We start from the raw sequence: 144,179 nt of genomic DNA, 5'->3' as shown, positions 1-144,179 counted from the left end.
TGAGCAGGGTTAATTAAGCGATTGCGCAAATATGTCCCAATTGTGGCGCGCCTGGAACTTAAAGAAAACGATTGGTTGATGCGAATGAATATGGGGAGCTAGTATTACGAAAAAGGCAAAGGTTAATCGCATATCGCGTATGAGGATCCAATCATTAGAGGTATGGTGACTAACAAAGTACAGAAATCATGCTTTTCTGGTTTTAGCGAACAGTAGGGGCCGGCTTACTATAGAAAGTACGCAAGCGTCGTATCGGGGCCCTTCTTCAAGGGGCGCTGAAGTGAGCAGTGAATGTGTAGTTAATTCACACTGAGTTAAGTAGATTCAAAAATTAATCCAAGGATTTACAAATCAAAGAAAAATTTTATGCATTTTTTTAAGTACAGTATTTATTTTTGTTTATTTACGTTTATTTTTTGTTCAATGGATTTTTTTTATTTCAGAATAGAACTCCTGGAACTGAATTATCGATAGCTACTCTAATTTTCTACCGGTTTGAAAGTTTTCAGAATATTCAATATCTATTTTATCGTTTTGATAAAAGAAGTCGATATTTTTGTATCCGCGAAAGCAGATACTTCTAAATCCGGACCATTTTTTTGAAATCTACAATCATTTGTTAACATTATTCTAAGTTTTAGAAATTCTATATTTTCACCATACGAAAATATAGAATAGAATTTTTGGTTACATGTATACAACAAAAAAGAAAATTCAGTAGGGTTAGTTTTTTTTTCTTTTTTCCCTTAAATTCCAAATATGACTTTTTACTGCTGCTGGAAATAACTTTCTTAACACTCTTAATACTAGACAATCTCAGCTGGAGGTAAAGGCTAAAAGCGTAGATTATTATTAATGCTACTGAGAAAGCAAGACCACTTCTTTAGAAGTCGCACTAAAGAGCCTCAAGCAGTAGTACAGAATACATCGGCAATGTCTTGTTTTTATTTTCAGTTATATTCAAAATATAAATACCGAGATTTCTTTTACAGTCTGATACAATATTTATGTAAAAATAGTTTCTTAATTTATAATAATCACAATTTCACTTTTATCGGCTAAAACTTATAAATTATTTTATAAGTTTTATAAAAAAGCAAGTTTGAGCGCGGTTAGTGGTTGTAGGAGAGATCAATCGTTCGATGCTGTTGGCACACTCTCCCTCAATGAGTCTTTGGACTCCCTGGAGGTGTCATATAATAATAATAACTATATATACATATATATATATTCATTTTGGAAGATGTGTTACAGTAAATATTGTGGGAATTATTTTCGTGCTAATTTCCGCGTTTGTGTTAAACAATTGTTTTAAAATATTCTGCAAAAAATAATAATAATAAAATAAAAAATGCAATCAAGCAACATTTATTCCAATAAATAAGGTTTGAACATTAGTTTTTATTTTATCTTGCACTACTACAATGTATGGAAATATATGGATGTCACGTTCTGGTTAGATTTAGATGTTCAGCTGCTATTTGAGAACAGCTCTTTCTGCTTTTATGAACAAAACATGGTAAATTGCAATACATTCTTATTTTAAGGCCAATTTTAAAATATCGCAAAATTATATTCAGTAGTATTTCAAATGAACTCGCAGTTGTAAAACGAAACAAATTATTATTTATAGGGCTAATTTCCATAATAATGATGCTGCTTTTTCTATACCATTGTAAAATAACCTTTCGCTTGTGGAAGCATATGATGAAATTATCTGAGACATGTCCTATACGGAATTGATTAAAAGTTTGTTTTGAAGTATTCTAACCCCCCTCTCCCGCCTGCCACGATCGCTCATAGTAAGTGAATTATAAATATCTACTTTCTTTTGATTTTGAACAAAAACAACAATTTGGAACGACGACAGTTCGTTTTTTTTTCTTCCAAAATATTTCAAATAATTATCTTGAATTAAGTTTTTCGAGAAGAAATAAAATGTATTATCGACTAAGCGATTAGACAAAATTAGCACAAAAAAAATTAAAAATGAAATTCTCCAAGGCTCAAAAGAAGAAAAAAATAAAAATACTTTCTGTATTTATATGTTCTTGAAACCGAAAAAGCCTAGTGCACACAAGCAGTTGTAAGGAGTGGATCGATTTAATGTTGCCATTTGTTTTGTGAGGTGGCCAAAGAGGTCTGCTAGTCCTCACTGCGCTAAAGACATGAAGAACTTTCTTGCAGAGAAAATAGATCAAATCAGTGGCGCACTCAGGATTTAATCTTGGAGGAGCCGAGCGCTCAGGATTTAACCTTTGTGGGGGGGGGGGGGGCGAGTTGAGTAGACGTTTTACGAATACACACTACACATCGCATACAACCTATAACTGAGCATCTGCAGTGATCGCTAATTCATAAGTAGCACACAACATAAATAAAAAAAAATGAATTTTAATTAGGAAAAGATTTTTGGAAATTTTTCTAGTGTTTTTTCCTTTTCTTTGGGGGGTGCCCGTGCCCCTTGGCTCCCCCCTCTGGGTGCGCCACTGGATCAAATGATTCCCGCAAGAATGACTGCCTATCTCCAGACTCTTGATATTGCAATAAACAAGCCATTCAGGGACCATTTGCGCATGGAAATCAATGACTACATTGAAAATAGAATGGAGAGAAATCAGCGTGGAAACTTGGTGAAGCCTAGCCTGCAAGAGGTCGTGACTTGGGTGATGAATTCATGGGATAAAATCACTGACAGCTGCGTTGTCAATACACTACGAGCAAGCTACGTGGACAAGAAATGCTCATTTAAGGAGAGCTCTATTGCTGGACATGAGAGATTGGGGACAATGGTTCTACAGGAAATGGAGTCGCAAGAAATTCTGGCAGGAATCCGGGGTTTGGAGGGGGGAACCCTGCTGTCCACTCCCTGATAACTTGGATATGGCTGAAAAAGATCCTCAGGTTCCTCACGTCGTAGACGGGAATCGAACCTAGGACCTCCTTCCCCAGGCATATGGTTGCGAAGCGCATAGCCACCAGGCTAACCGCGCGGAGAATAATTTTAACAGAATATAACCCTAAGTAAAGGGGATAAAAATCCCTTATTGTTTTTCAGCCAGTATGCGAAACTCTAAGATCGAAAACTACGATCTAAACGTTTCATGCCGACGAACTGTCGGCGGATCCAAGCGTAGGTGACCACTTGGTAGTGCCACACCAAGGCAACTCGATGCAAAGGTGGAGCAAGCTCCCTCACTATTCTTGATATTTTCTCATAATGTAAAAACACACAGCTCCTAGGAGATGTAGTACTGCTTTACATTATGAGGAGAGGTCACTACCCAGACCGGTTTCAACCTTTTTTGAGGTTTCATCAGTGAGTAGCTAGACCTAGATGATATCAAAGTTAATATAATAGCACACTTCTCTGGCATTCGTATAGCGAAGGTATGCAAGTTCTTTTCACTTAAACTTTGATATCATCTAGGTCTAGCTACTCACTGATGAGACCTCAAAAAAGGTTGAAACCGGTCTGGGTAGTGACCTCTCCTCATAATGTAAAGCAGTACTACATCTCCTAGGAGCTGTGTGTTTTTACATTATGAGAAAATATCAAGAATAGTGAGGGAGCTTGCTCCACCTTTGCATCGAGTTGCCTTGGTGTGGCACTACCAAGTGGTCACTTACGCTTGGATCCGCCGACAGTTCGTCGGCATCAAACGTTTAGATCGTAGTTTTCGATCTTAGAGTTTCGCATACTGGCTGAAAAACAATAAGGGATTTTTATCCCCTTATCAACCTCGCCAGAAAAAATAGCCGTTTGGCTTTTCATCTTAGAATATAACCCTTTTAATCCAGGTTTTCTCTATTTCTTCCGACATTGTCTTTACATCTCAATCGGAATATTGCTAACAATTTACTGTCTTTGATTTTTTTTTTTTTTTTCCTGAACGATTTTGCCTGCTCCCTCATAGCACATTTCATTCAAAATGCGCGAGGCATGCAATCAATTCCTTTTCGGTATTTTTCGACGGGTTGAAGAATACAAAGTATTCTCCAATTGTATTATGAATCTCATAATAAAGTAATTTGCTCATCAAATATTACGACAATTGTTATTTATTTCGAAGATAGAATTAGTTTAAACAGTCCATCATTAATAATACCAGAACAAGGCGAACAACTATCGGAATTTTTTTTATATGGAATCTAGTTAAATTAGTGAGATTCACCACGAAACATTAAATAAGACAAGGTGCGAGCGAAATTATCTACCTACATAATTTTATATTAATTATAATTCTGTTATTCCACTTGTTTTCGAAACTTTTATGAAGTATTAGCATTTGTATCTTTGAAGATACAACCCGCTTTTGTTCTTCGGGGGTAGAAGAACAAAAGATTGTTTTTGTTATATCATATTGTATTTTTGCAAGTGATTTTGTAGTGTGTATTATTTTTTTCTAGAATTTTTGTAATGACAGGTAAATTGGCAATGGGTCTGTAGTTTTGTATGTCGTTATTTTTTTACCTTGTTTTTATAGAGATTTAATTACTGCTGCTTTTAATTTGTTGGGGGATAATATCCTTATCGAGTATTGCGCTGATTAATATTAAAAGCATCGGATGTAGTTGGTCAATATGTGCTGTAAGATTCCTAGGCCAGTTTTAGTGTTTAGTTGAGAGACTCTTTCAATTCGATTTTTAATCTCTTCCAGAGATTGTTCTTTTAAAAAAAATGTTTAGTATCAAGTTCCAGGGGTTTGTGTCCAGAGGTCTATATGTGGAGTTAATAATGTATTTGTTTTTCTGTTAGCACTGATTTCTAACAATAGTGTTTCGACATTTCAAAGTTATCTGGAATTTCAGCAACATTCTAACCTTCCTTGACGAATGCCCCTCTCCCCCCTCCTTGTTTTCTAGACCAGGTGTAGCGGTGAAAATTGGTAATAATATATACATAAGCCTTTGTCGTTTTAAGAAATTTTTGCTAGAATTAGTATATGTGTATTAGAGTGTTATAAGTTCGCCCACCGATTTGAGGTCCCTCGACACTTCTGCGCATCTCAGAAAAAGAATCCATTCCGATAATAGGGTAATCAGTCCGTATGAGTTGTTTATTATTACCAGTCGTAAAATTAACTTCTCTTTTATGATTATTGTAGTTAACTATGTTGCTTGTATAACAGTTGGAAAATTTTACCTATAAAGCACGTGATTTCGCGTGTTGGCGACCAATTCGGACGTCCTTCATTTTTTTCTCCCCTTCAGCATGAATCGACTATTCTTGGAAAGACGCGAAGCAGGGACCTGGAAACGGTGGGCGAACTATATTAAGCCATGCTATGAGAGAGAACCAGTGTTTGTTTATACTTATGTTGATATATAAAATGGCGAGTTCAGCGCTTGGATGTAGATTCTTTTCGAGTGTTCAGTGTCTCATAAACGTTGGTTTTCAGCGATTTCTGATTGAGGTTCCATTCTGGATTGTAGCCGAGTTTGATTTTATGTACAAAATGATGAGTTGTTGTACTCGCGATTGGCCTCTAAGAAATCGCTTGGTTGTATCTGGAATCGAAACATTGTACACTTACTTTGCTGTTAATTTTGTCCGTTGTAATTACATACTGTACTAATTATCCCTAAAAAAACATTACAGTTTATGAGGAGCTTTGGAGCATTCACTTTAGTAGACTTGCACTTGGGCTGATCACTCTATGTTCACTGGGCATCTACAGATGCCGTATGGTCACTCCGCTGCTCGGTGATGTTCCACACCAGGCCTCGCCATGTAGTTCTGTTATTTGCTTTTCTGGCAGCCTCAACTCTCTGAAGATCAGTCACTCCACACACGCCATCCATCCATCTCATTGATGATGGTTTCCAAGATTTTTTGATGATTTCCAAGAACTTTACCTTCTATGACTGTTCTGAGAAGTCCTCCTTTCTATGTGTCCAAAATATTTAAACTTTCTTCTGTCAATATTCTTAAGGAGCCTTAAAGTTCTAATCTTTTCTAACACACACTCATTTGTACGCCTTTCAGTATATGATATCCTCAACAGCCTTCTGTAACACCACATCTCAAAAGCGGATATCCGTTTCTTATCTGACTTCTTTAGGTTCCAAGTCTCGCATCCATAAGTCGCAGTTGGAAAAACAACTGCATCTAAAATCCTCAACTTTGTTCCCATGGAGATGGATCCATCCTTCCAGATTTTAGACAGGTCTCTGACTGTTGTTTTAGCTATTCCTAACCTTTTTCTGACATCTTCTGATTCACATTAATAATGGATCCCAGGTACTCAAACTTGCTGACTTCCTCAATTCTTTCTCCATTAAGATACACTTGTTTCTCAAGAGCTTCTTGTTTTTCCTTTGAGAACCATGATCTTTGTCTTGCTAGAATTGAGTTGAAATCCTCTGTTATTACTGATCTTCTTAACTTTGCCAAGAATTAGTCCTAGTTCTTCCATGTCATTACAAAGGAGTACTGTATCATCAGCATACCTCAGATTAATGATCACTCTACCTCCTATCGTAATTCCTGTCCTGAGCTCATCCAATGGTTCACGCATGATGTCCTCTGCATATATATAAACAAGTGAGGAGAAAGTAAACATCCTTGTCTCACTCCTTTTCCAACTTGAAGCCAGTCAGTCAATCCAACACTTGGTCTTACTGTGGCTTCTTGCTGCTTATACAAGTTGGCTATCAACCTGATAGTGTGTTGAGGAAAACCCATTCTTTTCATTACTTCCCACAGTTTCACATGCTCAACACAGTCAAAAGCTTTAGAGTAGTCTAAGAAACACATTACCAGAGGGAGTCTGAATTCTTTATATTTTTCTATGATCTGTCTAAGGCAAAGGATCTGATCTCTGGTGCCCCTACCTTTCCTAAAACCTGCTTGTTCCTCGGGCATCTCTGCCTCAACTTTGGCCTCAATCCTATTTAGCATGATCTTTAATAAAATTTTGCTTGCATGAGATATCAAACTAATAGTTCTATAATTCTTGCATGCCTTCATATCACCTTTCTTGTGTAGTGGTATGAAAACTGACTTCTTCCAGTCTCTAGGCCATGATCCTGTCTCCCATATCCTTGTAATCAATCTATGAAACACTCTTATCCCTCTATCCCCTGTGGCCTTAATTAACTCTGCTGGGATTTCTTCTGCACCTGGGGCCTTATTGCTGTTGAGCTTCTTAACTGCTCTTTCAACTTCATGCCTAAGTGGAGGAGGTTCCAAATCAAAATTTTCTTGGTGGAAGGACTCCACATTTTCTTTATCCACTCTGCTGTACAGTTCCTCACAGTATTCTTTCCATCTGTTTTTGATTTCCAACTCTTCTGTTAGTAATGATCCATTCCTGTCTTTGACATTCAATTTAGGCTTAAACTTGTGCTTTAAGTCACGAACTAAATAAAACATCCTTTTATAATTATGCCTTCTCATCTGGAACTCTATTTCTTCACATTTATTAGTATAGAACGTTTCCTTGTCCTGCTTGATGGCTCTTCTGATTTCTCTATGTAATCTCTTATGTTCTTCGGTCCCTGTGTCTCTTTGTTTTTCCAACCGCCTTCTTTTGATTAGTTCCCATGTTGAATCTGATATCCATGGGTCTCTTGGTTTTCTTATTGGGCCGAGATACGTCTTCGCGTATCCTGTATTATCATCTTGACTGCTTCCCAAACATTTCTGGTGAGATTTCCTCATTGGTCTCCAAAAAAATCATCCACCCGAGTTGATGTTTCTTTGAATCCACTAGGAATTACTCTAACATCCAATCTAGTGGAATGTGCCTGACCTGGAATTTTTCGGAGTCTTAGTCTTACTTTGGCTCTTACCAGCTGATGGTCTGTACCACAATCTGCTCTGATGTGCATACTTGTCCACAATCTGGACAAGTATACACATCAGAGATGCTTGTCTTCCACCGCTGGAGAGCCAGGATGTAATCAATCTGGTGCCTTGACCTATCAATGTTAGATGTCCAAGTATAGGTCCGTCGTGGATGTTTCTGGAAGCAGGTATTGGTAATAACTAATCTGTTAGCACGGGCGAATTCCAACAGTCTTTCACCATGGGTGTTACGTTCACCCAGACCAAACATGCCACACTCCGGCCTGACTCTCATACTCTTTCCCACTTTTGCATTTAAGTCCCCTAAGATGTAAAGTATGTCTCTCCTTGGTAGGTAGTCCAAAACAGTTTGTAAGTTTTCATAGAATTCTTCACTCTCTTTTACAGGCCTATCCGTGTGGGGTGCATAAACTACCACAATTGATAGGCTGAGCCTTAAGTCTAATGGAGAGTATCCTATCATTAATGGGGTTATAACCAAGAAGGCTTCTTGCCTGAGCGGTCTTCAGTATCACAGCTACCCCATGATGTTCTGAGTCACCACCTGAGTAAATAACTAGCTTAACCATCCTGTCTTTTGAAGTGACCTTCTCCATTCCATCTGGTCTCTGTAATTCCCAAGATATCAATTTTATACCTATCCATCTCTTTACAGACAATCTCAAGAGTACCCATCTGTAAACCCCGGACATTCCATGTGCCTATGTAAAATTCCTTTCTAAGATTAATCTTATACATTCTGTGTTGCTCATTCACAGTATCACTGACTTTTGATGGAGACTGTAATATACTTCTCGAACATGACCCTCTGCCTAAGCCCTGAACGCAGCTCTGATTATTCTGCGCGACAGCCGATGCAGCATGAGATGCGTTATTAGGCACAATCATAGTAGCATTTTGGAGTGAAGTCACTGCAAGAAGAAAGTGGTAGGGTTGCAGAGGCCCTTTCCACATAAGATGAAATAGCAAAATAGGAAAGATTCACCCCTAGCCCTCGAATACTCTAATAGCATTGGGCTGATCACAGCGCCACAATGTTTTTTTATATATAATAATATATATTTTTTAAAATTTTCTCTCAGAAATTACATGTGCACCAAAGTGCAAAAACAAATTAATACTTTAATAAAAGCGTTTGTTACAAGAAGAATTGATATATGTAAACCAATAATAAGTTCTTTTTAAGAACAAAAATAATCTTGTTAGTCTTCGAGAGTAGTTACACTTTAAAAAAAAATAATAAAAAAGAAAAAACATGATACAAAAGTTTCCATGTTGAGTACTTCGTTTTTGTTGCAAGTAAAATTAATACATGCAATTATTAAATTTATTATTATTATTCTCTTTCAAAGAAGTTACATCTACACAAAAGCAGATAAAAGTAAACACTGTGATACAATTTTTTTTTTCCTAGTTTGAGAAAGTGTGATTTATAAACACTATTAGTTATATACAATTAAAATATTATATTTTCTATTTCGTACAAACATGTGAGGAGCAGTATACATAGTAAGGCATGGTTGGCCGAGTGAAGATGGAGTGAGTTCAAGGGTTGTTTTTTACATCTCATTTTTTCTGGACATTCTGAACATCCTTTTACGTAGTTTCCAGAATACTAATAGTGTAGCCTATGTGAACACCTGTGCAATATGGCCTTTCCACTTCATACAATGGCAACCGGCACTTGTTACAGGACATAGTGTTAGACCTTGACCTTTGGGCTGGACTTCTGTTCAATTATCAGCAGGGGGTTTCACACTGTCAGTATGGCAGTTACATGCATCATATAATAATTGTCAAACAGCAAAAAATGTGAACTGAAACGTATTATAATTTAGCTTGTGACTATGAGTTATGTAATTGCACCTTATGTAAATTATATGGATATTATTTAAAATATGTACTGAGCCACATGTACGAGTTGTAAAATGTAGCATTGCGGTCTAAATTCTACAGTAAATATGCACGGACTTGCATTAATTTGTTTCACAAATACTAAAGTGTTTAAAAGTTCTTCCTATTATTATTGATGGAAGTAATTAATATATTCTTTTATTTTTCATTTAGCATTAGTAAAAAAGAAAAGTCAAGATAATGGAGTAATAAGAGAAAAATGTGGACAACGTTTTCCATAACCGAGCATTATTGAAGAGGAAAAATATTAAGACCTCTTGTTAAGGACAGACGATTCCATCAAGGAAAATACTTGAAAAGTACAGCGATTCCACTCCTCCCGAAAAAGACGGACAATGAAGAAAGTAGTCTCCCTGAAAGGAAAAATCTCATCTTCAGGATGAGAAAGAGTGGAAGAATTTCCCAATGAGTAAAGAGAAACGTTATGGAAAAGATATGGGTGTTCCCCCAAGGGTGCGGGGGAGGAACTCCAATAAACTCAAAAAAGGATTCATGCATGGATGACGTCAAAATGGGAGTTCCTCTAGGATGGAGAACTCGCAAAAAAAAGAAGAGAAGAAACAACAACAGAGAATCACTGAAGATGTGAAAAAATACTGAAATTACATATACAGTACATGACGAAGAAACTTCTGAAAAAAAAAAAAAAGCTGTAGTGTCTTCTCTATCAATAAGAAGAATGAGGAAAGCAACCATTCATCTCATAAACTTCAGAATAAGGGAGCCCCCTAGGGTGGGAAAGGGTAGTTAGGGAACTCCCAAAAAAAGAAAATAAATAACTGAAGATGTGAAAAAGAATACTAAAAATACATATACTAGAAGACGAAGAAACTCCTGAAAAAAAGATGTAGTGTGTTCAATAACAATAAGAAGAATGAGGAAAATCTAGTAGATTTCAGAATAAGAGAGTTCCCCCCTGGGGCAGGAAGCGGTGGGTGGGGAACTCCCAAAAATCTCAGAAAAAAATAGATCAAGATATAGAAAGGAATAAAGGAAAATCGCCGAAGACACGAAAAATATTCCTGAACTGAATATACTTGAAGACGAATTCCCGAAGAAAACGTAATGTCTTCTCTCACGTCAAAAATGAGGCAAGAATAGTATTTCTGTATATTAAAAAGAAATAAATTCATTTTATCAAACCGCCGGATTTTCTTACTGTTGATAAAGTCGAATGTTTCACAAAATATAATTAAAATGTGTACTGAAAAATGCGATCAACTGATTAAGATTTGAAACTTTTAATTCAATAGTTCGTTGGTACATCAATTTTATTTCTTTGGATACTGTTTTTTACAGAATTGCTCTAAATTTGCGTTATATTCATTAGAAGCAGTGACGGCTCGTACATAAGCACTGCGACACTGAAGCACCCTCAAAGAAAAAATTTAAAAAAATTAAATTTTGTTTGTGTTTATAAATGATAAGAATGCTTACATGTATTTTATTTAAAATAAGGGAATATTAAATTCCACATCATTTCAAAGCCAAATATGAAACTCAAAGAGTTTCATGCCGAATATAGTAAACTATAAAAATTTCGGCGGATTGTAGCGTAAGCTAAAGCACAAGTTTAACACTAGGGCAACTAGTTGCAAAGATGGGTAAAGTTCTGATCACTATTCTTAGTATTACCCATAATGCAAAAACACATCTCCTAGGAGATGTATGATGTTATACATTATGGTGGAAGGTCACTACCCAGACCGTTGTATAGGTGAAGCGGGCTCTAAAAATTAGGCGATCCCCAACGATCGCCCATCTCAGCGTTGTTCCACTCAGTGACAGGCTCACCCCATCACCGAGAAGAACATCTCAGCATTGGCTCAACTCGTATAGCAAACTACATAAGTTCTTTTCGCTATAACCTCAGTATTACCTGGTCTACCTACTCACTGATGAGACCCCCAAGAGGATTGAAACCAGTATGGGTTAGGCTTGAGTTCTGAGAGGCTCTGCTTGGGGATAGGTTTTTGCTTGTCTCTGAGTGGAGCCACTGCTGAGATTACGGCTCTACTTGGTGGTGGAGGTGAGCCTGCCACTGGGTATCCCCCTAGTGTGTGTGTGTGTATATATATAAAATATAGGGGATGTATCTAGGAGAAGGCAATTTTAACAAAAGTAAGAGCTCTATTGATGCTTATTTCTTTTTCTTGAAATAATGGCTTTTACAACCTAAGAGTTTTTACATATTAGATTTAGAGTGTGAAAATTAAAGTTTAAAAAATATTTTGATTATTAAACTTTGAAAATTAGAATTTTTTAAAACTTTAAATCAAAGCCATCATAGTCAGCTTCGCCGATGACTTTGATTGGGAAGATCTGGATTGGTTTTTCACTTATTTTTCATCATACGAAACAGGCAAACTGGCCAGAAGAACACACGCAACATAAGGCAGTATACTACGGAAATAGCGATTAACCAACACATTCCGTCGGATAGGTTTCCAAAGCCTGTGTTGTCTACGCGTAAGCTTGAAAGAAGGAAGGAAATACTAAAATAAAAATGTCACTTTCTTGCAGGCTTTTGTTGTTGTTACTCCATGCAGTTAGCAACCAGATCTACGTTGAATATATTTTTATTTATTCTTAAAATCACCTAAGGAATCAATCCCTGAACTTTGGGAACGCTGCATAAATAATTTAAGGAATTATAATTTTTGAACAACATGGTTTAACTGATTGTTTGTTTTTGTTTATTTAATCATCTCGGATACCTGAGAAACACAGCTAATATTTGCGAATTTCTTCAATGTTTTCGAAGAAATCGACAAAATCTAATGCATATGGGGGGGGGGAGATTCTAATAAACACCATGTTGCAAGCTTATCTGTTGACAAACTTGGCAATCCCAGTTCAACAAATAGCGAAACCATTCTGAAATGGAAGCGGAGGGGGTTTCAACTTGCAGTTGACTCCCTGCGCTTCCATTCGACGATCCAATGGACGATCCACCACACTCAAACGTGACCATAGGTTACTTTGAAGGATAATATGTAAAATCGCTATTCGTGGGATGACACTGAATACAGAGTTCCGGGCATCGACTGGAATACGAATTTGCACAAAAACATTCAGAACCGAGGCTCACAAGACTAGTTTCCACGACAGGAACTGTAATATGCAAGCTCCCCACATTACCCGAACCAACATGCAATATCGTCTTCATGTCGCAAAGGTGGTGTACGGTTGGACATAGAAGCTTCGAAGGCTGCGTTATGGAGCGAGGAATCACGATACACTCGGTGCCGAACAAATGACGGTAACAGGTGTGGCGGATGCCAGGTGAACGTTTCTTACCAGAGTGCGGAACCCCCAACTGTGAAATTCGGAGGTGGTGGTGGTGTGATGGCACACAGTCCTGTTTTAGCCTCGCACTTCTTTTTGTGATGTCACTAACATTCAACTCCGATAGGTACGAGGGTTGTCTGAAAGAGTCTCCGCCTACCAATGAAAAAACGAATTTAATTTCAAATTATATTTTTATTTTTCAACATAATCTCCCTTAAGACTAATACATTTATTCTAGCGCAATTATCCCATCCCTGTAGTGGTTCTCAGTAAGATCTGCAAAATACCCCTCTACAGCTGCAATCACCTCCTGATTCGAAGAAAAACGCTGACCAGCGAGGAAGAGTTTTAGTTTTGGGAACAGAAGTCAGAAGGAGCCAAATCTGGGGAACAGGGTGGATGTTCCAACAATTCATAGGGCAGATCCCTTAATTTTCCCATTGCCAAAACACCATCGTGAGCAGGTTTTTGTCCTGATGAAAGATGATTTTTTTTCTTCTGCAAACCGGGTCTTTACTCACGAATTTTTTCGTCTAGTTTGGTTAAAATATCGGAATAATATTCCCGAGTTATTGTTTTACCCTTTTCAAGATAATTAATAAACAAAATGCCTTTAGCATCCCAAAACACCAATGCCATGATCTTTTCTACTGATGGAACCGAATTTGTCTTCTTTGCCGCTGAACAACCGGCTTCTGTCCACTGTTTTGACTGCTGTTTGGATTCTGGTGTGTAATGGTGAATCCAAGTCTCGGACATAGTAAAAAATCGACGCACAAAATCAGTTTTATTCTTGTTAAAACGCTCCAAGCACTGTTCAGAGATTTTCATGCGAGTGCGTTTTTGATTTCCTGTGAGCAAGCGCGGCACCAATCTTGCGCAAAGCTTTTTCATTTGCAATTCTTCATGCAAAATATATCCTACACATTCTTTTGAAATGCCTATAGTCTCAGCAATTTCACACACTTTGACTCGCCAGTTATCCAATACCGTATCGTGCACTTGATCAATGATTTCTAGTATTGTTACACTTTTTGAATGTCCTTTACGTGGATCATCTTCAAGGCTGGTACGGCCACGTTTAAACTCAGCAGCCCATTCCTTAATTGTAGAAAACAAAGGAGAAGAGTGCCCATAAACTTCGAATGAATTTCTTTTGACATTAAACCTACTTTTACAAAACATTTTATAACCGCACGATACTCAATTTTATCCATTTCAAGGGATACAGACCACACTTTTGCTTCAGACAGCTGTATAAATCAAACTACTGAGATAGAATGACTTGCAATTTCACATGGATGCTTATAACAGATGTAGCAACTTAGAAACAAAAATTGTGCCGTGCCGATAGTGTTGCTATCTATGGTTGAGACCGAGAACATTTCAGACCGCTCTCGTATATCTGAACATTATGGACAATGCAATGCTTCCTACTTTGAGGCGTTTCTATGGAAAAGATCATTTTCTCTTTCAGCAAGGCATAAGGCTGGTTTGTGGACATGATAGTAGCAGCACTTGACTGGTCAACACAAAGTCTTTATCTCAACCCTATTGAACATCTATGGGATGAACCGGAGGTCGTGAGGTCAATCGACGTCTGCCCCACAACAGTCCACGACATTACATGCCTACAGAAAGAACGGTCCAAAATTCGCTATCCTACGCTTGTGAATGTAGGATTGCTGCAGTCATCACAGTGAAAGCAAGTCCCAGATCTTATTAAAGTAGGCGCCATAGCTGTTTGTTCCTCACTCTGTGATATCCGATAAGTTCTTTTCAAGTAGTGTACGCGAGCTCTTCGAGTGGAACAGGTTTGAATCCTGTCTATGACGAGAGGAAGTTATGTGTAGTGTTTTCAATCAAATTATGAGTTAATCAGTCCCATACGTAAGTGGAAAGTTTCTTCCAGAAACTCTGGTTTTTCGTCCCTCCAAACAGGCAAAACTGCCCCATGAACTTATTTACAGACATGGGATAATAACTGTGAGACAGAAGAGATTAGATCCTCACGATCTTATTTTTGTACTGCACATTGTGGGTCTCAATAGAGATCCATAATCGTGGATGGAGATGACACCTTTCAAAGCAGGAATATAACTAAAAAAAAAAAAAAAAAAAATGATCAGAGCATTTAAAATAATTATTGTTTTCTTCATTTAACTTTGTGACCATCATTTTGATATTCAAATAGATTGATTTGAGTAAATAATTAGAGAATTGGTTTTGTAACCAATTCTTTAATTATATAAATTATTAAAAATTAATGATATATTTATTATCATTTTATTTATTTATATATTATTTAATTATTAAAACTTTTCTGTATTTATCAAGTTAGTGTTAACTAATTAAGTTTCAGCATAATTTGTAAAAAATAAATAAATATTGTAACTATTGATTGCATATAAAGGATGTAAGTCATTTTCACAAAAGTGTCATCTGAGGTATATTTTGCTGATGACAACAGCTACTCGAATAGCTGGAAATTGATGCAAACGAAATTAGACCATCAAACATTACAGACGGTGCGCATTTGCGTTTCATCGATTCTAGGTAAGGAAACAAGTACAGTACAAAGTTCTGGTGTTAAGAAAAGGGACTAAGTTCAAACGTCAAATATCGGGGGGACGGAATTCGAGATGAATCAGATTTGGACACTTCGAACCAAACAGAGCAAACAAAACAAATAAGCACGTAGATGCAAATCAAACCATATTGGCGAGATATTTTTGTTATGACTGTACTTCTATTTTATAACTGTACTGTATTTTTTGCTGTACTTGTGCAGCACCTGCAGATTCAAGATATTCAGACTGGTCTGTTTGTTTGACGAATGTAAAACTCAAATCAAAAAGGAGAGGCGATATGATAGACGCATATAAATTATTAAAAGGGTTTTATAGGATTGATACCGATAATTTTTTTTTTAAGACCAGTAGAGGAAGGGAGAGAACGAGGGGATCATCAATGGGGATTGTGAAAGCGTGGTTAACAAAGGTGTTAGGACTTGATTTTTTGCTTGGAGGGTTGTAAATGGGTGGAATGCGTTGGCAGAGGTGGTTTCATCTGTGAATGAGTTTAAGGGGAGGTATGACAGGTATTGTGTGAACAATGGTTAGTATGTTGATGTTGGGTCTCCCGCGATGAGTCTTGGAGGCACCTTATAATAATAAAAAGAAAAAAAAATTTTCAACTTAAGGTCTGTTTAAAATGTGCTATTGTACAGTATGGTGCAAAAAAAAAAAAGAAAAACAAAGTACTGAGGCTTGGTTGGCCGAGTGGTTAGCGTATATATACGCTCTCCAGCCAAAAGGATGCGGGTTCGAATCCCGACATGGATGCTTGTGATTGTCTGTGAAAATACTGGTGGTCGGCGGTAGATGATGCAGGTAGTTGCGCTTGGTGGAGAAGGAGAGTTGTGGAGTAAGTGCTCTCCGTCGATGAGTCTTTGGACTCCCTGGAGGTGTTACGTAATAATAGTAATAATAACTACAGTGATATGTTATGCAGTAAACAGGTTTATTAACAAAGAAATATATGTTTACACCTGATATGTACAACTATCGGTGGAATCTTGGTCAACCAAAGCATTAACGACGGAGAGTTGTTAATGCTTTATTTGACAGGTTTGGACATCTGCTAGATATATCATGTAATTTTATCCCTTTGTTCATCAGGGTTTGAAGGCGGTTAGCATTTCTGCTCTTCAAATAAGCTTTATGTAGCAAGGATGTTTGTGAAAGTCTTTAAGTAGACAATAAATCCTAGGAAATATTATGTAGCTAGTAGGGGAAAAAAAAGGCCAAATAGGAAAGATTGACTTTACTTAATAAAGATCACACATAAGTAAGATTATCTGACCTTCATGAAGTCAGAGACTCATCGTGGGAGGTACACATCATCACACACAAAGTTCATCCAACCATGCCTTAAACTGATTCAATATGTCTACATTCACAATGCACTCAGGCTATGCATTCCATTCACCAACTGCTCTCCATGCAAAGAAATTTAGTCGCTCTGAAAATCCATTTCGCACATTTGTCACATTCTTTTTCCGTGAAAATATCATCTTTAGGCAAGGTATAAAGGAGCTCGTTGAGGCAGGCTGCCTTGCAATATGCCCTTCAGTACCCTGTCGACGGTACTGGAGGGCATATTGCAAGTGTCGCAAAGACTGCGCATCGTAGTGCCGCTATGATACGTGGCAGTAGATTCTTCATACCTGCGTCAAAAAGGTCTACCGCCATTGAGTTCATCCACACTGTTCTTCAATTCTTTCCTCTTCAAAGCACTGAGATGGGAGCCACTGCTTCATATCCAGGAACAAGAGGGAGTCACTGGGCACGAGATCGAGGCTTTCGGGTGAGTGATCTAAAAGTAGGGATAAGAAAGTGGTTGTGCCACTATATAAAGCACTAGTCAGACAACACTTCGACTATTGTGCTCGGTTTTGATCACATAAAATTCGTGAATTATAATGTCTACATCAAAATCATTCAAAGCTATGATTTTAGAGAGGGTTCAGAGAGAGAAAATTGTTAGTTCTATGGATAGGAGGAAAAGAGGTGATATTTTAGAGAAGTTTAAGTTAGTGAAAGGATAAAGGGTAGAAAGCGTGAGGGGAGTGAAAGTAGATTTTCACATGGAGAACAGCGAGTGATTGGAACGCATTACTGGAGTATGTTATTAATGCAGGGAGTGTTAAGGATTTCAAGATTATATAATTTGTCAGTTCTTCCACAGCAAGTCTGCCGACCCCATGGAGGGTGCAGTTATAATAATGTTTATTTCATTATCTTCATTTGATGAGGGTTTTTTATTGTTTTTTATGAGCAATGACTGTATTTTGGTACTGCTTTGGGAATTATGTATATATTTATTTTTTTTTTGTCTGTCTTCCTTATATTTTGCAAGATGCGTGTAGGACTCCATATTTTTTAGAATGAACGTTTTTTTGTGCATGTGTCAGAAGGGGGGGTAATATGTTCATAAACTAGTACTGTATGTTGCATTTCTGTATGTTCTTATGTTTTTCTTCACATCGTTCTGATGTTGATGTGGATTCCATTGGTAGAGTTTCTTCGCTTGTTCTTGTCCTCTCGCTGTTAAAATGTTGGCTATCCTCCAAGGTTCTAATATAATACAAAATTACTGTAATCTTTCGTAGGATGGATTCACTGTAGCAAGCCTGCCACATAGATATCAATTATTACAACAAAAAAAAAGTTCTAAGAAACAAAGTTAAGTTGAAAAACAGTTCAACTCAGCATTTATTGACATATTTCTGATTTCACAAAATAAAATACAGAAAGTAATTTTATTTAGTAAGAAATTTATCGTCTTTTATGGACATACAGTACATGCACATTCTGGGGAAACGCATTATTTGACATATATAATTTTCTTTTTCTCACACACATACAATACCGCAATAATTTCCCCAGAAGTTCATTGTAGAAGGTCCAGAAAGTAAAGTCTGGTCAAGAAACAGAAAAACTATTAGAGAAGAATTTTATTATACACTAAAATGCCTACACACACATATATATATACTTTATTTTTCTACATAGTCGCCACTGACTTGCATGTATTTTTGGTGTCGTGGCAGTAGATTCTTCATACCTGCGTCAAAGTCCACTGCCATTGAGTTCATCCACGCTGCTCTTCAATTCCTCATCCTCTTCAAAGCACTGCAATGGGAGCCACTGCTTCATATCCAGGAACAAGAGGGAGTCGCTGGGCATGAGATCGGGGCTTTCGGGTGAGTGATCTAAAAGTTCTCACACAAGCAAAACCACGATCCCTACTACAGCATTCCTCGCCTTTTATTCTGAATTACTCGTCTCGGTTTCTTCAGCGTTTCGCAATACGCATTGTCATTAATTGTGGTTCCTTGCTGAAGAAAATCGACGAACAAGATCCCTTTTCGGTCCCAGAAGACAGCGGCCTCTTTTGCTTTCGGAGATCATGAATGACGCCACTGCATTGATCGTTGTTTTGACTATGTTTGTGTACAAAATCCACGTTTCGCCAAGATACGAAGGGAAAAAAAAGTTCATCTCCTTCATTTCGTAACGCTCCACTAATTTTTGAGTTGATTCCACTCATTTTTTGTGGAATCATTCATGCGCATCGGTCAGCATTTTTCGGAACCATTCTGGCACACAATTTCTTATGCCTCAGCTTTTCTGTCACAATTTCATGAATGACTAAGCGTGAAACTTCCCGGAATTCGAAAGAAAGTTTTAATTGCGAAACGATTCCCACGAATTTTTGTGTTCACTCTTTCCACCAAAACGTGTCAGCACACTTGGCTGGCGACTGCGCTCTTCGTGAACATTGTAATATAATTAAATCGTAGATATAATTAAATAGATAACGGGAATCAAAGGTCATACTATTGTATTAATTGATTAGTGTATGGAATGGGATGATCCAAAAGATATCACGTATGAGTTCTATTTCTGTTTAGGTAATTTGAAAACAAATCTTATGCAAGAAAAATTCACAGGGCACCAACATCAAATGCTTTATTTTCAAAACAGCAAGTTAATCCTCTCCTTGAAATGCTTCCCACTACATATACTGTAGATAACTATTGGAATGATTGCATTCATCCAAAACTGTCTCTGCAAGATCATTATCCCTCTTGCACCAACTAGATATGCTGGATCCAGCTCCTGTCTGCCAATGTTCATCTCAATAGGCTATTCAATCTCAGAAATCAAATTGTTTAAAACTGCCTGCTTTATGATAAGGCACAATTGTTTGCACCAGCAACTTGTCTTTATAGCACTGCTATAATAGTGACTGATAAAAAAAAATTGTCCACAATGCTAAGTTAGGCTTAGTATCAATAGTTCCAGGCATAGCAATGAACAGAATTCTACTGTTATATCACCATTACCAAACTTGTGCAGGAAGAGTGCATATCAGTAAGTGGTATTCTCCATACACACCACCACCAATATGAACAATTTAACATAATTAATCATAGCTAAAGAGTATTTGAATTGATGATGGAAGTTACTGATGTGCCTGCTGAACCACCTAAACAATTCTTGCATAGGCAGTAGCATTGTCGTCTATGAAAGAAACCATCACCTGCTGAATAAAAGAGGTCAACATTAAAAGGATGGACTTGATGGGCCACAGTGGTAAGATATTCCTTGGCGAATATCCACCTTCCCAGATTATCAGGGAACCCATTCCGTGTCAACAGAATGTGCACCATAGAATGATAAGCTCCAGAACCTCAATGTTTGCAAGGCAAGCTGGGTTCATTGCTTCATGTCATGGGGCTTCTGCCAAACTCTGCCTACCATTGGTGCAGAACAAGGTGTTCCATACTTTGTCAGACCATGACTTTTTCCAGCCTTCTAGGGTCCAGTCAGTGGTTTCCATATATAGGCATGCAACTGCCAATACCGATCCTCTTCAATACTTGTGCATAGTTCAGTGAGATATGGGTTGGGAACAGCCTTCATTAAATGCTTTGGTCAATTGCTACACACACACAGGAAGTTCTTTTCTATCTGTAGAAGCCTTCTCCACAGTTATACCTCTTAGACAAGTAACCTAGGTTGTTTTTCCACTGATTAAACACCAGGAATATCTTGCCTTTTGAGAAACCAGTCAGCTCTGCTATTTTCAAAGTCATGGCTGCAGAGAGGTGGGCACCGACAACAACCCCTTTATCGAACTCTGGAGGATCCTCTATTTTTCGCATTATGATCAACACTACTGAAAATTACTGACCAGCAAAATTCTTATATAGTTGCCTAGAACACATGGTGATGCACATGACCAAATATTTCGCATATACGCTTTTTTTTTAACATAAATCTGCATGGAGGTTTCAAAATTCAGTGCTTCTATAATATTCTAACAGTAAAAATATGGATTATATTATAAGATTAGTTAAGCTAGGATATTTTCAACTTGCTTCCAACTTAGTTAATGTCTGGCAAGGTCAAGTAAGGTTTTTCATTTGGAAACTGATTTTTAATCTGCCAACTCAAGAAAATCATAAGTACCCTCACTATTATATACCTATTACCATAGCATACCTATTATCAAAAATTTTGGTAGTCTATGAAGTTTAGGTTTCTTCCATGTCCTCAATTAAAATGTAATTTTATCTCAGTTTCATAACAATAATATATTGAATTAGAGTCAGGAACCAGGAGATAGCAATAAGTCTGCTGTTCTTTCTCTCTCTCTCTTCACAAGGTGGCAATTAAAATCATTGATAATTTAGACCAGCCAGCAAAGAGTGGAGATTGACTGATCTTCAGGCTCCAAAAATTACAGCCAAAACAATCTTGCCTACTACCTTGGAGCAATAAAAGACATTACGAGATTTATATATTTATCTTTCTTTGTTCCTGTACTTGGAACTTTTTTTAATGTTGAACCTAGCTTCTGCCATTGTTCATACTACTTGAATTGATACTGTGATTTGCAATCACTTAAAGAATTGCAAAATAAATTTGAACAATACGTTTTAATGTTTGGGCAATTATATCATTTACAGGAAGTGTTTCCACCATAAATCACCAAGAACCCATTCCACCGTGCTAATACATACATTGCATTTACTGTTCCAACGAATTTCTGTAACATGTTTGATATCCTGTATATCTTCACATTTTCCATAGCATACCTATTATCAAATATTTTGGTAGTCTATGAAGTTTAGGTATCCTCCATGTTCTATTACTATTATTACGGGCAACTCCAGGGAGTCATTGGACTCATCGAGGGAGGCCCCAAGTCATATTCATCACAACTATTTGACATTCATACAGTATCTATCATACCTCGCCTTAAACTCATTCACTGTCACAGCATCCACCACAGACTCAGGGAGCGCATTCCACTCATTCACTACTCTAAAAGTAAAGAACCCAGATCTAACACCTTTACTAACCACACTTTTGCCCAGTTTCCATGGATGTCCCCTAGTCCTCCCACAACCAGCCCTGTTCTCAAAAATATCTTCTGAATTAATTTTATAGAAACCCTTCAGTAATTTGAATGTCTCAATCATATCTCCCCTCCTCCGCCTATCAACCAATTTTTGCAACCCACAAATCCTCAACCTGTTCTGATACGGTTCATTCCACAGACCTGCTATCATCTTGGTCACTCGCCTCTGGATCCTCTCCACCTCCTCCCCATCAAGAAGAAACCTAGGTGACCAAATCTGAGCACAGTAATCTAGATGGGGTCTTATCAAGGCTCAATACAGAGGAACAATAACCTGCTTGTCTCTGCTTGTCATCGTATTCTTCAGCAACCAAGTGATTTGATGAGCTGTTTTGGTCACTTTTGCAATGTGTCCCCTAAATTTCAATTCCTTATCTACCAACACTCCTAAATCTCGTGCCTCATCAATTTCCTGGAGCACGGTTCCACCAATGCAGTAAACTGCCGCCAATCTTTTCACCCCAAAATGCATAACCTTACATTTTGCCACATTAAACTGACATCCATTCTCCTTAGCCCAGACTTCCAATCTATCCAAATCATCCTGCAAAATTTTGACGTCATCTGGATCCTCTCCACCTCCTCCCCATCAAGAAGAAACCTAGGTGACCAAATCTGAGCACAGTAATCTAGATGGGGTCTTATCAAGGCTCAATACAGAGGAACAATAACCTGCTTGTCTCTGCTTGTCATCGTATTCTTCAGCAACCAAGTGATTTGATGAGCTGTTTTGGTCACTTTTGCAATGTGTCCCCTAAATTTCAATTCCTTATCTACCAACACTCCTAAATCTCGTGCCTCATCAATTTCCTGGAGCACGGTTCCACCAATGCAGTAAACTGCCGCCAATCTTTTCACCCCAAAATGCATAACCTTACATTTTGCCACATTAAACTGACATCCATTCTCCTTAGCCCAGACTTCCAATCTATCCAAATCATCCTGCAAAATTTTGACGTCATCTGCATTCACTATTGCCCTACCCAACTTCGCATCATCCGCAAACAAATGAATTGTTCCTCTCAGATCATTTCCTATATCATTTATGAACAAATTAAACAGCAGTGGTCCAAGAACAGATCCTTGTGGCACACCACTAGTCACAGGCCGTCTTGTGGACTCTACTCCCGAGTAAACCACTCTCTGATATCTCTCCATCAACCACCCAGCTATCCATCTCACCAACCCTATATCTATTCCCATATGTTGTAGTTTACTGATTAGAATTCCATGTGGAATCCTGTCAAAGGCCTTGGCAAGGTCCAGTAGAATCACCGTAAACCCATTACCCTTATCCAGTTCAGCCGTCACTGTGTTATAATACGTGAGCAAGTTACTGAGGCATGACCTACCCTTCACAAAACCATGCTGTCCCCGATACAGTATCCCATTTTCTTCTATCCAATCTTGTATTTTCCTCTTGACTATTTTTTCTAAGACCTTGACAATGATTCCTGATATGCTAATCGGTCGGTAATTTACTACAACAGTCTTGGAACCACCTTTATGCAGTGGAACTATTTTCCCCTCTTTCCACCTGCTCGGGACTAACCCAGACCCGAGACTCAAATTAAACAAAATGGTCAAGGGTACTGACAATTCTTTAGCTGCTTCTCGTACAACACGAGCTGGTATACCATCCAATCCCACAGATGTATTGACATTGAGGTTATGCAATAGACTACTCACCTCCACTTCATTAACCACAATTCCCGTATAATCTACTGGTTTATTCGTTTCTGCAATGTCACCACCTGGATGATATACTTTTGCAAAGTGCTCACTCAGTAACTCAACTGATTCAGTTACCTGGAGTTCTGAATTAAAATGTAATTTTATTTCAGTTTCACTTGTAAACCTGCCTTTACATAACTTTCATTTTTTGTGGGAGGTGGTGGTGATATTTACTATTTCCTTCCATTGTTCTGGTACTCTTCTGTTTAAAGTGCATGATTGAAAATGGGTTAATTCACTAATTGCAACCTTATTTTTTTTTAAATATCTTATTTCCTTATTTTGAATTATGGCTGAAGTGATTATGAGGCCAGTATATTGTGTGTACTCTTCTGAACGGTTTGCCTATTTTACAGGAGGAAATTATCATTCTTCCATTGAAATATTTAGGATAACTTTTCCAATTAAATATTGCTATCCTTAGTTATGGTATCATTTCTTTAAAATATTGTTTTCCGTTTCTACGATCCTTTTGTGTGTGTGTGTGTGTGTGTGTGTGTGTGTGTGTGTGTGTGTGTGTGTGTGTGTGTGTTAATGGTTTGCCTTTCAGCTTTTGTAGACCAAAATTTTACATCCTCACACTTTCCTATTTCATACTCTCCAAATTTCTGCTTTCTTGAAAAAAAAAAAAAAAAAGTTTGCAAATGGTGGATTATGTAGTTTTAGTGGGCAAACAGATGCTACAGTGGAAAGCGGATTAAGTACCATAGGCTGGCTGTGTGGTGCCCTTCCATGATCGGTACTCTGCCTCTATGTTAGTATTACAATAATAGTTTGTCTAGCCACATCAACCACATTCTATCTGCTCTTGTACATTTGACTTTTTTTTTTTCTTTCTTTCTTTCTTTTTTTTTTTTTTTTTTTTTACATGTAAACACTTTCTTTCTGATCTAGTTCTAGCATATTCTATTGTTTTCTCAATTCAAGTTTTAACTTCAATATGTCATTTTGTTAACTAGTTAACAAACTTTATACACTAGTTTCCAAAAATTAAGAACAATGAGAAAAATCGCAATAACTTAAAGAGTTGGAATTTAGTGAAAAGCAGTATATATAAGATGTGAAAGAGATATCCACAAAAATTTTAAATAAATAATTCAGTAACAAAAGGATACATGAAGACAATGATCATAAACAAGGTCAAAAGGAGATTGTCAAAGTGCCTTAGTACAGATTGTGGTCGTCATCACAGCAGTACAGCACTCAGTGTTTCATATTGTTTGTAATGGTGTCCACAAGCTCAACTGGTAATATCCATTGCTCCTGCAAAGCTCTCCAAAGTCTCTCAAAGTTTGGGGACCTAAGAGTAGCAACATGTCTATCAAACGGTATCCCAGGCATACTCATTAGGATTAAGGCCAAGAGACCTGGCTGGCCAGTCCATATGTATGATGGTCTCTTCCTGAAGATATCAATCCATAAGCTGTGCTCCATGAGGACAAACAATATTGTCTTGTAGGATAAATGTCTCCCCTATCATACCTGCATACAGATGAATGTAAAGGTCAAGGACCTTGTCTCTCTCTATAGGTTGCAGCATTTGTAGTTCTGCTAGGAAACACAAACAGGTCAGCATGTTTACCATGCAAGATGCCTCCCCAAACCATCTCACTACCTCCTCCACAACTGTCCATTTCATGGGCATTACAAAAAGGATAACATGTCCCTGGTTCTCTTGGATCCATATGACATGGAGCCTGGCATTTCAACCATTTTCTCCTGTGATGTGGGGATAGTGACATGCAAACTATTGGTTGCCTAGCATTCTGCCATCTGTAGAAAGTGGAAGCAGATGCCAATGTTCATGTAGCTGATGCAATTGAGATCATAGCTGATTCAGGATAGCACTCCTATTTCAGCAAATAGATAAACTGATATATCAGTCATCCACTGCAGTTGGAGCCCATGGCCTTGCTTGCTGTATCTCTGGAATGCTGTTGGTGACTGCTGGAATTAGTTTCATAGACTGAACTACAGAACAACTCAAACGCAACCATCTGGCTGGCCTGATTATGAGCAACCTCTAGTCTTACAATTATCTTGCCACCTAAATTCATCAATTAAATGCCTTGCAACCATATCCAAGAATTTTACTATCACAAAATGTCTTGTTTTCACTCCAGATAAATGTACCAAAACACCTGCTTTTTATGCCATCGTTCATTTGCACATACCACTGACAGAGCCACTTTTATATATGATAACTAGACTCAGCATCACCTTTTACATAACATGACTTCTGTGACCCCCCCCCCCCCCTCACCCACAAGTTTTTGTGATTTTTCTCTGTGTTCTTTAATTTATAAAAACCAGTGTATTAAGACAGTGTTCAAACCAGTTTTAACTTATGGATCTGAGAGCTGGGTCAGAAGTAAAACACGTGACCAAAGACTAGAGACCGCAGATATGAGAGTCCTGAGAAAGATTAGAGGCGTGAACAGATGGTATCAATGGCAATATATTAAAAGCGAGGATATTAGGAAAGAACTTGACATTGTCAGCATCCAAGAATGCGTTAGCAGAGTTAATCTTAAATAGAATGGGAGAGGAAAGATTAACAAAACAAGTGTTCTCTGCCAGGTTGGCAGGAAAACGACCCACAGGAAGACCAAGATATAGGTGGATTGATACGGTACAAAATGCCTTACACGATAGAAATATAAGATCTGATAATGCTGGAGTCTTGACAAGTTGGAGTAACAGACTGATTTGGAGGAAAATTGTAGATAGGAAGTTAGTAATAATGTAATTTTTTCATGTAGTACTATCATATCCTGTACATCCCTTGAGGGTACATGGCAGGAATTTGATGACGGTGTATTATACTTACTGTATTTTTTTTTTTTAATGAAAATCTCAATGTTTCTCATCATCATAGCTAATTTTTGTGTCTTCTTGTTTTGATATTTATCTCTTCATAATTTAAGTCATGAGTAAAATTTGCTCGTCTGGATTTTACGTTTACCATGAAACTCCTGAAAATCATGTCACCAATTTAATAAATGGAGATCAAAACTTTATGATGTAGCAATATCATTTAAGAGATCTGCTAATAAAAAATGAAAGCCAGAGTGAAATAAATTCGTAGGTGAAAGAAATAATAGAGAAGTTCAACAGGTTGAAGAATCATTAAGGAAGATGAAGAATGGAAAATCCTCGAGTACAGCTGATTCTTGTGTTTAACTGATCAAAGCTTCTGCTAGGTCAGAACTGAAATTGTTGTGTGACATGAAATTCACTGTGAGAACAGGATGAAACCAGATGATTGGGGCAGCAGGAGACTACTGTCTCAATATAAAAGGATGCTCAAAAGCATAGGTATAGGAATGCTATGCACTGGGACAGTTGCAAAGGGCTCGTTCGAAAGAGCACCAATGACAGGATATTTTGCCACTTATCAAAATTACCACACACACACAATTAATAATAAAAAAAAAGAGCACAGCTCATATGAAGAAATTTGTCAGACACAGAAACCTAGCTATGCTACTGCTCAAGATGGAGGAATGTAACCACTATGAAAGAATACTTTGCACAGTGTCAAAGTTGCTCTGGGGTTTTATAGGATTGATATGGAGGAAATTTTTCAACAGAGGTGGTTAGCAAGGGCATGAGGACTAGATTTTTTGCTGCTTAAAATGTAGTGAATGAGCAGAATGGTCTGCTAGAGTCAGTTGTGAGTGCTTTGCTGGTGAATGAGTTCATAGCAAAATATGACAGGTATTGATGGTTAATGTCAGTGGGCCTCTTGCAATGAGTACACACCATTGAGATGTCCATATATAATAATAAAACATGTCACACAGAACCTGTTAACTCCAGCAAAAACAGAATTTTCCACATTGTATATATTTCTGTGCTATAAAAAAAAAGTTTAATCATTTTCTTAATACCTTAAGGAAATAAAACAATGCTCTATTTTAGGAAGAACAGTTAAGTATCTTCATATTCATTGTATTTAATCAATAATTTCAAAAAAGCATCTTAAATGTTTACCATGCTAGAATGGCTGTTTGTAAATTCAGCAGTTGCTGATTTTCTGTTATACATAACTGATCAAGTTTTAAATAGGAAAAAAAAAATGTTTCATGGAGTAGGAAAAGAAATAGCTCAATTAAAGTAGATAGCTATATAAATCACAGGATAGTTTATTGTTCAATTTTTTTTTTTTATGAATTCAATATCATGAATGTTTACAAGTATGATTTCCTGTTTAATCTCTTTACACTTCAGCTACCTATCCAAGTCTTGCAGAACATCCTAGAAAAATAAAACACACTTGAATAGAAAGAACAGTTAATGCCCTTTTCACAAGCTTCATTATTCAAAATATTCTTATCACATCAGATTTTGCATACTTTAAATATAAACCAACACTTATTTCAATAAATTGTTATCTTATGAACACACAGGACTGCTGCCTTAGCAATGGTGGCAATTACCATGCCACAAAATCCTGCAATTTGGCAGTCTTGAGAGGTTTGGACTCACTGTAAATGACCAGATAGCCCTGTAAAGAGAAAGATTCCTATCTAAAGCTCTTATATAAAGGGCTCTCATTTAAAGCTTGCCATAGAGAACTTGAAAAATTTTCATTGTGTGCTGCTGTTAGACAACACAACATTAAAGAAACAGTTACTTTAGCACATTCTCAAGAAATCAATATCAATGGTGACAAAAAGAACTTGCATATGTTCGAGATTGCAAGACTTGTTATATAGAAAAAGTAATTAGCATTAACTAAATGTAATTTAAATTTGTTGTCAGGATGGCTGAGTGGTCCAAGGCACCAGAATCGAAAAAATGATCCTTTCATGTGAGATGACTGTGAGTTCGAATCCCACTCCTGACATTTTTCCATGATGAGCCTTTCAACCCCCATGAAATAATAATAAAGTTTAACTATGAACATAAATACATTTTTGCAAAATGCATAGCACTTTGATTCTTTGTGTTCATCCATCCATATCTCCATTATTCTGGGTCCCTAGCTAGCTGTAATTTGATATTTGGAATCAACGGAAAAAATCTGTGAAGATATTCAAATTTTAGTTTCATTTGTAGGAAATATAGAGGTAAAATATATCAGGACTGCTGGTATTATTGCAATCTCTCTCTCTCTCTCTCTGCTCTGGGCAGATGGATTGATAAATATGCAATGAGAAAAGATGTGAAAGAGTTGTTAGTGGAAGCAAAAATGAAGAACAAGAAAGTAAAGATTGTCTGTTGCCTCAGTATGATAGGACAAAACTGAGAAGGGCCATGATTGTTAATGAGAAGGTTATGCAGGGAGGAACAGTGTGCAGTTTATTGATGTATGGAGTAAGTTTGATGGATAAAAGGACTTATATATGCCTGACAGAATGCATTTCAATGGTTTTGGAGAAAGTGTTGTTTAGTGTTGGCCACTTCTCTTCCTACCATTTTATGAAAAATCTCTTCTATGGTATTCTGATAATAACATGTCTCTATCATAACTCATCCCCCTCCTATCCTTGAGACTCTGCAAATTCATTGTCTCAACTTTTATTCATACTGAACATTCCACAGAGACCAGAAATCCCCTTAGTTAATCACCTTTGTACCCTTTCCAATATTCCTTCCTTTTGAAAACTAAGTGACCAAATCTGTGCACAGAAGTCCATTTTTGCTTGGTCAAGGTTTTACAAGTCAAGTTCATCCACATCGTTGCCAGAATACATTGTGCTCTCCTCACATTTTAGATCCTAATCCACCATCATCCCAGTTCTCTTATTTCTTCCATCAAATGTAAACTCTGCATCCATCTTTGTTTCCTGAATATTAAAACCTTACACTCTGAACTTCAATCCCACTCACTTGCCCATTCACTAAGTCTATTCAAAGTTCTCTCTCAAAGCCACATCTGCTTTTACCCCTCATAGTTTTTTCCAACTTTATGCATGTCCCCATTCACACATTTCCTAATATCATTACCATACAAAATAAAACAGCAATAGCCCTAAAATAGACTCTTGGGGCACTCTAGTGAATTTCCTCTTCTGGAATACTGCTCCCACCCCCATACACAACTTGTTGATATTTATCAGTTAGTCAATTTCCAATTCAATGCACTAATCTATTATCCAACCCAATATGTTCCATAATTATCAACTTATCATGTTGAAATCTATCAAAGGCATTTGAAAAACCAACATGTTTGCATTTCCTTTGTCAATGCACTTCTCACCTGATTGTAATAAGCAGAATGCTACAATGTAATCTTCCTTAGCAAACTAATGGTTTATCAAAGAATTCTGTCATCAATCTAGGTCTAGATCTTAGTCCGCATTAATCTCTCCAACACCTTAAACACAACTCCAGGCACAGACTTTCTTATAATTTGAAATGTAAACCTTATCACCTCTCTTATGAAACAGAACAATCTAGCTCTCCTTCCACTCCATTGAAACTTGTCCCAACATAACACTATATTAAACAGTACATCAAGGCGGATATCAATCCTGTAATAAGTCACACAGACTCATTACAATCAAATTTACTCAATTCTTCATATACCTCCAACTCACTCAACAGTTTCTCCTCCTCTTCCTCCCTTTTCCCACTGCACTCAAGCTCTACGTGTTGTGGCATTCATGAGGATGAAATACCTTCACAAACTTCAACTATATCCAGAGAATAAGGTAATACACCTATTTGTTACTTGTATGTATATGAGAAATATGACTTTTGCATTAATTCAATCTTAGTATGTCTTCTGGATCTGGTTCCCAATGATTGGAATCAATAAAGACCAAAACTGGCCTAGGTGGTAGCCCATCCCATAATGCATAGCATTATACACATCCCAAAGGGTTGGGGTGCTTTGATAGGATACAAAGGCAATTAATGTGGTCACTAGCCTCTATAAGTAATTTAGCCTAGTCGTGAATGTGTTTCATGTGCAAACTGTTTGCTTACATTTGGATAAAGGATAACAAAAGAATATAATTGCTTAGCAAGTTTAATTTAATTTGCAACCAAATAAAAAAAAATCAGCTACTGGAATAAGCTCCAACTCAACATCTAGAAGAAGAATAAATTCAACATCAGAAGAACTGAAGATAAGAACCATCAATCATCACTTAAAGAAAAAAACAGGTGAGAACTTACTAAATTCAGGCAATAATTATCAAGGAAAGGAAAAAGAGTAGTGATAGCAGTCAATACCAAACATGAAGATAAACTTCATGATTGGAGGTTCTTCAAGTCTAGTTATCTGAACAAACTTCAAAATGGGGAAATGGACAAAATCTTATTTGCGCCCATGGTCCAACAGAAGGTTTTAAGGAAGAAATGAAGGAATTTTTCAAGTCATTAGAACAGGCAGTGACATAAAGAAAATGAAAAAAGTGGTATTGTTGGAAATCTGAACAGTAGAGTAGGAAATGAATCCCACTAGGCATATAGGAACGTTTTGGGAAAATTTGAAGAAATGGGCAATGCTAACAATAATGGTCAGTATTTGCTGGACTTCTGCTCAAGACATTACTAACTAGTCATTACTAGTCATTACTAACACTATGTTCCAACATACAGATGTGCACAAGTTCACATGGAAGAGACAAGAAATAAAAGCCTCATTGATTATGTCAAGAGTGTTGGAGAATTTGAAACTGGAAGTGGCTTTTAGCTATGTTAAAGATACCAAGCTATTTTAAACCTGGTTTTAATCCATTTCCCAAGTAAGCAAACAGACAAGTAAGTCAAGTTTGCACCTGCAGTAGTGCAAGTCTGGGTGACCCGCAAAGTAGTGCAAGTCTTAGGCAACTCGTGGTAAAGGTGGAATAAGCTCTGATCACTATTCTTAATATTTACCCTTAATGCAAAGCACATCTCCTTGAGGAGATGTATGATGCTATGCATTAAAGGCAAGGGGCCACTGCCCAGACCAGTTGTTTCGACCTTTATTGAGGTCTCATCAGTAAAAATTCAAACCGGTTTCGACCTTTATTGAGGTCTCATCAGTAAAAATTCAATAAAGATCAAAACCGGTCTAGGTAGTGGCCCCTTGCCTTTAATGCATAGTATCATACATCTCCTTAATGCAAAGCACATCTCCTCAAGGAGATGTGCTTTGCATTAAAGGTAAATATTAAGAATAGTGATCAGAGCTTATTCCACCTTTACCACAAGTTGCCTAAGACTTGCAGTACTTTGCGGATCACCCAGACTTGCACTACTTGCAGGTGCAAACTTGACTTACTTGGGAAATGGATTAAAACCAGGTTTAAAATAGCTTGATATCTTTAACATATATGATACCCAAGGTAAAAAACATTTTGACCTTTAGTTAGTATATTAAGTACTATAAATATATATATATATATATATATATATATATATATATCACACTGAAAAGAAAGGTATGTAAGAAAGTTTTAAAAAGAATTAATGTTGAGCAGCTTTTGCAGGTAAACTGTATACTCAATTATGCAAACATCATCATCATCAAATTCCTGCCATGTACCCTCAAGGGGTGTATAGGATATGATAGTACTACATGAAAAAACTACATCATTACTTCCTATCAACAATTTTCCTCCAAATCAGTCTGTTACTTGTCAAGACTCCAACATTATCAGATCTTATATTTCTATCATCTAAGGCACTTTGTACCGTATCAATCCACCTATATCTTGGTCTTCCTCTGGGTCGTTTTCCTGCCAACCTGGCAGAGAACACTTGTTTTGTTAATCTTTCCTCTCCCATTCTGTTTAAGTGACCATACCACCTGAGATTAGCTCTGCTAACGCATTCCTGGATGCTGACAATGTCAAGTTCTTTCCTGGAATGCATTAGCAGATTATGCAAACATAAGTGGCAAATTCTGAAGAAACTGATTTAGCTGGGGAAATATGCGTGAAGTTATCTGCAAGGACAGAAAATTAAGAACCCCATAGTGGAGACAAGAAGTTAAAGAAGCAGTCCTGGAAAAGAAGAAAGCAAAACGTTCCTGACAAATAACTAAGCAGATGCCCTAAATGAGTATAGAGAAAAATGGAAGAGAGCTAAGCTATGCATAAAAGTAGTTAAACAAAAATCATGGAAAGAATATAGAAAATAAATATCAGGAAGGTAGCAAAATATTCTGGAGGCTATTGAAAAGCTCAGAAATGGAAGAAAGCATACTGTAAAAGGAATCAATGCAGGCTCCTTCTCAGAAATCTCCCTCCCTTCACCTCTCTGAAAAAAAAAAAAAAAAAAAAAGTAAAGAAAAATAAATTTGCTGGCCCTTCCAATAGGCTAATAAGTAAACAATAGTTTGAATGTAAAGGGTCTTCACAATCAACTATCATCATTAACAAATTCCTGATATGTACCCTTAGGATATTAAGATATGATTTCCTGTATCATTTGATAATACTACATGAAAAGTTTTCATCATTAATTTGGAGGAAAACTGTTGTTAAGAAGTTAATCTGTCAATGCAATACTCCATTATTTTTAGATCTCATATTCTGGTCTTCTAAGTCACCTCTTTATGGATCTTTCTCTGGGTCTTTTTTCAATGCCATCCTCGCAATGAATATAACATGTGATTTGCTAACCTTTCCTTTCCCCATTCTGTTTAAGGGACCATAACACTTAAACAGAATGGGGAGTTTAAGTTTCTTCCTAATATCCTTAATTATTAATGTCGGCCATTAATGCCATCTGTTTGCTCTTCTCCCACCCAAATCTTTCTCAGAACTCTCATATCTGTTGTTCTCAAGTCTGATTAAATCTTTATTTGTAACCAAGCTCTTGGATCCATAAGTTAAAACTGGTTTGAACATTCTCTTCTATACAGTTAGTTTAGTGTTTGACTAATTTCTGTATAATTTTCTATATATTTATATTTTTCTATAATTGTTTAATATAGTTCTATATGGTAATGGGTTTATAGTGATACTGCTGAATTTTGCTGAGGCCTTTGACAGGATACCACATGGAATTCTAATCAGTAAACTGCAGCACATTAGGATGGATATAGGGTTGGGGAGATGAATAGAAGGGTGGTTGATGGAGAGATATCAGAGAGTAGTTTATTCAGGAGTAGAGTTCAAAAGAAGGCCTGTGACTAGTGGTGTGCCACAGGGTTCTGTTCTTGGACCACTGGCATTTAATTTGTTCATTAATGATATAGGAAAGGATCTGAGAAGAACTGTTCTTTATTTGCCGATGATGCAAAGTTGGGTAGAGCAAGTGAACACACGATGTCAAAATTTTGCAGGATGATTTGGATAGATTGGCAGACTGGGTTAAGGAGAATGGATGTCAGTTTAATGTGGCAAAGTGTAAGGTTATGCATTTTGAGGTGAAAAGATTAACAGCAGTATACCACATTAGTGGAACTGTACTCCAGGAAATTGATGAAGCCAGAGATTTGGGAGTGTCAGATAGGGAGTTGAAGGTTGAAGTTTAGGGGGCACATAGCAAAATTGGCTAAATCAGATCATTTGGTTACTGAAGAATACTTTGACTAGCAGAGATAAGCAGGTTATTGTTCCTCTTTATCAAGCATTGATAAGACCCCATCTTGAATACTGTGCCAAGATCTGGGTGCCAGGATTTTTCCTTGATGGGGAGGTGATAGAGAGGATCCAGAGGAGAGTGACCAAGATGATAGCTGGTCTATGGAATGAACCTTACAAAAACTTGTTGAAGATCTGTGGGTTACCGAAATTGGGTGATAGGCGAAAAAGGGGTGATATGATTGAGACATTCAAATTACTGAGGGGGTTTTCACAGGATTAACTCAGAGGAAATTTTTCAGAACAGGACTGGTAGTGGTGGGAGAACTAGGAGCCATTAATGGAAACTGAGCAAGAATGTAGTTAGCAAAGGTGTTAGAACTAGGTTTTTTGCTTGGAGAGTGGTGAATGAGTGGAATAAGCTGCCAGAGTCTGTTGTGGGTGCCATGACTGTGAATGAGTTCAAAGCAAAGTATGATAGATACTGTGCGAATGCTGAATAGTTCTTGACATGATGTTTAGGGCCTCCCTCAATGAGTCTAAGGACTCCTTGGAGTTGTCCGTAACAATATGTGTAACAAATAGTTCATTAGGATTTGCATATTGGCTTATGTTATGGGAGTGTGTCACTTCCCATAACATAAGTCAAAGTTTGAAGCTGTCACCAGCTTCAAACTTTGGGATCAGCAGGATGCTAAGACCTATGAAGATATTGCTACTAACTCAATCCCTAGAAATCACCTTTAGAAGAAGTCTTTTACTAGTAGCTAAATGGCATATTACAATATTTTTTCACTTTATTCTTCATATGTGGCATATTTTAGGAAGTGGGTCTTGGATGGCATACTAAAGCAACTTAGCTCACTGATGTTAATAGTTTACTACAGATGGCTGCTATTTCCTGAATTTCACCTATGCAAAGAAAAGGCTCTTGCATGTGGATTTATAAAAAAAATTTTACTGCATGGGCACCTCCATGGAGCCCGAAGACTCATTGCAGGAGATCCAAACTATTCACACAATCTCATACCTCTCCTTGAACCCATTAACAGACAACATGCTGACAACTGACACTGGAAACCCATTCCACTCATTCACTACTCTCCAAGAAAAAAAATCTAGTCCTCACACCCCTACTGACTACACCTTTATTCAACTTCCAGGGATGATCCCCTGTTCTGGTCCCTCTAGTCAAGTGGTGAAACATTTCCCCTGCATCAATCCTATAAAACCTACAACTTAAGTGTTTCTATCATATCCACTCTTTTTCTCCTATCTGCAATCCACACACCCTCAATCGATCCTTATAGGGAACATTCCACAGACCATTCACCATCCTGGTCAATCGCCTCTGAATCATCTCCACTGCTTCCTCATTCCCAAGAAACCCAGGAGACCAGACTCGAGAACAGTAATCCAGATGTGGACATATCAAGGCCTTAGAAAGATGAATAATAGCTTATGTCTACTTGTTCATGTGTTCTTCAATAGCCAAGCAATCTTATGGGCTACCTTAGCAATATGTCTTCTAAACTTTATCTCTCTCTCTCTCTCTGTCCACCACCCCTAAATCTCTAGCTTCATCTATTCCTGGAGTACAGTGCCATCAATGTGATACACAGCTTGTAATCTATTTATCCCAAAAGATAATGGGTGTCAGTTTAATGTGGAGCAATATAAAGTTATGCATTTTGGGATAAATAGATTACAAGCTATGTATCACATTTATAGCACTGTACTGCAGGAAGCTAGAGCCTATTTAAATCATTCTGCAACTCTCCACATAGCCTTGATTAACTATTATTGCCTAATTTTGCATCATCAGCAAACAACTGAACCTTTAATAAACTTTCCATAATCTTTCAGGTTATTTCCTATATTATTTATGTACAAATTAAACAGCAATGGTCCCAGCACTGAACCTTGCAGCACACCACCAGTCACCTGTTCTCACCTTCGTTCTGCTCCCCCATATACCACTTTTTGATATCTGTCAAGAAGCAACCCTTTTATCCACTTAACCAGTGTCATATCTATTCTCATTTGTTCTAATTTGTGTAACAGACTTCCATGCAGTATTCTGTCAAAATGCCTTTGCAAAATCATCATGTAGGCATTTCATTTATCTAACTCATCTGTTACTCTATTATAAAAAGTTAGTAAATTGCTCAGGCATGACCCACAAAGCCATGTTGCCCCTTATACGGTATCACATTTTATCCACCCATTCTTGAATTCTCTTTGTCCGATTTTTCAGTACTTTTACCACCATGCCTGAGATGTTGATTGGTCTATAATTTGCTACTGCAGTCTTAGAACCTCCCTTATGCAAAGGAATTATTTTGTCTTCTTCCACTCCCTTGGAACTCGACCAGAGCTGAAACTTAAATTAAACAGCCAAGTCAGAGGCATTTTCAAGCAGGTTCCCTTGCACATTCTTGCAAAACCTGAGCTGATATCCTATCTAATCCTGTGAGATTCTGCAATATCTTAAGACCTTCCATAATTCATTCACCTCTATTTTCACATTGGTGTCTGTCACATATGTTAAACAGTAACCTCATAGGATGATATACCCTTGCAAAGTGATCACTCAGTAACTAAATGATTTTATCTACTTCTGTCACCTAGTGACCATCATTGCTCATTAAGGTTAATCTCCCATAGTCATTCTTTCTCCAAATTGCCATGTAATGATTGAACTCTTTGGGATTTTATTTGGCCTGCTTGACTAGCTTCTCATAATCTGATTTTGCCCTCCTTGCCATGCTGGTCACCTTTCTTGCCTAAGCCTTGTATTGTTCATAAATTGAATGTGTTCTTCAATAGCCAAGTAATCTTAGTTATTAAAGAACACCAATTCATTTGTCCATTACTGTAATTGTTGGGTAATGGACAGCTCTTATGATCCTATGACCAGGTCCAATACTCTCAAACTTGTGAGCACTAATGAACACTTATTTGCTGACACTAGGTTAAAATACTGACAAAATCAGGAAAATACTATAATTTGGAAATATAATATGAATAACAGTAGTGGCATCCTTACTATAGTCTGTGAAATTATGAATTTAAATATTTTGAGAGTAAATTTATTTTTGAATGACTTATTATAGTAAATTGCACTACAAATTATTTTCTAAAACAATAAATTTCGACAAATGTTTAGTTTGTATTTAACTACAAAAAAGTACTTGCCTTACATACACTGGCAACATGGTCAATGGTAATTTTGTTGTCATGGCATTCCAAAGCTTTATTCTTGGCAGCAATAGCAAGTTTCTTTAAAAGTAAAACATATTCAAGATAAAGCTGTATAGAAAAGAAAAAAATCTTAAGTTAAAAAACTGTATAATACAAAATATAATGAAAATTAAATTATTAGAATAAGTTAAAACTATACTTATTAACTGTGTAAAACTAAAGCTTCATACATTACTGGTAAGCACTCATCAAATCCTCCATATGGAGTATCTGCCTGTGATGACAGATTCCTTCTGGCTTTTTCTTTTCTGATATTGTTGGATCAATTTCCGAGTTTTATTTACTTGCCTATTCTCCAGACCACTATTACAGGGATCTAACATCTACAGTGTGTTGTTGTGCAGTGTAGCCAGTAGACATCCAAAAAAGGGAAATTCTGGTGGTGTGTATGCATTGCTTTGGTTCCACTTCAGCAAGAAAGAAAGTTCTGGATAGCCCAAGCTAGGATCACTCAGCTAGCGAGAATGCCAACAAGCATCTTTATAGTAAGCTCTATCAAAACATGAATAGCAAAATCCTTTTGCAGTAACAAAGCTACATGTTTTGATGTGCAACATACACATCTAAAGCTCAATAAAGCTCCCCCCCCCTCCCCATCCTGTTATATTTTACTATTATTTGTAAGGAAAAAAGTGGAGATGGATCTACTCAGCCTTATAAGCAACCAAAGCCCATCCCTAACAAGTCCAAGTTAATACCACTCTGGGGGCTAAAGCCTCTCATCTCTTAGTGGGTGTCCTTATTATAGTATGTTCCATATAGTTACCACAACCTCAGTTAAATCAGACAACCTTTATAATTTTATATTATAACTGCTATTTCCTCTATTAAACTTATGGGAGAAGCAGCAGTAAAATATGACAACAAGATGGGGGCCTCTATTGGGCTTTAGATGTGTATGTTGCACATCAAAACATGTAGATTTGTTACTGCAAAAGGATTTTGCTATTGATATATTATTATTATTATTTGACACCTCTAGGGAGTCTAAGACTCATCGAGAGAGGGCACCTACTCTACAACTCTATCTCCACCACTCAACCTCATCCACCAACTGCATCACCAACACCATCTACTGTCCACCACTTGTATTTTCAAAGACAATCACAAAAATTGTCTTTCAAAGACAATTTTTGTGATTGTCTTTCAAATTTATGTCTCATATTTTCTGCACTTATGCATGTGTGTGTGTTGACTGGTTGATTTGAAGATACAAGATTCCTTTAGATATTAATCACAATTAGGCCATTATAACAACTGAATGGCACAAGTATTTCCTTTGTAGAAAAAGGAGGGTAGTACTTGGAATAATGCAACTACATGAATCTGCCATGGAGAAGTACAGCTGAAAAGACTGGCCAATGAATTAAAAAAAAAAAATTCTAGGTCGGTATGAGAAGAGATGCATACTACTTGCTATGTTATTAATAACAAAAAAACGTGTCACATTATGCTCGCCACAAGATAAGAACTATCGCACTGAATTATTTTTTGATCAGCATTCCTCAGAACCTAATCTCATCAACACAAAACAATAATTTCCTTAAGTAATGATCATAAAAAATGCTTGCAACGTCGCTTCGCCATTGAAACCGTCATCGATCTTATATTAACTAACAGTATTAAATATGTGTTATTCATGTCCATCCTGAGACAAGCCTCCAATTGATCATTCGTCCAGTTAAAGGCAAGCTACATTTATACAATATTTATTAATTCTTCATAAATGTAGGCTAACTACGCACCATAAGCTTCAAACTGCTGCTCATATCCCCCGTCTTTCTGCTACTATAATGGTCTTTTATTGCTTTCATACAAGATAAAGGAACGCTTAATTTCATTGTGCAAACAAAATATTTATAGACATAAATAAACAGAAGAAATAAAGTTCTCGCACAGAACACGAAACTAGATGATCTCAAACGGAGCGCCAAGATTCAAACACACAGCTACACCACGGGCGGGAAAACGTTTATTCCAATAATTTATTTGAAAAAAAAAAAATAAATAAATTATGTACAGGTTTTTAATTTTCCATTTTGTTGTATGTTTTATTCCTGACTTCATTATTATTTTTTATTATTATTCTCTTGAGGTTAAAGACTTATTGATGGAAAAGATTTTACTAAACATAATTATAATACTGATGTGTGGGGGGGTGGGGTACTATTGGAAGGTCTACTCTATCTGCAACATATCTATTATACTGAATTTTAAATTCAATAAACTTAGTATTCAGGCATTGCATTCTCAGGGCAGGAGGATCAAACCTCTCCATTTCTATACGCCCAAATTCTTCATTCAATTTTCTCTTTTCTAGGTCTTATCTGATTTCTCCACCTTTTCCGTTAACTTCCTCTTGGTTTCTTCCCCTCAAATTCATTTTATACATTCTTCTTGGTATTCTTTCTGAAGTTATTTTCATTAGATGTACAAACCACTTCAAGCGAGAGTTACTACAAGAAATTATAATATCGGAATAAACTCGCATAATACTGTGTACTATTTTCCCTTTTGGACAATCGCGTTTTTGGAATTATCAGTTATTGTTGGATTAGCTTTTTTTACATGTACTGAAGATGCCTTTGATACTTAGGCGAAAATTATACTAATAAAATAAAATAATATTTTTACGTGAGTTTATTCTGGTATTATAATTTATTTATATATGCATACTCGTATTTCCTTATTGAAACATCTATTGACTGTGTATATATATCACCATTAATGTTTACATTTCCACTCTGATTTAAAACCATGTTCACACTCTTCCAGCTATTAATATGTAATCCATAGTTCTGTGTCATGCTATTTCATTTGTCCAGTTTCTTCTGCAATTCTTCTAAATGGCCCAAATCACCACTTAATCTGAAAATACAGCTGTTTCTCCTTTCTAATCACTAACTATTATTATTATTACGGGCTACTCCAGGGAGTCCTTAGACTCATCGAGGGAGGCCCTAAACATCATGTCCACACATCTATACGACATTCTCATAGTATATATCATACCTCGCCTTGAACTCACTCACCGCCTTAGCACCCACAACAGACTCTGGCAGTTTATTCCACTCATTCGCCACTCTAAAAGTACAGAACCCAGTTCTAACACCCTTGCTGACCACACTCTTGCTCAGATTCCATAGGTGTCCCCTAGTTCTCCCGCCACCAGTCCTGATCCCAAAAATATCCTCGGAATTAATCTTATAAAAACCCTTTGGCAATTTGAATATCTCAATCATATCTCCTCTTTTCCGCCTATCAACTAGTTTCTGCAACCCAAAATCTTCAACCTGTTCTCATATGGTTCATTCCATAGACCTGCTATCATCTTAGTCGCTCGCCTCTGGATCCTCTCCACCTCCTCCCCATCAAGAAGGAACCGAGGTTACCAAATCTGGGCACAATAGTCGGGATGAGGTCTTATTACGGCTTGGTGCAGAGGTACAATAACTTGCTTGTCTCTGCTCGTCAAGGTATTTTTCAACAACCAAGTGAGTTGATGAGCTGATTTAGCTATTTTTGCAATGTGCCCCCTAAACTTCATCTCCCTATCCACCAACACTCCCAAGTCCCTGGCCTCATCAATCTCTTGGAGTACAGTTCCACCAATGTGGTATACTGCTGCTAATCTTTTCACCCTAAAATGCATAACCTTACATTTTGTCACATTAAATTGACATCCATTCTACTTAGCCAAGAACTCCAATATACCTAAGTCATCCTGCAAGACTTTGACATCTTCTGCATTCACTATCGCCCTACCCAACTTTGCATCATCAGCGAACAAATGAACTGTTCCACTTAGATCCTTCCCTATATCGTTAATGAACAGATTAAACAGCAGTGGTCCAAGAACAGATCCCTGGAGCACACCACTAGTCAAACTATATCTAGGACACTATTCATCACTACAATGGAAATAACACACCTCCTTGTCACATTCTATTTTTAAATGTACCCACTCCAATTTACCAAATTTGGTCTTCACACAGCAACTAGAAAAATAAGAAATAACCATGATACAAAATATGTATGTTAAGTCTATCTTTTATAAACTTTTAATGACTTTTTCCCATTGAACATAATCAAATGCTATTTCCAAATCAAGAAATGCAATAAACAGACTTTTACAAATGCCCATGTCTTGCATTAATTTCGCTTCAAACAAAAATCAAATCAACAGTTGATCGACCTTCCTTTTCTAAAATCAAACTGCTCTTCTCTTAGATCTTCCTCTTTCATCTCTTATTCTTGTTACCTTTATCCTTTCATAAATATTTGCACAGTGACACAATAATATTATTCTTCTATAATTGCTGCACTCTTTTATTTATTTATTTTTTTGAGCCTTTTATATATTGGGACAATAATGGATAATATTTCTGGGAAAACTCCCATGCTACTCCTCTTAACAAACTATTATATTTATGGCTATTTTGCCTGCTTCTGTTTAGGAGTGCCCCTGTTTAAATGTCATTGGCTTTTTACTCACGGATTCTTAGCGCATTGTAGATGTATATTTATCAATAAATATATGTAGCATAAAGGAAGAGAAATTTACACATATCTTTTTCCTGGGTGTTGTGGCTTGTCTTCTTTTTTCTGCGATGTGTAAACTAATGCAGTTACGGTGTTTTGGAAAGAAATGTATGTGTGGGGGGGGAGGCAATGTGGGAGAATTAAAATATTGGCGGAATTGGCGCTTGCATCCTCAGCGCTTGGCCGCACGAATATAGTCTAGTCGCCGACTGGAGGAACTTTTTCGATACCTTTCTTTGACAGGTTCCCGAGTTAGTCAATCTCTGGCACATACAAGCAGATTTTTTTCTGTCGGAAATTCGGATTTTTCATCAGTTAAAGAAAATCAACCATATAACCCACATTTTTTCAGACAGTAGCATATCCTGTTAGGGTTAGGTAACAAGAGACGGCAGCATTAATTTGCCCGTCTTTTCATCGGTGCGCCTATAGTTAGTGATAGACATGGGCCAGCTATCTCTGATTGGCTACTGGTAGAGATTGAACTGTCCACTTAGTCTCCAAAATCTAGATAGGGTTTAAAGGCCTCGCCTACTCCCTATAAGGGAATAAAAGGAGTTAGCCTAATATTTATTTATTATTACTAATTATAATAAGCTAGAACAGCTTTTGATGCAGTGAATGGATAGCATAAGCTGCACAATAATACAGATAATCACAAGCTGAGTTCCAAGAGATTGGAAGGAATGTGTGAAAGAGATTGAAAATTACAGACTTGTTAATATCTCGGAAGTGGCAGAAGGTTTGGAAAAGTTGGTAAAAGCCAGAATTCAAGATTGAGTGATAAAATTTTGATACTGTTTAGTTTAACATGACTTTGTTAAGGGGGAGGTATTGCCTTAGCAATTTACTTTTTTTCTATAATAAAATAACACCAGTGTTGGATAAAGGTAATATCTATACTGTATTGTTATACTGAGAATTTGCAAAAGCAATGATAGAATATTGCCTCGAATCTGTTATGCTAAAACAAATGACAATGGATACTGGATTGGTGAAATGGATAAGTGAGTGGTCATCAGACATTCATCAGAGGGTAATGTATGACAGAGAAGAATCAATGGTCAAAAAAGCCTTGGTGAACAAGACCACTGGTCGCGAAGGCTCTGTTGTCGACAATTTGAAGTGTTATTTAGTTGTTTATTTACAGATGGCACTAAGTTGAGAAGAGCTTTAGTAAATAAAAATGATATAGTGATCGTGAAGTTTGAATAGGCTGTCATTGTGGTCAGAAGATTTTCTTTTAATGTGGAAAAATGTAAATTTATTCGCTTACTGAAAAAAAGTTTCAGTCTGTGTATTCTGTTGCTGGGTTTTACTGCTGGAAATTGATGAGGCCAGTGACATGGAATTTATGGTTGACCGGGAACTGGAGTTCAGAGGTCATATCGTAAAAATTTGCAAAACAGTTCCGATGATCACTTCAACGCTCAAACATACACCGACCAGAAGGGACAGAAAGTCATTATTCTCCTTTATAAGTCTGTGATACATACAAGTCCGGGCTATTGTGCTCAGACTTGGTCTCTTGAGTTTTTTGGAGATATGAGGGTGATGAGACGCAGGTAACCAAGATTGTTTTGGGCTTATGGAATGTTCCATGTGAGGAGTGATTGAAGATTTTTGGGGGCTACAAAAATTGGCAAATAGAAGGAAAAGAGGAGACATAATAGAAACATTCAAGTTGCTTAAACGGTTTTATGTAATGGAGGTAGGGAAAATTTTTAGAATATGGCAGATAGCAAGAGAACAGTCATCATTGGAAGTTCCATAAATTTTCAGATAGCAAGGAATGAGGTGTAATTTTTTGTTTTTTACTATGAGGGTGGTGAATAAGTGGACTGAGTTGCCTGAGATGATTGCTAGTTCTTCATCTGTGAATAAGTTTAAGGAGAACATGATAGGTACTGCATTAATAATGACTAGTTTCTTTCTCCTATGGTGAAATTTTGGAGGCATTATGGGAGGTATGATAGGAATAGTGTGAACAATGTTTGTGGACCACCTGCGATGAGTTTTTGGATTCTGTGGAGATAGCTGTTTGTTAACAACAACAATAATAATATTCATAATAATCTGTGAGACGATAGATATGTCCATCACGATCCGTTTAGCTCGACGTGCTGATAAGCATAGAAGTGTTTGTAGGATGAATATGTTTTGTGCATTTAAGCGATTAATAGGTACATATTTACTTACTTTTAAAAAAATACTGTATTTATTATATGTAATACGTCAAATTAGAAGACAATTCTATAATAGTTTATTATTATCATCATACGGGTATCTCTATGAAGTCAGACTCCTTGCAGGAGACCAAAACTATCCACACAATATCTATCATACCTCTTCTTGAACTCATTTACAGACTAAGCACTTTCAACTGAGTCTGGCAACACATTCCATTCATTCACCACTCTTCAAGCGGAAAATCTAGTCCTCACACAATTGTTAACCACACTGTTACTTAATTTTCAGGGGTGACCTCTTGTTCTTCCACCACTATCCCAATGCTGAAATATTCCCCTGCATAAATCTTATAGAAACTTAAATATTATCAAATCCCCCTATTCTCGCTTATCAACCAACCTCTGTATTCCACAAACTCTCAATCTATGATATAGGGTGCACTCTTAACACCACTCACCAATTTGGTCACTCGCCTCTGAATCTTTTCTACCAAGGAATCCAGGCGAGTAGACCTGAAAACAGTAATCCAGAAAGTGGACCCATCAACACCTTATGATTGCCCTCAAATTTCACACACATACTAGAGTCACTAGCTTTTATGAAAAATACAGAATAAATTTTGGCCCGATGGACCAGGATAGTTGCCCATTGCCAATCTAATATAAAGTATTTGGTTTATTATTATTATTATTATTATTATTATTCCTGATACCTCCAAGGAGTCCGAAGACTCATCGCGGGAGGACATCTTCAACTGTCTCTACACCTTACCTCTACTACGAATCAACGCCATCTACCGCCCATCTCCAACACCACCACAACTAGTAATTTTTGTCTGTAAATTGCGTGTGTTCTGAAGGGCCGATTTGTATGTATGCGGGATGAAAAACCCGAGTTTCCGGGAGAAAAAACCCTGCTACCTCCGTATGAGATCGGCTAACTCACCATCGATTGAAATCGACCAGGTAAAGATTCCTCCCGTCGCAACGAGAATCGAACTTAGGCCTATTCCAATCGAAGGGCGCAATGTTTAATTTAGCCATTTCTGAGCAGTGCATACAAACATGCCTATACCACTGTGCAACCACACAGTGGTGTAAGCGACTGGTGTCTAGTGTATTCCTCCTTTAAATTGAAAAACAAAAGTTATTTTATAAGTGTGTAATTCTCAGTTAGATGTTTCTTTGAAGTTATGTGTTTATATTTTTGTGTGAGCTATTTTTTTTTGTATTTGGTATAATGTATTTGGAAATGATGCCGAGGTAACTAACTTATAGAAATAAGGATGTTAAGGTTCCTTTGTATAAAGCTTTAATCAGACCACATATGGATTACTGTGCCCAGATTTGGTCACTTAGTTTTCAAAAAGATGAAGTCATATTGGAAATAGTCCAAAGACCATTGACAAGATGGTTTCTGGTCTCTGGAATGTTAAATGTGAAGATAGATTGAGAAAATGCAATTTACATAAAATGGTGCATAGAAGAAGGGATATGATCGAGACATAAATTGTTAAGCGGTTATTACCAGATTAAAAAAAAAAAAAAAAATCAGCTAACGCCTTTTTATTCCCGTATATACGGGAGTAGGCGAGGCCATTTAGCCCTATCTAACTTTTGGAGACTGAGTGGGCAGTTCAATCTCCACTGGTACCCAATCAGAGACAGATGGCCCAAGGCTATCACTAATTAAGTGGTACGCAGTGAAGAGAGACGGCTCAAATGTGCCGCCATCTCGTGGTCTCTAACCCTAACACAATATATTTAATGTCTGAAATAATGTGGGTTCTACGGTCGATTTTCTTGAGTTTACAGGACGAAAAACCCGAGTTTCCGGGAGGAAAAACCTGCTTGCCCGTGCCAGAGATCGACTAACTCGGGAACCGGTCGAAAAAAGGCTTAGAAAAATTTCCTCTAGTCGCCGACTAGACTCGAAACCAAGACTTCCTTCGTGCGGCCTAGCGCGATGGTGTGCAAACGCCACATCCACTGAGCTACACAGGCTCTATTACCAGATTAATGTCGGGAAAGTTTTGCATAGGATGAGTGAAGATATGAGAACAAGAGGTCATCTCTGGAAGTTGTACAAGGAGAGTGTGAGCAAGGATGTTATTGCATGGAGAGTGGTGAGTGATTGGAATGTATTGCATGGAGAGTGGTGAGTGATTGGAATGTATTGCTCGAGAGTGTGATGAGCACATGTTTAAGGCGCAGTATGATAAACTGTGTATATTACAGTGAGACCTTCGGCGATGAGTCTCTTGACTCCATGGAGGTTTTATAATAATAATAATAATAATAATATGTGAAAGTTAGAATCTTCGCTTATGAAGTGCACTTCATATTTTCGAACCTTCCCACCTAAATAATTCTGTTTCTTCCAAATTAACTGTCTTCATTTTTTATTTTTATTTTTTATTTATGGGTTCTGAAAATAAATAAATTTAGCTAGGATGAGGCATCCATATTATGAACTCATAAACTCTGGGATACAAAGCCCAAATTTCAATCCGGGAGGAAGACAATAATAATAAAATATGAAATATTGCTTTCTTACTCCTGAGGCATTATAAAAAATCTAATTAAGATTTACTACTCTGGATGCAAATGATATTTTTTTCTATCAATCAATTTCTTTATAGCTTTCTTTTTTTTTTTTTTTTAATTCTATTTTCATTTCTATAATATTATAAAATACGGTAATAAAGCGACTAGGAAGAATTTATCTGGTATAGGGGGAAAGAAACGAATGGTAGTAATACAAATAAGTGGAAGAATTCGTTTATTTTCCTTATTACGCTAATAAGGAAATATAAAAAAACAAATCCGCTGTTTAATGTCAACTGTTAAGGAGCTGATGAAATGAGATAGGATTAGGTACAATTGTTGGCACTGATATTTGTCGAAGCGAAAAGTTGTACGTTACAGAGCACCTACCTCTCAAACGAACAGATAACAAAATGAGTACAGTAATACCTAAAGTTTCTTCTCTTTCTTCTAGAGTTATTAGAATTTTAGGATGCAATCCAGGCCCTATGACCTTGCAGGGTACAAACACTTACATAATAGGAACAGGAAAAAAGTAAGATATTGCTGCGAATTTAGATAATATTGTACAGTTATAGGAATTGACCCTCATTCATCAGCGGAGCCAAATTAATATTGCTAGGGGCAATTAGCAGATTACTAGGGAATTTTACTTGCGTTTTTCGTAATTTTTCTTGTTTCATTAATGCTATTTCTTCAATTCCACAGTTAATAAAATTGATTTCAGGTTTTTAATTTGTGACATAATTCCAAAATTTATAAATCATTTATTTTTGGTATTTAAATGAATTTTTTTTCCCCAGGAAGGCTGATATAATTGAGAAATTGTTTTGAGGGTTGCAAGTGCCAAACAAACAAACATTGCAAACATTTTCCAAAGGGTAGAACAAAGAATATGAATAAGGATACCTGTAGAAGGTGCTCAAGAGAGGTTTTATATTATTTCTCGGAGAGAATAGTTACTCCCTGGGAATTATTGCAGACTTGCTTAATTGGAAAGAAATCCTGTGATGATAATTATAATAATAAAAATAATGATAAATTTCATTTTTTAATCCTCTAACCCAGAAATGCTCCAATCCTAATTTATCCAGCTCACATTAGTATTATGAGTCAGCTAATTAGTTATTGTTGTTAAATATTGTTCAAAAGACAAAACATGATGTGTTTGTAAGATACTTCTGGGCTCCCATAAACAGGGCGTTGGTCTTAAACCAGGTTCCACAACAATGGGGGGGGATGAAATTGTACATCCACAAGATACAGTTGAAGTCAGTTAAAACTGAATAAATAATTACAGTAATTGTGATTGGTAGTTATAAAAATTTTTGTAAGTCTGTTATGATAAGATCTGCTTATTTGTTCCTCAATGCACAAAGCCTGTGAAGATTACATATGCACATTCCCATCAACAACAAACAGTACAGGCAGCCAGCCTGGTTGGCCAAGTAGTTAGCATATCCACTGTCCAGCTAAAAGGCTGGGAGTTCGAATCCCCCTGTGGGCATGGATGTTTGTGATTGTCTGTGAAAATACTAGTGGTGGTGGTGGTAGGTGGCGTTTGATTGAGTGGTGTAGACAGAGTTGTAGGGTAGATGCCCTTCCTCGATTAGTCTTTGGACTCCCTGGAGGTGGCACGTAATAATAATATATATTATTATTTTTACATCCTCCATTGAATCAACAGACTCATCTTGGGAGGTTCATTCAACTGACAACATATTTATCATATAGAATCTTTAAATCCTTAACACTCCTTGCATTAACACATTCTGGTAATGTGTTCCATTCACTGACAATTCTCCATGTAAAAAATCTACTCCTCACACCCCCTCTTATTATTATGTGACACCTCCAAAATGTCCAAGGACTCATCGAGGGAGGGCACCTACTCTACAACTCTCAGGCTTTACCATTCAGTCTGCCAACTACAGCAGACCGCAATATTTACACCAATGCCATCTACTGCCTACCACCATCACTAGTATTTTCATATACAATCACAACATCCATGCCCACACCTGCAGCCTTTTGGCTGGAGAGCAAATATGCCATATATGTGTGTGTGTGTATATATATATTTTTTTTAAATTATATAATATTATAATTAAAATTATACAAAAAAATTATATATATATATAATTTAATTTTTTTTTACCTCACACATACACATGCCTGCAAGGTTGAAAAGCCAGTAGCACATCAATGTTGTGTGTGTGTGTGTGTGTGTGTGTGGCTATTAGGAAAGAAAAAACCCCTTGACATGTTTCTTGAACAGCTGGGTGAAGCAGATTGAAGAAGACTGCTCCAAAGAATAAGATTAGAGGGAATAAAAGAGGGAAATAAAAAGTTGGTTTGTTAAGTTGGAAGCTGAAAAATATAAATGGATGTTAATCTCAGCTGCATGTTTTTACTGGCATAGAAGAAAGCGGAGGAATGAGGAAAACAATTCAACAGAACATATCCATTCAGATCAGCAAGACATGAAGCTAAACCAAAACGTCAAAGAGAAAGTGATCTGAGCAAGTCTCTCGGTTCTCTTAATTTCTCCCATTTTAATTTCTTTTTTTTTTTTAAATGTGAATTGCACCCATCGAAGGCTGTTATCCTGTAGTATATTTGTATTAGAAAACCTTGGATGGATTAAGGATTAAATCTAGAGACCCAGCTAACAGTAATGGCAAAGTAATTCTTTGGATATGTTATCATTATCATCATCAGACTTCTATGGAATCATAAGACTCAGACCTCACTGTCACATGCACTATCATTTCGATTCAAGATGTTTTTTCCAAATGAAATTTTGAGCCTTTCTGAAATTATCAGGGATTCACCCTTGTAATCAGTTTTGTATTTGTGCAGTGTATTCACTGTAAACATTTTTATACCTCCACATCAGAGCATTTCTGCCAAATATCATCTACTTCAGATGCCTCTCTATTTCAGATTTCTGAGCATTTTCTGCTCACATATTGATATGTAATCCTGATTTCATTCCACTTGAATATTTTCCAGTACTGTTCTGTCACTGCTTCTCTTACTCTCGTTTAAGTCTTTCAAAGGAATCACTCCAAATATCTAGAATATTTGCCAGCAAAGGTTGGTCGATTGATAGAGCCTCTGCTACTAATGGCTCATGCAAAAAGTTAAGCAAGTTTGAGCGTGGTTAGTAGTTGGAAGGAGTTCAATCATTTGATGCTGTTGGCACACTCTCCCTCAATGAGTCTTTGGACGCCCCTGGAGGTGTCACATAATAATAATATCTAGAATATCTTTATCTTCAGTTTTTATATCATCTTCAACATCTCTGATTTCTTTTACAGTACACTTTCCTCCATCTTTAAGCTTCTTTCAATATCTCCAAAACGGTTTGCCACCTTTATGATATTTATATTTTCTTGATAATAAAGTCTTCTTTTGACTTTTGTTTATACTTTCTTACAGTTTCCACTATATTATCAGAGAGCATTTGCTGACTTACTTATTTTTTTGTTACACTTTCTTCTTGTTTTCTTTAAAGTTTACCACTGAGTCTTCAAGAGCTGGTTTTGTTTACAAACCTACATTTTTTTTTCAATGTTTGTGGATTTGAATCTAAAGTTCAACTCTGAAAGTAGCTCAACAATGATTCCTTTTAGAACGTTCTTACATATTCAGTTTATGATATTTGTTTTTATCCTTTGCAAATCCAAGTGGTAATCACTTCCTACTTCAAATCCTCTGTTTACACTTATATCCTGAGCCAGTGTGTAGGTGTCACTTTCAACAGTGACATAGTCAATAAAAAATAATAAGATCGTTCTTATTTCTATGTCATGTTTATGTAAATTTGTGCACATTTTTATATTGGAACATTGTGTTACTGATGATTCAACCATGTCCTAAACTTAAATACAGCTGGTACCTACTGCTATTATTAGCCTCTTTTCTCCAAATGTTCTCAAGACATTTCTGTGTCTGGTATTTATTTCCAACTCTGCTGTTTAGATCGCAAACAAGAACCATCTCTTTCTTTATGTGAAATGCTTTTTCTCTGTACTTCTTGGTTATTAGAATCTTCAATGGGACTATAGATGTAATAATCTCGTTATCCAGTTTTCCCATTCTCAAATTTGTCCACATCACTCTACTTTATATTTTCTACTATTTCTGAAGTTTTTCATCATGTTTAGCATTGAATACTATATGTTATTATTTAACAGAATCACATGTTTTAGTCTTAATCTCTTGGTAATACCAGTTATATTGACATGTTACTCCTCTAATTCTTCTACCAGTTTCACTTTTTTTCCTTCAGTTATGCTGATTTTAAGTAGAATTTATTCCAGTACCTGACTTTTCACTTTTTGCCTTGATTTCTTGACAGAAACATTGAAATGGTCTTATTTAACTATGTGATGTCCCAGCCTTCATGATAATCTAATATTGTAATATAATTTGTAATAAGTTAGCTAAGTCTCATATTGCCATCACATCCTCAATATTAATTTCCAGATGAATACCTACTAACAGGATGTACTACAAGAAGTTCAGGATTAGACATTGTCAGAACCCCCGAGCTGTTTTTCACATCCCTTAAAGATTATGTGGAAGTCTCTTCTCAGTTATTTAGCCTTGACTAAGAGACCTTGAGTCATATTATTGATTACTATAATTTATTGTTATCTCAGTAGATAGAATGACTAGTCCAGCATTTAAAATTGTTATATGTAGTAGCAAAATGTTCTGGTTTCGGCTGTAAAAATTTAGAAATAGAGAAAAGAGTACTGTAAAAGAAATCAGAGATAATAAAAATGACATAAAGTGAAAGTAAAGATATTCCGGATGTCTGGACTAATTGTGTGTGTGTGTGTGTGTGTGTGTGTACACAGTCATACCCCAAAGTTATGCGGTAGGTGGGACCAACAAAAAGCGCGTAAGTCGAATTCACGTAACTCGGGGTATAATTTTGTATGAATTTATATATACAAACATATAATTGGGACCAAAGGTTTACAAAAACAGCTATATTTTTTAAGAAATATAATCATAATTGTAGTTTTACGTACATAAAAAAAGAAAGTTATTTCAATGTCGATGGTTTCATAACATCTAATAGATTCGTCTGATGGCATAATGCGTTTTTCTTGTCATGCAAAATTTCTTCATAGCAAGCTAATGATTTTTTTTTATTCCTTGCCTTGTGGCTACAATTCATTCCTCGTTAGAATCTATGTCCTCCAAAATCTGTAAACCTTTCTTCTTTTATGATTGTTCTTACTGTGGATTCCTGTAGATCAAACTTCTTTGCTAGCTCATAAATTTTCATTCCACCTTCAAAATCCTTAATAATGTTGAGTTTTGTTTCCAAAGTCAATGTTTTTATTTTCTTGCTAGCAGTAGAAGAATCGACTTGATTCTTTTGGACGACATTATTATTTTTTATGTGATAAAATTTTTATCAAGAACATAACATTAAACATTCGCAAGGTTTGTAGACTATAAAAATCATGCATGAATGGAGACTGCACAAAACATGAGAGTGACCATGAGGTGATTACCTGGGTGGTTGCCAGCAGTGCAAGGACTCCTGTGAGAAAATGGTATATATGGAACTGTAAGGGTGGTGATTATGAAGAGCTCAGGAGACAGCTTGTGTTTGTAGTGTGGAATGAGGAATTAGCAGGAAAAGAGATCAGTGCCGCTTGGGGGATTTTCAAAAACTATCTAGTAGATGCAATCTCTAAATGTATTCCAGTCTTGTGAATGTGACATGAAGAGACTGAGAACAGTTAATGATGGGGAGGAGAGACTGACTGTAAGTGAGCAAGAGGTGTTTTGGGAGTTGAGTAAACTAGATGTAAATAAGGCTGTGGGACTTGATAATATATCACTGCATATTCTGAAGGAATGTGCCAGGGAGTTGACACCTGCCTTGACATATTTTTTTAATACCAGTCTTGCATTTGGTCAAGTTCCTAAGGAGTGGAAGGAGGGCAAAATTGTGCCACTTCATAAAGGAGGTGATCGAACCCAAGCATCAAACTATAGGCCTATCTGTGTGTCAGGTGTTGTGGTAAAGCTGTTGGAGAAGCTTGTGAGAACTAGGATCCAGAGTTGGATTGAAAACAATAGTATTATCTTTGGTGGACAGCATGGATTTGCTAAAGGGAGGTCATATTTTAGTAATCTACTTACTTATTACAATAAAGTGACTGCTTCCTTGTACAGAGGAGAAGGATACACAGTAATATACTTGGATTTCGCGAAGGCTTTTGATAGAGTACCTCATGATAAGTTGACAGTCAAACTAGAGCAGATAGGGTTGGATATTAGATTATTGCATTGGATTGGAGACTGGCTATCTGGTAGGTATCAACAAGTTGTGTATGGGGGTTCGATATCCAGGAAAATGAAAGTAACTAGTGGAGTGCCTCAGGGGTCTGTTTTAGGGCCATTACTGTTTAACTCCTATATTAATGATATTGGTGAATATTTGGATGGAGATATTCAGTTGTTTGCAGATGATGCAAAGTTAGGATGAACCATGAAAAGTAGAGAAGATGTTGTGGCCTTACAAGAAGACTTTAATAAATTGAGTGATTGGGCATGGAAATGGGGATGCGAGTTCAATGTTGCAAAATGTAATGTTTTAAAATTTGGAAAACAAAAATGGGAAGCAGAATTTATGCTTGGTGAAGATATATTGTTGGAGGTAGAGGAAATAAGAGATCTGGGGGTGATAGTGGATAAGGATCTAAAATTTAGGGGATACATAGCCAAAATTGTGAAGACAACACAAAGGCTTCTGGGAATGATGCAGAGGACACTGATGTGTAGAAGTAGGGAGATTCTTTTTCTGTTGTATAAGGCTTTGATTAGGCCACACATGGACTATTGTGCCCAGATTTGGTCATCGGGTTTACAGAAGGATGAAGAGATGTTGGAAAGGGTCCAGAGGCGACTGACTAAGGTAGTTTCTGACCTCTGGAATGTCGAGTATGAGAAAAGATTGAAAAGATGTAATTTGCAGAGTCTGGTGGACAGGAGGAAGAGGGGAGATATGATAGAGACCTACAAGTTGGTAAGGGGTTGTTATAGGATCAATGGTGGAGAAGTTCTACAGAGAATAGTGGGAGATCAGGGGAGAACCAGAAGTCATACCTGGAAACTGTATAAAGAGGGTATGAGTAGGGGAGTGAGAGGCAGGTTTTTTTCGTGCAGAGTTGTGAATGATTGGAATGCCTTGGCTGAGAGTATGGTATCTGCGAGGAGTTTGAGTGTGTTTAAGACACGGTATGATGAGATGTGTGTGTAATAAAAGGACCTCCCAGATGAGTCTTTGACTCCATGAGGTCTTGGGGTAATAATAATAATAATAAAGGTGACATGAAAACAGGCGAAAAAGATATCCTTGAAGTATGGAGTAATTACTTTGAAAAATTGCTAAATGAAACAAGCAGTGATAGCACAGTGGACTACAGACAAACAGTCAGGAATATATATCCATACTTGAAGTAGAAAAAGCCATGAAAAGCTTGAAATGTGGAAAGGCAATAGGAGTAGATAATATTTGGCCAGAAATGCTGAAGCATGGTGGTATAAAAGTTTTACAGTGGCTGCACTGCATAGTTCAGAAGGCAGGGACAGAGGGACGAATTCCCGATGATTGGAGTAGAGCTCTCATAGTACCCATATAAAAAAAAAAAAAGTGAAATAAAACTGATTGTGAGAATTGCAGAGGTATTTCCCTACTGAGTGTTCCTGGTAAGATTTATGCTAGTATACTTGAGAAACTTTAGAGAAGAATTGTGGAAGAAAAGCTTGGTGAAGTATAAGCTGGATTCAGGCCAAATAGAGGCTATCAGGATCAGATCTTCACTTTTATGACAAATAGTCGAGAAATCATGGGAATGTAACAAAGATCTGTATTTAAGTTTTCTCGATCTGGAAAAGGCATATGACAAGGTGCCAAGAGAGAAGCTATTCAATACGCTACAGTTATATGGTGTCAATGGGGCATTATATCAAGCAATACTTAGTCTTTATTTGAGTTGTAAATCTGCAGTTAGGATTACAGGAAGTACAGGAAGATGGTTTAATGTTAAATCTGGTGTGAGACGGATGTATATTACTCCTCTTTTATTCATTATCTATATGGCTCATATTATGAAGGAAAGTGGTATTAAACCTGATATCAAAATTGGAGATGTTAATGTCAGCTCTTTGCTTTATGCAGATGATGTTATATTTCTAAATAAATCTGCTGCAAGTCTGCAGGATTCCCTGACTAAAGTGAATAACTGTTGTAATAGATATGGTATGAAAGTCAGCAATAAAAAGACAAAGACAATGAAAATAGGCAGAATCATTGAAAATGTCAACTGCATTGTGAATGGAGAACCTGTGGAACAAGTAAAAATTTTCAGCTACTTACGCACAATTTTTAGTGAAGATGGTAAATTAAATATGGAAATAGACAACAGAATCAACAAAGCGGTATGCTAGGAAGTCAATTGAATAAATTCATGGAATAAGAGAGAAATTAGTCAGAACACTGAATTAGCTGTATACAAGACAGTATTCAAACCAGTTTGAACACTGCCTTGAAGTAAAACACATGACCAAAGACTAGAGACCACAGATATGAGAGTCCTGAGAAAGATTAGAGGCGTGAACAGATGGCATCAATGACAATATCATATTAAAAACGAGGATATTAGGAAAGAACTTGACATTGTCAGCATCCAGGAATGTGTTAGCAGAGCTAATCTAAGATGGTATGGACACTTAAACGGAATGGGCAAGGAAAGATTAGCAAAACAAGTGTTGTCCATCAGGTTGGCAGGAAAACGACCCAGAGGAAGACCAAGATATAGATGGATCGATACGGTACAAAAAGTGCCTTAGACGATAGAAATATAAGATCTGATAATGTTGGAGTCTTGACAAGTAACAGACTGGTTTGGAGGAAAATTGTAGATAGGAAGTTAGTAATGATGTAAATTTTTCATGTAGTACTATCATATCCTGTACACCCCTTGAAGGGTAAATGGCAGGAATTTGATGATTATGATATATATTGATCCCATACACAAGAGATTACAGAATCTCTATAAGCATTGTTTGTTACAGGTGATGACTGAGCTAGAAATTTATTGACCTTTTTTTTTATTATTTTTTTTTATCTATTTATTTTATTTTTTTGGAGAGTTGCAAGTTTTATTTGTTAGGAATACCTCACAAGCAGGACTCCAGAAATCTACTTGCCACTCAAGTTATCAGAAACAAGTGGCAAGTGAATTTTCAACCTCGTTCCAAATTCATTCAAAATGCATTGCCTTATTATTTTTTTATTTATTTATTTATTTATTTATTTATTTTGCATAATTTACACTTTTTTTTTCCATTTTGAACATGATCTTATTCATTATCAAATTATTTGATCATTGGCAGCCTCCAATGAATGTAATAAAGAAGTTTAATTTTCAACCTGGAGATGGTGTCTTATGTCATTAATTCAGTAAGCTAATTTCTTCGTAGGCTGTTTGCACCTGCCAAAAGTTAAACACTTCAAAGATGCCTTGCTGTTTCTGAAATGTAAAGTAATTCCTATCTATCACAACAGGTGGCACTATTTATCTCGCTTGTTATAAACTAAACCTTACCCTATATCCACAGATTACATTTGAAATAAACAGTCAAGTATGGGGAGAGCAATACAAAGTCAAACAGATGTTTTGGCCTTATAGGAAGACTTGAAACTTTAAAGGAGGTGGAGCAGATGAGAGATCTGGGAGTGGTGGTGGAAAAGGGCTTGAAATTCAGGGCCCACATTGCACAAATTGTAAAGATGTCACATCGATGATGCAGAGGACCCTGATATGCAGAAATAGAGAGGTTATGATGCCATTGTATAAGGACTTAATTAGACCTCATATGGATTATTGTGCACAGATTTGGTCACCAGATTTTCATGGTGATGAAAATCTGGACCCTTTCTAGCATATCTGATGATATGCTAGAAAGGGTCCAGAGAAGATTCGCAAAGGTGGTTAGTAGTCTTTGGAATGTGGAGTATGAGGACAGATTGAGAGAATGTAAGTTGCAGAGTCTCGTGAATAAGAGGAAGGGGGCGAGGGATATGATTGAGACATATAAACTGGTCAGGGGGTTGTTTTCAAGTTGACTTGGGAGAGATTTTTCATAGAATGGGAAGGGAGGTAGAACAAGAGACCATTGCTGGAAATTATATAAGGAGAGTGTGAGCAAAGGAGTAGGTTCTTTGCATTGTGAATGGTGAGTGAAATGCACTGCCTGTGAATGTAGACACATTGAATTAGTTTACGGCATGATTGAATGAGCATTGCGTGCAATAGTGTATACCTCCCACAATGAGTCTCTGACTCTGTGGAGGTCAGATGTTAATAATAATAATAATGTTGAAAGGTTGTGAAAATATCTCAGAGAATTGCTGCAATATTGGGAGGACATTGACCACAAGAGATAAAAGAATGGTGGTCTCATTGTATAAAACTTTGATCAGACCACATCTGGATTTCTGTGTTCAGATCTGATCACTGGGATTTGTAGTGATGAAAATTAACCTTGGAGAGGGTATACAGAAATGAACAACAAAAATGATAACAGAACTGTATAATGTCGATGATAGACTGAGGGTATGCAAACTGCAAAGTTTGATGGATAGAAGTGTAAGGAAGGGGTATGATTGTTGAGATATTTAAGACATTAGTTGAAAGGTTATTTATTATCTGTGTGCAGAAATCCAAATTTACTCCTAATTATCTCCTTATACAGATTTGAACTCCTTATATAATGAAATGATCACCTCCTCAACCATACATGTCAGAATTTTGTGCATTATGGTAGCAATTTTGAATAACCCTACAACTTTTGCGATGCTTTTCCTGAACTTCAGTTCTCTATCCACCAAGGTCACTAGATCTTTTACCTCCTCCAACCTCCTGAAACAAAGTTCCTTCAATATGGTAAACCTTATTCCATCTTCTCTGGCCAAAGTGCATAACTTACACTTTGCAACACTAAAATGATATCCCCATTCTTTAGCCCAAAGCCAAACCTATTCAAATCTACTTATAACAATAATACATCAGAACTTCCTGACATTGCTTTTCCTAATTTATCATCATCAGTAAACAGCTGAATATCACCTTTCATACTACGAACTATATCATTGATATATAAAATAAACAGTAGTCGCAACCAGAATCCTATGGCACTTTTTTCTTCTTTTTTTTTTGTGGAAACATTGCATCTCCATACACACACAAATTGCTGGCTCTTATTAGTCAATATCTCTGTAACTCGGTGACCAAATGTCTATCCATTCCCATCCAGCTCAATTTCAACATTAGTTTATCATTTGAAATGGATGCGGAGTGAAATTAAAAAAATTCGGGTGAAAACGATTAAAAAAAATCAAGTATTTACAAAAGAGTTAATGAAAGACAAGCGAGTGGCGTTGTATGGCCACTCCATTATTAAAGGTGTGCTGGATGAGAGGATGCACAAGGTATGTTTTCCAGGTGGCGAAATGAGGAGAGTGATTGAAGCATTGGATATGAGGAGGGAGCGAGCGAAGGAGTTTGGTTTTAACAGGTACAAATGACTTGACAGAGGACAAAGAGCACGTCAGAATGGATATCAGGAGGCTGCTTAGATGGATAAAAGAGAATAGTGGGACAGGACGGGTAGTAAGCATGTTGCCTAGGTATGACTGTGGTGACATGAGGCAGCAAACAAGGATTATTGTTATTATTATTACTATTATTACTACGGGCTACTCCAGGAGTCCTTAGACTCATCGAGGGAGGCCCTAAACATCATGTTCACACAGCTGTTCAACATTCTCACAGTATCTATCATACCTTGCCTTGAACTCGCTCACTGTCTTAGCACCCACAACAGACTCTGGCAGTTTATTCCACTCATTTACCACTCTAAAAGTAAAGAACCCAGCTCTAACACCCCTGCTAACCACACTCTTGCCCAGCTTCCATGGGTGTCCCCTAGTTCTCCCACCACCAGTCCTGATCTCAAAAATATCATCTGAATTAATCTTATAGAATCCTTTTAGCAATTTGAATGTCTCAATCATATCTCCCCTTTTCCGCCTATCAACTAGTTTCTGCAACCCACAAATCTTCAACCTGTTCTCATATGGTTCATTCCATAGACCTGCTATCATCTTAGTCACTCGCCTCTGGATCCTCTCAACCTCCTCCCCATTAAGAAGGAACCGAGGTGACCAAATCTGGGCACAGTAGTCGAGATGAGGTCTTATCAGGGCTTGGTACAGAGGTACAATAACTTGTTTTTCTCTGCTCGTCAAGGTATTTTTCAACAACCAAGTGAGTTGATGAGCTGATTTAGCTACTTTCGCAATGTGCTCCCTAAACTTCATCTCCCTATCCACCAACACTCCCAAGTCCCTGGCCTCATCAATCTCTTGGAGTACAGTTCCACCAATGTGGTATACTGCTGCTAATCTTTTCACTCCGAAATGCATAACCTTACATTTTGTCGCATTAAATTGATATCCATTCTCCTTAGTCCAGAACTCCAATCTATCTAAGTCATCTTGCAAGACTTTGACATCTTCTGCATTCACTATCGCCCTACCCAACTTTGCATCATCAGCGAACAAATGAACTGTCCCACTTAGACCCTTCTCTATATCGTTAATGAACAGATTAAACAGCAGTGGTCCAAGAACAGAACCCTGTGGCACACCACTAGTCACAGGCCGTTTTTTGGATTCTACTCCTGAATAAACTACTCTTTGATATCTCTCCATCAACCACCCAGCTATCCATCTCACCAACCCTATATCTATTCCCATATGTTGTAGTTTACGGATTAGAATTCCATGTGGTATCCTGTCAAACGCCTTTGCCAGGTCCAGCAATATCACTGTAAACCCATTTCCCTTATCCAGTTCAGCCGTCACCTTGTTATAAAACTTGAACAAGTTACTGAGGCATGATCTACCCTTCACAAAGCCATGCTGTCCTCTGTACAGCATCTCATTTTCATCAATCCATTCCTATATTTTTCCCTTGACTACTTTCTCCAAGAACTTGACAACGACTCCTGATATGCTGATCGGTCGGTAATTTGCAACCATAGTCTTGGATCCTCCTTTATGCAGTGAAACTATTTTCCCCTCCTTCCACGCCTTCGGGACTAAGCCAGACCCGAGACTCAGTTTAAACAACATGGTCAAGGGCACTGATAATTCATTAGCCGCTTCTTGCAAGACCCGTGCCGGTATACCATCCAATCCCACAGATGTATTCACATTAAGGTTCTGTAATAGACTATTCACCTCCACTTCATTCATCACAATTCCCATATAAACTAATGGTTCCTTCATTTTTTCAACGTCACCACCTGGATGATATACTTTTGCAAAGTGCGCACTCAGTAACTCCACTATATCAACTGGTTCAGTGAACTCTTTACCATCGTCATTCCTTAAAATCATTTTGCCATGTACAGTTTTTTTCTTGCTTGCAGCATATTGAAAGAACTGTTTGGGATTCTCTTTTGCTTGCATAGCTAGTTTCCTTTCATAATCGGCTTTTGCTGTTTTTACCACACTCATTACCCTTCTGGCCTGTACTTTATAACGTTCGTGTGCCTGCAGGTCACCCCTTTCTTTAAATTCCCTCCATAGTTGTTTCTTTTTTTGCAGCTCAAGCTTAATGGTGTTATTCATCCATTTAACCCCTCTTTGTTTCACTATTCGGACCTTAGGTATACAATCAGCCATAACCTCCTGTAAATGCTCTTTGATCACTTCCCATGCTCTATCGACGTCCAGCCCTTGCAGTTGTACATGCCATGGCACTGATCCAAGCAATCTCCTAAGCTTGTCATACTTGCCAGCACGATAATTCCACATATACCCTGTCTTAATCACGAATTTCACACCTTTAGCCACCTCCCAGGTCAAGACCTTATGATCACTCTCACCAATAGGTGGCAACATGGTCATATTCATTACAGTCAAATTTTCAGATACTATTACCAGGTCAAGCACTCTCACACCCCTAGTATTTTCAATTACATGCTGTTTCAGATAGTTATCCCTTAATAATTGAATAAAATCCATTTCCTTCCTCACGTGTCCTCTCCTCCTTCTAATCAATGTTACCATAGTTGAAATCCCCCATAATAATTACCCTCCTTCCACTCATTTCATCAATTTGTTTATGCATACCATCTCCACCATCTATTCCATCACCTGGTCTATAGCAGCACCCAACTGTATATTTTATTCTGCCAGTGTCAATCTCACACCAGATAGCCTCAAATGAGCTCCTTTCACTATCCTACAATACTTCAATTCTCCTTGGCTGCAGTTCATCAGCTATCATCAATAACACCCCTCCTCCAATTTTATTCTCTCTGTCCCTCCTAAACATACTATAACCTACACATTCTATCCCACTAACTATATCATCTTCCGTCAGCCATGTTTCACTAATGCCAATAACCTGTGGCCAGGAAGAGCCAATCAAGGCCAAAAATTCTTCCTTCTTGTTCCTAATACTCCTGGCATTAGTATACATATGAATTGCAGTGTTCCCTTTGTCCCACCCCTATCTTGATGCGTTATTCTAAATATCCCATTCCCATTTTTTGTCCTTATTGCTGGCTCAGGTACATTATATACATTTTTACACTCAACTGTCTCACTGATGTCTGGATATCCACTTCCCCCCCCTCCTTGGTAGTTCTAGTTTCCCTGGTTCTGCACATCCATTTTCACTTCATTCAGCAACACTTTTTCCAGTCTCCGCACACCAAGTCCATTCAAATGCAGGCCATCCATCTTATATAAGTCCTTTCGCCCATCAAACTTTAATTAATTATGAATGGTATGTTGGCTGAAATGTGTGAGGAGAGGGGAGTACAATTTGTTAATGTGTGGAATGGGTTTGAAGGACAAAGTGAACTGTATGGGAGCAATGGACTGCATTTGAGTGGTTATGGTGTGAGTCACTTGGAGAGACTGTTGCTGGAAGATAGAGAAGTGAGTATAGAGAATAAATCAGATCAAGTGGGAAGTGATGTGGAAGAGCAGGAGAGATTGAAGAGGTGATTATGAATGAGGAAGTAAGTGGAATGAGTATGGAAAATGAGAGAATGGGTGCTCAAGATGAACAGGAAAATGTAGAGGCTCAGGATGGACAGGGATGCACAGCATGAGAAAGGCGGATGCTCCAAGAGGATGTGAGAGCATGTATAGACAGGAAAGGAATGGGATGACCTGGGATCAAGAGGAAACAGCCCCAATCGAGCATGGAGAGATCACATCGAATGAGTGATATCAGTGGAACTAGCTGTAGATCCAGGAATGAGCTGTTGTGTTTGTATACAAATGCTAGAAGTGTCAGAAACAAGGCAGATGAAATGGTTGTGTTGGATTCTGAATATATAGAGATTTAAGTAATTATTATTTGCTTCAGAATCCAACATGATCTTCCATCACAAAGGCTAGACTTGTAAATATTATTTAATGTAATTCACTTGTTTATAATTTAATATTCATATAACTACCTTTAACCTTATTTAATATTTAATTATTTAATCAAGGATATATGTATTAATAATGAAAAGACTGTATTAAATATTATTAAGCTATTTTATTTATTACTATGTTAATATTATAAGAATTTGTATTTGATAATTTAACTGTGCATTAATTGAAATGTAAATATTCTTTATTTATTCCTATTTGTAGAAGTTTAGCATTATGCAATACCTCAATTTTATTATATTTTGTTTGGTTGTCATGGAGATGTATGTAAGTAAGTGAGCACATTTTTGGAACAGCACGTGGGGAGAATGTTGAAAATCATTGAAAAGAGTTTTAGTCAAAGAAATCACGAGAACAATTTAGGCGGGAAGAATGCATATATAAAGGAGGAATGCTGAAAATAAAGAGACATCTTCTTTCCTGTCTTGACAAAGTAATAGAAAAGGTCATCCTATCAAGACTGCAATCAGCAGTGGACCAACAGAAAATAATCCCAAATGAGCAATTTGGGTTTCGCAAAGCTCACAACACGGCGCAACAAATTCACCGACTAACAGAACATATCACTCATGGTTTTAACTGGCACCTTCACACTGCTGCTGTGTTTTTGGATGTTGCCAAGGCCTTTGATAAGATCTGGCATCAAGGCATTATCTTCAAACTAATTGAAAACAATATCCCAATTAAACTAGTGAAACTCATATATTCATATATCAATGAAAGATACATGCAAGTAAAACTCAACGGAATTGTTTCTTCAAGGCGCAAAATTCTGGCGGGAGTACCTCAAGGTTCTCTTCTGGCCCCAATACTTTTCACAACTTACATGGCAGATATTCCTCTCAATTCAAGAACAACTACTACGGCCCTTTATGCCGACGACACCTTTATGCCGACGAAAATCTGCAACAAAGAAGACATCCTGCTCTCTGGTCTAAAGATCCCATGGCAATCAGAGACCAAATATCTTGGGGTATTAATGGATAAGAAACTCCTTTTCAACAAACACATCAATCTCATTTGCTCCAAATCTTCCAAAGTCATAGCTCAGCTCTACCCATTGATCAACTGTAAGAGCAAATTGAACCTACATAATAAATTGCTTCTTTACCAGATGGTAATATGTCCAGTCATTACCTATGCCTCACCAGCATGGAGTCACACTTCAAGATCAAACATTTCAAAATTACAGAGAATCCAAAATAAATGCCTTAGGATAATCCTGGATGCACCGTGGTTCGTCAGAAATTCACAGATTGACCGAGAAACTGGCACTCCATACATCTCCTACCTTCTTCGTGATCTTGCAGAAAAATTCTTCGTGAAGTCAAGTTCACATTCAAACCCACTAATAGTACAAGCTGTCAATTACAACGAGACTGATTACTAGAAACACAAAAGACCGAAGGCTATTCTTCTCTCAACCGATCATAGCTAACACACAACTGCCCTCAGAGGGCGAGCTTAATTGCTCACAAATCTCCCACTCCCAAACAAATCTCATTACAGATAAAGGGGAATATGAAAAGCACTAGTGCTTCACCCATCCTGTCAGTAATATTATCGTTATTGGTAATAAAGAGAGAAAGGAAACAGAGACAGAGAGGATTGGCATTAGATTGGAATCGGAGCATTCGGGAATCACAGTGTGATAATAGAGAGTCGGCAAGTCACTCAAGCAGCTAAATAAAGTCTACTAGTCAAGAGGCGGTTAGCTAATAAGTTGTAGAATAACAATTATAGCTACGGAAGACAGCTGAGTGACTACTAAATAGACTAGCGATACTTGAGTTGAGATTTAATTTCAGGGCCGACCTTTCAAGGACACACGGAATCTTTAAGCATAGCACGGAGTAACGAGAGAATAGTAGAGGCTGTGAAGTTGAAGTTTACCGTTAGCTGTGTTTAGAATTATAGTGCCTAAAGAATTAATTGAATGCCGGAGGAATGAACAATTGTGCATATAAAACCTAAAGTTAAGGAATTAATGTGTTACCTTAATTCATGGGTGATCAGTAGTACTTCATGCAAGAATGTTTGTTTATGTGTATTGTGACTGATAATTAATTCAGTTATTATTTAGAAGATTTATTTCAATGAGTGCCGTTTATTGTATAAAGAGTTTACGGTTATAAAAAGTGTTTGTGTATAAGTTGATGAAGATAGAAGATTATTGGTAAGATTATTCCAACCATTAATATTCCTATACAGAGATATGTGTGAGTTTCATCCTAGAATTTCCTTATATTAACAGTAACTATTGCGGAGATTAGCTCAAGTGTAGATTTAAAAGTGTTTGCTTCAGAAGAAGTGTTACTGAATTTTTATTGTATTTGGAACTTAAGAAACTGTGAGATATTTGTGCAACCGGTTCTGAGGAACTTTGTGACTTTGAGCTTTACCAAGTAGTTAATTGAATTTTGTGAGAGCTAAAATGTTTATAATATCTTACTTAGTGATTTGAACTTAAGTGTAAATTCTGATTCTAAATTAAATGTTTGTTTTTGTTAATCTAAAGTTGTGTTTTGCCTGAATCTCTTTTACTGCACCATTCATAAAATATTCGAACTAAAGCAGGAGAGATAAATAAGTTAAATATACTTGGCCAGTATATACAATATTAACACCTAAAGCAGAGATAGTTGTGAGTTGGTTTTTCTTCAGTTCTTGAACTAATTCAGATATAGAGTGGCGCAGTCTTTAAATATAAATTTTCTCTATATTTGTATTAGAAATTGACTTAGCAACTATATTTTGTTTAAGAACATCGTAGTGACTAATAAGTCGGATCCAAAGTATAGATTGAAACAAAGTAGGATCCAACAAAATCTTTTCTACCTCCTTCGGGCCCCACGTCGGGCGCCAATTTTGTTGGACCCTACTTCTTCTCAGTCCATACTTTGCATCCGACATGTTAGTCACTACGATGTTCTTAAACAAAAAATAGTTGCTAGTTGATTTCTAATACAAATATAGAGAAAATTTATATTTATAGACTGCGCCACTCTATATCTGAATTAGTTCAAGAATTGAAGAAAAATCACCCCTCAACTATTTCTCCTTAATGTGTTATTAATATATAAACTGGCCGAGTATATTTAACTTACTTAATCTACCTGCTTTGGTTCGAATATTTTATGAATGGTGCAGTAAAAGAGATTCAGACAATACAACTTTTGATTAATAAAAACAAATATTAAGATATCACAAACATTTTAACTTCTCTGATAAGTTCAATCATACAAACTCAGACAACGGTAAATCTGTTATCTCTATAACACAGTCTTCTCACAGTTCCTTAAGTTCCAAATATAACAAAAATTGCAGTAATACCTCTTCACAAACAAACACTTTTAAATTTACACTTTAGCTAATTCTCCGCAATAGTTACTGTTAGTATAATGAAATTCTAGGATGAAACTCACACACTTCTCTGTATAGAAATATTAAAGGTTGGAATAATCTTACCGATAATCTTTTTTCTTCATCTACTTATACATAAACACTTTTTATAACTGTAAACACTTAAGCAGTATACGGCACTCATTAAATAAATCTTCTGAGCAATAACTGAATTAATCATTGGTCACCATACACATAAACAAACATTCTTGCATGAAGTACCATGCAAGAATGTCAGTACCATTGAGTGAGATCGCGTTGTTGAATAGTGCGATAGAAAGAGCAAAACAGCAGCTAGAGTGCATGAACAAAAGTAGACTGAATGAACCAACCAATAATAAAAGGTGTGACAGGAAAAATAGACGTATGAATGTGAACATGAACAAAATGAAGGATAGAGTGCTATATGGAGACTCGTTAGTACGAGGTGTGTTAGTAGAGGATTTGACAAAATCGTACCAACCTGGTGCGACCATAAAGGACGTAACTGAGTCTATTAGAGAGCAAAAGGAAAGGGTGAAAGAAATGATTGTTGTGGCGGGTACAAATGATTTGAAAGGAGATAAAATGGAAATGATAGAAGACCTGAATGAATTGTTTGAGGTAGCAAAAGAAAAGAGTGAGAGAGTTAGAATGATTAGTCTTTTGCCACGGTATGATAGTGAAATTTTTAAAAGGAGGGCCATAATTGCGAATGACTTTATGCGTGGGTTATGTATGACGAGTGGTGTGGAATTTGTGGATGTGTGGAGTGAGTTTGATGGGCGAAAGGATCTATATAAGATGGATGGCTTGCATTTGAATGGTTATGGTGTAAGAAGACTTGAGAAAGTGTTGCTGAATGTAGTGGATGTGCAAATTCAGGGAAACTAGATTTGTTAAGGGGGGGGAGTAGATATATAGTCCTTATGGAGGCAGTTGAATGTAAGAATGAATATAATATGCCAGAGCAAATAAGGACAACAAATCTGAGTGGGACAGTTAATATAAGGCATCAAGGTAGGGTTGGAGCTAATGGGGGGTCTTAAATTCATGTACACTAATACTAGGAGTATTAGGAACAAGAAAGAAGAGTTTTTGGCCATGGTTGGCACTTCCAGACCACAGGTTGTAGGTATTAGTGAAACATGGCTGACTGTAGATGATATAACTAGTGGGATTGAATGTGATGGGTATAGTGTGTTCAGGAATGACAGAGAGAATAAAATGGGGGGAGGAGTATTGTTGATGATAGCTGATGAGCTCCAGCCAAGGAGAATAGAAGTTGAATTGCAGGATAGAGAAAAGAGCACATTTGAGGCCATTTAGTGTGAGATTGTGGCTAGCAGAACTAAATATACAATTGGGTGCTGCTATAGACCAGGTGATGGAAAAGATGGTGGAGATAGTATGCATAAGCAAATAGAAGAAATGAGTGGAAGGAGGGTGATTATTATGGGAGATTTCAACTATGGTCGCATTGATTGGAGTGAGGAGAGGACACACGGAAGGAAGGAACTGGATTTTATGCGGTTATTAAGGGATAACTATCTGCGACAGCATGTAATGTAAAATACTAGGGATCAGAGAGTGCTCGACCTCGTAATTACATCTGAGGATTTGGCTGTAACAAATATGACCACATTGCCACCAATCGGTGAGAGTGATCATAGGGTCTTAACTTGGGAGGTGGCTAAAGGTGTAGAATTTTCAATTAAGACAGGGTACATGTGGAATTATCGGGCTGGAAAGTATGACAAGCTTAGGAGTTTGATTGGTTCAGTGCCATGGCATGTACAACTGCAAGGACTAGAAGTTGATAGTGCATGGGAGGTAGTTAAGAAGTGCTTGCATGAAGCAATGGCTGACTGTATAAATAGATTCTGAATAATAAATCAAGTAGGGGTTAAATGAATGAATAACACCATTAAGCTTGAGCTGCAAAAAAAGAAACAACTATGGAGGGAATTTAAGGAGAAGGGTGACCGGCAGGCACATGAACGGTATAAAGCGTAGGCCAGAAGGGTGACGAGTGTGGTAAGAAAAGCAAAAAAGGATTACGAAAGAACATTGGCCATGCAGGCTAAAGAGAATCCTAAACAGTTTTTAGATATGTAGCAAGTAAAAGGAAAAATGTACATGGCAGATTGATTTTAAAGAATGCCGATGGTAGGGAGGTAACTGAATCAGTTGAGATAGTTGAGTTACTGAGTGAGCACTTTGCAAGAGTATATCATCCAGGTGGTGACATTGCAGAAACGAATAAACCAGTAGATTATATGGGAATTGTGGTTAATGAAGTGGAGGTGAGTATTCTATTGCATAACCTCAATGCCAATACATCTGTGGGATTGGATAGTATACCAGCTCGTGTTGTACGAGAAGCAGCTAAAGAATTGTCAGTACCCTTGACCATTTTGTTTAATTTGAGTCTCGGGTCTGGGTTAGTCCCGAGCGGGTGGAAAGAGGGGAAAATAGTTCCACTGCATAAAGGTGGTTCCAAGACTGCTGTTGTAAATTACCGACCGATTAGCATATCAGGAATCATTGTCAAGGTCTTAGAAAAATTAGTCAAGAAAAGAATACAGGATTGGATAGATGAAAATGGGATATTGTATGGGGGACAACATGGTTTTGTGAAGGGTAGATCATGCCTCAGTAACTTGCTCACGTTTTATAACACAGTGACGGCTGAACTGGATAGGGGTAATGGGTTTACAGTGATACTATTGGACCTTGCCGAGGCCTTTGATAGGATACCACATGGAACCCTAATCAGTAAACTGGAGCAGATGGGTATAGATATAGGGTTGGTGAGATGGATAAGAGGGTGGTTGAAGGAGAGATATCAAAGAGTGGTTTATTCAGGAGTGGAGTCTAAAAGACGTGTTGTGACTAGTGGAGTGCCACAGGGCTCTGTTCTTGGACCACTGCTTTTCAATTTGTTTATCAATGATATTGGAAAGGATCTGAGAGGAAGTGTTCACTTGTTTGCTGATGATGCAAAGTTGGGTAGAGCAATTGTGAGTGCACAGGATGTCAAAATTTTACAGGATGATTTGAATAGTTTGGAGGACTGGGCTAGGAAAAATGGATGTCAATTTAATGTGGCAAAGTGTAAGGTTATGCACTTTGGGGTGAAAAGAATAGCAGTAGTATATCGCATTGGTGGAACCATACTCCAGGAGATTGATGAGACCAGGGATTTGGGAGTGTTGGTGGATAGGGAGTTGAAGTTTAGGGGGCACATTGCAAAAGTAACTAAAACAGCTCACCAAATCACTTGGCTTCTGAAAAATACTTTAACATGCAGAGACGAACAAGTTGTTGTTCTTCTGCATCGAGCCTTGATAAGACCCCATCTGGACTTCTGTGCCCAGTTATGGGCACCAGGGTTTCTTCGTGATGGGGAGGAAGTGGAGAGGGTCCAGAGACCAAGATGATAGCAGGTTTGTGGAATGAACCTTATGAGAATAGGTTGAAGATTTGTGGGTTGCAGAAATTGTACGATAGGCGAAGGAGGGGTGATATGATTGAGATATTCAAATTACTGAAGGGTTTTTATAAGATTGATCCAGAAGATATTTTTGAAAATATGACTGGTGGTGGGAGGACTAGGGGCCATGCATGGAAGCTGGGCAAGAGCGTGGTTGACAAGGGTGTTAGAGCTAGGTTCTTTACTTGGAGAGTGGTGAATGAGTGGAATAAGCTTCCAGAGTCTGTTGTGGGTGCTACGACCGTGAATGAGTTCAAGGTAAGGTATGATAGATACTGTGTGAATGTTGAATAGTTGTTCTTGACATGATGTTAGGGCCTCCCTCAATGAGTCTGTCGACTCCTTGGAGTTTCCCGGAACAATAATAATAATAATAATAATAAGTACTACTGATCACTCATGAATTAAGGCAATACACAATAATTCCTTATCTTGAGATTTTATATGCACAGTTGTTCATTCCTCCTGCATTCAAATAATTCTTTAGGCACTATAATTCTAAACACAGCTAACGGTAAACTTCAACTTCACAGCCTCTACTATTCTCTAGAAACTTGTACTTTGCTTCAAGGTTCCATATGTCCTTGAAAGGTCGGCGCTGAAATTAAATCTCAACTCAAGTGTCGCTAGTCTATTTAATAGTCTCTCAGTTGTTTTTCGTAGCTATAATTGTTATCCTACAACTTATTAGCAAACTGCTTCTCGACTAGTAGACTTAAAATAGCTGCTTGAGTGACTTGCCGACTCTCTAATATCGCACTCTGATTCCTGAATGCCGAATACTCCGATTCCAACCTAATGTCAATCCTCTCTGTCTCTGTTTCCTTTCTATTTACTTTTTTCAGCGTTCCTCCTTTATATATGCGTTCTTCCTGCCTAAATTGTTCTCGTGATTTCTTTGACTAAAACTCTTTTCAATAATTTTCAACATTCGCCCCACATGCTGTTCCAAAAACATGCTCGCTCATTTACATACGTCTCCATAACAACCAAACAAAAATATAATAAAATTGAGGTATTGCGTAACGCTAAACTTCTACAAATAGGAATAAATAAAGAATATTTACAATTCAATTAATGCGCAGTTAAATTATCAAATACAAGTTCTTATAATATTAATATAATGAATAAAATAGCTTAATAATATTTACATATCTTAGCCAGATAGAAGGTTTGAGTGGGGCTGAGTCTATGGCTCATTTTTCGAAATCTTTCGAAACCTTCTATCTGGCTAAGATATGTAGTTGATGTGTTCTCTATTTGGCCTCATGGCCCAGACACGTTAGACTTGTTCCTCGGTCATCTCAATAGCCTACATCCAAGAATCCAGTTTACTATGGAAAAGGAAAAGAACAATTGTTTACCCTTCCTAGACACCTTAGTCACACGCCTGCCTAATGATACACTTGCCTTCACTGTATACAGAAAACCCACACACACACAGGCAGATACATTCACAAACTCTCCCACCACCACCCCTCACAACAATATGGCATCATTAAAACCCTTACCAAGAGAGCTCACAATCTTTGTTCCAGTGGAACCGCCCTCACTACTGAGCTTAACCACATACACAGAACTTTCCTCTCCAATGGCTACAGCGAACACAGCATCAAAAAAATCATCAATTCCTCCCCCCTTCCCCGTCCCTCTCATCAACAAGAATTTAAAAATGCCATCACCATACCCTACATCCGCGGCACTTCGGAAAAAATAGCGAAGATACTAAAAAAGTATAACCTACACACAGCATATAAGCCCTACCGCAAACTGGCTACCCTTATCCATTCTACGAAAGATCAGCTCCCTCCTCTCTCTCTGCCTGGAGTTTACAAAGTACCCTGTTCCTGTAAGCTTGCGTACTTTGGACACACAGGCAGATCAGCATCCATCCGCCTGGAGGAACACAAGTTGTACATCGTTAAACACAACTATGGCCATTCAGACTTGGCTGACCATGTTTTGGACACCACCCACAGAGTATCATGGAAGAAAACCACCATGCTCCACCACAACAAATTCAAGAAAGAGAGACTTTTCTTAGAAGCAGCAGCAGCTCTCAGAAACCATCCAAATCTTAACAAATACGGTTGCATTAAGCTTCCAAAGATTTGGGAAACAGTCATCGCCAGAGGTCCCACCTTACATTCCAGTCCGCCTACTACTGCCCTTAGAGGGTGCTCCACCTAGATAGGACTTTATTGTCACCCACGTGGTTGGGCTTAGTATTGTAAGTTTCTGTGTGCATGTTACATTAATTGTCTTTGTAATCCCCGTAGATGTCCTAGTGACTAGGACGAAATATAGGAAGCATTAAATTCTATTTTAATTCTTTTTGAGTGTTGTAAAAAATCTATTAAACCTCCAACATAATGTCCTCACAGCACTTAAGCCTCTACACAAGAATAAAGAGATTAAGCATGCGATACAGAGAAAAGGGGCATTATGGAGGCAGCATAAGAGAAGTGGAAATAACCAATTCAATGAGGACTACAAAGACCAGGCAAGGCAGATGACTTAGTTGGTGAGGGTAGCTAAAGTGAGGTATGAACAGCAGTTAGCTAATGAAGCCAAAAAGAATCCAATGGCGTTCTTTTGATATGTAGCCAGCAAAAGAAAGAATGATTATGGAAGGATGACATTGATTGGAGAAAATGGTATAAAGACAGCTGTTGCACAAGGTGTGGTGGAGATACTGAATGAGCAGTTCATAAATGTCTTTTAATCTTGTGAATGTGACTTCACGGAGAGATTGAGAGCAGTTGATGATGGGGAAGAAAGACTGAGTGTAAGTGAGCAAGAGGTGTGTGGAGAGTTGAACAAACTAGATGTAAATAAGGCTGTGTGACTTCATAATATATCACCACATATTCTGAAGGAATGTGCCATGGAGTTGACCCTGGCCTTGACATATTTTTTTAATACGAGTCTTGCACTTGGTCAACTTCCTAAGGAGCAGGAGGAGGGCAAGATTGTGCCACTTCATGAAGGAGGTGATAGAACTCGAGCATCAAACTATAGGCCTATCTGTGAGTCAGGTGTTGTAGCTTGTGAGAACTAGGATTCAGAATTGGGTTGACAACAATGGTATTGTCTTTCATGGACAACATAGAATTACTAAAGGGAGGTCATGTTTTAGTAATCTACTTACTTATTACAATAAGGTGACTGCTTCCTTGGACAGAAGAGAAGGATACACTGTAATATACTTAGATTTTGCAAAGGCTTTCGATAGATTACCGCATGATAAGTTGATAGTCAAACTGGAGTGGATGGGGTTGGATATTAGATTGGTGCATTGCATTGGAGACTGGCCATCTGATAGGTATCAACAAGTTATATATCGCTCTCCCATACACAACTTGTTGATACCTATCAGATGGCCAGTCTCCAATTTAATATCCAACCCCATCCACTCCAGTTTGACTATCAACTTATCTTGGAAAAGGAAAGTTACTACTGGTGTGCCTCAGGGGTCTGTTTTAGGTCCATTGCTGTTTAACTTGTATATTAATGATATTGGTGAAGATTTTGATGGAGATATTCAGTTGTTTGCAGATAATGCAAAGTTGGGATGAACCATGAAGAGTAGAGAAGATGTTGTGGCCTTACAAGAAGACTTTAATAAATTGAGTGATTGGGCACGGAAATGGGGATGCGAGTTCAATGTTGCAAAATGTAATGTTTTAAAATTTGGAAAACAAAAATGGGAAGCAGAATTTATGCTTGGTGAAGATATATTGTTGGAGGTAGAGGAAATAAGAGATCTAGGGGTGATAGTGGATAAGGATCTAAAATTTAGGGGACACATAGCCAAAATTGTGAAGACAACACAAAGGCTTCTGGGAATGATGCAGAGGACACTGACGTGTAGAAGTTGGGAGATTCTTTTTCCGTTGGATAAGGCTTTGATTAGGCCACACATGGACTATTGTGCCCAGATTTGGTCATCGGGTTTACAGAAGGATGAAGAGATGTTGGAAAGGGTCCAAAGGCGACTGATTAAGGTAGTTTCTGACCTCTGGAATGTCGAGTATGAGAAAAGATTGAGAAGATGTAATTTGCAGAGTCTGGTGGACAGGAGGAAGAGGGGAGATATGATAATGACCTACAAGTTGGTAAGGGGTTGTTATAGGATCAATGGTGGAGAAGTTCTACAGAGAATAGTGGGAGATCAGGGGAGAACCAGAAGTCATACCTGGAAACTGTATAAAGAGGGTATGAGTAGGGGAGTGAGAGGCAGGTTTTTTTCGTGCAGAGTTGTGAATGATTGGAATGCCTTGGCTGAGAGTATGGTGTCTGCAGAGAATTTTGTGTGTGTGTGTGTGTGTGTGTGTGTGTGTGTGTGTGTGTGTGTGTGTGTGTGTGTGTGTGTGTGTGTGTGTGTGTTTAAAGCACGGTATGATGAGCTATGTGTGTTTGATAAAAGTACCTCCAAGATGAGTCTTTGACTCCATGGGGTCCTTGGGTAATAATAATAATATGGTACTTGATCAAATGCTTTAGCAAAATTCAGATAAATCACAGCATAAGTATCTTTTCTGTCCACTATTCTTTCTTTTAAGGTTACACGGTGATCAGCACTCATATTTGTAAATTTAGGGACACAAAAACACGTGTTGAACAGATTATTTTATTAATTACTAATAAAATAAAACTTGACGTTTCGACCCCTATATCGAGGTCATCATCAGAAGAATACAACTGTATAAGGAACCAAGCTACGTGCTCATGCCCTGTATACTGGTAAACTAAATCTACATAGTTAATAAATCCTTTTTCCTAGCCTGACCTCTAGTGATAAAAAAAATAAGAATAAAAATAAATAAATAAATAAAATAAAATAAATTAATTTAAAAAAAAAATATATATATATATATATATATTATATATTATATATTATTATATATTATGAATAAATAAATACAAGTACAATAAATTGCTAAAGTCCTCATGTATTAATATTCTTCTGGATAGTTCTGATTGTTATAAAATGATTTCCCTCAGTTGCTGTTGAATGTTCCAAACACTTCACCAGGTTGTCTTCTTGTAGTGGGATTTTTCTAAGGCTAGTTTAGGTTGTTATACAGGTTGTAGATGGGTCCTCCACATTCTTGAAATGGTTAGGCCATCATTTTTGTTGAGATTTGGGTTGTTTTTGAGCATTTCACATGACTCTTTAAATTTTCTCTCAAACCAGGTTTTGGTGCAGTGTAGGGACTTGGTATTTTTCCAGTCAATTCTGTGGTATGTTTGGAGTGCATGGTCAGAAAGGCCGGTTTTACCAAGTCCTGCTATCTAGTTTTCATTTCCCTGACTGGTTACATCTCTCCTCCTTTCATCAACAATCTATCCAGCACCACTCTCACTCACATGCAAACCATCTGCAACAAATAGCTTTTCCTTACTTTCAAATTTAGCCTACACTGTCCACTACATTAGTCACCCTATTATAAAATGTAACCATGTTACTAAAACATGACCTCCCCTTAAGAAACTCATGCTATTCTCTTGAAAGATTCCCATTCTCATCAATCCAGGTTTGAATGAGTACATTATCCTGTGTTATTCATGTCTCACTAATACCAATGATTTGTGGACTGATTGACTCTATCAAACCCAAAAACTCTGCACCCGTTTCTTAATACTCCTTGCATTGGTGTATAAGCACAGTAGCTTTTCCCTAATCCCCTCTTTCCTTCTGACATTTCCTTGCCCCATTATTCAAGTCATTTGACTCTATTGCTCCCATTGATGCCATCCCTGTATCCCTATCTCATACCAGTTATGCTATCTTATACCCATAGTCCTGCCATCTAGTTTTCATTTCCCTGACTGGCTACATCTCTCCTCCTTTCATCAACAATCTACCCAGCACCACTCTCACTGACATGCAAACCATCTGCAACAAATAGCTTTTCCTTACTTTCAAATTTAGCCTACACATCCACACACTAAAGTCCTATCTTCCTGCCCATTCTAACTATCATGCAATTTATGATCATTGCTCTTCTCTTCAGCTCTTGGCTATCATGCCTTAGTAATGCTCTTGCAATTCTCTGTATCGCTCTCTTCCACTTCACTGTCTCTAGTAATGCTCACAAATCCCATGCTACCTCATTCATACTTCCTAGCAAATCATTCATTCTAATCAGCTCAGTCATCTCCTCAGCATTTCCTCTCCTCTCCACTGCCTCAATCACTCTTGCTATCATTGCTCCTCTCAGACATACTTTTGACACCTGCTCCATTTTCACATCTTTCACCATAGAGTCCTCATAGCAATACACTACTCTCTCTACCATTCCACTGCAAGAATTCATCATTTACTCGTCCACCACTGGAATTATTAACTATTATTATTACTTACTATTATACTAATAATAACTATTATCAACTATTGTTGCACCTCCAACTAATATTATATATGTACAAAATATTATTTACAAAAAATAAATATTTTTATGAAATATCAGTTTGAAGAAATGTAACTTATCTCACATTTTAGTAGTTATCATAGTTTAAAGTCCTAATCAGTTAGTTGCAACCAAATGATAAAAAACTCGTTATGTATATTATTTACATTATATAATATTTTTTTCTTATTTCTATATTTAATTCTTATGCCAGAGCCAGGGCTGCCCCGTGCAGTATCATATTTTGCCGCCCCTTCCCCCTTATTTTTTGTATAGTTTATACCAATTTTGCCACCCTGAAAATACCTGCCGCCCTGTGCAAATGCAAGTTTTTGCACCAGCAGTAGAGAAAGCCCTGGCCAGAGCTTGAACAGTTTGCATTCAGAACTTTTTTTCTTTTTTTTTTCTTTTTTTTTTGTATATTACTAAACAGTTTAAATTTTAATTTCTATAGAAGAATACTTTTGGATACAGGTGATGCAGGCATGCCAGAATATATTGATCTCCTGAAAGGAGTGATTGAAAAACATGGAATTTCTCTACAGCAAATAATTGTTACTCATTGGCATCATGACCATGTTGGTGGAATAAAAGATATATTTGAACATCTTAACCTGAGTGAGTAATTTCAAATTTATTTTTTTTCCCTTTTCCATTTAATAACATTTTATGTCTGTATGCATGCACACACACAATTAATTTTCCTCATGCCTCAGTTTGAAAATTCAAGAAAGAAAAATGAAGTTCTCAGACCATAAGTTAAAATTATTTCAACCCTGTATTTGTATAGAGCTAGTTTAGTGTTTGTGACTAATTTCTTTCATTTCATATAAATTCATTACGTCGAGTCCCTACCATACAAGCTTTACTAAATCTGGTTTAATCCTTTATCCACGTGTAAGAAAACAAAGTATGCACATGAAGCTTCTACATGACTAGACTGCTTGTGTATATAGAAGCTAATGACCATGTATTAATTGCCCTAGTATCCCATAATAAAAAGCACACATCCTTTCAAATGTGAAAATTTAATTTATAACGAAGTGAAAAAATTTTGTACAGTTTCTAATTCTGTTTCCATATTTTTAATTTTTTAATTTACCATCTTCACTATAATCGTGCCTAAATAGCTGAAAAGTTTTACTTGTTCTGTAGAAGTTCTACTCAGAATGCAGATGATGTTTTCAGTGTTCTCTATTTTCAGTCTTTTTTTTTTGTTTCTTTCTGAATTTCTTACCAAATTTAATGCATGTTATTTATTTTTACAGTATTGATGACAACACAGAATGATAAAAAAATAATATTTATTAACATTTGATATTTCGCTGGTATTATATTCAGCATCTTCAGAGCACAAAAACAGTCACAGTACATGAACAATTTGGTATAACAGTGGGACAAGTTTAAAAAAATTTGTAACAGACAACATAAGGAACTGAAGTCTTAATTAAGTGCTATCTATGTTGGAGAAAGAGAAAAAACAAATATTAATTAGATCTTAAAATGACTGTCTCCCAGATTTTTGGTAAATTTATACAGCCATACTTGTTGAGGTTTGGAGTATGTTTTAAATCTTCTGTTGATTCCAAAAACAATCTCTCTCTGACCTATAATGACTTCTGTGTAGCAATTTTGTTTCCTTCCAATTGATCTGGTGTGAAGTGGTCTCCAAGACATGGTCCGCTAGCCCCGACTTGCCATAAAAAATATCAGACGTGTTTTTTATGTTCACCAAGGTGGATGTGCAGTTCTTCCTGTCTGTCTATAGTAAGCCTGGTCACAAGAACAGGGCACTTCATGAACTCATGGATGTGATAAAGGAGAGAGTTTGTCCTTAGGTAAATGAACAGAGAGAGTTGCCAATTTGACATAAGGTTTAAATACGTTTTGTAACCAATATTTATTAAGCACTCTAGATATCGTTTATGTGCCTTGAAAGTATGGGTTGGTAACAGTTTTGCTGTGGTCTTGTGTGGTAGGCAATGGTGGGGATTTCTATGGAGCATTTAGTATAAAAACAATATTGACAGTAATAACTATATTGTTATAACTAATGTAGACAAAGGTAATGCAACTGTGGTGATGAATTTAGCTAAATGCAGAAGCAAAATGCACATACTTTTACAAGACCAGTCTACATACCAAATTATAGATCGTGATCCCACTAACTCTCAAAAGAATAAAGTTTGCAGATTATTGAAAAAAAAAAAAAAAGTCAATTCCTGGCCAAAAGAAACAGTTAACAAACTCAAGCATTTTCATATTAAAATGCCCAGATTATATGAAGCATCTTCTGTGCATTGGGAAGCCCAATATCACACCTGTCAGATTGCCATACTTCTTTTTGGTATGCATGTTAAAGAGACTATGCAAGCTGTTGACAACGTTGACTGCACAAAAGGACAGCATCACTCAATGGCAGGTTTGCACTGCATCTCGCGACTACTCGTTCTGTCAACTACAGAAGTTTCATACTCCATCTGTCTACCTGCAATTGTTTAATACACAAAGAGCACCCCCACTCTGATTTCTTATCCATCTATACTGATGGTTCATGATCAGAGATTTCTGTTGGCCATCCTGCTGTGTTTTCTGACATTACTATTTCCAACCAGATCTCCCCTGATTGCAGTAATTATGCAGCAGATTTGCATGCCATTCAGCTTGCACTTGTGCATATAAAAAAAAATCGCTATCAAAAGTATGTAATTTATACAGAATCATTGATCTCTTTTCCTGTGTATAATTCATATCCAAAGTTCTTCTTCTTATTGTGCTATCTTCTATCGAAGGTCAGCGACCATCTTGGCGAACAAACTGCGCTCTTATGCTAATCTGAGCAGTTGTGCACTGCTCTTTCCTGTCCACGTCTTGATGTTGTCAAACCATGATATTCTTTTTCTTCCTCTAGTTCCTTTGCCACCAATTCTTCCTATCAAAATAGTTTGTAGAAGTTCGTATTTGCTGTTTCTCATGATGTGGCCAAGATATGATGTTTTTCATTTCTTGATTATTTGTACAAGATGTTTAGCTTTGCCAATGGATTTTAAGACATCTTCATTGGTAATTTTTTCTGTCCATGATATCTTTAGCATTCTTCTGTATAGCCACATCTCAAAGGCTTCGATTTTCTTGATGGTTGTCGCCTTCAATGTCCATGTTTCAACTCCATAGAGCAGAATAGACCACACGTAGCATTTCAGCATTCGGCATCTGACTTCCATGTTTAGGTCTTTATTGCAGAATAGTGTTCTCATTTTCATGAAGGACTGCCATGCAACTTCAATCCTTGTCTTTATATCTATTTCTGGATCCCACCGTTCATTAAGCCAGCAACCAAGATATTTATATCTTGACACTTGATCAATATTTTTCTCATTGAGTGTCTGTTTCATTGATGAGGCTGGATGTTTGCTGATGATCATGTATTTTGTCTTGTTGATGTTTATATTTATTCCCATTCTTTGGCTTTCTATGTATACTCTGTCAATGAGTTTTTGGAGATCCATAATATTATCTGCAATTAGCACGGTGTCATCTGCATATCGAAGGTTGTTAACAATCTTTCCATTTATTGTGATTCCCTCTGAACATTCTTCCAGTGCTTTTTTAAAGATTACCTCTGCATATATGTTGAACAGGATATATGTTGAACAGCATATGCATGTATGGTGAGAGCACACATCCTTGTCTCACTCCTCTTTTGATGTTAATATCACTGGTGGTAATGTTGTCTAATTGAACGGTAGCTGACTGATTCCAATACAGATTTGTTATTAGTCTTATGTCTTGTTCGTCTAGCCTTATTTGTTGAAGGACTTCTATTAAGTTAGTGTGTCTGACTTTGTCGAATGCTTTTTCAAAATCTATGAAACACATAAAGACAGATTTCTGTTTTTCTATGCATTTTTGTATCAATATTTGGGTACAGAAAAGGGCCTCTCTAGTACCAAAACCATTCCGAAAGCCGAATTGTGTTTCACTTAGAGTTTCTTCACATTTTCTATAAATATGATTCTGAATTACTTTCAAAAATATTTTTAATGTTTGGCTCATTAGACTAATAAGTCGGAAGTCACCACAGGAATTCGCTTTGGGTTTCTTTGGGACAGTGATAAATGTAGATTTGAGCCAATCTGATGGAAATTCATCACTTTCATATATTTTATTAAATAGTTTTTCAAGAAGTTTGATGTTATCTGGTTCTATTAATTTTAAAAATTCTGTTTGCACACCATCTGGTCCACTGGCTTTTCCTGTTTTACTTGTTCGTATAGCATTCTCTATTTCGCATTTCATGATAGCTGGTCCTTGAATGTTATCTTTTATATTTATAGGCTTCTGTCTAGTATCATTGAAAAGTTCTGTTACATATTTTATCCAAATCTGTGCTTTATTCTCTTCTTCTAGAACTATTTTTCCATTTTCGTCTCTTAGAGACACTATTTGCTTTTTCCTCAGTTTTCCAGAAATTTCGTTGATTTTCTTATACAGATTGAAATTATCATGTTTCTGTATAATTATAAAATTATAAAAAATATAAAACAACAGGAATTACCATTCCTGTTGTTTTATATTATTCACATAACCTACTTCTTCAATACTTGTTGTTACGATGGCATTCTTTAAGCTATTCCAAAGAGATTGCACGCTTTTATTTTCTTCTATGTTAATCTGTTGTAATCGCAGGTTAAGCTGTGTCTTGGCACTTTTATTTATGTTCGGGTCTTTCAGTTTTTCTACATCAATTTTCTTTTTCTTCTTTTGTGATTTTTTAGCTGATTTTAATCTAAGACGTACTTCTGCAACTATGGGATTGTGGTCTGATGAGATATCTGCTCCAGGATAAGTCTTTGCACTCTTTATACTACTGTGGAATCTTTTATTTATCAGTATATAATCAATTTGATTTCTGACAATGCTATGTTGGTTATCTTGAGGCAATTTCCAAGTGTACAGTCTTCTGGGTGGAAGTTTAAACCAGGTATTTGCTATTGTTAGATCTTCTTCCTGACAGAACTGGACTAGGCAATCTCCTCTGACGTTTCTGGTGCCTAAGCCATGTTCGCCAACAATTTCTCCATCACCCCCCTCTTCCCACTTTTGCATTGAAGTCACCCATCACTATGTTTATATCATGTTTCTTTGTTAGGTTTTTAATCTCTTTTAGGTGTTCATAAAACTCTTCAACATCTTCTTCACTTTTGTCAGCTGTGGGTGCATAAGCTTGGATCATATTTATGTTAATGGGGTTTTCCTTAAGTTGTAACAGCATTATCCTTTCAGAAAATGGAATCCAATTTATTACTGATTTATTGATTTCTTCATCTACTATTACAGCTACACTATGTTCTCATCATTCCCAGAGTAATACATTGTCATATTATCTTGTTGACACTTTCCAGATCCTGGCCATCTTGTCTCGCAAATTCCCACAATCCGGATGCCCAGCCTCTTCATTTCTCTTGTGGCATTTCTTAATTTGTCAGCTTCATACAGAGTTCTGACATTCCAAGTTGCAATTTTAAAAGTGGACCATTTTGAGCCCGGAGATTCTTCGCACCTCTGTCCCATTTAAGGGACACCGGAACTTGGGGCCAATTGTAAGGGTTTGCTTGCCATGGTGGTTGTTCTGGAGATAAGGTAGAGCAGTAGTTTCTGCGTTTGCTTTCTGCTCTGCAGTATTACAGACATACACAATATAATCATATTGCCATCTGTAAATCTCTGATCACAAGCTTTTCCGTCATCATTTGGCTTCAACCTTGTGTCAGTACTGACAATGCTGCTTCCCAATGTCAGGGGCTAAGTTAAGAACCTTAATTTTGATGTTTATTTGGATTCTCAGCTGTATTGGAGCTGAGGGAAATGAGAATGCAGATGCATTGCTAGATCAGCTCATACTTTTTTGACATACTGTTTGGCAGTACCGTATACAGACTACAGACAATTTATATGAATCAGAGCTATTTGTCCAATGGCAGTCATCATGCAGGAAGCACTGACAAACAAATTATATGATCAAATTACATGATATTAAGCCTAAAATTAATCATTGGCAGTTTAGTCAATGTAGAAACAGAAGAGAGGAGAGGAGGAAGTTGTTCTTGCTAGACTCCACATAGGTCACAGTCATTTTATGCATACTTATTTACTGAGGGCCAATGACCCACCTATATGTGAAAAATGCAACATGTGTCTTACCATTTATCATATTCTGGTGGAGCACCTGCCTTTTATGCAGGTGCTCCACCATGAAAGAGAGAGAGAGAGAGAGAAATGAAATTTTTCCCTATCTAGCCATATACACTCAGGTAGATGTTGCAGATTCAGACAAATTGCATAACATTTTAACTTTTTTACAAAGAATTAATTTATACACATTTGATTATAAATTTTATTTATATAGATACTGCATTGCTTAACTTAATTTTTGTACAAACATACTACAGGTAGACTCTTGACTATCCGGCCTCCGTACTATCCGGAGCCTGGATTTTATCACAGAGAATTATAATAATACACACGGAGAATTATTATAATATAATAATATTATAATAATTCTCCGTGATAAAATGAAGAATACGTACTGTAATTTACTTTGTCAAGGCATTGCAAGCAGGCATCTGCTACAATCCTCCTAGGTGGCGTGTTATGCACAACTTGTGACATGCAAAGTGCAGATTTCCTGCTTCGTCAGTTGTGTATCGGATGTCCACAAGTGCGGAATATGTTTGCCACTGTTCCTGGTTACGTTAGTAAATTGTTGTTTGGTGTGCTTCGTTGTTTTTTATTAAAGATTATGAAATGGGTGATAAAATAACTGACAACGATATTGTGGAAATGGTGACACAGGGGGAAGAAGAAGAGAAGGAGGAGGCATCCTTAGATGACAGGAAAAATTTCATCCCACATTCGGAAGGGTACAAGATGATTGAGGCAGCGCTGCGCTGCATTACTGAGCAGGAAGAAGCAACACCAGCTGATAGCATCTGCTTGTGTAAGTGGAGGGACATCGCGTTGTGGAAGAGGGCTAAAAGGGTGAAGCAGTCATCTTTCAAGGACTTTTTCAAAAACTAAAAACTGTAAGTTTTGACTCTTTCATCTTAGGCCTACCTTTTCACATTTGTGTGAAAAGGTAGGCCTAGAACTCCGGCCTGCCCTTTTGCCGCATTAGGCCAGATAGTTGAGAGTCTACTGTATTTACTAATTTATCTCTATTTATTAATACTCTCTATCTATTAAAACTTTGTGTACTGTTGTAACCTTTGCTATAGTGCAGTATGACCCTGCTGACTTGTGCCAATAAGTCAACCAACCACATTTTGTTATTTATCATGTTCTGGTGGAATGCCAGCACTTCACATAAGAGCAGAATGAAGTTTTTAACTTTTGCCAGAAATAATAAATTGATTATAAGTTCTTGTATATACATAGATAGTGCATTGCTTAACTTAACTTTTTAAAATTTGCTTTTTGTACATGTTAATTATACAAAATATTAAGAAGCATCACTACCTTTCATTTAATGTATAGCAATATACAATATAAATCACCAATGAAGAGCTCTGTTAGAAGATACAACCAAAACAGAATCTAATGCAGAAGATTATAAAATGGAAACTGCAATTATTTGGACATCTGTAGAATGAGTGAGGACCGGAAGATAAAGACATTTATGTTTGGTATTTTGGATGGTTTAAACAGAAGAGGTAGACCTTACAGAGAATGGATAGACGATATAAATGACTGGTGTGGAATGGGTGTACAAAAACACTGTGCATTGGACAAAGAAAGGTGGAAGAAGATAGTGAAACAGGCATCAGACATCAATGGGCAGTGAGTCCATGGTTCGTGATGATGATGATGATGAATATACATGTCCAAAAGAAAGTGTGTTTTACATTACGAGATCCTAAGGCAATTGATGTGAACAGCTATATACAAGTAGCCTGGTCATGAAGATAGTACATGCAAATTTCGTTTGCTTACAATTAAGCAAAGGCATTTGCCATCATAAACAACAATATAATTTCTTGTCAAATATAATTTACTTTATAACCAAATGAAAAAAAAAAAAAACTTTCCTCAGCAAGAACAGTTAATCAGATAATGCTAAACCTTGAATCATTTGTTTTTGATATGCTCTGGCTCAAAATATCTCACAACTGGCTTTTTTAATTATTTAGCTTTAAATTTGATTTTCTTCAATACAAATACCAAACAGTGAGGTCAGTTTCCTGACACACTTCCAAGTTTACTGTATAGCAATGTACATGTCCAAAAAAAAGAGTGTTTTGCATTATGAGATACTAAGGCAATTGATGTGAAATTATGCCAATTAGATTGGCCATGCTGAAAGAGATGCTGAGATATTTACCATCAGCAATGATCTTTCACAAATTGTCCATCTACCCACCAGAATACCTGATAATTCCCCCCCCCCCCTCCCAATACATTTGATCTTTTCTTAATGAGCCTGATAAATATACCATATATATGCTAACTCTCCTCTTGATTAACTCTGACCAAGTCATTTCTGCAAAATGCTCTTCACATAGCTATTATATATATATATATATACACACACACACACACACACACACACACACAGGGTTAGCCTAAAAGAAATAGACAGTTTAAATGCTTTATAAATTGATTTTTTTTTTTTTACATCAGAAATATTTGTTGTGTTACAAAAGGGTCACACATAGAATAATTGTAACTTACCCGTGTAAACTTCAGGATGTACTCTTCAAACCATATAAGTATTTGATCCATGCTATTAAAACTCTTCTTTCTGTAAAACTTTAAAAGTGTCTATTACTTTTAGGCTAGCCTGGTATATATATATATATATATACAGTAAACTCTTGATTTAACAGACTATTAGGGGCTAAGGGTTGTCTGTAAAATCAAAAGTCTGTTAAGTCGTGAATCTTAGGAATAGCATTGAAAATAAAACACTTTCAGTAGTACAGTATTAGTATATTTTAATGAAAATATTTTTATGTAAATACCATTTTAGAGGATTGGCCTTGAGAACAACATCAAGTTTCAGTTGCTTTCCACTTTTATACTGTTTCTTAATAATTAACAATCAAAACTGATCATTAATTATTAACTCTGGATGTGAAGATGTGCCTATAAATGAGATGATGTCCATGTGTTCTCTAACCACTGATAGTTTTGGACTAGCTGGAACCGTTTCTTCCTCATTGTCAACTTCCTGATCGCCCTATAGATCATCTTCAGCAATCTCTTCCTGGCTGAGAATTTGGTAGCCTGGGTCACCCTCGTCACTATCTAGCCATTGTTCAATGTCATTCTCACTGACATTATCACCAGCTCGCATCAAAGTTTCATGGAAATCAGAGGTTTTAAAACCTCTGAAATCGTATTCTGGTTCACTTCCGTTCAGTAACTTGGTCCAGCCATTAGCCAATATTTTTGTATTTATCTCCTTCCAAGTGGCAGCAAAATTAAAGACTGCAGACTGGATGTTGTATGCATGAAAATTTTGAAGTGTTCTTGCTCCTCTTGTATCTTCTTTGGGGTTGTTTTCATTCTCCAAGACAATCATAACATAACCTCTTCAAGAAACTTCTTCTTATACAACCTCTTGCAGGCATCAGTGACTCCCTGGTCTATCATGAGGCTGTATTATAGAAGTGGTTTTTGGAGGAAGGATGATACATTTTATTCTTCCATTCCTGCTAATCAACTTCTCAACATTAGGATGCACTGATGCATTATCAAGAAGTAAAATAGCTTTTACATCTTCAGGAGAGATTTTCAGGACTGCTTCTTGGTAGTTTTGCACTTCAGGTATGAAGTTATTGAAAAACCATTTCAAAAAAATATCATTTATAAATCAGCCATTCCTTGAACTGGAAGAGATGACAGGCAACTGGCACATAACATTCTTCAAAGCGCAAAGCTTTTCGTGCTGTTCCAGCTACCATCAGCTTGAGGTGATGTGTGCCATCACCTCAAGCTGATGGTAGCTGGAACATCTTGTATGATAAACTGTGAATTATGTGAATTTAAATTAATGTATCTATATGTCTAGTATGAATGTAAGTCAGCAAAAGGGGCAGATATGAGAGAAATCATTAGTGAAATATTATAAATGAAAGAATGCATATTATTCAGCATCATAGGGCAAAGATCGCCCTAATACTATAAAAGCAGCGTAAGCACCCGCAGGCATTACATCTAAGAAGACATCATGACGCATACGTTCCCAGAAACAAGAAGTCCCATATGTTGATCGGTGAAGTCACCCAGCCTGAGACCAGTGGGTGAGACGATAAGAGAAATTCAAACTCGGAAAGGTTGCGCTCTAGGGGAGCGAATAAAAGTTTTTTCTTGTTCCTGCATTTCTCTTCGTGTGCTCCAAGAGTTCATCGCAGTTCAGCTCTCGTTTTTGAGGGGTGACTTACGAAAAGTTCCGGCATGACACCGCATCAGATTTCAGACTGTAGCGAGAAGGTCATCGACGTAAAACCTTAGCAGAGAGATAGCGCCCAGCTCAGGCAAGCATATGTAACCCATGTGGCGATAAGATTGAGGCCCAGAGTCGTAACAAAGAAGGAAGGACGAAAGAAAACCGATAAAGAATAGATAAGTACTCTCACTTGTTCTAGCCCCTTTTGAGAATTGACTAACAGTGTTAAGAGAATGCATCTTAAAATTTGTAATGGAAGAAAGAGTGAAGAACTAAGATTTATATAAATGACTATGCTTTTGAAATGAACTTTAAGAACTTTCAGTTAGATAGAGATTCTGTCGTAATTAATCCGAGAGAGATTATTTATGTGCTAAAATGCCTAAATGTCCAATTGAGCTGTAATTAAGAATGTATTATATGTTGAGTTTTGAATTTGCTAACATTTTGAAGTCAATGCATAATTGTTTTAAGAGTAAGAGGACGAGAGAAAGGTAAGGTAGAAAATTAAATTAGAATTGACAACTACTTTAACTTGTATGGCATTATATAATGAGTTTAATAAATATTTTGGTTCCTTATTTACATGTGTTTCTGATCATGATGACTGACCCTTCATAAAACTTCGAACCTGTGATCGTGTGTGTGTGCGGGAATACCCCAATTGAAAATAGTAGGGCACGACTGCAAATAAAATAAGCCAGAGAACCCAAGGCTTCTAAGAATGCAATTAACATTATTAGTGGCACCTGATATTCTATGATTACCCTAAAGGCTGAGTTTATCTCCTACCTTAAGGCCCAGGCTGGCACAGATAAAAAATAAATTTTGCCTGAGTGACCAGGATAACTCATGGAATTCAGGGAACAGGTAATGTCTGGTGGCCCTTAAAAGGTTAAATTACATAAGAAAAGGTATAAGAGAAGTGAGACATAACGTTAAGATTAATATTAATGAAGATCACATAACAATGGCAACCTACTTAACAAAGAGGTACATGCGATAGAATTGGATATAGCGGCTGAAGTAGGAAAGGATAAAGTTAAATAAATTGCCTCGATATATCAATATCAGAGATATACGACGCAACAAATGGCACAGTCGGCATCTCTTTTAGGACTTCCAGGGTAACAGCACCAAAATCTACCCTAAAAAAAGGCTTAATGCTGTCCAGAAAAGTGCAGTCCAATTAATTGATGACCCATCTCTCTCTCTCACACTCCAGTCACTTTTTCACATTTATTCTCTTTCTGTCCTAATATTATCTCTCTGTAGTTATTTTCATGGACAGTGATCTGCTTAACTGATTCCCATTCCTCTACTTTCCTTTAGGCATGTGAACACATAAACAGTTGCTAATCAACATCCATTCACTGTTCAGCTTATTATACTACTGTGTTAGATGTTTTGCAGTCTATAAAATGCTAGGGAGGTCATGGATTAAAAGGAATCGTGAATGTTTTCCCCCCACCTCAATCAATATTCACATGATTTTCCCCCCCTGTAATCTGTGAAATTACTGCAGGATCACAAAGTGATGATCAAGTAAATTGGACTGAAGGAATATAATGAAAAGCTAGAGGAAATCTTATCAGTATATTCTACAATAAACTTAATGTTGTATGTAGAATATACTGTATAGAATTTTAAGTTTTTTTTTTTTTTTTAGGATTCACATCATAAAAATTTTAATATCTTTAGACCTTACTACCTATATGATTATTTAAAATTTTTATTATAGAGTGCCCAGTTTTAAAGCTTCATCATCCTTCAGGTGTTCAGGATTCTCCTCCATCTGCTGAGATAGACTATACTTACATCAAGGATGGTGAGATAGTGAAAACAGAAGGTGCTACACTTAAGTGAGTTTCTTAAAATAATTCTCATATTTTAGGCATCATATTGCACCAAATATATGAGAGAGTGTTTTTAATCATACGTGTGTTAGAAAGGTTCTGTCACAATCATATTGATTGTTCAGTTTTCATCATATGATGTAATTTTATTTCTTGATGCATACTCAAAGTATTATTATTATTATATAGGTATCTCCAAGGACAGAAGACTCATTGTGGGAGATCCATTATTCACACAATACCTATCATACCTCACCTTAAACTCATACACTGATGCCACAACCACCTCTGCCCATATTGCTAGTCTAAGTCTTCCTGCAGATCTCTGCATCATCTTCATTTACCATTGTTGGATCGTACATCCTGGCTCTGAATCTGCCATCTTGTTAGAACGTAGTTCTTATTTAATTTATCTGTTTTTTATTATCTTAATTAATTGTTGGTTGATTACTAATCCAAATATAGAGAAATTTATATTATCCTGTGCCACCCTATATTCAGATTAGTCTATATAATATAGTGGAATCAATCATCAACTAACTTTAGCAATCTCACTTTTCTACAGGCCGAGTTTAAAATAAATATTTTAAAGACAAGGTCCGATAAACTTTATGAGCTGTGCAATGAAGAAAAATCAGGCAAACAACAAATTGAATCCAATAAAATAAACATTTAATACAGGGTTTTAGAACATGTACATTTAAGTAAAACTTTAAAAACAAGAAAATGCAAATCAGCTTAGTCCAAATACTCATAACAAACATAAGACATTAGGCATCGCACATTCAGCTGTTAATACTATATTCATCCGAATAATTGAAGATGGTCCACATAGTTCAATGTTACAGAATCTCACAGTAATTATTCTTAAAGTAGAATTCTCTAATTCTCTCTTAGTCAACTAACACTTAATTTAATTATGAGGCAGTTATCACTTCAAGGGGGAAACACTTTAAAGCTTCATACTTCGGCTATTTTTAGTAGAACGCCACAGTTGATGTTAAGATATATCAGGTGGAGCTAACTCTTATATCTTAATGCTGAAATATAAAAAAAATGGATTGCTCTTACCGGGTTACATCTTTTTCACATTGGATTCACTATAGGCACACTTAAAACTGTAGTTAACTATCACTCTGAAGCAACACTATTCAAAAGAAATCTTTACTATAATAACTGAAATATTAAACATAGAGCTTCATAAGTCATGATGGACTCGTATTAGGTAATCTACTTATTCCTTATTTATTACTATGCATTAAATTCAGCCATGCACTGTTCTTCTTCAAAACAACTGGAATTCATCATAATTTTAGAATTCCATAGAAATATTCCGAATTGCCTATTAATTTCCCAGTCCTTTCATAATCTATTTACAGCATTTCCAAATCCCCATTACTGCCACCCCTTACTTCACTCCTTGCTGTCCATAAGCTTTCTCCCCTTGTTTTCCTTCGTTCTCCCATTAAATACATTCATTCTTCCTGCCAAAATCTGGTTCTATCCAGTTCAGCTTATATCAACTTCTTCTCCCTTCGAATACCGTAGCTCACACTCCATGCACGCACTATCTAAAATTAACTCTGTTTCCTTGACAACAGCCAATCAAATCCAATCAGAAGAATTACATAAAAATACTTTCTCTTTCAGTAATGATAAATAAGAAAATATCATAGTTCACATAGGGTACATTAAACATATATATACAGTTTCTTACAATATTATTATAGGAATAAATTAAATAAATTGAATGACATTTTTATATAGAGGCTTTTTTATTACTATTACATTACTTAAGATTATATTATTAAATAGTAATAAACAAAATTCAAGGCAATTATATGAATAACACACTATAAGCGAGAGATAAACAATAAATAATATTTACAAGTCTTTTGACATGGAGGATCATGTTGGATTCTGAAAGAAGTATTAACAATTTTTATTTCTCTTCATTTAGAATCCAACACCATTGCTCTTTCCAGTTTAGCCTCATCAGCAAACGACTGAATATTTCCTGTTAAATCATTTTCTATATCTTTGATATACAAATTAAACAACAGAGGACCAAGTATTGAGCCTTGTGGGACACCACTGGTCACTTGCTTCTGGACTCAACTCCTCCATAAGTCACTCTTTAGTATCTGTCCATCAGCCCCCTCTAATCTAAATCACCAGATTCATATCCATCTTCATTTGCTCCATTTTATGCAGTACAGTTCTATGTGGAATCTTGTCAAATGCTTTTGTAAAATCTAGCAATATCACTGAGTAGACATTTCCCTTATCTAACTCCATTGTTACTTGAATAGAAAAAGTAAACTTTATTTTTTACTTTATTTTTAAACTTTATTTATTACTAAACAGTACCTATCCTTCACATAAACCATGTTGTCTCTTATAAAGTATCATATTCCTATTCACCCAATCCTCCAATACCTTAACCACAACTCCTAAGATGCTGATTAGCCTATAAGTTTAATACTTCTGTCTTGGACCCTTTTTTTTATGCAAAGGAACTATTTTGCCCTCTTTCCATTCCTATTGGCACCTTTCCAGTACTGAGACTTAAATTAAGCAGCTTAGTCAGAGAAGTTGATAATTCCCTTGCACATTCTCGTAATACATGAGCCAGTATGCTGCCATTTAATCCCATGGCTGTGTTCATATTGAGGTTCTGTAATATTTTAAGCACATCCATTTCTTCAATCTCTATTCTTCTATCTGGCATTGCAGTATCACCACCTAGATGATGGTGATATTGCAATATCACCGCCATCATTGCAATGACATCTGCAAAATGCTCAATCATTAATTCAACTATTTGATTTGGTTCTGTTACCTCACTGCCATTGGCACTTTTTAAAGTCGTCCTTCCATAATCTTTCCTCCTTGTACTTGCCACATAATGAAAGAACTTTAGGATTTCTTTTAGCCTCATCAGCTAGCTTTCTGTAATAATTAGTTTTAGCCTTCATTATCCTACTGGTCACCCTTCTTGCCTGCACCTTATACTGCTCGTGGGCATGCTGATCAGTTTTTTCTTTATAATCCCTCCACAGCATTTTCTTTGTGTGTAACTCCTGCTTAATGAAGCTGTTCAGCCATTTAATTCCTACCTGATTTATCCTTCTGACTCTAGGTATACCTTCAGATACTGCTTTCTTCAAAAACTCTTGACTACCCACTATCTCTCTTCTCAATTCTTATCTCATGGCTCTGCTGAGAGCTGATTCCTTAGCTTGTCATAATCACTGTCAGTGCCAGGTTATTTTGCATTAATTATTTCCTGATTTCATAAAATAAAATGTTTCTAATTGACGTTAAACAAAATAAAATTGTCTTTCAGGTTAAATTAATAGGTAAATTAATAGGGCTTTTTTTATTTTCTTTTTTAATTAATTTGAAAATTCTCTGATAATTCATTTACAAAAAAAAAAGTTAGAAAATGCTGAAATTTAATATTTTAAAATGTTAATGTTTTAAAATATTTATCTTAATTGAATTTTAAATAGCAGGAAGTTCAAATCATTTAGGTAAGGAACAAAAAAGAACCAAGAGTTAAATAGTAAAATAGTGTGATGTGTGAGGGATAAGGAAAGAATTCATACCTAAATCATATATCACTATCTAATTTTGATATTTTAGTAAAGTATGAATAAAGCATAGCTTGAAGTTTTGCGCCCCTTCATGGCTTGCACCTTAGTTTGCCTAAATGGTAGTGCCAACCCCGGTCATAATCATCTACTTTGTAATTTTACGTAAATCAAGACTACATGATCACTTTCTCCATGTGAAAAAGCATATCTAGATTGGTTAGTGTTTTCTGTAATGTAATGATCAGATCCAGCACTCTTGAGCCTCTTGTTCCCTCCATTAGATGTTGTCTCAGGTAATTATCTCTTAACTGTATAAATTAATTATGGGAGATTTCAACTATGTGCTCATAGTTGAAATTTCTCATAATAATTAATTGACCCATACTCATCATGCCAATTTGTGAGTGCATGTCATCTACATTCTCCCTTATACTCCGTGGATTATCCTGTTGGCCTCTAGCCCACATCAGATAGCTTCAAATGAACTTCCCTCTGAATCCTGTGATGTACTTCTACTCTTTTGGCTTAAATTCCTCTGCTGTCATTAGCAAAACTCTTTTCCCCATCCTGTTCCTTCTGTCCTCTCTGAAAGACTCATCATGGGAGACCCACTCTATCTCTTAACACATTACCAGTCACACATCTCTCTTTAAACCTATTCACTATTGGGGCACTCACAACCACTTTTGGCAATCTATTCCGTTCATTCACCACACTCCAAGTAAAGAACCTAGTCTTCACCCTTACTAACCACACTCTTAGACAACTTCCAAGTGTGACCCCTTGTTTTCCTCCTACTCCCCATCTATGGTAAAATTTCTTTCTATTGTATCCCCTCTCCTCCACCTTTCAGCTGAACTCTGCAACCCACACACTGTCAATCTATTCTCATAGGGAACATTCCACAGACCTGTCACCAACTTGGTCACTCGTCTCTGAATCCTTTCCCAATGGTTGGGTGAGTATATGCTCCCCATGGTGTCTTCACTTTGTAGTGGTGGTGATGATGGGGACTTGTGCATTCCAATGATCATGTAAGTTATACAGGTAGTAGCATTGCTACCACAGGGTCTCCCAAGCTGAACAAGTTACAGGTGAGGGGGTCAGATGAAGAGAGTCACCCTGATCCTCCAGGTTAGGGATTGAGCATCAGGTCAACAACCTCAACTCATAAATAAATTGCTAGTCACAAAACATGTACCAAGTAATCTTCATCCAGCGAAGATTAACTTGGTACATGGATTTGACTTAAACCTGGGAATAACAGTTTTCAAATAGGTTCTTGGAATGTGAGAAGCTTGTACAGAGTTTGAGCATTTCAAAAAATCATGCATGAATTAAATAAATATAAAATGGATCTGGTAGCAATACAAGAGACGATGGATAGGAGAAGGTAATTTGCAGAAAGAGAATCTTTTGCTACTTTATGGTGGAAACAATATAGATAAACATTAATTTGGAACAGGTTTCATCGTTAGGAAAAAATTGTGGTCATCGCTGATCGAATTTGAAGCTTTTAATGAAAGAATTAAACATTTCAGCTACTTAGGCACTATTTTTAGTGAAGATGGTAAATTAAATATGGAAATAGACAACAGAATCAACAAATCTGGTATGATAGGAAGTCATCTGAATAAATTTATACACTAAATTAGCTGTATACAATACAGTGTTTAAACTAATTTTAACTTATGGATCTGAGAGCTGGGTCAGAAGTAAAACACTTGATCAAAGACTAGAGACAGCAGATATGAGGATCCTGAGAAAGATTAGAGGCATGAACAGATGGCATCAATGGCAATATCATATTAAAAACGAGGATATTAGGGAAAAACTTGACATTGTCTGCATCCAGGAATGCGTTAGCAGAGCTAATCTCAGGTGGTATGGTCACTTAAACAGGATGGGAGAGGAAAAATTAGCAAAATAAGTCTCCCCGTATGGTAGGAAAAAGATCCAGAGGAAGACCAAGATTTAGGTGGATTGGTAACAGTAAAAAATGCTTTAGAAGATAGAAATATAAGATCTGATAATGTTGGAGTCTTAACATTTAACAGACTGATTTGGAGGAAAATTGTAGATAGGAAGTTAGTAATGATGTAAATTTGTCATGTAGTACTATCATATCCTGTACACCCCTTGAGGGTATATATCAGGAATTTGATGATGATGATAATGAAAGAATAAGTAAACTAAGAGTACAAGCAAAGTGGTTCAAAATAGCCTTATTAATGTGCACATAACTACAGAAGCTGCAGAGGAGGGGGAAAAAAGATCAATTCTATGAAAACCTAGAACTAATTCTTGAAAAAATTCCAAGACAGAATATAATCATTTTATTAGCAGATTTCAATGCAAAAATTGGAAAAGATGAATTATATAAAAATATTATTGGAAACCAAAAGCCTTCATGAAGACATAAATATTCATGGAGAAAGATTAATTAATTTAGCCACATTCAGAAATTTAATCATTTTTGTAGCCTGCTAACAGCAAGCTACAAAAAATTGCTGCTGAAAAACTATTACAAATCAAATGAATATTTAAATGTAAATCATAATCAGGCAGAAAATGACCAGTCTACCATTGATAACCTGAAATTTAAATGTGTCATCTCCTTCAAATATCTTGGAACATTGCTTACTTGAGATAATGAAATTAGTACAGAGATAAAAACTAGAATATGTGCTGCCAATAGATCTTCTCGTTCACTATGTCATTTACCATCTTCCAAAATTCTGTCAAGTGGAATTAACAGAAATATACAAGACAGTCATTAGACTTATTGTTCTATATAGAGCAGAAACCTGGAGAATAACTGGCCATGATGCAAAAGTGTTGCAGATCTTTGAAAATAAAATCCTCAGAAAAGTCTATGGACTGTAAGAGATAAATAAAGAAGAAGACATAACCAAGAACTATATAAATTCCATAGATACCTACTACTTATTGATGAAATTAGAACATGCAGATTGAGATAGCTTGGACATATGGAAAGAATGGGTGAGGAGAGAAAGCTAAACAAGCATTCAATATGAAGCCTGATGAAAAGTGACCTAGAAGTATAACACGGATGTGATGGAAGAATAATATCTAAAAAGACTTAGCTGAGATGGGAATTCAGAATTGGAATCAAAAGTTCAAGACAGAAAGAATTGGAAGAAGTTGGTATATGCAGCCAAGAACCTTAGCTGTTCAGCAAGCTGAAGAAGAAGATTGTTGGAAAGCTATAAAAAAGAGAACAAAATAATAATAAGCATAATCAATTAATTGTAAACATACCTGATTTGTTCAGATATATATATATAAAATTTCTTAATTTGTTAAGAAATTTTATATTTATTAACATATTTTTTATATTACTACTAAAATTTATAATTTTTTTACTGTGTCAGAAAAGATATTTAAAATAAATGATTGCATATGTTAAAATTTTTAATTAAAAAAGCACAAATTCCAAATCATAAGAAATAATTATGCTAAATACTACTATATTCATTAATTAAATTATATTTCTACAGTTATAATGATCAATATAACTTATTGATACATTGCTGATATGGTTCCATGTTTAGGAGTAAATAATTAGTAATGCCAGGAAAAATGGAGTAGTGTGAACAGAATAAGTACTATTAAATTATTTTAAATCATTATCTCACTTAGATGTTTTATGTGAAGAAAATTTTGCATTTTTCAATAGATATCATTCTTCCTGTTTTGTATCCATAAACTACTAACAGCCATTTTGTTAATTATATTTGATAAAAAATTAGGTTATTTATACATAGAGGTTAACTAATTTTAAGTTCAGCTCAGTTGCCTCGGTATCCCTTAATGCTTTTTACATTATGAGAAGGGCCACTAAGCAAGGACTAGTTTCTATCCTTATTATTAAAATACTCTGATGTAGAGTATTTTAAAGACATATTTATCAAATTCTGAAAAGTTCATTGCAATGATGATGATATAAAAAAATTGCTAGTTCCCATATATCTGTGGATATTCTAGTATGAGCAGTATCTCTACTGTGTTAAGCAAGTAGAAAGGCTGTGTAAGCAGTATATACTAGTTTATTTAATGGTATTGATTTATAATGATTGTCTCCCAGATTGTTGGTAAATTGATACAGTCATACATGTTGAGGTTTAGAGTAGGACTTCAGTTCCTTGTGTTATCTGTTACAACTTTTTTTTTTTAAACTAGTCCCACTGTTATACCAGATTGTTGTTGTTTCGTGTACTGTGACAAACCGTTCTTGTGCTCTGAAGATGCTGGATTGACATGACTATAATACCAGAGAAATATCAGCTGATAAGTTAAGAAATATTAATTATTATTTATTATTATTTGGTAACCTCCATGGAGTCAACAGACTAATTGTGGGAGACCCACTCCACCAGCAACATGTCTATCATAATGTGCTTTGAAGTTATTTACATTACCTGCACTCACAAAGCACTCAGGCAATACATTCCACTCACTAACAACTTGCCACATAAAAAATCTACTCCTCACACTCTTCTTCACCACATCTTTATACAACTTCCAGGAATGGCCTCTCATTCTTCCTCTCTTAACATCTACTCTTTTTATAACACTTCTGTATTAATCTGATAGAATCCTTTAACTAACTTGAAAGTTTCTATCATATATCTATTTTCTAACATATATATCATATTATTTATGATATGTATGCTAGAAATATTATATTATAATATTATATATGATATATATACCTAAAACGTTTTTCAGGCAAGTCACCATCCTTTATCAAGAACACTACAGAATTTGTTACATACATCAAGGATATTACAGTTAATGAAGATGACATCATGGCTAGCTTGAACATAACTTCTTTGTTCACTAATATCCCAACAGATGAAGTCCTAACATTACTCAAGGACAAGTTATCCAAAAAAATGTTAGCCTTGCTTACACATTGCATCAGGAAGTAACCGGATACAATGCTTACACATTGTATCAGGTTACTTCAAATTTCAAGATAATATATACAAACAAAATCACGGATTGGCTATGGGTAATCCTTTATCCCCCTGTACTCACAAATATTTACTTAGAGGATTTTGAAACCAAGACAATCTCTTCTTTTATTTTAACACCTAAAGTTTGGAAATGCTATGTAGATGATGTCTTCATTATTTGGAGCCATGGACATGATTCCCTTATGGTTTTCCTCGAACATCTCAATAGCTGACATCAAAGTATTGAGTTTACTGCCGAGCTTGAAATGGATAATTCCTTGCCTTTTCTTGATGTCAAACTGACTCGCTCTTCTGGTAAACTCAAAATATTGATATATAGAAAGCCCACACATACCAACAGATATCTGCATAGTCAGTCCCATCACTTCCCTCCTCATAAGCTTGGAATAATTTCCACCTTGGGACATACAGCCCGTTCTCTTCTGGATGACCGAAATGAACTTCTTTCAGAAATAAACCATCTGAAAACTTCTTTCGAAGTTAATGGATATTCCAAGAGAATCATTGAAAATTTCCTTCTTAATCCTCCTAGACATCACTCAGAAGAAACAAATAGATTCAAAAGCAATATATCTATTCCTTACATAAGTACAGTTTCACATAAATTAGCAAAAGTTCTAAGAAAATACAATATCAGAACCTTGTTCACTCCACTTCCTAAGATCCATTTCTTAATAAGCCACCCAAAACCTTGTCATCATCAACTCAAATACTCTGGTGTATATAAAATATTGTGTGATTGTGATAGTCCTTATTTTGGGCAGACAGACAAATCTGTCGAATTGCGTATGGAAGAACACAAGGGACATTACTTACAAGAGACAGCAAGCCAGTGCATTATCAAGTCATGTCCTTTTCTTGGCTAATCCTAATGATGAAAACCAAAGTCACAAAGTCTGCTGGGAAAAATCTACTAACACCTCCCATTGCAATGATGAACTAGAGAGAAAAATCATGGAATCTAGAGAAATCATCTTCAATCCTGTTCATCTAAATAATAACTTGAGCTACAACCTCCCAGATAGTCATTCAGCTGTAATCATGTACTAGCATTCACGTGATGCTGCAAGCACGCGCTCTCCCAACAATGCAACAAACGAAAGAACAGCTTTAAATACAACTACAACGTTTTCATGCTAATTATGTATAGAGACTCTCTATGTTGTTCATAGTCTTTTAACCTTTGGTGTTTAGTGTTTTTTCTTTTTTCTTTCTTTTATAATGTCACCTGATGAAGTCTGTTACAGGCCTAAACTAGTCGTGTTTTTATATTAAAACCTTTTTACTTAAATTTCAGTTCTTGTCATTCAATTCTTCATAAAAATATGTATGTTAACTGAATTAATAATCATTCTTTCATATTATATATATATTTATATATGTGTCATATTATAATATGCTGCTAATATATATCATTAATGCTGCTAAGAAGGGAGTAAGGGCTAGAATTTTCTCTCATAGGGTGGTGCGTGATTGGAATGGATTGCCATTCAATGTTCTGAGTGCAAGCAGTGTGAATGAATTCAAGAATAAGTATGATAGCTGGTGCATATAGTATGTGGCGCTCTCCTTCAATGAGTCCCTAACTCCCTGGAGGTCTCTCTTAATAATGACAATAATACATATATATATACAGGGTGTTTCAAAAAGAATGTCCTGATTTGAAAATTGTATATCTCTGCTACCACGAACCACAAATGAATGCGACTTGTACCATCTGAATGGCCTTTTCCCAGAGTCTGATATGACGACCGCTAGATGTACAAGTCATCACATCAAACTCTGGACCAAGGCCATTCACATGGTACAAGTCGCATTCATTTGTGGTTCGTGGTTGCAGAGATATACAATTTTCAAATTGCGACATTCGTTTTGAAATACCCTGTATATCACATGCCAGCCTGGTTGGCCGAGTGGTTAGCATATCTGCTGTCCAGCCAAAAGGTTCTGGGTTCGAATTTCACCGTGGGCATGGATATTTGTAATTGTCTGTGAAAATACTAGTGGTGGTGGTTGGCAGTTAATGGTGTTGGTGTAGTTGCAGTTTGTTGTAGTTGGTGGATTGAGTGGGGGGGAGACGGAGAGTCCTAGAGTAGATGCCCTACCTCAGTGAGTCTTTGGACTCGCTGGAGGTGTTACATGATAATAATAATAAATAATATCCCCTCTTTATCTCCTATCCCAACCTCTGTAATCTACATTCTCTCAAATGCTCTTCATAACCAGCACTCCAGAGTTCAGATATCACTTTGGTTATTCATCTTTGGACCCTCTCCAGGTTACTAAATCTGAGCACAATAGTTTAAATGTGGTCTGACCAATGCCTTATATAGATGAACTACCACCACCACCACCTCCTTATCCCTACATGTTAATGTAGGAAGTTTTTTCCCACTAGTTAGACTATAATAAATTTAGTTTAATTCTTTATCCAAGTGTAAGCAAACAAGGTTTGCGCCTGAAGTATCTTCAGGACTGAGGCAACTCGTGGTAAGGTGGACCAAGCTCTCATCACCACTTGTCTTAGTATCTCCCATAATGCAAAGCATATCTCCTTGCGAACATGTATAATGCTAAGCGTTATGGCTCCCACTGACGAGACCTTAATAAAGGTCGAAACCAGTCTGGGTGGTGGCCCTTCCCTTAATTCATAGCATTATACATGTCTGCAAGGAGATGTGCTTTGCATTATGGGAGATACTGAGACAAGTAGTGATGAGAGCTTGGTCCACCTTTACCACGAATTTCCTCAATCCTTTGCGCCTTCAGGTGCAAACTTTGTTTGCTTACAGTTGGATAAAGGATTAAACTAAATTTATTACATGTTAATATACTTTTTATCATAGCAGCAATATGATGTGCAGTCTTTGCAACACATGCGATATGTCCTCTTGTACTTCCTCTATAACAACTTTTTTTGTAACATGGCTTGCTTGATTTTACCTTCATTCATTTCACTCATACTCTATTTATTTGCTTACTCTTGGTAAGCAGTTATGCATTTCTTTGTGTTAGATACTGCCTTATCATTTCCCATGCACCATCAATATCTCAATATCTTTTCTACACGATTCAAATCCAATGCATTGATGCTAGTTGACTATGGAGCTTCTGATAATCACCCACCTTATAGTTCCACTTATAGACCTTCTTGATAACAACACGTTTCTATTTAACTACTTTTCAAAACATAAGATCTTGTGATCACTTTCACCAATAGGTGGCAGTGTTGATATCTCATTCATAACCACATCCTGTGAGGATATCACCAAATCTAAATACTAATAAACCTTGTATTGCTTCCATCACATGCTGCTTTAAAAACTTATCCTGCAGAAACTCAACAAATTCTCTATTATTGCTGTACATTATCTCTTCTTTCCAATCCATTCCTATAATTAAAATCTCCCATTAGGATCATCTTCCTTTTACTTGCCTAACTAATTTGTCTAAACATTTCACAATTAATGCTCTCCTTCCCAGGCCTATAACAGCATCCTATTAGATATACTATTCTACTGATCTCCACACTAAACAGCTTCAAAATTTTCAGACGTATGACTATTTAGCACTTCGACTCTTGAAGGACACAATTCCTCTGCTGCCATTAACAGTACTCCTCCCCCTTTCCTCTCTTCATCTTATTATTCTTTTAGAAAATTCTATATCCCACCATTTCAAGTCCTGACAGTATATCATCGTCAGTCACCAAGTTTCACTTATGCTAATTATCTCTTGGCATGTGGATTCAATCAGTGCTACAAACTCAGCTCTTTTATTTCTGATACTCTGGACATTAGTATACAAACACAACAGTTCTCCACACTTTGAGGCCATCCCATCAATGCAATCACTTTTTATTACTCTCTCTCTCTGCTATAGTGCACTTTTCTCTTTGTCCTGACCATCCCATTTCTCCAATTCTGACTGTGATTTTCATTTATATTCTTATGATCCCCACCATTTTGCACCGCATCACTTTCTTCTACTATAAACACTTCCTCACCCTTGTATCCTCATCCTCTTCCCATCCTTCCACAACTTGCTTCTCACCCTCTCTCTGACTCTTAGTGGTACTAATTTTGTATTAACCCTCTGCACTCTTATTAAATAACATTCGCTCCAAATCACCAATACCATTCAAATGCATTTCATCAGTTTTGAACCATTCTAACTTCCCTTTGAATTGAACACAGGCAGAGAGTGTTCACAAATTGAACACTCTCTGCCTGACTCAATTCAGCCATCTTGTTATTCATCATTATTGCCCTCTTTCTTAGTTCATTACTGTTCGCTACTTTTAATATGGTGCCCACCAATTCAGATGCCCATTCTTTCCTTCTGTGCAAAGCATATGATTTTTGTTTTATTGTACAACCTGTAAAACATATCTTTATTTTTTACCACACCTTTAATGATTGAGAAACCATATTAAGCAACACTATATCATCCTTAGATACTTGCTTCTTCTTATTAACTTCCTTATCATTTACATTAGTTATGCTCTTCTTTAAACATTCAATTTCCTCTTCCATACATTTAACTGACACTTCATTTTCATTAACTCTTACTTAAGCTCTTCTATGTCACTTCAATCGATTTTCTTATTATTCCTTGTAACACCGTTCTCATTTTGGAATGTCCTAGCCTTTCATTGCACTTCTCACATACTATAATATGTTCCTTTTTATCATTTGATCTTTGTGTTGTGAATCAATACTATTAAATAAACTGTTATGTGCAGTGTTAAAGTTTAAAAAACAGTAAATAAGAGAAGAGAAAAAAAAGCAAAACCCCTAGTATCTTTAATGAAAGCAAAGCAGACAGGCTATCCACTCAAACAGCAATGAAGTTACCATTCTTGTAGAATTATATTTTTGATTTACTTTAGAAAATGTGTGAAATTTTTCTTTTTTTTATACTAATGAAAAGTGATGCTAATATAAATAAAGTAAATAATTTAAATGAACAGAAGGGAGAGGTAAGAGGTAATTGTTACAAGGAACAGAGAATAAGGTACATGAACTCATAGGTTTCTAGAGGAGAATACCCAGATTATTAAACTTTAAACCTACACATATTGTTCAAATATGCTACACAGTTTCACCCTTTCTTTGAGTAGGAGATTATCAGTTTGACTCTTTTTTTTTTTTTTTCTTGGTTTAGGCTTTACATAACTAGCAGTGTTTTAACCATTAGCTCTACATATAGCACTTCTGTAAATGTCACGAATTCAGAATCACTTTATTAGAGAAATTAATATGTTTTTAAAGTTATATCACTGTATTAATCAAATTTTATTTTATACATATTTAGTCATTGACATTGATACCATTCAAGAATAGGTAAGCAGAGCTAATTTTAAACATAATGTAGAGAAAGGGTTACCAAAACTGGCATTTGATGCCAGGATTATAGGAATAGATCTGGAGGAAGACCAAGATCTAGATGTTTGATGCATTTAATGGTGCCTTAGAAGACCGGAATATAAGATCTTGACAGTACTGGAGTCCTGACAAATACTAGACTGATTTGGAGGAAAATTGTCAATAGGAAGTTAGTAGTAATGCGAACTTAATTATGTAATACTATCATGGCATCTTGTACACCAATTGTAGATACACATCAATGATTAATGTTGATGTATATTTAGTCATGTAAATACCATTTCACTTTATTTATTAAAACATCCTTTCAGCCTGATCCACACCCCAGGACATACAGAGGATCACATTGTAGTTTTGTTAAAAGAAGATGGAACACTCTTCTCTGGAGATTGTATTCTTGGTGAGGGAACTACTGTGAGTGCTCAGCATGATTACTAATAATGTTCTGTTCAATTAAATTAAAAATATTCATAGTTATGTTAAATCTTTTAGTAGATAAAGAGACTTTTTTTTCCCTTATAAATTTATTGTCTTGAACAAAACGCTTTTTTTTTTTTGTATTAAACAAATTGAACTGTGATGGTTGATGAGAGTTTCCTGTTTATAAGACTCGTGCAGTGTTTCTTTACTGCAATTAGTAAAGATGTGTGAGGCTAACTTCAAGCCATGTTCTGTGTACCCAATGTTTTGAGATCTTTTGCAGATTAAATATTGTTATGAAAACGTGAAAGTAAAATTTGCTATGTTTAAATTCCATAAATAATTAAAAATGCGAGTTCTTATTTTTATTTAGTCATTCAATATGAAACATTATTCTCACTTCAACAGCAACAAAAATAAATAAAGAAAGAAAATAAAGAAAAACAAGTAAGCTAAATTCCTGACTAATGAGCTGATAATGCACAACATGTAGCACCTTCCAGTCAAGCCCACTCTACTTAACCTACAGTGTGTCCTGTCTTCACAAATAGAGCTGTAGCAAACCTTGTCAGCATTACCACCACAGATGCATGCCTTTTCTATATTCATTATGACAGAATTATGGTGACTGCTACAGTGTTTTAGTAATAACTTTAAGATAAACCAAATTAATTAATCAATGTTTTAATTTCCATATTAAGATCATCATCTGAAGTACACCCACAGAACAGGTTACATTAATATACACAGTATACCAGTTTATAACTATTTTAGTTAGTCATTGCCCCTATTAGTTTGACTTCTGGTGTAAAAAAAAAAATCAGAGCTAGATTCTGTTTGTTTTTTTACACTTACTATAGAGAACACATACAGCCCACAGGAATAGTTCGTTATAATGGACAGTTTGCTATGGTGAATTTTCTCTCCTAATGTGCTTTGGTTAGGACTTTGCAAAGATTTGTTATGGTGAGTGAGTTTATTATAATGATGTTTGATATTGCGTGAGTCAAATATATATATCTTGCTGGAGATTAGTTTTACTCATATTATCGACTAGCTAAACACTGGTTAATGTTAGCAGCATCGGAGGAGGCCTAATTACTATAAGATATTGGTATTAAAAATAAGGGGACGTGATTCATATTAAATCTTGTATAACTACATAAAAAGTTGTATATTTTACTAGTTTCTTCTACTCAGTGACATACGTCATCAGGAATATTGTTATTTATTGACTTGAAAACATATAGGAGTAGAATGATTCTTAAAAGATAAACTAATATTAATAGAACCATTAAAATGGTAGTTAACATCATGTTTAGTCACTCAATGATTCACTATTAATCTGTGCTGCTTAATACCCCTCACAACCTCTGAATTTTAATTCCTTTATGTAGACTGAGTTGGTTTAGGATAAGACCCTGATTTTTATTCTATTTTCTTCACTTTCTACTGTAAAACTACTGTTGAGTAGCTTAAACCCCTAAAATACATTTTACAGTCAAACTTGAAGAAAACAAGATAATACTTTCATTCCTCCATGTGCTAGTGTCAGTCATGAAGCAAAATAGATGAATATCCTCAATATACGGAAAATTTCAACACCAGTTAGTATCTACATCTGTTTCTCACTATAGGCATATAGTGAGAAACAGATGAATGGCATATGTCTCAAGATAGAGGCATATGCCATATCCAGTGAAAACAACAAAAAGGAACATGAAATGGATTATCAGAGAGAGACCTTCTAAAAATGGCTACAATCCCAAAACTATTAATAACATCCTACAGAAAACACCTAATGACTCTTCATATATGCAAGAAAATGTAAACTACATGCATGTACAACTCTTACATGCAGAATATCACAGATAAAATAGCTAGGGTATTGAATTTGCTACCCTACCTCAAAGTATCTTGCACACCTATGAAAACAATTTTCACAATGCTAATGTCAGATCACCCAAAGAAATTCTTCCATCTCTTAAGAAGCCAGGTGTATATAATATTTTTTTGCTTTTATAGAATATCCTATATCAAGACATATGCTTATATTCAGACATATTCAGAAAGAAATATGCATGAAAGAAAACATTGAGAAAGAAAGAACACACAATTAGGCCTGGCTTATCACACTACAGATGAAAAACATCAGGCATTCTAGAAACCTAACAAGAATACCATATATTGAATTTAATAGCTATATCATAAGTTTAAAGAATTTTTGAAAACGGTATAATGTCCAACTCATTATTAAAAATTGGAGTTTTATCCTAAATCAACTTTGTCAGCTGACACAAAAGATCTGAAATTTGAAGAACTAGGTTATGATGAGAATTGTAGCATAGATCATTAATGAAGCATGTGGTTTTATATGAACAACATAATATGAAATATCACTTTAATGATCCTGTTAATGTTAGTTTATGTTTTAAATAATCATTCTACTTCTATATTTCAAATTGATAAATGATTATATTCTTCATAGAGTATGCCAAAAAGCATAAGAAACTATTAGAATAAACAGTTTTTTTTTTTCTTCATAATATTTATGACCATATTTATGTGGTCATAAATAATATTTATGACATATATATGAATCATATTTAACATGAACCACAACTACTAGGCTGGGTATGTTTGGGTTCTCAAGTCCTAATTATTTATGACCTGCTTGAAACAAGAGTTATGTGGATTGAATGTATGTCAATCTGTATTCTTTCTTTTTTTGGCCATCATTGTAGTTGAGATTATTATTATTCTTATACTAAGATACCATGGAGTCACAGACCAATCTAGAAAGCCCCTTTTGTCATACACACAACTCATCATACCATCCCTTAAGCACCTTCAAATTCTCTGTAGATACCATGCTCTCAGGCAATACATTTCAATCATTCACAACTCTTCATGCAAAAAACCCTGCTTCTCACTCCCTTGCTGACACCCTTCTTATCCAGTTTCTAGGAATGACCTCTTGTTCTATCCCAATTTTCCACCATTTTATAAAAGATCTCTTTGAAGTTTATCCTATAGCAACCCCTTACCAACTTGAATGTCTCTGTCATATCATCCCTCTTCCTCTTATCCACTAAACTCTACAAATTGCATCATTTCAACCCTTCTTCATATTCAACATTCCAGAGATCAGAAACTATTTGGTCAATCACCTCTGGACCTCTTCAACATCTGATCATCCTTTTTGAAAACAACTTTATACAATGGAACAGAACAGGACAACACAACTTTGGCAATATGTCCTCTAAATTTTAGATATTTATCCACCATCATCCCAAGATCTCTTATTTCCTCCACATCCAACAATAAATCCCTATCTAGCGTAAATTATGCACACTATCTTTGTTTAACTTTTAATACCTTACATTTCACAACATTGAACCGGTATTCCCACTCCCATGCCATTCACTCAATCTATTTGAGTTTTCTTGTAAGGCAAAAACATTTGCTCTACTCTGCATAGTTCATCCCAACTTTGCATCATCTGTAAATAACCTGAATATCTCCATTCAAATCTTCCACTAGCCCTAAAACACGACCCCTGAGGCTTACCACTAATAACTTCCTCTTCTGGAATATTGCTCCCCATACACAACTTGCTGATACTTATCAGATAGCCAATCTCCAATCCCATGCACCAGTCTGATATCCAATCCCATCTCTCTAGTTTGATCATCAAATTATCATGCAGCAATCTATCAAAAGCTGTTGGCAGTTTTTTTCACTTGGTTAGACTATAAATTGTATATTTACTTTAATCCTTTATCCAAGTGTAAGTAAACAAGTTTGCACCCAAAGTATCTTCAGGACTGGGGCAACTCGTGGCAAAGATGGAATGAGTTCTCATCACTTTCCTTAGTATCCCATAATGCAAAACACAATGAAGGTCGAAACCGGTCTGGGTAGTGACTCTCCCCATAATGCATAGCATTATTACTAAGGAAAGTGATGAGAACTCAGTCCACCTTTGCCACAAGTTGCCCCAATACTGAAGATACTTCAGGTGCAAACTTGTTTGCTTACACTTGGATAAAGGATTAAACTAAATATATAATTTACACAGTCTAACGAAGTGAAAAAAAAAAAAACTTCCATCATCTTTCTCTAATCCAGAGTAATTTAATAATAAAGTGTGACACCTTTTGGCAACTGGCATATGGAAATATGATTTCTGCATTGCTTCAAACTTGGTACACCTCTGGACACTGTCAGTGCCAGGTTATTTTGCGCCCTAGGTAAAGTTTACAAGTGTGCCCCTTATTTCACAAGTTGGATATTTTTTAAAATGAAATTTTAAATATAAAAAATAAAAATTATTTTGGCAAGCTTTATTAATAATATACAAAGTAATATACAATATGTATAATATATGAAAATCAAATTTTAATTTTTCTTGCCTTCAATTTTGCAATTTGAAAGTTTTTGTGCCCCTTCATGGTTTGCACCCTAGGCAGTTGCCTAGTTTGCCTAAATGGTAATGCCAGCCCTGCCTCTGGGTCTGGTTCTGGCTCCCACTGAAGAGACCTCTATAAAGGTCGAAACCAGTCTGGGTAGTGGCCCTCCCCATAATGCATAGCATTATACATGTCTACAAAGAGATGTGCTTTGCATTATGGGATACTAAGGAAAGTGATGAGAACTCAGTCCACCTTTGCCACGAGTTGCCCCAGTCCTGAAGATACTTCAAGTGCAATCTCGTTTGCTTACACTTGGATAAAGGATTAAACTAACTATATAATTTATAATTTATCAGTCTTTGCAAAATCTAAGTATACTACAGCGTATCCATCTCCTTTGTCCAAAGATGCTGTCACCTTATTGTAATAAGCAGATTAGTAAAACAAGACTTCCCTTTAGCAAATCCATACTGTACATCAAAGATACCATTGATGTGAACTCAATTCTGGATCCTACTTCTCACCATCTTCTCCAACTCTTTAACTATAATTAAATTCACCCATGGTGATCACTTTTCTTATTTGTTCGGTTAATCTTGAAAATCAACTGTTTTCCCTAGATCCCAGGTCATCCCCCCCTTCCCTTTTTGTCTACACATGCATTCACATCTTCTTGGAGCATAAACTTTTCTCACAGTGTTCCTCTGTTCACCCTGAGTCTCTCTATTTCCCTGTTTGTCTTGCCCATTAAGGTGGGTGTTTAGAATTTCAGGCTTCTTTATATTTTCATGCACACCAAGTTTTTAGATAATATAAGGATCAGTGCATTTCCACCCAATTCCATGGAAAGTATCCAAGTCATGATCAAAAGGCCTAGGTTTCTATAATGATGAAATTTTTTATATATTTTTGAGATTGGATTCTTGCATCCTATTTCTTCACATATTCTTCACAGACGGAGAGTTGTACAATAGGTGTCCTCTCGCGATGAGTCTTCGGACTCCTTGGAGGTGTCATGAATAATAATAATAATAATATTTAGGATAAGTTACATGCATATTGGCTTCAGCACACCCTGATGGATTCACATACTTTCCCAATTGGAGGAAATGCAAATTACATTTAAAGGTTGTAGATAATGTTCATTTGCTTGTAAAACATTGCTGGCCATAACCTGTGGAAAGGCTTTTGTGTTCGCAGTACATGTCATTTATTTTCATGGTATTGATGACAACACAGAATGATAAGAAAATAATATTTATTAATTTATTTCTTAATATTTTGCTGGTATTATATCCAGCATGCGCTAGAGAAATCGCCTACATTGCCTACCACACAAGACCACAACAAAACTGTTACCATCCCATACATTCAAGGCACACTGAAAAGATATCTAGAATGTTCAATAAATATCAGCTATGCACTGTATTTAAACCTTATAGGAGAGAATGACTACCATTTGGGTTTTTTTGGTCAAATGTATTTATTTTAAACTAGTTGGTATAACTTAGTTTAAAATAAATACATTTGACCAAAAAAATCCAAATAGTAGTCATTCTCTCCTATAGTTCTCATGGTCAAAAATAACCGTTTTATTATCATTTAAACCTTATGTCAAATTTTCAACTCTCATCTGTTTACTTAAGGATAAACTCTCTTCTTTATCACATCCAGGAGTATATGAAGTGCTCTTCTTGTGACTGGGCTTACTATGGACAGACAGGAAGCCCTGTTGACATCTGCCTTGGTGAACATAAAATATACATCGGGCACTATCATTATGGCAAGTCAGGTCTAGCAGACCATGCCTTGAATACCACTTCACACAGGATCAATTGGAAGAATCCTTCCAATTAATCCTGTTTAAATTACATTTCACATAGAAGAGACAATGATCTGATCAACAGTTATTCTACTGGTCTGACCTCTAGTGAAAATAAAATAAAATTACAATAAATAAATAAAATAAAATAAATTAACTACATCAAAGCTATATTCTATTTAAGATAACATCAGAGAAACATTCTTTCATATAAATAGTTTTATTACAGTAAAAATGATGTCCTAATTTAACATGACAATTGTTATATTAGATTTAGGATCCTGGATTACCTATGGTAATTTTTACTGTAATAAAACTATCTATATGAAAGAATGTTTCTCTGATGTTATCTTAAATAGAATATAGCTTTAATGTAGTTAATTTATTTTATTTCATTTATTTAAATTGGAAGTCAGGTCTAGCAAACCATGCCTTGAATCACTTCACACAGGATCAATTGGAAGAAACCAAAAGTGATACACAGAAGTCATAAGTCAGAGAGATTGTTTTTGGAAGGATTAATTTAGAAGGAATCAACAGAACTTTAAAACATACTCCAAACCTCAACAAGTATGGGTGTATAATCCTTTCCTTTGGTGTTACATGGTGATGAGCATTCATTTCACACAAATTATGGACTCTATAACCATATTATGAATAATTATTTTAATTTCCCAACGTTATTTAAAGTAATGTAAATTTAAGTAGGCCTGTGAGATTGTTATCAGTCACCCTAATCTTAACAATAATGATGGTCTAAATATTCCAACCATGCGGAAGCACATATTCTACCCACTTAACCTTTCTCTCTAAGAGTTAATTATAAATAGGACCATAGGTAATCCAGGATCCTAAATCTAATATAACAATTGTCATGTTAAACATCATTTTTACTGTAATAAAACTATCTATATGAAAGAATGTTTCTCTGATGTTATCTTAAATAGAATATAGCTTTGATGTAGTTAATTTATTTTATTTCATTTATTTATTGTAATTTTATTTTATTTTCACTAGAGGTCAGACCAGTAGAATAACCATTGGTCAGATCATTGTCTCTTCAGCATACTATGTGAAATGTAATTTAGCTCGTCTCTGTATATACATGTATACTCCAGATGATGATCTTAATATGAAGTTTGAAACATTGGGAAATTAAAATAATTATTTATAACACTGTTGAGTCCATAATTTGGACTCAACAGTGTCCAATGGCTGTATAAATTTACCAAAAATCAGGGTGACAGTCATTTCAAGATCTAATTGATATTTGTTTTCTCTCTTTTTCCAAAATAGATGGTGCCTAATTAGGACTTTAGTTTCTTGTGTTGTCAGTTACAATTTTTTTAAATTAGTCCTACTGTTATACGAAATTGTTTTTTTGCATACTTTGATATACTGATTTCATACTTTGCATAATATCAAGTTGGAGTCATGATGTAATGAAGAATAGATACCAGGGAAAAAAGCTAGAAATAAAGCAAACAAAAAATTTGTTTTGGGAGCTTATAAAAGGTGCTAAAATACTTAAATTATTTATTCCCTCTTCCTCCCCCTCCCTTATGATTACTCTGCTAGTTGTAATATTAGATATTAACATATAAAATTGTAATATCCAATATGAAGTCATTTTCAGTTTTTTTTTGATATCCTAGCCAATTTCTAAAACATTCCTAACCAGTTTCAAACGTATTCAAATTCATCAAACTCATCTATGATAGATTAAGGCATAAGTTGGACTCCCAACACAGTAAGAATAATAGCACATATTTTACCACTGAGCTATGATATCTCCCTTTTTTATAATATACTACTATAATATGCACTTTTTTAAATAACGAAACCTGTGGTGCAATCATAATTAAAAGAAACACGTATTAACCACAGTGAAAATTATTTAATTGTAAATATTTCTTCCTAAGTATCTTAGGACATCATCAGTACAGTAGTTTAAAACAGTAATAGGAATAACATACAGTTTGGGAGCATGATTACAATAGAATCTCATTAAACGTGTGTAATGTGTTACAGAAGTTAAAAAAAAAAAATTAACGCAATTTTGTATGACAATTTCCCATACTTTAGGAATAGTAAGAACATCGTTGCAGTTTAAGTTTGGTCTGTGTAGTAGGGGTTCAGAACTTTCTTTGTATAAATGTTCATGTTTATATAAAGATCTATGTAAAAGTTTAGACTTTTCCCAATGAATCCTATGGTTTAGATTTTCAATTCTGTGTTGAGAGAGGCCAGATTTCTGCAGTTTAATTTTTTTTTTTTTTTAACTTCTGTAACACGTTACGCACGTTTATTGAGATCTATTAATCATGTGCCCTAACTGCGTGTTATTCCTATTATTGTTTTAAACTACTGTACTGATGATGTCCTAAGATACTTAGGAAGAAATATTTACAATTAAATAATTTTCACTGTAGTTAATATGTGTGTTTCTTTTAATTTTAAATATGCACTGCCTTGTGAATACAGCATATTGTAGACACATCCATTTATCAAAATCTTATTATATATCTTCAGTTCATGGAGTAAATAAATAAAGTATACATTGTCAAGATGAAACATGACAACAAAACTATATACATACATACATACGTGTGTGTGTGTGTGTTTATACATACATACATACACACACATCATTCATAGTATATTAGTAGTGACTACACTCTTTGTTGGAAAAAACCTTAGTTTGAATCCCATTTGGAATATGAGAAAGATTTATAAGAATTTCTCACATGAAAACGAGTTAGCCAATCTCATAAAGGATATGGCAAAGTTGTCCCTTCTGCAATCCAGGGAGCACACATATTGATAGACATAATAGTGTATGAAGACAGGATTAACCAGCTTCCTATCTTAGGAATGTAAGATGTCAAGTTTCTTGGTTGCAAGAACAGGCTTGCTTTTGGCCAAGTATGTTAAACAAAGATGGAAAAGAGAGAGAGAGTGTGTGTGTGCAAGTGCATGCAGGATTTGCATAGCTATTGGTTTAATAATATTTTTTTGTTTATACTGTACAATAGGTATTTGAAGATCTTTACACATATATGAATTCACTTCATGCAATTGTGAAATTAGAACCTACCATTATCTATCCTGGTCATGGACCTGAAATAAAAGATCCTCTTCCAAAAGTAAAAGAATATATCCATCATCGACAGGAAAGAGAATCGCAAATCTTAAAAGCACTGGAAAATGTTAAACCAGAAGCAGCAACTCCAGAAGATTTGGTTAAGAAAATCTATGTGGTAATTATCTACTTTCTTTTTTTTTTTTTTTTTTTTTTTTAATCAATACATTTGGTCAGTAATGTATCTCTGAAATACACCACAAATATTCACACACACAAACACATATACACTTACTTATACATATATAAAATATGAAATTGTAGTATTTACTTACTGCAACTTATCTTAATTTAGCTAGACTGAATATTGATAAGAGAATTACATGAAATTAGATAATCCTCATAGATCCTGGTCTTTCATAACTCAGCATGGAATGGACACTAAGTTATAGGATTCTCTGGTCAGAAATCAAGAGTGCAGGAATGCCTTTAAATGTGATCATTTATTCAGGAGTCCTCATCATTCTTTGAATAACCTGGACCTTTTTTTAGCCAAATATCCTTTGATATACACTGTTGATGTTAATTTTTTGTACAGACCAGTCTTCTCCCAACCAATCTCAACCTTGTGTATCACTGCATTAGTGCCAGTTGAGATGACCTTCAGGATTCTATACCTACTGTGGTTTGATTAACTGCTTCTCTAATCCATGCACTTGCTTTGATCAAATTACTGAAATTATCCTTGATGGATGAGCAGCATTATTTTCCTTCCACTTAAAACCGACAGCCCCTTTTCCAAGCCCTGGTTTTCCAACAAATGTGCCAAAGTAGTCCAAGCCAAAAAATCAGCATACCTTCAGTAGATCTGGTTAACAACTCCAGCTTGTACTCATCAACACTCATCTTGCACCTCATTTCATAACTACAAAAATATATATATACATAAATAAATAATAATAATAAATGAAATTAAAAAATAATTTGAAAATAAAAGTAATAATAAATAATCTAAAGCTAACTTTGTAAGGATGCACTAAGCTTGCCTCCTGTTCAAATGTCAGTTGAGCCTTCTGGTCCCTTGAAAAGGCACAACTTCTTCCCTTCCATGTTTCCACCTCTCTCTCATTCTCTTCCTCCTAAAGATAAGCAAATATCTTCCATTAGTTTGTTCCTCCAGCTCTTGTTTAGACAAAGCCAAATCTCCTACCACTGTTCTACAAACTACCTGCAGTATGCCTCCTCTAATCTTTTGCCTGAAGGACATCAAAAAGTGCTCAGTAGCTTTGATATTAATAAGAAACCCTCCCCTCTGACCTGATATCTCTCTAGTTGTATTAAAAGTTTGGGCTCCAGAACTAACCTATCCTGTATTTGCGTTTATGAGCTGTCATATTTATCTGGCATCTACTCAACATCATAGAAGCAAACTTTTATCTAGCCTATCCCTAAAAAGTGAATTAAAAGTCAATGAGTTCTCATATCAGTACTGTCAAAAATAATGGAAAGGTCAATTGCCTGCTACTTCACTTCTTGGAGATCCATCAGTTAATAGTGATCACTGATATGGATTTTGCTTCTGTCTTCTTCTAAGCAGATCTCTTAGCTAACCTTACCAAACTTACAACACAAGCCATGGGAAAGTTTGGAGAAACTCATCTAGATGCTTTTGTCTATATTGTATATCTATTCTTAGTTTTTATAATACTTTTCTATGTGAAATCCTCTTAAGTATTTTGGAAGTCCAGCAGTATCATGGTATATCCATTCCCCCTGTCCAAATCTGTTTTCACTTTATTGTAAATATGAGCAGATTGCTAAAGCATAACCTTTCTTAAACAAATCCATGCTGTTCGTGAAGAATCAAAGTCTATATACCTACCTCTAGATATGGTTTTTAATCACTTTCTCCATTATTTTCAAGACCATTCCAGAGACAAAGACTGGTTTATAATTGTTGCATCTGTCCTAGTTGGTTCAACTTTGTATAATGGAAATATCTTGCTCTCCTGTTCATTAGGAATCATGCTCGTGTTGAGACTCAAGTTAAATGACCAGATTAGAGGCATCGCTGATATCCTATCTAATTCTCTGCATTGTTTGTATCAAGTTCTTGCAATCTCTCTCTCTCTCTCTCTCTCTCTCTCTCTACCTTATTCACCCATATCTTTTCAGTTCTACCTAAACTTCCAAAAAAACTAACAAATCTGTAAGTACACCTTATAGAAGTGATTAATTAAATTAATTAAAAATTAACTCAGCTTTTTCCTGCATTCATAAATGTCCTACCATCTGTGTTGTTCACTAAGATTATCCTTTCATGGTCATTCTTCCTTTTACTTTGCCACACAGTGAAAGAATTCTCTCAGATTTACTTTGGTCTGTTCAACCAACTTCTTCTCATAATGCTCATAAAGCTGTTTTCCTGTTCTTTATACTTCTAATTCTTATCATCACATTTTTCCCAATATTTGTTTTATAACAGTTTTGTTTTGTGTAGCTCTTGCTTTAGAGTTTTGTTATCCATTTCTCACATTCCAATTTCCTAATTCAGAAACTAAAATAATAATTTGGATTTCCAAATAATTGTTTATTCTTCTAATTCATGAAATCCAGTCAGTTGTAGTTTCTGTCAGGCATACCTTGACAACAATTTCCCATTCACTGCTGATTCTGTTAGTATACAGTTACAGCACAGCATTATGGAATGATGTAAGTGACATTAAGACAACAACCTCTATATCTAAGTAGCCTAGTCACAAAAATACTTTGTGTACAAGCTTTGTATTACTTATGCTTGGATAAAGGATTAAAATGAGGATATAATTTTTTGAATAGTATAATATAGCACAGCACAGCTTCAAACTGCCTTCTTAGTTTATTATAATATCACTTGTCTTATAGTTCTACATATTCCTCTTTTTAAAAAAGAACTTTCATATAATTTATTTTAATTTTTTATTTATTTATTTTTATATTTATCCCATATAAAAAAGCAGAAGGAGCCTCTGTAGCTCAGTCGTTTTAGACGAAGCCCTTTGGTCGGAAAGACCTTGATTTGATTCCCGTCAGTGACGTGGGGAACTATATCTGGTCTCTTTTAATGAAAGGTGAGTTAGCTGGTCTCATATGGAGGTAGGTGGGTTTTTTCACCAGGAAACTTGGGTTTTTCATCCCCCAGAACAGGCAAACTGGCCCTGTGAACACATGCATCTACAGACATAGGACACACCAGGAGGCATAGGGCCAACTACCTTATCATTATTATTATTATTATTCAGGTCTCCATGGAGTCAAAAGACTCATCGCAGGAGATCCTTCCTAAGAAACATGAAGTCTATCAAGACTCATCATGGGAGGTACCTCCTAGGAAACACAATGTTTATCATACCACTTCTTAAACTCATTGACCGTTCTCGCTCTCACCACTCTATCAGGCAATGCATTCCATGGTTCAACCACCCTCCATGCAAAGAAACCACTCCTCATCCTCTTGCTCGCAGTTTCCTTTTGTAACTTCCAGGGATGGCTCCTTATCATCACCCCTTCCTGCTGTTCAACCAAGCAAAAGAACTCCCCAGTGTCAACCCTGTAACCACCTCTCAACATTTAAAAGTCTCAATCATATCACCTCTCCTTCTTCTATTCACCAAACTCTGCAGTCCACATTCCCTCAGCCAATCCTCATATGTTGTCCACCTTTGTACCCTTTCCACAGTTAATTTATCCCCTTCAAATCCTGGGGACCAAATCTGAGAACAGTAGTTTAAGTGTGGTCTGATCAGAGTCTTATACAACAGAATGATAACTTTTATCTCTGCAGGTCAGCATCCTTCTCATTATTGCAGCAATCCTCTGCATTACCCTCACCACCTTTGCAATATGTCCCCTAAATTTCAGGTTTCTATCAATCATCAACCCCAGATCTCTTGTCTTCCCTACTTCCTTTAGTATAGCTCCTCCAAAAGAGTATGCAGCGTCCCATCGATGTGTCCCAAACCTCAAGACCTTATATTTTGCTGCATTAAACCGAACTCCCATTCATTTGCCCATCTGTATATCAAATCCTCTTGCAGAGCTACCAGACCTGCACTATTACTAATAACCCTTCCCAGCTTCACATCATCTGCAAACAACTGAATATCCCACTGCAATCCACTGACAATGTCATTGATATAAAGGTTAAACAATATAGGTCCCAGCACTGAGCCCTGTGGGACCCCATTTGTAACTCTCTGATACCTATCGGACAGCCAATCCTGACCAACCTGACATCCAGACCCATGTGCTGCAATTTAAATATCAGCTTATCATGCCTTCGCTAAGTTCAAGAAAATGGCAGTATATGCCTTTCCCTGATCTACTGCTCTTGTAACTTTATTATAAAAGGCTAGCATATAAAATAGGAGCATATAAAATATGAGCATATAAAACAAATAAATAGCATATAAAATATAAAATCCATGTTGTCTCTCACAGATAACATTACCCTCATCTGCCCAATGCTCTATACAGTCCCTCACTAATTTCTCCAAGATCTTAACAACTACTGATGACACACAAACTGGCCTATAATTAGGCACCTCCAGTCTACTACCACCCTTATGTAATAGCACTATCTTACCTTCCTTCCATTCCCTGGGGGGGGGGCACCTTTCCCATTGCCAGACTTTCATTGAAAAGCCAGTTCAAAGCAGCTGTCAGTTCTTTAGCACATTCTCTCAAAACTCATGGTGAAATACCATCCAGTCCCACAGCTTTACTGACATCCAGAGTACTCAGTATTTGGAACACACTCTCCTCCTGCACCTCTAAACCTCAAACCTGCCCTATCTCTCTAGTATTAAAATATACTCCTCCAGGATGAAATACTACAATAAAATGTTCATTGAACAATTCAACTATGTCCTCTGCATCAGTCACTCTATTCCCATTTTTATCCCACAATGTTATTCTTTCACAGTCATTTCTTCTCCTACTGACCACATAGCTAAAATCCTCGGGACGGTTGCAGTTGCAAGAATAAGGAAACCTTGACACCGTAAAAGGTAGAAGAGGAGGATTAAGAAAGAAAGAAGACAAAAGGCAGAAGAAGAAGAAGAGCCTATAGCAAACAGATGCTGTGTGAGGACATGGTCAGAAATTCAGTAATCCTGTTGATATGCTTCTTGAACTATTGAAAATTGTAATTCTTTGGAAATGCTTCATGAGGGAGACTGTTCCCCAGAATTGAGTGGAAGGAATGAAAGATGACTGGGAGTAACAGGTGAGTATGCAGTTCAGCTGTAAAAGGATGCTGAACAGCTGTAGTATAAGTTCCTGTAGATCTGGCAGAAATATGAGATCTGGACCAAGCATCCAAATGACAAATGGATGCTAAATTCTGCTGAACAGTGGCCATGGACATATCTGTAGAAGAGACACAATGCAGGTATCGATGTTCTATGGGATAGTGGCTGAAGAGAGTTTGTAAGAGAAGTGTCATTTATCAACTGAACTGAACTGCCTATACATAAGAGCAGTATTTCCATGTTAGCCAGATTTGGGATTTGTACAGAGTAAGTAACTGTTCAGCAGAAAAGTACCATCTTGACCAGAAAAGGATGCCAAGTTTTTTGGAAGCTGTTGATGCTATAGAAGTGATATAATTGTGAAAGGAAAGGTTTGGAGTAAGAGTCAGTCTGAGAAGAGAGATTTGGTCTTGACTGTTGAGCTCAGCATTATCGAAAGTAAGCAAAGAAGATCTAAGGGTTTTTTTTACAGGAAAACAAATAAATCTGTTTTAGAAGCATTGAAGTTGACTAGGTTGCTTTCATCCCAGTCAGTCATACTGGCACTTGTTATAGATGATCTTGAAGCATGAGATATTTGAGCACTGCAAAGCCTATCATATGAATAGAATAAGTGGAGTGTGCTATCATCAGCAAAACTATGAATAGGGTTTGCAGTAAATGAGAGCAGGTCATTTATATAAATCAGGTTGGGTGAAATGACATACTCTGAGGGACACCAGCATTGGCAGAAAAGTCTCAGAAGAGAACGCCATCCACCATTACACATGGAGAGCAATCTGAGAGAAAAGTGGCAATCCATTTGCACACATTTACACAGGCAGTCCATATAATGGTAACTTGTTGAGAAGACCTTGATGTGAGACCCTATCAAAAGCTTTGTAGATGTTAAGAGCAACAGAACAGGTTTCTCCAAACCTTTCCATGTAATGAGTCCAAATGTGAGTGATATAGGCTAGGAGATCTGTGGATCTGGAGTTACGAAATCCATACTGGTGGTCCTAATTAAGTGGCACTTCTCAAAGGGTTGAAGAAGCTGACTGCTGATAACCTTCTCCATTACTTTAGACAAAATTAATGTAAGAGAAATAGGTTGATAGCTTGATGGTAAACATTTATCTCTTTTTTGGGGAATTGGTTGTATATGAGCTTTCTTCCATGCTGAAGGGCGAATGCCAGCTGAGTACAGTTTGGTGAATAGAGAACAGATGTTAGTTTCGAGAGCATATCTCGTGAGCACAACAGGTGGAATTCTATCTGAACCAACTGTCTTTTTAGTATCCAGGTTATTCAAGATTCTTCTGATGTCTTTTTAGTGGAAACAGGAGGCATGAGATGCAATATTCTAGGCAAGGAAGGAGTTAATTTGCCATGGTCATCTATGTAAGTGTTGAAAGAGAATGAAACCAAGATATCAACCTTGTCTTTAGGTGATGTTATTGTGCTGCTATTAGGGTGAGATAGAGGAAGAAGCATAGATGGACCAAAGTTGCACCCAACAACTTTCATGCCTTCGAGCATGATTGCTGGTGGCACAAGCAGTGAGTTTTCTACATTTATCCTTTAAATTTAGACTTCCCTTTTAATGGTGGTTTTACAAGTATTGTGAACAACTGTATAGACTTCTAATAAAACTGGTGTTTTGGTCTCAAGCCACTTGTGAAAAGCTATTTGCTTTTCTTGGATAGCCCTAGCAAACTTTTTGAAGAACTTAGCTTTGATATGAGTTGGGGAATTTGAACAGGTGAGGAATGACAGTTTCCATTCTAATATGGATTATTTCTATAAAAAGATCACAACAGGCATCTGTTGTGATCTTGTTATAGAAAATGATCTTGTTATGGAAAACTCACATTTTCCATTTTCTTAAGTTGGCAGCAGAGCTGTGTTTCAGCCATCTAGATTTGACATGCTGAGCAAAGATTCTGAATTTTGCAGAAAATGCTAATGCACAATTCAGAATTCATAAATTATGTACTGATGTTTTATATTAATCATTAATGATTGAACTATGAATTAAACAGCTAAATAATTCATTGTAAAATTTTTATAATTTGTACTCAAGCATTTCAGTTGAATATCATCTATTCCAGCTGCTCTTCTGCTTCACTTTTTAATGGAAGTTTTTCTACTGCTAGTACATAAAACATACATACAACTAATTTATGTTCTGTACTTCCATGTCATAGTCATCAATGTTTGCCAATTTACTATAACACATGCAGAATTTTATCCTGTTTATAGTAAGTCTTAATTCTTAAACCAACTACATAACTTTTATGCATGGGATTGTGTAAATAGTCTGTATTTCTTTCTCACCTCCAAGGAAAACAGAAAAAGTTATCAAGTTAGCAGAGCTCTTAATAAAAATAGTAATGAAAGATGGCATTATGGGCCTTTTTAATTTTTCAAGTACTGTAAATTACTTTAATGTCAATAAATTAACCACCCAACTGGCCATGACGTGTATATATATATGCCAAGGTTATCATGGATGCAAAGTGCATATTAAAATTGTAATACCATTGATATTACATTGAAATATATGATGGATACGAAGTATAGAGGAGTGATGTATTTTATCCATATTGATGGCGATGTAATTAATGAGTGAATTCTCTGTTTAACTAATTCAGTTTTGATAAATGAATGATATTATTCTGAAAGTTTTTGTGATATGCCATCATTTCTCCTATAGCAGTTGTCTGTAATGTGTGAATTTGTTCATATGCAATAGATAAATAGAGTAATAAAATCATCAAACATGAAGACATGTTAGCTCATATGTGGTTTTTTGCTAGGTGACTATACTCTATAATGAGTATGTATCACACTGTTCTCCCAAGTTTATGTACATTTTTTATTTCATGAAAAAGAAAAGCCTTAAATATTGAGGATGAGGTTGGAATAATGTTTTGAAAAAATGAGAGAATATGATATCGTAAGAGCATCAGACCTAAAGGAATCCACATTGTATATCATCTGAGACAACACTGCAAAATTAAAGAAATTTATTTAGCAAGAACAGCTGCTAGTTCTGCATATATCTATTTAGAACATGCCTAAAGAAATAGTCTTTACTGTAGCAGTTTTTCTTTATTTATTAGTGATTAAAGATGTTAAAAGCTATAGCAACATTTTTAGTGAGTTATTATTTATTTATGTTTTATTTTTAACTGTACAGTATTACTTATGAGATTGTATATAGATTTTAAGTGTACTGCCCCTAACCCTACATCACATCCTAAGATTTGTTATTTTTATTGCATGAAATTCTCATGTTGTTGAGATTTTTAGGAACACATACTGTGTTATAGGAGAAATGATAGTATTAATATGTTAACTATATTAGCATATTTTTTGAAACATAGCTATAATTGTAGGATACACCAGAAATTTTGCATCGAGCTGCTGCAAATAGTGTAAAACAACATTTACTTAAGCTGATTAAAGAAAATAAAGTTGGTAAGTAATCAGTCATCTTTCTGAATCTTTTTTCTCTCCACCATATACTACCATTTAGCAATGGTAAGTTATCATACAATCATGCAATAAATATATGATTGTATGACTGCTCACCTAAATACTCTCTTGAATTTTAGATGTGCATTTTAAAGTAATTTAAAGTAATCGCAGTGAATGTTAGTAAACATATTTAAACATGGTTTTGTTCATATATTTATATCAAGAAAGCACTAAAGGTGAGTGCTTGCCTTTTTTCACAACTTTAGTACTACCAGTCAAATATCTTCTAGCTACATGAGTAAACAGAGTTTATTTTTCCAAATATTGGAAAATTCTGGCTTAGACTCATTTTTGGTGCCTTCTTAAATTTTCTACAGCAGTTACATTTGCAAATTCAAAGAGGCTTCCAAAATAATGTGTTACTCTCCCTCACACACTGTGTAATAAAAAATCATGGACTCATTTTAAACATCAAATTTAGTCTTCAGTTATGAAACATCTTAACCACACAAATCTGGGATACAGTGGAATTAATACTTTTCACCACGACAATATACATGTGATTCCATCACATCCATATAATTATTAAAATTTGTCATTTATTCTTGTACTTCTGTTTGAATGTTGTAATTGCCTCAGATTTTTGCACCATCTGTATATTTCTCCTGAAGAAGCTCACTAAAAGAGTATGCAAAACTTGGTAAAGTATTTTAAAAAGTCACCAGGTGGTGTCTCGCTGAAAGGTTTGTGTAAAGAAGGCTCCAGGTTGAGATACGTTTTTTTTGACTAATTATAAATAAGTGTGTGTTTATGTGTAAGAGTTGTGGTAGAAGTTGTGTTCTTGAAGTGTTTGTATTGTGTGGACTTGTTTGTTTACAAAATTGTTAAACTTGGAGTATAATAACTAGGAAAGGAAAGATGTTGGCAGCTTTGTCTTTACAAGAGTTTAACTTTGATTTTAGTCATTTCATGAAATGTGAGGTGTGATATATGTATTCATTGGATTATGTAAAATTATGGATATTTAAGGTGGTTGGAAGGAGGGTGTGTTCATAGTGTGATCTGAATGCAGACTTGATGGGCAGTAACATATCAGTAACTGAAGGTGTTAGTAGCAAAAATGCCATGAGAAGGATGAGTGCTTCTCTGATAGCAAAGAGAGATACTGTAAAAGAGCAGCAAAATAATAGTAAAAAAAAAGTTTTGAAACAGTGAATGAGCGATCTGCTGAACGAAACAATAACTGGTAGTTAGAATGATGAAAGCAATACAAATGTAGCAGAAGTTGAAAAACAGAGTGCAATTAATGGTAGGGTAGCAAGTGGCATTTACAGCTAACATGCATGTGTGACTGGCGATAAAATAGAGTGACGCAAGATTTGAAAGCTGAGTTGGTGAAGATGGGGCAGGAGACGTAACGGATGCAGAATGAAATGAAGAGAATTATAATTATGTATGGAAGAGTGAAGGAAATGAAAACAAATGATGTTGGTATGAAAGAGGTAACAAAAAGACCCATGAGTGGTATTGTAGGGGATTCGATTATTAGAGGTGTTGTAAATGAAAAGATGCACAAGATTTGTGTTTTCTTGGAAGTAAAATTAATAGGGTGATTGAGGCATTAGATATGAGTAAGCAAGCAAAAGAGTTGGTAGTGGTAATAGCTACAAATGACTTTACTGGTAACAAGGAAAATGTAAGATTGGATATCAGAAAGTTGTTGAGAAGGATAAAAGATAATAGTGTGATAGGGAAAAGTAGTCAGTGTTTTGTCTGGGTATAACAGTGGTGAGATGAGGTGGAGAGCAAAAATTGTGAATGATATGTTAGCTGAAATGTGTGAGGAGAAAGGAGCAGTTCGTTAATGTGTGGAATGAGTTTGAAGGACAAATTGAATTGTATGATGATGGACTGCATTTGAATGATTTAGTGTGAATCATTTGGAGAGACCACTGCCGGAAGGAAGAGTAATGAATGCAAATAATGAATCCAATCAAGTAAGAAGTGATGTGCAAGAGCAGGAGAATAAGAAAGAAGAGATCAAACTGGTGCACATGAAAGGATAGCATGAGTGTAGAGAACTAGTGTGGTAGAAAAACAGAGAGTCTTTGGGTGGAGACAGGGAACACAGAGTGAGAAAAGCTGATGCTCCAGAAGGATGTGAATGCATGTGTATACAAAAAGGTAGGAGAAAAAGAAAAGACTGAAGTATAGAGATGTCACATCTAATGAGTGGTATCAGTAAAACTTGTTTATAGATCCAGGAATGAGTATACAAACATAACAGGAATGATCCTGTTATGTTTGTATACAAATACTAGAAATACACGAAACAAGGCAAATAGTTGCATTGATTGAGTTTGATCACCCCTAAAAATTGTTGGAATAAGTGACACATGGTTGGATGTGGATGACAACCTGACAGAGTAGAGACAAGAATAGAGATGGATATGATATGATGTCATGAAAATGGAAAAGGTAAAAAGGGAGGTACTGGTAGAAAAAGAGTTTTCCATACAAGTTAGAGATGCAAGGGAGAAAGGGTGATAGTGGTTTTGAGGCAGTACAGTATGAGATAGAGGTGAATAGAATGAAAGTCTTTGTTGGATATAGACCTGGTAATGTGGGTGGAGGTGACCATGAAATGTATAATCAAATTAGCTAAGCAAATAAGAAAAGGGTAATCATTATGGGTGATTTTAATTATATGGACTAGAATGATGAGATAGCAACTGGAAATAAATAAAATGAGTTTTTGAGGGACAACTGTCTCAGGCAGTATGCCACTGAGGGCATACAAGGATTGATGGGCTTGAATTTGATCATCTCATCAGAAGCTGTTACTATAAATGAGGTGTCAAATCTCTCTCCAGTTAGTGAGAGTGACCATGAAGCGATTATCTGGGTGGTTGCCAACCATGGGAGAACTTCTGTAAGAAAAGGGCATAATATGGAAATGCAAGGCTGGTAATTATGAGAAGCTCAAAGACAGCTTGCAGGTCATGGAATGAAGAGTTGGATGGAAAGGAGATCAGTGTTGCTTGGGTGATATTCAAGAACTATCTAGTAGAAGCAATGTTCTAAATGTATTTCAAGGGTTAGATGGTTAAATAAGGTAGTGTAAAATGGATGAATGAAGAGATTAAGCATGCAATACAGAAGAAAAAGGCATTATTATTATTATTACATGACGCCTCCAGGGAGTCCAAAGACTCATCTAGGGAGGGCACCCACTCTACAACTCTCTTTCTTCACCACTCGATCCACCAATGAACTGCAACTACCTTCATCATCTATGCCAATGCCATCTACTGCCAACCACCACCACTAGTATTTTCACAGACAATCGCAAACATCCATGCCCATGCGGGATTCAAACCCGCAGCATTTTGGCTGGAGAGCGGATATGCTAACCACTATGCCAACCAGGCCGACAACATAAGATGAGGGATGATCCATTCCATGAGAATTACAAAAACAGGCAAGGAGGGCAACTCAGTTGGTTAGAGTAGCAAAGGTGCAGTATGAGTAGCAGTTAGCTAATGATGCGAAAAAAAAAAAAAAAAAAAAAGAACTCCTAGGGAGTTCTTTCATTATGTACTGCACAATAGCCAGCAAAAAAAAAAAAAAAAGATTACAGAAGAATGACATTGATTGGAGAAAATGGTATAAGACCAACTGCTGCAGAGAATATAGTTGAGATATTTAATGAGTAGTTCATAAATGTCTTTCATTCTTGTGAATGCAGCATCATGGAGAGTTTGAGAACAATTGATGATGAAGAGGAGAGTCTGACTGTAAGTGAGGAAGAGATATATGGGGAATTGAGTAAACTTAATGTTAATAAGACTGTGGGACTTGATGATATATCACCACATATTTTGAAGGAATGTGCTAGGGAGTTGGCATCTGCCTTGACATATTTGTTTAATATGAGTCTTACACATTGATAAGGATAAGTATCAAGTTCCAAAGGAGTGGAAGGAAAGCAAGATTGTGCAGCTTCATAAGGGAAGTGATGGAACTCAAGCATTAAATCATAGGCCTATCTGTATGTCTGGTGTTGTGGTTAAAGAACTGGAGAAGATGGTGAGAAGCAGGATCCAGAATTGGGTTGACAACAGTGGTATTATCTTTGATGGAACTGCATGGATTTGCTGAAGGGAAGTCATGTTTTATTAATCTGCTTATTACAATAAGGTGACAGCTTCTTTGGACAAAAGAGATGGATATACAGTAGTATACTTAGATTTTGCAAAGGCTGTTGATAGTAAGACCAGAGCAGATGGGGTTGGATATTAGACTAGTGCATGGGATTGGAGATTGGCTATCTGATAAGTATTAGCAAGTTGTGTATGGAGGAGCAATATCCCAGAGGAGGAAAGTCACTAGTGGTGTGCCTCGGGGTTCTGTTTTAGGGCTAGCTGAAGATTTGGATGGGAATATTCAGTTGTTGCAGATGATGCAAAGTTGGGATGAACTATGAGGAGTAGAGCAGATATTCTTGCCTTACAAGAAGACTCAAATAGATTGAGTGAATGGGTATGGGCGTGGGGATGCGAGTTTAATGTCACAAGATGGTTTTAAAATTTGGGAAACTAAGATGGAATGTAGAATTTATGCTTGGTTGGGCTATATTGTTGGAGGTAGAGGAAATAAGAGATCTTGGGGTGATGATGGATAAGGATCTAAAATTTAGAGGATATATTGCCAAAGTTGTGTTGTCCTGTTCTGTTCCATTGTATAAGGTTGTTTTCAAAAAGGATGATCAGATGTTGAAGAGATTCAGAGGTGATTGACCAAATAGTTTCTGATCTCTGGAATGTTGAATATGAAGAAAGGTTGAAATGATGCAATTTGCAGAGTTTAGTGGATAAGAGGAATAGGGATGATATGATACAGACATATAAGTTAGTAAAGTGTTGTTATAGGATTAACGTGGTAGAGGTTTTTCATAAAATGGTGGAAGATCAGGAAACAACAAGAGGTCATTCCTAGAAGCTGTGTGAGCAAGAAGCAGTTTTTTGCATGGAGATTTGTGAATAACTGGAATGAACTGGCTGAGAGTGTGGTGTCTGAGAATTTGAATATGTTTAAGGAAAAGTATGATCAGCTGTATGTATGACCAAGAGACCTCCTAGTTGAGTTTTTGACTCCATGGGGTCTTAGGATAATAATAATAATTAAACATCAGTTTATTAGTTTATTTAGTTCTATTATTTCAATGTTATTAATACTGGCAGTCCATAAACAAGAAGATTCATTTGATCATCAGCACCAGAATCCATACTAGCAGTCACTTAATGTAAAGATTTATTGCTCTTCTTAGGAATGAATTGAATGTGGGTTAATTTCTAGGCTGCATGATAGATACTAGTGGATTAAGAGAGAATAAATAAAAAGAAAGGCAACACATTACTGGAGTCCAATCTGGAGACAGATCTTCAAAACAATCAGAGAAATGTCATCCTTAGCCATTCGGTATAAGTTGGAGTAGGTTTTTTGAAACAGGTTTTTATCAACCATTATACAGCTGCACTGCTGAATTTCTAGCAACAGGTGATCCATCCTTTAGTTCACTGGACCAATGCATATGCCATTAGGTTTGGCACAAAGCATATATGTCAGCCAAGTGAAATAGCACTGTTGATACGAAAGTGGCCCCATTGTCATTTTGGGTGGGTACTATTGTAACATTCTTTATTAGTACAGCAATTGATATGTTTTAATTTATACTGTACTGCACTGATAAATCTGTATCATTTCTGCCTATATTGTGTATATCACATTAAATCGTTTTAGTCACATTCTTGCATTTAATACTTGTTTAATTAATAATTATGTTTCGTTGATACCAATCATTTATAATAATATATTTCATATATTCACTTAATTCATATTAATTTATATATAATTTTAAGTTTCTAGCAATCTATGATACTTGAGATATATGGGAGAGGTATAATTAGTTGGGCAGAGATGCACTCATAAATTATTATTATGCTATCTCCATTAATCTGGTCTAGTTCACTGGGCCGATGCATATGCCATTGGGTTTGACACAAAGCATATATGTCAGCCCAGTGGTGAAATGGTTAATCTGGCAAGCCACTGGAACCATGGAATTCTGGAAAATCAGTGGTGCACCTATAGTATATTAAAATGTTACAAAACACTATCGTTTACATGTTTGTTTGTTTTTATGTTACATGTAAAAATACAGCAGTTTAGTTTAACATTGGTAAAGACTTCTTAGCTTGATTTAGAAACCCCCATTAATATGACACGATCTCATATCTGCCTGTACCAAACAGAGATGTTTTGTATAGGCAAGTATCTAGAAACCCAATGATATGCCATGATCTCTCATCTTCCTGTGTCAGACAGAAATGTTTCATATAGGCAGGTATCGGATGTCACTTTTTGTTTGGTAATTCAAACCTATGATACTTTATGAAATTTTATTTGTTTCTTTTCTAGTTATAAAGTTCACCTTATTGTTCAACATATGTTTTGAATCTATTCACTTTTTTGTCTATATCAGTTTCATTATTAAATGTGATATTACATCCTTGGAGGACAAAGATAATGCTGGGAGAGAACATGGTGGTCGTTCATTTAGCACAGTGTTTCCCAAAATGAGTGGTACCCCCCCTTGGGGGGGTGCTGGAATGATACGGGGGGGGAGTAGTGGCCTCATTAGCAAAAGGGGGTTTTGAATTGAAGTAAGGGGGCAGTGAAAGCATAAAGGACAAAAATTAGGTGCTGAAAAAACTTTATTATTAAAAATTTGGGTGATACAACTGTTGCATAACATGAGTAAAGGTTGTAATGGTTGCTTTATTTTCCAAGGAAACGTACAAAATGCAAGTTACAGCTAATCGACATTGAAGTCCGACAACAGGTATTAACAAACAAAGTGTTGGCAGACGTGCACTTTCGAATGATCAGGATATACAAGTCCAATACGCATCAGCAGGAACATGTACATGTTATGACTTGTTCACTGTATAATACTATAAATATGTGAGATGTATGAAATCAGTTTTAGATTGTTTCTGAATTGTGTGACAAGGTTAGCAATTTGATGTAGTGCATAAAAATTTTAATGCATATTTGATACCTAGTCGGTACCTTACTTACATGGATTACACACAAAGCAAATTATTGCTGTTCCAATAAAACAGCAGGTTTCACACAAGTATTTTTAGGCCTTTTCTTGTAAAAAATAATTTGTTTAAGTACTTGAGAAATTGTATTGTATTAATTTTATAAATTTAACTTTTTTTTACAGATACTATTATGACTGAACCCAAGAAGAAATGTAGACATTATAATATCGAATATTTGAAATACGGCTTTATTCAGTTGCCTACAAACAAAGCATTTGAAAAAACTTTTTGCCAAAAAATTTTTTCAAATGAATCTATGAAGCCTTCAAGACTAGAAGAACATTTGACAAAAGTTCTTGCCGATAAAAAAAAAAAAGATGAGGATTTATCGTATTTTCAAGCACTTTAAGAAAAATTTTTGAAACAACCAACGTTGGCAATTATTTTTTCAGTAGCATCCAAATTAGATTATGATGGGTTGCATGCCTCTTACAACATTTCCTTACTGATTATTAAATCTGAAAAACTGCATAATGTTGGTGAAGAACTAATCCTACCAGATGTTAGTGAGGTCATATGCACTGTACTGCACAAACCATCCTCTGATATTATCAAGAAAATTCCTTTGAGCAATAATACAGTGCAATGAAGAATTGATGAAATGGCCCAGGATGTTAAGACTCATTATGTGAGCATTTAAAAACAACCCAGCTCTCTATACAACTTGATGAGTCTATTTACCAGGAAATGAAACCTTACTTTTAGCATATGTATAATACATAAAGAAAAAATTTCCCAAGAATTATTATTTGCTAAAAGTTTTCTAACTGATACTAAAGGAGAATCAATATTTCGTGCATTGGAAGAGTTTTTTAAAGAAAAAGAAATCCCTCTGAATAATGTCTTGTCAATTGCTACTGATGGTGCTCCAGAGATGGTAAGGCACTCTTGCAGTTTTATTGCATATTTCAAAGAGATGGTGCCAAATATATTCACTGTAGACTGTGTGATTCATTGTTAACATTTAGTTGCCAAATACCCGAGTGATCACTTACAGGTCATTACATTATGTAATTATAGTAGTGAACGAAATCAAAAGTCACTCATTGAATTACAGATTGTTAGGACAACTTTGTGTTTAAAATGATGAAGAATTCAATCACTTGCTGCTCCATACAGAAGTTTGTTTGAATCAATTTTATAAACTCTTTGACTCAGGGCTACAGTTTTAGAAAACAGATATGATTCTTTGCGAGCAAACTTGATTAATTTCAAAGTGATATAGCTCATTGAATTACAGATTGTTAGGACAACTTTGTATTGAAAATGATGAAGAATTCAATCACTTGCTGCTCCATACAGAAGTTTGTTGGCTATCAAAGAGTTCCTGTTTGAATCAATTTTATAAACTCTTTGACTCAGGGCTACAGTTTTTAGAAAACAGATATGATTCTTTGCGAGCAAACTTGATTAATTTCAAAAGTGATATAGCTTATTTGACCAACTTTAACAAATTTAATGAAACAAATATACAGCTCCAAGGAGATGAGCTGAATTTAATAAAAACAAAAGCTGTTATTTCTGCATTTGTGTCAAAATTTGTCCTATACAAATGAAACTTAGGATGAGGAGAATTCAGCAAGTTTCCAAATCTATCAACAGTGGAAAAATGTGATAAAGATGTGCTCAGCTATTGTCAGCATTTGAATGCTCTCCATTATGATTTCAACCAATGATTTAAATATATTCTTGAAATGAAAATACCCAGTTGGGTTTTGACCCATTTTCAAGTACAAATACAGAAGAATCTTTACAGAAAGAATTATTAATTATTACAGAATTAAAGAATTTAAAGAATTATTACAGAAAGACCTGATAGAACTAACAACAAATGAGGAATTGAAATTAAAATTCAAAAACTGGTACCAACAGTTCTGGTTGCAAAAGCAGATACCCATACTTTATTGTGGGCTGTGGTAAAAAATTTAAATTTCATTTCCATCATAATATTCAGTGGGACATGGGTTCAGTGCAGTCACAAATCTTTTAACTAAAAAAAAAGAAACTGACTACAAATAGCTGATCGCAGTGATTTAAGAATGCTTCTGACAAATATAATAGAGCCAAATATTAGTTAATTGGCAGCAGCACCCCAGGCTCATCATTCTCATTATTTTTAATATTCCTGATTGTTATTTACTATTTTATGTGCGATTTTTACATATGTGCAATTTATATTTGTTTTCTTAATTTTAATAATGTTACTAAACTTTGAGCTCCAACTTCTCCTATGCTCATTTGCAATTTATGTTTCTTTTGTTGATTTCAATAAATAGTTTTAAAATTTCAGTTCCAAGATGTCTTATTTCCAAACTTCAAAAATCTCCACTAGATGCATAGTAAAATTCAAATTTGTGTCTGTATCTATCAGTTTGTTCACTTAAAAGTTGATAACTGCTGATCCGATTTTCATACGGTTTTCTTTTATATGCATCAGGTAGAGCTGGTCAGGTCTTAGAAAGTAGTTTCCAGAAGCAGGGGGGGGGGATTAAATTTTTTTGGTAAAAGAGGCAGTTAGCCAAATAAGCTTGGGAACCACTGGTTTAGCATAATGCAAAACAAGCTGAATTATACTTTATGAATTGAAAAACTGTCTCTAATATCCAGGACAGAATATTCAGCAAGAAAAGAAATTATTTGTACTTTTGGTGTCCTGGCCTTGTTATTTTTTCACAAAAAAAGGTTACAAGAATATAAAACAACATGTACATATATTGGCAGTTCCTTGCTTTTTTATATATGAAAGGAGATCAAACCTAATTTGTTTTTTAAGCAGATACAACCACTATACCAAATATCATGCCAAAATAAAATTCTAATTTTATCTTCATAGAAAGGGCTATTTGCTACTAGTAAGAAATACAAAAATACTTACACAACAAAATACCACACAAGAATGGACTGTTTGTCCACCGTCACACCCTATGGCTTCCTACTAAGCAGGAATCCATAGGTTGTGACATAGCAGTTATCATTTGCTATCACTCATTTTATGTTACCATGGTACAATATGTACAATAATACCATGGTACAATTATATCATTAGAATTTATCAAGTATATCTTCATTTAAGGAGATCTGGATCTTGTGATCTAATCTTGTGCATCTTTTCACTGATCTTTGGAATTTCATTACTGCAGCAGTGGCGCACCCAGAGGGGGAGGGGGCCAAGGGGCCCGGGCACCCCCCCCCCCAAAGAAAAGGAAAAAACACTAGAAAAATTTCCAAAAATCTTTTCCTAATTAAAATTCATTTTTTTTTATTTATGTTGTGTGCTACTTATGAATTAGCGATCACTGCAGATGCTCAGTTATAGGTTGTATGCGATGTGTAGTGTGTATTTGCAAAACGTCTACTCAACCCTCCCCAAGGTTAAATCCTGAGCGCTCAGTCCCCTCCAAGATTAAATCCTGAGTGCGCCACTGTTCTGCAGTTTTTATTTTAATAAGATCTTATTGGTTTAAAGTCTATGTTTCTGATCTGTGCATTAATATGGGTGTGGTCTTTACTTTATGAAATTTTATTTGTTTCTTTTCTGGTTATAAAGTTCATCTTATTGTTCAACATATGTTTTAAATCTGTTCACTTTTTTGCCTATGTCAGTTTCATTATTAAATGTGATATTATATCCTAAATAGTTGAACAGCCGCACTCTTTTCATGTACACAGTTTTCAACAACAACAACTACTATTTTTATTCTCATTGGGAATTGTCCAAGAAAAGATATTACTTTAGTTTTAGGAACTGAAATTTTCATATTATGATTTTCACATATGATTTTTCATATTATATTCATATTTTTTATTATAATCTTTCTTATCTATAATCAGATCAGATCAGAAGTGTATCATTGTTTATCTAATATTTGACATTGTAAAGTGACCATTGCAAATGATATGCAAGTGGAATTATTTAATTATTATTATTTGACACCTCCAGGGAGTCCAAAGACTCTTCGAGGGAGAGCGTACCAACAGCATCGAACAATTGGGCCCCTTCCAACTACTAACCGCGCTCAAGCTTGCTTAACTTTTTGCGTGAGCCATTAGTAGCAGAGGCTCTACCAATCAACCAACCTTTGCTGGCTTTAATGAACACTTCTATGGTGTATATCATACTAATGTGAATAATACTGTGTAACATGTAGAAGGGAGACAAGTATTAAGAGGATTAAAGGTGAGAGAATTGGAGATGTATCAAGTGTTGCTTCAGTTGTTATTTAATGCAAGTCTTGCACTGGGAAAGTTCCTGTGTAGTGGAAAGATAGTAGAATAGTGCCTCTCCACAAGCATGGTTCTAAGACAGAATTCTCAATTATAGACCAGTCTGTATCTGCGGTTGTGGTCAGAGTGTTGGGAAACTAGTTGGGAATAGAATATATAATTGGGTTGATGAACATAGGATTCTCTATGATATCAGCATGGGTATGTGAAGAGTAGGTCTTGTTTTAGAAATCTGCTTACATTTTATGATAAAGTGATGAATGGGTTGGATAAAGGATTCATATACAGAGATTTCCTTGGATTTTGCAAAGCTATTTGATAAATTATCACATGACAGATTGGTGTATAAGCTGCAGAAGATGGAATTGGAAAACAGATTGATTAGATCAGTTGAGGATTGGCTTTCCAAATGATACCAGCAAGTTGTGTATGGTGGAGCAGCATCTCAGAAAAGGAAGATTACTACTGGTGTGCCTCAGAGTTCTTTTCTCAAGCCCCTAGGGTTTAACTTTTTGTTAATGATATTTCATGTAGATTGACTGGGAATCTTCAAATGCTTGCAAATGATGTAAAGTTAGGCAGAATAATCAGGAGTATTGCTGATTTGAATAGACTCTTATCTTAGACAAATGAGTGGGACTGTAGTTTTAATATTAATGAATGCAAGGTACTACTTATACTCTTGGAATACAGAAATATAAGACAAGTACTGTATCAGTAGAGCTGTGCTTCAGAAAGTGGATGAGATTCAGGATCTTTGGGGTGATGGTATACAGTGAACAGCAATCTGGCTACAATCCATGAAGCAAATATGTATAAATGAACAAAAAATGCAGAATCTAGTGTCTCAGGCAAGTGTATCGAATTTGGTAGTCAATTCAGGATGTAAAGGTGGTTGGGGCCTAGCAATAAGAGGGAGGAGTTTTTGGCATTAGTTAGTGCAACCTTGCCAACTTGGCTAACAGCAGATGACATAGTTACAGGGATAGAATATGATAGATTATCTTGTATTTTAGTATTTTCAGGGAGAATAGAGTAGACAGGACAGGGGATAGGGTGCTGCTAGTGATAGCAGATAAATTGCAGCCAACAAGAGTAGCACCATCTGCCCTGATTGATAGGAGTCAATCAGGGCAGATGGTGATTCAATCTGGTATAAGATTGTAGCCAGTAGGGAAAAAAATATAAAATTGGTTGATGCTATAAGTCAGGAGATATCAGGGATGATGTGGAAGACTTGCATCAGCAGATTAGTATGAGTGCAAGTCAAGTAATTATTGTGGGGGGGAAGACTTCAACTTTAGAGATATGGATTCAAAGGGGGGAAAGATCACACGGCAGGAACAAAATGGAATTTATACACTTACTGAGAAATAATTACTCAAACTAGAATGTGACAGTGAGGACTCTGGGTATAAGAGTGTTGGATTGTGTCATAGGATCAGAAAACCTGTCCATAACTAAGCTAGTGGCTATATTGCCTCTAATTGGGGAAAGTGGTCATGGGGTCTTGACTTGGGAGGTAGCAAAACATGCAGAAATTCCACATTTGGCTACCTCATGTATATATGTATACCATGTGGTTATTTACCACAGGTCATTATGACAAACTTAGGAGGTAGCTTGAAGCAGTACCATTGAATAAAGACCTTCAATGAAAGAATGTTCACAGTGATAAGGGTATACTCAAGAGGTATCTGGAGGAACAGTATCACACTGTAAACTCAATGTCAGGAGGGTAAATTGGATAGGAGCTAGATGGATGAATAGTATTATTAAGAACAAGCTGCAAAAAAAAAAAAAAATATTATGAAAGATATGTAAGGAAAAAACTGACCAGCCAACAATAAGGATGGACAAGAAAGGTGATCACCACAGTAAGAAAGGCAAAATATGAAAATAAATTAGCTGAGCAGGCAAAAGGAAATCTCCGAGTTTTTTTTTTAGTATGTGGTAAGTAGGAGAAAGAATGACTATTGAAGGATAACTTTAATAAGTGTAGATTGGTTGAGTAACAACTCAACAAAATTTAAGTTGTTAACCAAAATTTAACAAAATTTAACTTAACCAAAATTTGAGTTGTTAAGTGACCACTTTGGAAGAGAATATCATCCAAGTGAAAGTATTGTTATGGCAGAGGTGACAGAGACTGATGTAAGACCCATCATCATCAAATTCCTGACATGTACCCTCAAGGGGTGTATAGGATATGATAGTACTACATGAAAAATTTACATAATTATTAACTTCCTATCTACAATTTTCCTCCAAATCAGTCTATTACTTGTCACGACTGCAATATTATCATTATCAGATCTTATATTTCTATCGTCTAAGGCACATTGTACCGTATCAATCCACCTATATCTTGGTCTTCCTCTGGGTCATTTTCCTGCCAACCTGGCAGAGAACACTTGTTTTGCTAATCTTTCCCCCCCCATTCTGTTTAAGTGACCATACCACCTGAGATTAGCTTTGCTAATGCATTCCTGGATGCTGACAATGTCAAGTTCTTTCCTAATATCCTCGTTTTTAATATGATATTGCCATTGATGCCATCTGTTCATGCCTCTAATCTTTCTCAGGACTCTCAATCTGTGGTCTCTAGTCTTTGGCCAAGTGTTTTACTTCTGACCCAGCTCTCAGATCCATAAGTTAAAACTGGTTTGAACACTGTCAAACAGTACAGCTAATTTAGTGTTCTGACTAATTTCTCTCTTATTCCATATAAATTTATTCGATTGACTTCCTACCATACCAGCTTTGTTGATTCTGTTGTCTATTTCCATATTTAATTTACCATCTCCACTAAAAATCGTGCCTAAATAGCTGAAATGTTTTACTTGTTCCACAGGTTCTCCATTCACAACACAGTTGACATTTTCAACAATTCTACCTATTTTCATTGTCTTTGTCTTTTTAATGCTGACCTTCATACCATATCTATTACAACAGTTATTCAATTTAGTCAGGGAATCTTGTAAACTTGTAGCGGATTTATTCAGAAGTATAACATCGTCCGCATAAAGCAAAGAGCAGATATTAACAGCTCCAATTTTAATATCAAGTTTAATACCACTTTCCTTCATAATGTGATCCATATAGATAATGAATAACAGAGGGAATAATGTACATCCTTGTCTCACACCAGATTCAACATTAAACCATCTTCCTGTACATCCTTCAATTCTAACTGCCGACTCACAACTCAAAAGAAGACTAAGTATTGCTTGATATAATAATACTTGTCATATGCCTTTTCCAGATCGACAAAACTTAAATACAGATCTTTATTATATTCCCATGCTTTCTCGACTATTTGTCGTAAAGTGAAGATCTGATCCTGACAGCCTCTATTTGGCCTGAATCCATCTTGTTCTTCAAGCTTTTCTTCCACATTTCTTCTCAAGTACACTTGCATAGATCTTGTCAGGAACACTCAGTAGGGAAATACCTCTGTAATTCTCACATTCAGTTTTATTTCCCTTTTTATATATGGGCACTATTAGAGCTCTACTCCAATCATTGGGTATTCGTCCCTCTGTCCAGGCTTTCTGAACTATGCAGTGCAGCCACTGTAAGACTTTTATACCACCATACTTCAGCATTTCTGGTCGAATATCATCTATTCCTGCTGCCTTTCCACATTTCAAGCCTTTGATGCTACTTCAAGTATGGATATGTATTCCTGACTGTATGCCTGTTGAGTGTTTTTTACCACTGTGCTATCACTGCTTGTTTCATTTAGCAGTTTTTCAAAGTAATTACTCCATACTTCAAGGATATCTTTTTCTCCTGTTTTCATGTCACCTTTATCATCTCTAACTCCTTTTACTGCACTCTTTCCTCCATTTCTAAACTTCTTCAACAACCACCAGAATATCTTACCACTTTCTTGATATTTATTTTCTATGTTCTTGAAATATTCCTCCTTTTCTTCCCATGACTTTTGTTTAGCTAGTTTTACACAGTGTTTAGCTTTTTTACATTTGTCTATGTATTCTCTAAGAGCACAAGCTGACTTATTTGCCAGGAACTTTTGATATGCTTTCTTCTTTTAATCCACTGCCTCTTTAACTTCCTGTGTCCACCATGGAGTTCTGATTTTTCTATCCTTGAAGACAACCTCACCACATGCCTCTCTGGCTGAATCAATCAGGGTTTTCTTCAAAGCTTGCCACTGAATCTCCAAGGTTTGGTTCCTCTCAAACTCTTTCATTTTTTCTTCAATAATCTTTGTATATGTTAGTCTACAGTTCACATCTGAGAGCTGCTCAACTTTTATTTGTTTTAAAACTTTCTTACATGTTAATCTTTTCAATATGAAATTCAATTTTATCCTGCTCAAGACTAAATAGTGATCGCTTCCAATTTCAAATCCTCTGTACACTCTGGTGTCCTGCACCAGGGAGAAAACATCACTATCAACAAAAACATAGTCAATGAGACTTTTCTTATTCTTTGCCTCTTCTCTCCATGTGAATTTGTGCACATTTTTATGTTGGAACATGGTGTTAGTAATAACCAGTCCATGTCCTGAGCAGAAATCCAACAGATATTTGCCATTATTATTAGCTTTGCTCTTTTCTCCAAATTTTCCCAAAATATTTTTGTATGTCTCACAATCACTTCCTACTCTGCTATTTGGATCCCCAACAAGGACCAACTTTTCCTTTTTCATCGTGTCAGCTGCTTTTTTAAAATATCGTCAAAAAATTCCTCCACTTCTACCTTAGTAGAACCTTCTGTGGGACCATAGGCACAAATCAGTCTCATTGTCCAGTTACCCATTCTCATATTTGCCCACATCACTCTACTTGAGACTGCCTGCCATTCAAGAAGATTAGCCTCATATTTTGTGTTGAATACTATGGCTACTCCTTCTTTTCCTTGATTGTCATTGCCTGAATATAACATTTTGTATTTATTGCTCAGAAAGATCTCACCAGTTTTTGTCTTTTTTGTTTCAGTCACCCCTATTATGTCGATCTGGTACTTATCTAATTCCTCAGCTAACTCCATTTCTTTACCATTCAGGCTTCTTATGTTGATAGTATACCGATCTTTAACTCTGGTGATGTTGAGTTTTGGTGTGTTTTCAGATTTGTTCCAGTAGCTGACTTTTCGCTGTTCGCCCTGGTTCCCTGGCGAAAACAACGGGGGCCTTGTTTAACCGGGTGACACCCCAGTCGGCATGAAATTTTTTCATGTTGTACCATCATTTTTTATTTTAGTTTAACCAATAAATTGCCAGCCCATCCTCTTTCGTTCAGTATCCAGGTAGATACCCAACAAGGTGCACAACGAGAAGGTGAGGATTGGCCATTAGGTCAGAAGCCCTGGTCGGTTCTCCACATTCCTTTAAAGACTATGTGGAGGTCTCCTCTCAGTTATACAGCTTTGACCCTTAAGCACCCCATGTAAGAACCAAGGTTGATTAATTAGAGGTACTTTGGACATTGCAGAATTTTAATACAGCTGTGGGATAGTAACTTCTGTTTTAAGACAATGTTCAGGGAATTGATGATTCCTTTGTATAAAGGAGGATCTAAGTCTGTGGAAGCAAATATTGGTCTATAATTTGGGGATAAACGAGTCAGTACTGGAAACGTTAGTCAAAAAGAGAATTCAGGAATGCATGGATAAGAGTATGATACTCTGTGACAGCATGGCTTTGTGAAGGGTCAGTCATGCCTTAGTAATCTACTAACTTTTTATAATTGGGTGACAGCTGAGTTGGATAAAGGGAATAGCTACACAGTGGTAGTGCTGGATTTTGCAAAGACATTTGACAGAATACCACATGAATCTGTTGCACAAACTGCAACAAATAGATATGGATATATTGTTATTATTACGTGACACCTCCAAGGAGTCCAAACACTCATTGAGGGAAGACACCTACTCTACAACTCTCTGCCACTCAATCCACCAACTACAGCAAACTGCATCATCTACACCAGTGTTTCCCAAACTTTTTCTACAATGGAACACTTCACAAATCTTGAAAATTTTGCAGAACACCTTGGTTATTTTGTAATGTATTAATTAATAATTAATTGTTAATTTAGCTGATTTTATTATTAATTAATAATTAATTAAACATCAATTAAACATAAACATCATTAATTTAATTTGTGCTGATTTTCATTGACATATCCCATTCTGATCACCAAAAATTTATAATATTATTATAAGTACTTATGAGTGAATGCAGACTTTTTCTCCTGTGTGCTGGTAGTTTTCCCCTCCTTTTTTACATCCTGGAGATTGCTTTGTAGGCTGGAGGTGGATGAATCCTATCTTTTGCTTCACAAACACTTTCAATAAGAGATTTCTTAACACCAAAATTAAACAAAGTCCCTTGTCTCTTATTCATATTAAAATTTAAATCTGCAGGCCTATTACCTTTAAAAAATCACAGCACTAAGGTTTTGAAACTTTTACCCTACAATACGAACTTGCGAAGAAAGTATTCAATATTACTAGATTTGAGAACTGGATACAAACTACCTTGATCTTCAATTTTAGTGGAAAAATTTTCTTTATACTTCCTTGCTGATTGGTCACTAACATTTGCAATACAGATGTTATTTCTTTCAGTTTTGAGAACAGATATGCCGCCTATTGTTGTAATCAGTTTGCAGGCAATTTTTATGATTCGTCATAAACAGTGGTATTCTCTTTCTCGATTGTTGAAAGATTTCTATGTGTGAAAATTAACAATAATTCATGAATATTTCCATGTTTAAAAATATGCCACCCATTGTTATAATCTGCTTGCAGGCAATTTTTATGGCAATTTTTATAAACAGCAGTATTCCCTTTCCCAAATGTTGAAAGATTTCGATGTGTGAAAATTAATGATACACAGATGTTATTAGGCATTCTGGGTCTGAGCTTTTCGACATATCCACAAATATTATTCTTCTCAGAATATTTCCACTATAAAATATTTATTCATGAAAAATGCTTAGAAAACTAAAATGACAAATTCCAGGAGAACTTCTCGCAGAACACAGTTTGGGAAATCCTGATCTATGCCAATTTTTTTTTCATGTTTAATTTTTTTTAAAATTTTTACCATAATTTTGATACTTTATCCAAACACATATACACCGTACTTACAATGGATATGTATATTCGAAAGTTGCAGCATCCCCACGATTTCAAACGATGAGCCGCCACTGTGCCTTAGTATCCGATAATGCAAAGCACATATCCCTCAGACATGTATAATGCTGTGCATTTTGGGAAGGATCACTACCCAGACTGGTTTTGACCTTTATTGAGGTCTTATCAGTGGGAGCCAGACCCAGAAGTGATACCAAGGTTCAAGTAATACAGAAGTCATATTTCCATATACAAGTAGTGAAAAGGTGTCACACCTTATTACTAAATACTCTGAACTAGAGATAGATTGTTAAGTGACTTCACATGCAAACTTTGTTTGCTTACACTTGGATAAAGGGATGAAACCAAAAATATAATTTTTCTTGGCATCTTTAATTTATAATATAACCAAATGATAAGCCTGTGTAGCTCAGTGGATGTGGCATTTGCACACCACGGTGCTTGACCACACAAAGGAAGACTTGATTTCAAATCTAGTCAGTGACTAGAGGAAATTTTTTAAGCCTTTTTTTGACCGGTTCATGAATTACTTGATTTCTGGCATGGGCAAGTGGTTTTTAGTCCTGTAAATTCAAGAAAATCGACCGTAGAACCCACACTATTTCAGACATTAAAAATATATCGTATTAGGATTAGGGACCACGAGATGGCGGCACTTGTTGAGCTGTCTCTTTACTGTGTGTCAATTGAACTGCCCACTCTGTCTCCAAAAGTTAGATAGGGCTAAAACAGTGAGGCCTTTTAGCCCTATCTAACTTCCCATATAGGGAATAAAAGGCGTTAAATGATTTCATTTAATTTATTATTTATAACCAAGTGAGAAAACTTTCAAAGATGATTTAAGTAGGCTGACAGTAATGGTAAAACATAATGGATGTCAATTTAATGTGGAAAAATGACAAGTAAGATACAAAGATTTCAAGCTATGTACAGTAGTATAGGATTGATGAAGGGGAAATGTTTCAGCACTTGGCTAAAGAGAGCAGAACAAATGTCATCTCTGGAAGTTCATTAAGAGTGTGGTTAGCAAAGGCATAGAATTTGATTTTTTTTGCTTGGAGAATGATGAATGAATGGAATGGGTAGCCTGAGTCATTTGTGAGTGTTTTGTCTGTTAATGGTATCAAGAAAAGGTACAATTAATATTGTGTTGATAATTTGGATCTCTTTGTGATAAGTCTTAAGACTCCATAGAGGTACCCATGCAATAATAATAGTCTTTTTTTTTTTATCAGGATTTCGACAGGAGAATCAGAAAACTTTGTATTACTGCTTAATAGATGAAAGTGATTAAACTTCTTAAGTTTCCTCCTCCCTAAGGATGGTTCTCAATTAAAGATTTCTGAATGCTGCTGAAACCTGAGAAAAACTTTCAAGTTTCTTTTATTTGCATCTGTATTTGGATTAATATGCAAAGGAAGTAACTAGAATGATTGATAAATATATTAATTGTGAATTATTTATTAATGTGACCCAGTCATAAGAACTGGTTACGTTATGTTGTATATTCCTCTTAAAACATTTTATATTTTGCCATATTGAAGCTTCAAGTTTCTTTTATTATTTTTTTTTTCTTCAAAATTTTAGCATTCATTCAAGATTTTAGCATACTACAGTTAATTTCCACTATATCAAATGCTATTAAAAGACTCACTCACTATGAAAATCTACTGAGAAGTTCTGACAAAAGCACACAGATACTATCCTAAAAAAAATTCGTTGTACTCTTTGTAAATTATAACAAATTTTCACCTGTGATTCCCGACTAGAGGATTTTTTTAAGCCTTTTTTCAGCCAGTTCCTGAGTTAGTCAATCTTTGGCATGAGCAAGGTTTTTCCCCTCCTGGAAACTCAGGTTTTTGTCCCATCAACTCAAGAAAATTGACCATAGAGCCCACACTATCTGTCAGTAAACATAATGTTAGGATTCGGTTCCATAAGTTTGTGGCATTTGTCAGCTGCCTCTCTTCACTGGTGCTGTGTATAATTTGTGATAGTCAGACGAGCTATCTTGGATTGGCTACTGGTGGAGACTGAACTCCATTGAAAGGTGTTAATGGAATTTTTTTTTCTTTTTGAACATATTGGTATTGATACTAGAAAAAGAAATATATAAAAGAAAGACAAAATAATAATTTGATCTTAAATAAGAAAAGGTCAGTCAATATATTAGTGAGAGAATCTCATATCAGTTTCATCAGCCCACAGTGATGATGGTCAGTATGTGGGTCCTTTGCTATTGATAATTTTATTCATTTATAAATTGCTTGTCCTACTGAATTAGTTGGTCTCTTGAAATTGAGGTTGATTTTTCTTTTGATTTTAGCATGTAGTAAATTTTTTTTTTTTTTTTTGTTTAAAGAGGAAGAAAGTTTTTTGGAGCTGAGATTTTTGAATATTTACATATTTTCTATTATTGTAGAAATTGTTCTGTTTTGCCAAATTACGAATGAAGTTAACATGCAGTAAGTTTAATTAGTAAAGTACAAGTAGATTGTTTAATAATATAATTACACTAGGGTTTAAATCGGCTAATGTGTTTTATTCCCCTTATAGGGAGTGGGTGAGGCCTTTTAACCCTATCTAGCTGTTGGAGATTAAGTGAGCAGTTCTGCACTATAGTGGCAATTTGTAATTTTTAATTTATTTATTCATGGGTAGGAAACTTGTTTGGGAAAATAGAGGCAAGTTACTCAGAAGAAATGGAATTTGGGGTGGAGGTTTGACTACTACTATGATTTTCATATGTGGAGTTATATTAACTGCATGAAGTTCAATGAAAGTGAATAAACTAATATTATGTTTTGTAATCATTGCTTAGAAATAGCTGTATTGAGGCAAATAGGACAGATAGTAATAATTGAATCTGGAAGAGTGCAGCATACTATGCAAAACTTTGTGGAAAAATCGCTGAAAATTATCCAACTGTTGGATTATTTAATGGAATATTACTTAAATATGGAAATTGTTTCACTATTGAAAATTGACTGAGTTATCCAGAGAAAAAACTCAACAGAAGATCGATTTGGTAGAGGATAAGTGTTCTTATACTGAAAGTAACAAATTGGAAATAGATAATATTAGTGACAGTTCTGGTGAAAATAGTTGACTCGAGGAGGATGCACAGATTCTGATTTAAGTATTAGTATTAAAATTTATTGCAATTGTGTGGTAGATGAGCCTCCATAGCTCAGTTAGTATAGAAGCCCTTTGGTTGGAAAGACCTGAGTTCGATTCCAGTGACATGAGGAATCTTTATCTGGTCTCTTTCAATTAAAGGTGAATTAGCTGGTCTCATAAGTAGTTAGGGAGTTTTTTTCACCCGGAAACTTGGGTTTGTCTTCCCCCAGAACATGCAAACTGGCCCACACACACTTCTACAGACATAGGACACCTCCAGGAATAAGGAGTAACCAACCTATTCCGTAGGATTTCAGTTCCGAATACCTACATGGTAAAATGTGTAGGTCTATGCACGAGCATAAATTAGGATAGGATGGTAGGTGAGGTGAAGAATATTTTTTTGTTGATTAGATCATGACTTTTATTCAAGTATATTTCCTGGGACCAGGTTGAGTGATTTGAATAGTTATGTGTAAGGAAAATAACAAATGATGAAGCATTTTATGTAATAAATCCACAAAGGCCTTTTAGCCCTGACTAGTTTTTTATTTTTTTGGGGGGAGGGATTCCACGCATAGCTATTACTTAGAGTTGGGCCAGGATTATCAGTAATCTTTATTATAATTTGGGTGTGGAGTGCAGCAGACAATTATTGCCATCTCCTGGTCCTTAGTGCAATGTTATTGTCTGAAATTGCATGAATTCTCTGGTGGATTTTTTCTAAAGTTGCAGGGTAAAATCTAATGTCCTTGCAGGAATCCTACTTGTCTCTGGCATAGATTGATTAACTAGGGAATTGGCTGAAACAAGTCTAGAAAAAGTCAAGAAACAGGTCAGTGACTAGAATCAAACCTATAATGGTTTTTCTGGAAGTCTGTTAGTTATGGAAGTAAATGCCATTTCCACTGGACTATACTGGCACAAAGATGTTTATTTAAGTGGGAATAAATTATCTAAAACGGGTTATTTAAAAAGTACAAGAGGATTATTTTTGAAATCAGTTGTAAATTCGAGCGCGTGCTAATGCCTTTTATTCCTCAAAGAGAGTAGGTGAGGCCATTTAACCCTTCTAATTTTTAGAGATTAGTAAGCAGCTAGCCTCCACCCTTATCCAATCACAGAATAGCTGGATCAACTGCTGCCATTTTTGCTCCCGACCCTACTACTGTATGTTGTTGTTGTCTGAAATGGAATGAGTCCTATGGCCAATTTTCTTGAGTTTATAGCATGAAAGCTGAATCGAACTGAGATGAACTTACTTCAAGCAGCCTAGCATTATGGATCCAAATGCTATGTCCACAAGGCTATGCAGGACTCATATTGACAGTTAAAAATATTAATTTTACTAATAAAACACATTTCACAGAGTCAGAGCAACAGCAGCTAATTGGATTCTAGTATTGCAGGTGATTGTGATTTATTAATGTATCAGCTAATGCCTTTTTATTCCCCTAATAAAAATTTTGGAGACTGGCAGGGAAATTCAGCCCTACTGGTAGGCAATCAGAGATAGCTGGCCAGTGACTATCACCAGCAATAAATGACATCTAGTGAGGAGATTGCTGAGAAGTGTGCCACCATCTAATGGTCCCTAATCCTAACACTATTGTCTGAAATAGTGTGGAATTATAGTCAATTTTTTTTTTCTTTTTTTTTTAAAGCTAGAGGAAAAACACGCTTGTCAATGCCAAAGATCAACTAACTAGGAAATATACCTCTTGTTGTTTTCGACCAGAATTGAACCTAGGTCTTTCTTCGAGTTTTTCAATGATGATAAAGACATTGGTAATTCAGCCTAATGGATACTAAAAGAATAATCATCATGTAAAACTAATTATCCGAGCATTGATTTGGTAGAAGTGCAATCTCATGGGAAAAATAAAGCCGAATTTACTGAGCTGTTGTGAATATTTTTACATATGAGAGTTCCTCCTCTCAAATGTAAAATAACATATGTAAATAACATATGAGAGGAGGAACTCGAGGTCAAAGATCAGTAGACCTGATTATAATGTCAAGGGGAGGGGGTCGTTAGGTATGTGACCTCTCTACCTCCGGTTGGTGACAGTGATCATGCTGTACTCACCTGGGAAGCGTATGGATGTTCCA

General features: G+C 36.0%; 1 protein-coding gene and 1 long non-coding RNA gene across 8 annotated transcripts; one reads left to right on the top strand and one right to left on the bottom strand.

Moving 5' to 3' along the window:
- Positions 1–27,873: 27,873 nt before the first annotated feature.
- On the bottom strand, positions 27,874–47,271 carry LOC150097522 (uncharacterized). 6 transcript variants are annotated; one of them, XR_016549666.1, is made up of 3 exons: positions 47,196–47,271; positions 37,423–37,506; positions 27,874–28,009 (listed from the first exon to the last, which is right to left on the bottom strand). It is a non-coding gene; the product is annotated as an uncharacterized LOC150097522 (long non-coding RNA). The 6 variants fall into 6 exon arrangements; XR_016549664.1 differs by having other exon boundaries at positions 37,423–37,536; positions 47,157–47,249; XR_016549661.1 differs by lacking the exon at positions 47,196–47,271 and adding an exon at positions 39,234–39,417 and having other exon boundaries at positions 37,423–37,536.
- On the top strand, positions 46,999–140,483 carry LOC150097521 (endoribonuclease LACTB2). Of its 2 annotated transcripts, none has more exons than XM_090407190.1 (7): positions 46,999–47,301; positions 76,082–76,245; positions 87,819–87,939; positions 102,234–102,336; positions 111,615–111,839; positions 120,336–120,417; positions 140,183–140,483. In XM_090407190.1, the coding sequence occupies exons 1-7, from the start codon at positions 47,180–47,182 to the stop codon at positions 140,239–140,241; spliced, it is 876 nt and encodes a 291-aa protein (XP_090263316.1). In that variant the 5' UTR covers positions 46,999–47,179; the 3' UTR covers positions 140,242–140,483. The 2 variants fall into 2 exon arrangements, with proteins under 2 accessions (XP_090263316.1, XP_090263317.1); XM_090407191.1 differs by having other exon boundaries at positions 47,177–47,301; positions 76,102–76,245.
- The last annotated feature ends 3,696 nt before the right edge of the window (positions 140,484–144,179 follow it).

This window comes from Typopeltis vanoorti, chromosome 17 (genome assembly GCF_054136105.1).
Source record: "Typopeltis vanoorti isolate ZY-2024b chromosome 17, IOZ_Tvanoo_1.0, whole genome shotgun sequence".
In the NCBI taxonomy this organism is placed as follows: Eukaryota; Metazoa; Arthropoda; class Arachnida; order Uropygi; family Thelyphonidae; genus Typopeltis; species Typopeltis vanoorti.
This window is presented reverse-complemented; position numbering and strand designations above follow the sequence as displayed.

Excerpts from the sequence above, each read along its gene's own strand:
- LOC150097521 (XM_090407190.1), top strand. The coding sequence starts at position 47,180 with ATGAGTACAGTAATACCTAAAGTTTCTTCTCTTTCTTCTAGAGTTATT. Across the intron at positions 47,302-76,081 it reads ATAATAGGAACAGGAAAAAA|AAGAATACTTTTGGATACAG; the intron begins GTAAGATATTGC and ends TAATTTCTATAG. Across the intron at positions 102,337-111,614 it reads TTCTTGGTGAGGGAACTACT|GTATTTGAAGATCTTTACAC; the intron begins GTGAGTGCTCAG and ends ACTGTACAATAG.